Source organism: Camelus ferus, chromosome 19, assembly GCF_009834535.1.
Source record: "Camelus ferus isolate YT-003-E chromosome 19, BCGSAC_Cfer_1.0, whole genome shotgun sequence".
In the NCBI taxonomy this organism is placed as follows: Eukaryota; Metazoa; Chordata; class Mammalia; order Artiodactyla; family Camelidae; genus Camelus; species Camelus ferus.
The window spans coordinates 8189296-8333474 of NC_045714.1; the positions used below are offsets into that span (position 1 = coordinate 8189296).

At 43.5% G+C, this 144179-nt stretch overlaps 4 long non-coding RNA genes across 8 annotated transcripts; 2 read left to right on the top strand and 2 right to left on the bottom strand.

Moving 5' to 3' along the window:
- The first annotated feature begins 74595 nt into the window (after positions 1-74595).
- Positions 74596-86672, top strand: LOC116657849. The gene is made up of 3 exons (XR_004312998.1): positions 74596-76194; positions 83070-83073; positions 86659-86672. It is a non-coding gene; the product is annotated as an uncharacterized LOC116657849 (long non-coding RNA).
- On the bottom strand, positions 82509-86965 carry LOC116657847. The gene is made up of 3 exons (XR_004312996.1): positions 86863-86965; positions 86063-86120; positions 82509-82872 (listed from the first exon to the last, which is right to left on the bottom strand). It is a non-coding gene; the product is annotated as an uncharacterized LOC116657847 (long non-coding RNA).
- A 38-nt stretch (positions 86966-87003) lies between these two features.
- LOC116657848 lies at positions 87004-108900 on the top strand. Its single transcript, XR_004312997.1, has 3 exons — positions 87004-87324; positions 88720-88867; positions 108657-108900. It is a non-coding gene; the product is annotated as an uncharacterized LOC116657848 (long non-coding RNA).
- LOC116657846 lies at positions 105631-121514 on the bottom strand. Of its 5 annotated transcripts, none has more exons than XR_004312993.1 (10): positions 120546-121513; positions 118220-118299; positions 115770-116390; positions 114574-115595; positions 113899-114006; positions 113199-113525; positions 109164-109814; positions 108895-109031; positions 107386-107523; positions 105631-107174 (listed from the first exon to the last, which is right to left on the bottom strand). It is a non-coding gene; the product is annotated as an uncharacterized LOC116657846 (long non-coding RNA). The 5 variants fall into 5 exon arrangements; XR_004312992.1 differs by having other exon boundaries at positions 116004-116390; positions 120546-121512; XR_004312994.1 differs by having other exon boundaries at positions 114574-116390; positions 121138-121514.
- Positions 121515-144179: the final 22665 nt, after the last annotated feature.

Consider the following 144179-nt stretch of genomic DNA (forward strand, 5'->3'; position numbering starts at 1 on the left):
AACTGAAAGTTTTCTATTTTTGACTAAAAAAAAAAAAAAAAAATCTGTGGTACGTTTAAATGCTAAAAGAAACAGGTACCACATTTCTTAATTAGTCTTTTCTGATAAAATACTTTTTACGGTTTTCTGTGCCAGTGGTATTACTGTTCCCATAACTATTTGATTAAAAAAGGAAGCTTTGAAAATCATATTACTGTAACATTAGAACTGAAATTATACCTGTTATTCCATGCTATTGCTGACAGACCTTTCTCATTATACCAGTATGTGAGATTTGTTTTCTTTCTGTGGGAAACCCCTGTGGCCTGCCCATGTTTGTTTGTTTGTTTGTTTCCTCCCTTCCCCCCTTCCTCCCTTCTTCCCTTCCTTCCTTCCTCCCTCCCTTCCTTCCTTCTTCTTCTTTCTCTCTCTCTCTCTTTGTCTTTCTTTTCCTCCCTCCCTCTCTTCCTTCCTTCCTCTCTTCTAAAATAAATCAACTGGTTTCTCATGTTTTATGATATGTGCTGTTTACTACATAATTTGGGGTATGAGCTGGCTTCCTCTCATGAGTAATTCATTATATAATAGTAACACAATGCATTTGAAAAAATATATATCTAAATATTATAATCGAGCTTGATTGCATCAAACATGACTTGCAGACTGGAAGTTGACATAAACTCCCAAGTGTGTTTTTAAACACCCAGGTACAAGGCTCTGTGAACAGGCCACTGTGAACACTGAGTTGATGAAAACCCAGGTTGGAAAACTGTTACTTTATTTTTACCATTTACTGAGGTCCTGTGCTAAGAACTTTATTTATTTTGATTTTTTTTTTTAACACTTTTACTGTGGTCTGGTTCCTGAACAGTAAACTACACATATTTCAGATGTACAATTTGATGAATTACTAAGAACTTTAAATAGATTGTTTCATTTAATCCTCACAACCATCCAATGAAATAATATTATTGCACTTTGATTATCTGTGAGAAAAGCCTAGAGATGTTAAACAACTCCCCCAAGGACACACAGCCATCAAATGCTGGGCCGGATATAAAGCCAGATGTATCTCACTGCAAAGCAAGATCACTTATAACCTACATGCATTCTAGGAACCCTGTTTGGTTTAGTTGGAAAAAGCAACTAAGAGGGTTAAGACATTCACAGTGCCTAGTGTTTTACTTCACTAGTATCATTTCCCTCCTCTGCAAATAAAACTGAAAGTATAATGTCTTTTGATTTGATTCTGTTTCTTTTAGTCTCCAAAGAAAGAAGACTGGTTTCTAAGCACTTAGGCTCTGGGGTTAGGCTGTCTTTGTTTAGATTTCAGCTCCACCCCTAACAAGCAACGGGGATGTGTGTCGGACGCTTCACTTTTCCAAGGCTCAGGTTCCCCGCCATCCCCTGCCTTTTTTTTTTAATTGAAGTAGAGTTGATTTACAATGTTGCATTAGTTCTGGTGTACAGCATAGTGATTCAGTTATACACACACACACACACACACACACACACACACACACACACATATTCTTTTTCATTATAGGTTATTACAAGATACTGAATATAGTACCCTGTGCTGTACAGTAGGACCTTGTTGTTTATCTATTTTATATATAGCAGTTTGTATCTGCCAATCCCAAACTCCCAATTTATCCCTCCCTCCCTTTCCCCCTTTGGCAACCATAAGTTTGTTTCCTATGTCTTGTGAGTCTCTTTCTGCTCTTTAAATAAATTCATTTGTGTCATTTTTTTAGTGCCATCATATGATATTTGTCTTTCTCTGACTGACAGTTCTTTAATCCTGAAAGTGGAGATAATAGTAGTGATCTCCTTAATGACATTATGAGGATTAAATGAGGAGATCCGTGTAACATACAGTAGAAACCTGGTGGCTGCCTTATCAAGCCCATGTGTTCTGCTTGATGACTGAAATTATTTTTAAAAGCTGACAAATTTACCTATTAGGAAATAGATTTTATTCTTATTTTTTGAGCAGTTTTAGGCTCACGGCAAAACTGAGCAGATGGTACAGAGAGCTTCTAAATACCCCTGATCCCACACACGTGCACAGCCTCCCGCACCACGAACATTCTGCCCCAGATTAGTACATTTCTTACAACTGAGGAACCTGCACTGACACGTCATCATCACCCAAAGTCTGCAATTTACATGAGGGTTCACTCTCGGTGTTGCACAATGTATGGGTTAGGACCGATGTGTAATGGCAATAGATTCACCATCCAGTATCGTGCAGAGTATTCTCACACCCTTAAAACTCCTCTACCAATTTTTAGGGGATGAATGCTCCACCAATTTCTCTCTCTTTCTGCCCCATAACCCACACATACATACACATATACATTTATTTATCTTTTTCTCACATGTATTTTAATATAATTAGCATATATCACTGTATAAGGTTAAGGTTAAGGTGTATAGCATAATGACTTGACTTACATATATTGTGAAATGAAGACGACACTAAGTTTAGTCAACACCCATTGTCTCAAAAAAAAAAAATTTTTTTCTTGTGATGAAAAACTTTTAGGATCTACTTTCTTAGCAACCTTTAAGTATACCAGACATTATACATTGTACATTATATCCTAGTACTTATTTATCTTACAATTGGAAGTTTGTACTTTTTGACTGCCTTCATCCAGTTTCTCCACCCTCCACCCCGCCTCTGGCAACCATCAACGTGTTGTTTCTATGAGTTCATATTTTTTTTTTTTTAGATTCCGCTTATAAGTGAGATCATACAGTATTTATCTTTCTCTGTCTGACTTCATTCAGCATAACGTCGTCAGTGTCCACCCATGTTGTTGCGTATGTCAGAATTTCCTTCTTTTTTATGGCTGAATAATATTCCATTGTACATATACACTACATCTTCTCTGTCCACTCAACTGTCACTGGACACTTAGTTTGCTTCTGTGTCTTCACTATTGTAAATAGTGCTGCAGTGAACATGGCATGGCGATGTCTCTTCAAGGTAGTGATTTCATTTCCTTCAGAAATACCCAGGAGTGGCATTGCTGGAGGATATGGTAGTTCTATTTTTAACTTTTTGAGGACCCTTCCTACTGTTTTCCATAGTGGCTGCACCAATTTACATTCCTACCAACAGTGCACAAAGTTTCTCTTTTCTCCACATCCTTGCCAGCATTTCATATCTCTTGTCTTTTTGATGATAGCCATTCAACCAGGCATGAGATAATATCTCATTGTGGTTTTGATTTGCATTTTTCTAATGATGAGTGATGTTGAGCACCTTTTCATGGACCTGTTGGCCATCTGTATGTCTTCTTTGGAAACCTGTCCATTCAGGTTCTTTGTCCATTTTAAAATTGGATTATTATTGTTGTTGTTGTTGTTCTTTTGCTACTGTGATGTGTGAACTCTTTATATATTTTGGATATTAACCTGCTATCAGATATATGATCTGCCAATACTTTCCCCATTCAGTAGGTTGTCTTTACATCTTGATTATTTCTTTCACTATGCAGAAGCTTTTTGGTTTGATGTCGTTTCTATACACTAATGACAAATTATCCTGTATCCTCATATGGCAGAAAGAGCATCTATTTAAAAAAAAACAAACAAACAGATTACATAGAAAGTCCTAGATTTCTGGCTTCTAAAATTTGTATTTGTTGAAATTGAAAATAGAAATGGACTTTCAAAAAAATAACTGGAACATGAAATTCAGAGTGATTAGGTAAGTGGTGAGCCAGCATGAGAGAAAAGTGAATGAAGGGTGGGAAGGTTATAGCTCAAGCACTAGAGTGCATGCTTAGCATGCACGAGGTCCTGGGTTCAATCCCCAGTACCTCCTCTAAAAATAAATAAGTGAACCTAATCACCTCCCCCCAAAATAAAAAATAGTAAATGAGGAAAGTCACAAAGGTGGGTGTAGATACCTTTAGAGAGCGGTGAGTAGTTTCTGAAATAAAAGGTAGTTTATAAGCGGGTTATGGAGGAGCTTAAATACTACGTGTGGTATTTGGGAAGCAGGGGTTTACTGAAGGTTTTTGAACACAGATGTGTTGATTTAATTGGTATTTTAGGTAGAATCACTTCGGGATTTACTAGAGGCTATTTACATATTTACCAATTACCAGCCACATAGCAAAAAAGTTGGGGGAAATTACAGTGAGTCACAACAGACATGGCCTCTGTGGTAGACGACCGAGATGGCTCCAGTGAGTCCTACCTCCTGGTATACACGCCCTTGGGTGTGGGCTAAATCCAGTGACTCAGTTCTAATGAATAGAACATGATAACAGTGAGGGGCTGTCATTTGAAGGATTAGGTTACACAAAGATTGTGACTTTACTCTCTGTTGCTCTTTCCTGCAAGCTCACTTGTCCCTGAGAGAAGCTAGTTGTCATGCTGTAAGCTGCCTTATGAAGAGGAACTAAGTAAGGTCTCCAGCCAACAGCCAGAGAAGAACCATGTCCCTCAGTCCAACAGCCCATCAGGAGCTAAGTTCTGCCAACAGCCACTTGAGTGAGTTAGAAGTGGATCCTTCTCCAGTGACACCTTCAGATTAAGCCATAGCCCCAGCCTACACTTTAAATGCACCTTGAGCCAGAGGCATCCACTAAAGCCACATCCAGACTCCTGACCCACTGTGATACTAACTGCAAAAATAACTCTTGTTTTTAGCTGCTGTGTTTTGGGATAATTTGTTACTCAGCAATGGCTAATACTCTGTACTCACGAAGCTTACAACTGAATGAGAAGTGTTCTAGCAAGGGGGTGACACGCTCACATTTTCCATTTTAAAAGTTTACTCAGCAGTGGAGTTGGGAGAGGGGTTGTACAAGGACAAGAGTGGGCACAGGGGTCCAGTTTAGAGGTACCTGCAACTGTCTGATCTAGAAAGATGGACTGGATGAGTGTCAGTGGGGAGATGAAGATGTGTGGACAGTCTTGAGAGATTCCTACGCAGCAAAATTGCTAGGACTTGCTGATGCTTTGGACAAGGAGGATGAGGAGGAAGGAGGTGTCAAGACTGACTCACAATGCTTTTACCTGGGGAAGCAGGAAAGACTGGAGAAGAGAAGCTATTCAATCCCATAGGTGAGAGGTCATGAAGACACTAAGTCAATGACACTAGGACTGGCAGAAGGATCCCCAGGGCATTGTAGGAAAAAATCAATAGGCTTTAGCAGCTGATTGGCTGTTGGCTAAAGGCCTTCTGAGTAAAGGAAGAATCTAGAAGGACATCAGACCCCAAGTGTTTCTGCTGCCTCTATTTTGACAGGCAGAGTGTGATTAGGAATACATACAACATGACCTACCCTCCAATCTGTCCATGTATACAGAAGTGAGCTGGTCTGTGAATGGTTAGATGGAAGTAGCACAAAAAGAGAATAATAGAGCTTTTCAACATCCACAAAATATTATTATTAAAGCCAAAGGGGAAAAAATACTGTTTTAATGAACCCATTAGACACACTTGGGGACTTACTGCAGCCTTAGAACCTGACTTGAATGAGCTGAATGATAGAAAACCATGTTCCCACTTGAACACGGTTGTGCTGATTGTCAAGTTAGAATTGTTAGTTTAAGTGGGTTTGAATGGAACAAAATGATTTTGATTTGGGCAGACCCACGTGCAGCAGTTGCAAACTTGATACGTTTCTATAGTATATGGGCTCAAAGAGTTGATATACACACACATATATGTATATATATGCACACATATATATTTCATATATACCAATATCTAATATAACATAATTACTATATTAGATAATATTTTATATACATAGAGGATATGTAATATTACACATAAAGTATATTAATTTATAATTTTATTTATTAAAATTGAATTTATACATTAGTGTATGTATAAATGAATGAAGAACTACACGTGTGTATATATATATATATATACACATACACATATCATATATATATATGATCCTCCCTTAATTTAGCCTTCACATCTTTAGTAATCATTCAGCCCATATGACATCTGCGCACACATTAGAAACATACCCGACACGGGATGTCAGGTGTCATGCTATGGGACATTACAGCCTGGTGAATAATGCCATCCACCCACGAAGGCATTCAGTCTGGGTGAGGTTAAGAACCTATACACACGTGCAGGTTAATTTAAACTTACAGGCTCTCTGCATTTCAACTCACTCCTCTACATTTTTGTTCAAACAAATTAGGCTTGTAAATACTTAGACAATTTTAACAACAAACAAAAACCCTTTGTCCTGGTTTTGAGGCAAGACCGACAGCACAGAACAGGACAGACAACTGCAATAGTGTCCTGACTGGTCTCTTGGCTCCCACAATCCACGCTCTGCACCACAGTCAGAGCAATCTCTTTAAAAAGCAGATTAGATCATGTGGCTCTGTCTTCATACCCTTCCCATCTGACTTGAGACAAAATCCAAACTCCTTCCAACAGCCCTGGAGCCTCTGTGACTGGGCCACTGCCCGCCTCTCTGCATCCCTTTCTCTCCCCCATGTTCATGATCAGATGCACCAGCTTTGTTTCTCTACCTTCATTGTGCCGAGCCTGTCCCTGCCACAGGGCCTTTGCAATCGCTGTTCTCTTCACCAGGAACGCACTTTCTGTAGAGCTTCCCATGGCTGGCTTCTTCTCCTCATTCAAGTTTAGGCTCAAAGGGCATCTTATTTCAAGTCTCTCCCATTACACCATTTTATTACCATAGGAGCCCTTGTATCATTTCCTGAAATTATCTTCCCTAGCTGTGTGTGTGTATGTGTGTGAACTGGTTTCTGTCTCACGTGGGCACCACCTCCACAAGGGCTGTGTCCTTTCAGTCTCCGTATCTGTATCTCCAGATTCCAGGACACTGCTTGGCCCCTAGTAGGTGCTCAAAAAAGGTATGTTTGGAAGTATCTTTACTGAATGGATTGGCCAAAGCCACTCTGAATGCTGAAGACTAGCTTTGGAGGCATCAAAGTGACCGTTCTCCTGGGTAAAGATTTTAATGTATTCAAATTCATTGCTATAGGCAGACTCCACGCCTTGCAAACAGAGCCATGCGGTGACTGGCAACCCAGCCCGAGAGTCAATGGGATGCGCAGGGTGGCAGTTAGTTACACGTTCTAGCGAGGCGCAGTATGGGCCATCAGCTCCTGCCAAAGCATAAGTTAGCTATTTTTAAAGACGGTTTTATTGAGATATAATTTGCATGGCATACAGCTCACCTATTTAAAGCATACAGCTCAGTGATTTTTAGGATATTTACAGAGTTGCGCAACCATCATCATAAGCCAAACCCAGAACATCTCCATCAGCTTAGGAGGAAACCCCTTGCTCGTTAGCACTCATTCCCCATTTGCCCCCAGTCCTACCTCCCTCTAATCCTGTCTCTATGATTTCCCCACTCTGTACGTTTCATATAGGGAAAATTATAAAATGTGTGATCCTTTGTGACTGGCTTCGGTTTGTCTTCTTTGAGGGGGTACTGAAGTTTATTAATTTTTTTACTGGAGATACTGGGGCTCGAACCCAAGACCTTGTGCATGCTAAACATACACCCTACCACCAAGCTATAGCCTCCCCCTGTGACTGGCTTCTTTTACTTCCCTTAAGGTTTGCAAGACCCGCCCATGTTGTAATATGTATTCATACCTTATTCTTTATTATTACCAAATATTCCATTTTATTTATCCTTTATTATTACTAAATATTCCATTTTATTCATATCCATTCATCTGTTGATGGACATTAGGGTTACTTCCATTTTTTTTTTGGCTATTACGAGTATATGCTTTCAATCATCTTGGGTATATACTCAGGAGCGGGCTAACTCTATGATTATCCTTTTGAGGAACTGCCAGCCTGTTTTCCAAAGTGACTGCAACTGTCTCACCATGTGCATTAGCTCCTGGGGACCAGTCAGCTCAGCCGGCAACACAGCCTGTCCAAGAGCCAGACACCAGGCTGATGGAGAATGCTGGGGAGGGCGAGCGAGGGAAGCGGTGATTCCTGCCAAACAAAAACCTGATTGTTGTTATGTGAATGGCGATTTGATGATATAACAAAGTGTTTCCCTGTTTGTGGTCTGGGAGAGGATTTTAGTGGTACAGGGACAAGGCATTAATCACAAAGAATCCCAAAGTGAGAACATAATGCTCTCTTCATTGTCTGGTCCATCCTTATGACTGCTCAAAGAAGAAAGTCTCAGTGTGACGCTAATGTGTCTTTAACACCTCTCTAATACTCGCAAATCCCCCTTCAGAAAACTGAGAGAGAGCAGGTCACCGGTCATCAGAGCCTTCAGCGGGCAACACTGTGGCTAGAATTGAGCACTTTATTTTTGTATATATATTCTAAATAGTTACCTTCTATTTACAGAATATGGTATTGATTTTTTCATTTTATAGCAGTGATACAGTATTTTCTTTTAAGCATTTCACATAAAGTGGAATAGTATTTTTAAAATAAGCGATGGTAGTGATTTTATGGGGTCCATGAGGGAATTTGAAATAAAGGCTCTAAGCAGTATTAAGGGCTAGGTGTTTTTTGATCTCTTAACCATGTGACAGTCACAGCTTTAAGAATTTCAGACCGATCAAGTTTGTTCAGTCCTTACAACCCTCATCCTACAAAGGAGGAAACTGAGGCTTAGTAACTTGCTCAGGGTCACAGAGCTGGGAAGCAGCAGAGCTGTGACAGATGTCCAGGCTGTCGGCACTCACTACCCCTCTTGACATGAAGGTGACAAGTGAATGACTGAGGTTTGGAGAACCCAGGGTTGATGATGCACTTGGCATGCCACCAGCTCATAATGACTCCTTAACTGCCAGCCCCTTCCCCCTTCCTTGGAGGGAGTCCCCAGCCACCTGGCTTGAGCTAAAAGACCATGCTCTTCCAATGACTACTGAGCGAATCAGAGGTAAGATGTGATCCAGGCTGAGCAAATCCAGCTCTTCCCTGAGAATCTGGAGTTAGCATTGAAAGAGATGTGGTCTTCATGGTGGCACCATAATGTGTCAAATAGGGAGCCCCGGACACCTGTTTTCTGCAGACTAGAGCCAGTCTGCAAGAAAGAGCAGCATGAAGATGTGTGGAGAGAGGCAGAGCTGAGAGATGGTGTCTCCCTGGACTCTCAGTGATTTCTGCTTCCTAGTTCTAGTCCTTCCTGATGCCAAGGCAGGCCTTTAGTTCTCGAGTGTCTGTCTGTATCCTTTGATAAATGGCCCTTTTCAGCCTAAGCAGGCTAGAGGGGGTTTCTGCTCCTTTTAATAAAAACAAAATTTAATAAGAAATGCAAACTATATGTAGATGTCAAAGGAGGACGTAAGGAATTCAAGATTTACAGGGAGCGCTCTCAGGAAACGTCATGTGTGTCCTCAAGAGTAGACCGTTCGCTCGTTCACGCGTTCATCCCAGCTGGTATGTGTATCAAGCAGCGCCCGTACGCCAGGCGCTCTTCCTGACCCCGGGGACACAGTGGTGAATGTGATGGAGAGGCCTGCACTCCCATGCAGCTCATCATCTAGGGTGGGGATGGGGACTCTTGAAGATCATGTACATGCTTTGGCAATAGGGAGCCACCTAGGGTTTCTGGTTAGAAAATGATTTGCTTAGGCCTCCATTTTAGGAGAATGACTCTGTGAGAGATGTTCATAAGACACAGAGAAGAAGACTCTAAGGGTGGGAAGACTGGGAACATTCTGATCAAAGACAGAAGAGCCCTATGATACAGTCTTATCAGAGGCAGAAGGGTAGCCCTAACATTTATGAAGTGCTTACCTTGTGCCAGGCACGGTACTGAGGACTTTACTTTTATTACCTCAGTTGGGCCTCACAACACCCCTGTGAGGTAGGTGGGATTACCATCCACATTTCAGATAAATTCTCCAGTGAAAGAAAAAGTCAAAAAGGAAAGGACGGTCTAATTAGAATTGAACAATGAGAACAGAGTGCTCTCCATGAAAACCCGTGGGATGAGGACAAAGCAATATTCAGAGGGAAATGTATAGCTTTAAAATACATTTACTAGAAAATAAAGATTCATAATAAACTTTTTAACCCAAGAAGCTTGGGAAGAATAACAGAATAATTTCAAAAAGAATGAAAAAAAGGAATGAATGAAGTGAAATGTAAAAATTGGTAGAATAGAAACCAAAAAAAAAAAGGGGGGGGGAGATGTTGATTATTTTACAGATGAGAAAGCTGAAGCTCAAAGAGGTTAAATAACTTCTCCAAGTTAATTGTTATTTTATTTTTATTATGTATTATTTTTAATAATACACTTATTATTTATTATTACCAAGGGGCAGGGAAACTGAGACTTGAACTCGGATTTCTTCAGATTGTAGGGCCTGAGTTCTTAACTATGGTGGGCTTGGGGTATAAGAACTCTCAGATCTTAATCATTCTTCTTTCTTATAAGCCTGATAGAAAATCCACTTTTTATTTGGTTCTAGATGGCCCCTTCAGCCAGCCCCGGTATGTGAGAAATGCATGCTAAATTGGTGACTCCTAGACGGTAATTTCACTCTGCTCAGCCAGCCTAACCTGGGGAAGTGACCAGACTGTGACTTGAACTGTCAATACTTCTGCACACAAAGGAGCAATCCTGGGCTGTCAGTTGCCTCCTAAACTCATGGGGTGAGCAACTGGCTCTGACTAGTCTGGGATTTTCCTAGTTTTAGCACTGAAATTTCCACATCCTGGGAAAACCCTCAATCCTGAGTAAACTGGGGTGGTTGGTCACCTTAGCAGATTGTCCCCAATGCTTGGGAATTCCAGAAGATTCTGTCAGTAGAGTCCGGAGAGTCTGGGCCTGTGGTCCTCAAGGGCAGACCAAGAATGGACTACATCTGCATCCCCAGAGCACCTGTTACAAATGAGGATACCTGGTCCCCCTTCAGACCAACGAATGAAGGATTGACTGGGATGTGGCCCAAGAATTTGCATGCTCTCCGGGGGTTTTTATGCATACTTCAGTTTGGAGAACGAAGCTTCTCAAATTACAGAATTCCAGGCCCAAGATGGAAATCATGGTAATAGTCACTGTGGTCAGGAAGGTGGGTAAAAAGAAGGGACAAGAGGGAAGCTGGGCTTCAAAGCTGAGCAGGCACCTCACTTCCCATTTGTCTCTGGACAAGAAACCAGATCCCCACGCCTCAGTTTTCTCATGTTCCAAATGGGAATAATTAAAGGATGTAATGTATGCAAAACCTCTGGCACCCGTAAATGCCTAATAAATTTTAGTTCCCCTTCCTTAGACTCTGATTGAGAATCATAAGAAATGGGCATAAAAAGTAACTCTGCACATGTAGACACTGCTCTTCAGAATATTTCCTATTAGGACCTCAATTAAATAAATAAATTTAAAAACTCTAATGAAGTATCTCTTAGAATTTAGCTTCTGAAAAATAAAGTCTTTTCCCAGCCCCTCCCAAGACTCTGTCCTGTTTCTTTCCAAATTCCTCCTCTTTATGGCTTGGCTCTTAGGAAGCTCAAACACTGAAAATAAAATCATTTTAAAAACAACACTTACTTTAATTCTGCCATAAAAAAGACTAAAATAATGCCATTTGTAGCAACATGGATAGACCTAGAGATCGTCATTCTAAGTGAAGTAAGTCAGAAAGAGAAAGAAAAATACCATATGAGATCACTCATATGTGGAATCTAAAAAAAAGAGAAAAAGAGGACACTAATGAATTCACCTACAAAACAGAAACAGACTTGCAGACATAATAAACGATCTTATGGTTACCAAGGGAAAAGGGGTGGAAAGGGATAAATTTGGTAGTTCGAGATTTGCAAATGTTAGCCACTATATATAAAAATAGATTAAAAAAAAAGTTTCTTCTGTATAGCACAGGGAACTATAGTCAAAATATTTAATAACCTTTAATGAAAAAGAATATGAAAATGAATATATGTATGTATATGCATGACTGGGACGTTGTGCTGTACACCAGAGATTGACACATTGTAACTGACTGTACTTCAATTAAAAAACAAAAAACAACCCCCCCCAAAATGCCTGTTGAGTAGCATGTTTGTCTAGTCTTCCTTTTAATGAAATCTATCTATTGAATTGTTCTTATGGTGTACATGTTATTGGTTTTTCAAAACTTTTTATTTTGAAATAACTAGTTTCACAGAAGTTGCAAAGACAGCAGAGAGGCGGCCTGTGCCCCTTCCTCTGGCTTCTCCACTGGTTGCATCTTCCATAACTAAAGGATCATATGAAAACCAGTAACTGACAGTGGGACAACGTTGGTGTGCAAAGCTCTAGGCCACTCAGTCATGTGTGTCAACACCACCACTGTCAAGATACAGCACTGTTCCATCACCCCAAAGATCTCCCTGATGCTACGCCTTTTAGTTATACCCTCTCCTCTCCTACTCACCATCCTAACCCCTGGCAACCAATAACCTATCCACCATTTTTATAATTTTGTCATTCTGAGACTATTGTATAAATGGAAACATACAGTGTGACATTTTGAGACTGACTTTTTTCACTCAACGTAACATGACTCAGAACTTGGTTCTTGAGGTCCATCCACGTCTTTGCAGGTACCATCCTTTTTCATTGCTGAGTAGTATTCCACATATTATTACTGTGTATATAATATTATATATTATATTATTTAAATCACTCCCAAATCACTCTAAGCCAAAGGCAAACTATAAATAGGATATTTTACCAAAAAAGCTCCCTGTGACTGTGTGCCAGGCAGTGTTCACATACTGACTCATATGATCCTCAAAACAGCTCTGTGAGCTGGTGGCTATTATTATCTCCCTTTTCTAGATAAAGAAAGTGAGACCCAGAGAGGTTAAGACACTCATCTAAGGTCACAAAGCCAGGCAGTCTGGCCCAGAGCCCAGGCTCTCAACCATGACTGCTAATTATCTGCACTGCTATACATCTGCAGCCTCATCCCCACGTCTCCTGAGCACAGCCAGTGCAATCGGCTCTCCTGGGAGACCATCAGCACCACAGCTTTCCAAGCAGATGTGATTCAACATGTTCAAACAAAACAGCAGGAGTCAAATTCCTCAGGCTTAGTTTTCCTGACTACAGAGTACATCTATGGATAGAATTCCAGACACGAATAAAATTTTCGTTCCATTTTGAGATTCACAGAACCAAAGATGAATGGAAGCAAGATGAAATACATCAATCTTATGGGTACCATCTGTGTTTTTTACACAGAATTATGCCAGAATCAGGTTTTTTTATAGAGTCTTTAAAAAAAAAACATCATTAATTATGGTAAAATATATATATATTATAAAGTTAGCTATTTTAATCATTTTTAAGTGTACAATTCAGTTACATTAATTACATTGACAATGTTGTGCAACCATCACCACTATATATATCCAAAACTTTTCATCACTCCAAACAGAAACTCTAACCATTAAGCAATAACTCTCCATTCTGGTAGCCCCTGGTAACCTCTATTCTAGTTTCTGTTTCTATGAATTTGACTATTCTAGATTATTTCCTATAAGTGGACTCATACCATATTCATCCTTTTGTGTCTGATCTCTTCCACTTAGCTTAATGTTCTCAAGGTTCGTCCATGTTGTAGCATGCAACTTCATTCTTTTTTAAGGCTGAATAATATTCTTCTGTACACTTACATCACATTTCGTTTATTCACTCACCTGTAGATGGACTCTGAGGTTGTTTCCACCTTTTGGCTCTTGTGAACAGCACCGCAGTGAACACTGATGCTCAAGTTTCTGTCTGAGATCTTGTTTTTCAATTTTGGGGGTTGTATCTAGGATTAAAATTGCTGGGTCATATAGTAATTCTGTTGAACTTTTTGAGGGACTGCCTGATTCAATTTTTGAACAGAATGTTTCCCAAAAGGAGGAAAAGAAATAGACAAACAAAAAAAAACCACACCTGAACGTCAGAGCTTGGCTCAGAATAGGTGTTTTGCAGTGATTATGTGGAGTTTTTTTTTTTTTTCCCCTTCCTATCAAGCATTCCATCTGTAATTCTGCTAGTTAACATTCAGAAAGAGACTCAGAAAAATAGAGCCTGAGGTTTTCTTTTTTAAGTAAGTGTTTTCTTCGGAAGTCCTGATAAAGTAAAATTTCTCTAGAACTTGAAACTATTTTAAAACCATGCTTAATACTCAAGTCAAAATAAGTCTCTTTTTCCAAGTGTATCTTTGTTTAATGTTTGAAGATACACATGAATAATTACACACTAGACCAATGTTAGGCAAACTGCATTGATACAGCTCTTTCCTCAAAGATGTGTTTCCTTGAATTTTTTTTTCTTTTTTCTTTTTTTTTATTGAAGTAAAGTCAGTTACAATGTGCCAATTTCTGGAGCACAGCACAATGTCCCAGTCATGCATGTACATACATATATTAGTTTTCATATCCTTGAATTTTCAAATTTCCTGGACACACAATTAGTGAATTAGTTTTCCTTGCAAGATCTCATTTTATAAGTAGGCAAGGTACTCTCTGTCTTAAATATGCAGCATTTGATTTCACCACATGTGTGACTTCTCTAAGACTGAAATTCAGCCCCCAGGCATCATCATTGGAGGATAAAATTCAGTAAGAAACTCAAAAATATTTCAGGAATCTTAAATATTCTATTTACAGATAGGGTAAAATATGCTCTCAATCCATGGAACCAGAGTATGTGGTAAACAGAATTCCCTGAAGAAGCAAAAAAAAAAAAAAAAAAAAAAACCCCACCCGGCCTCTCCACTCTGCACTCTGGCGTATGCATGTTCTTGACTTGAAAGCTCCCTTCAGTTCTGAGAAGCAATTTGTTATTTCCCTCTAAACCCCTCAGTGATGGTTAAGACTTTCTTCCCAGTTGAATCAGTCTGCTTCAAGAATGCACTTGCAATGATGTTTAATCCCTTACTGGGAGCCTAGAAACGGTTTCTTGCCGGAAGTAGGAATGGTCTCGTCTAGAAATTCCCCTTCCTAAGCGGGACATGATAACCCACATTTGGGGCCAGTAACACCCCATCAGTGTACCTTTAAACAAGAGAAAAGGGCTCTACTTGTATCACAAACTACAGTAACACCGTTTCTAACCCCAGACGTGCAGTTCACAGGAGCAGAAGCAGTCTAGTCGATTTCAGATCTCTGGGGTAAGCAGACACTTTCCAACACTGCACAGCTGTCAGACCAGTGGCATGCTGACAGACCGGCTCTGGGGGAGCCTTGACTGTGTTTGCCAGTCTCAGTGGTGTAAATGTTCCCACTCTGGTGACGTCACTGAAGGCAGAGCTGGGAATATACGTGCAGATGACCCTCCAGAGCCAGTCCCAGGGCTCCAGGATACCACTCTCTCAAACTCCTGTGACTCAAGACCGAAGAACCTAAATCTCTTGAAACAGCAACATCCTACTCTTTCTTGGAGAAAGTGAAAAATGAGGTTTTGCTACACCCATTATCTCCATCACAAAATCCCAGGGGCACTGCTAATTCTTTCCGAGGAAGAGAATTTAGTTAAATTATTCCAAGGTGGATGTTAAACCTCAACCACTGTTCTGATCCAGAGGATAAGCATTTTGAGAAATCAAATTTTTTTTGGTATTGGAAAAAAAAAAAAAGCATCCCATTAGTGCCTCCCTGCTGTGAAATTAATCCCGTTTAAAAATAATTGTCACATGTGCTTTAGGACTTGGAGTTATTTTAACAAAATGTTCTTGTCATGTTGATGTCATTCTAATGACATGTTATTGGTATTTTTGTTCTCAAAATGTGGATGTTTCCCAGGAAACTGACCAGTGGGAAGGAAAGTGGGTGGGGAAGTGAAAGTGTGTCAGAAATTGCAAGTTAACGTTCTGGTTAATTCTTCTGGTTGAAGTTCTACGGTAACTACATGTTTCTAGGGAAGAAGAACTTTCTGATTTCTTAGGGAAAAAAAATCCTTCTTTGGGATCCTTTAACCTTCCTTAGCAAATGTCTGTGGAACACTTACGTAGCGTTTTCCACACAGAACTGGTGTTACTGATTTCTCTCCTTATTCTATTCGACCAGGCTCTTCATCAAATAGCCGGTTTCTTTATCTCTTTGACACGCCCCTGTGTGCAGAAAAGCACCTGGGTTTGTTTGTGGAATAAGCGACCTGAACTATTTCCAAAATTAAAAGATATCATCAAGATTCTAATGGATTCATCTTTTTCATGAATTCATCCTATGCAGCTGAGCCCCCTTTAAGCCCACTACCGTCATGGATTTATTTAGCAATCACCTCTATGGAAAGTTGTGTAAGAGGTGGCGGTTTTTGCAAATGACTTAAGCAAATGACTAGCTGCTGTCCTGTGGGTTAAGGTGGTAGGTTAATAGTGTGGGCAGAGAGCCAGGGCCATGGGGTTGAATCACGGCTTGGTCACTTGCCACTGAGACGGGCAGTTAATGGTTCTGAGTGCTGGTTTGTTCATCCATAAGCCGGGATCACACCTAACATTTCAGGATATTGTAAAGATTAAATGAAATTGTGTATGTAGAAGATCAAACAGGTTGCCAGGTTCAGAGTCAGCATCATTCAATGAATGTTCCTGTCCCTGTCCTCTGTCCTCCTCCCAACACCCACCTTTTTCTTCCAGCTATTTACAAAAAACTTCCAGTAAAATATACGTAACATCAGACTTGCCATGTGAGCCATTTTAGGTGTATAGTTCAGTGGCATTAGTGTACGTCAACACCACTGTGCTTCCATAATCTTCATCTGTCTCCACGACTGAAACTCTATACCCACTAAACAAGGACTCCTCCCCTGACCCCCATCGCCATTCCCAGCCCCTGACAACCACCATCCTACTTTCTGTCTCTATCAGTCTGACTACCTTAGGTCCCTCATAAAAACAGAATCATACATTATGCGTTCTTCTGTGTCTGGCTCACTTCCCTTAACATCATGTCTCCAGGGATCATCCACAATGTAGCGTGTCTGACTTTCATTCCTTTGTAAAGACTAATATTCCATTACGTGTATACACCGCGTTTTGTTTATCCGTTCATCCGCTGATGGATATTTGGGTTGTTTTTACCTTTTGGTTATAGCGAACAGTACCGCTGTGAACATAGGTGTACGAGTCTCTGTTCGAGTCACCTCCCCTTTCAAAAGCGTGTGTCACAATCCTGGGCTCCATTTTCACCCAAAACATTGACAGTATACATTCTAGAACAACTTCAAGACTCCTTCCTCCTGTCGGTGTTCCCCGTCCCCTCTGAGAGAGTCCCGGTTGTCACTCTCTCGCCCTCCACTCGGCTGTGTTTTCCTCCTGAGTTATCACTCATCTTATACCTTAGATATTGATCTGTTTGTTAACTGTCTCCAGGCTCTACTATATAAATGCCAGCAGAGTAGGGACGGCCTTGGCTGTATTCCAGCCCTTAGGACAGTGCCTGGCATACAGTAGGTGCTCAATAAAAACGTGTTGAAAGGCCAAGTGACACTTGGTTGTCTTACCTCTGTCTACCACCTACTCCTCCTGGATCACCACAGGGGGCACAACCTAGTTTAAGAAAGATGTCCATAAGGCAGGTAGGGAAAGCCGGCAGCCCTGCCCCAGAGTCCGCCTGGACAAATGCCTGCAGCCAGAGGCAGGAGCCAAGCTCTCGAGTCATTCCTTGAGCATCTCAAACAATCCAGATGTGGCACTGCTCCTCCAGAGCCTGGTCTGACACATGGCCTTGATCCTCAGGATCCGGAGCCAGCTCTGACTCACCTTTAAGGTGAGTAAGGCTTAGGAAAGGACAAAACAGGACACACGACAGTCTTGTTTCCAAACAAACTGACCTCACCTTGCTCCAGATTGTTTTATTGGGAAAATGTTGTCTGGTGGAGTCTGCTGGCTCAGCTGACTGCCTGCTTCATTCCTGATGTATTCATATGGAGAACTTTTTTTTCCCTCTCTGTCTCTGTCTCTTTTTCTTTTCTGTTCCTGAGGTTTCACAAAGATCCCCAGTTGCTTTTGTCCGGATGGGTGGCAGCCAGCAGAGGGACAATCCTGTCTTCTCCAGGCATTTAGCAAAGTAGAGAGCCCCCGGGAGCAGACTGGGACTGGGACACAGGCCCCAGAGCACTGGATTTTACCACTCAGTCTCTGAGGTCAAAGGGGACAAAATGAATGCCCTTTGCCAACTCAAAAATGTATTATTTGTCAGCATTCATACTAGCTTGCGCTGATTGGAATGACCTGCTCTGCGGCTAGCTGTCGTAAACTTGGACTAGTCACTGAACCCCTCTGGACCTTGGGGTCCTTATTTCTAGACTAAAGCAGCTGGATTAACAACAACAAACTTTTAAAAAAGGTGTGCCTTGTGTGTGCACGTAACACCAGTGTGCTCAAACTCCAAAAGACTTGCTCTGAAAGGGTCTTTGCAGGAAAAACGCAGGTGTCCCAGCTTTGCTCTGATAGTCTCAGCCTGGATGTTGTAATAAGTCCCAGATCCACCCAGAGATGCTGGAAACCAGCATCTCCAGGGTCTTAAGAGGTGAGGAAAGGAGAGGGGCAGCTGACCTTACTTTAAGGCCATGGTTCTCAGCAGGGGATTTTGCCCCCAGGGGCCCTTGGTGAAGTCTGAACACATTTTGGTTGTCCCATCACTGGGCAGGGGGGATGCTTCTGGCATCTAGTGGGCAGAGGCCAGGGATGCTGCTGAGCATCCTACAAAGCACAGGTCGGTCCCCACAATAAAGAATGGTCCAGCCTCCAGTGTCAGTAAGATGAGAAACTGCCTGATGGTGGGCTTAGATGAGCTGATGGCAAACACTACTCTTCTTTCGCAAGCCTGCTCCTTAAGGGCCCAGGGCCCAGGCCAGGTCTCCTGCACTGACTCTTCCCTAAACCAGGATGTCCTCCTTACCTTCTCCTCCCCACCCCAGGGGCCCTTGCTTGTTACCTCACTCCAATAATGTGAGGTTCAGCTGTGATGTGTTCAATTTCAGTTATTCACTCAACAACCAGTTACTGAGCACCCACTGTGTACCTGATCTTGCTGCGGGCACTAGGAAGGTAGTGACAAGCTCTGCCCTTGGGTCCCATCCCTTCCCCAAATGATAGTTTAAAGGAAAACAAAGAGGAGCCCCCCACGATGGTGCAGGGGTGTGGGTGAGCAAAGGCTCCCGTGCGGAACCACCATCCTCTTCTTCCTTCAAACCACATCCCTGCAGGCTGTGCGGGTGCTTCCCTGGGCTCCGCGTGTGAATGATGGGGAGTTTGGAAAGCCCAGGGTTAGCGATGCCTTTGGAATGCCGCCAGCTCACAATGACTCCAGAACCACTCCCCCGTCGCCGCCGCCTCCCCTTCCACGGACTGGGTCCCCAGCCACCCGGCTTGAACTGGAGATCCTGCTCTTCCAGCTACTCTTGACTGAGTCAGGGGCAGGTGAGAACTGTGGACACTTTATTATTTTGTTTGTTTGTTATTTTTCTCTTTATTCTTTTTTAAAAAATTTAATGTAATTTAATTTTTAACACCTTTATTGTGGTCCCGCTCCTGTATAGTAAACTATACGTATTTCAAATGCACAATTTGATGAATTTTGATAGATGTAGACACTAATGGAACCACTGCACAACCAAGATAGCTAACATTTAGGTGAGAGCTGTGGATTCTTTAGTCTCACTGCCTTCTTGCCTATATTTTGTATGTGTCACTGTCATACTACAAACGAGTGTGTCCTAAACACTTCAATAACTGTGTTTGAAAATACTTGCCTTCCTTTGTCATCGTTTGTATTTTACTTTCTGTATTTAAAAACATCATCCTGAGAAAAGGTCGACATCTGTCAAATGGCCCATGGCACTTAAACGTGCTGAGAACCTCTGTATCTAGCATGCATCTCAGATGGGTGGAGGGCCAGGTTTTGACAGGTGTTGAACTGCATCCCTGAGCTTCACTGAAGTTGGGACTTAAATGTGGGGATGGGCCAGGCTGTGCAGAGCGCCTGCGGAAGACGCCCGCCCCGGGGAGGAGCATCAGTGTCAAGGTCCCAGGTAGGAGCTCTGACAGAAGACGGGCTGCATCTGGTTGCAGTTGTGTCCAGGTATGAACCAATGTCCTAGCTGCTTTCAAAATCAAGGCAGTTCCTTTTCTCCCGACTCTTCCTATTGGCTGAGGATGGAGCCAATAATAAAACACTACCATTCGACTGTCACTGATTGGAGGAGACCAAGGAGACAAGAACCCAGTGGGATATTCTGAATAGGATCCTGGAACAGCATAACCTTCTGCAGGTAGGAAAGCTGGTGCAATCGGGATGAAGTCTGTAGTTTACTGAGGAGTACTGCATCGATGTCAATTTTTTTTCATTTAATAAATGAACTCTGATCTATAAGATGTTAATAATTGGAGACGTTGGGTAAAGTCTATGTGGGAACTCTTTGTAGTGTGTGCAGATCTTTTGTAAATCTCAAAATACTTCTATATAAAAATACCAAAGAAAAAAGAAAACAGTAAGTTTAGACTGTTTTCCATTCTCCATCAAAATACATCAATATCACGATAATTACACATTTTATTGGGGGGTATTATTTAACCTTTTAAATATCCTATTTATTTTAAAAAATCAATACTTGCTATGATACATAAGGTACAAAAGGGTGTCAAATCTCCTAAACCCTGTTCCAAGTGACCCAGTTCTTTTCTGGGAGAAAAACTTATGTTACAAGTTTCTCCTGTATCTTTCCAGACTTACTCTATGGCTGTGTAAGCAATCTGTGTGGTGTACATTTTTTGTTTATTTTATTTTGCAGTGTATTTTGGAGATTGCTTCGTATCATAGTGAAGTACTTCCTCATTCTTTTTGATTGCTACATAGTATTCCATTTAATTAATTCGTGTAACTTGTGTCCCATGGATGAGAATTTAAATCATTTCCTCTCCTATGCTGACAAATAGTGCTGCAATAAATAGCCCTGTGCACTATTTCACGTCAGTGGGAGTACATCTGAAGAAGACATTCCTAGGAGTTATGCATATATTTTAGAGAAAAGGAAAAACAAATCTCAGCTGAATGTTTTCATTTAAAACTTGAGAGGTGATAAAACATATTCTCAAGCACCAGCATTTTTTTTTTTTTTTTTTTTTTTGGTGGGGTCGTGGGGGGAGCAGGGGAGGATTCCGTGTTCAAGAAAAGGCTTCCCTCTCCAGGGCAGGAGGCAACAGAGCAGGCTTCAAATAGCTAATCTGGCAATAAAAACCAATAGAATTTACACACTTAAGAAATGACTTGAAAACAGTTGGGGTTGGTAGGCATCTGCCTGATTCTTTCAGGAGCCAACAGGTTGACTCCTTGCAGGCACCAGGAGAGCCCCGCCCTAGCGTTGGCAGTAACCCGCATGTTCCCTGGTCACTCTAAGGGCCCTTAAAGCTCTCACACTGGTCCCCAGGCTGACCTGGCCTTGAAAAAAGATGCTCCGCTCCCCTTTCCTCTGTCTGCCAGTGGAGGAAGAGAGCTTGTTTTGCTTGTTAGCTTTCTAAAATGTTCTTAAAACCTTTTCAATGGCTTGTGACATCCAACTTTTCATTTCATTTGGAAAGAAAGACTATTTTGTCAGCTCACAGGCTCTTTACCTCAGCCCCAGCAAGGGGTAACTGTCTAGGCTGCTCACACATCCACTCCACAAAGCCCAGAGTGGGCCCCCTGCCACCAGAAGGTATACTGATAGTTAGTCATGATAATACAATTATAATGTCTACCACGTCTCAAGAATTTATTATTTCACAAGCACTGTTGTTTAACTCTACAGCAATCCTATGAGACAAAACTGCTATTATATACATGTTCCAGGAAAAAAAAAAACCAAACCGAGGTCTCATTTAACAGGGGTTAAATTATGCTTAAGCTAGTAAATAGTAGAGAATCTGAATCTGGGTCCAAAACAAATGTTCTGGAACATAGTATAGCAGTTGATTCTCAACCAGGGGTGAGGTTGATTCCCAGGAGACGTTTGACAATGTCTGGGGACATCGTTGTTCGTCACAATGGGTGGACGGGAAGTTAGTACTGGCAACTAGTGAGCTGAGGCCAGGGACGCTGCTAAACAGTGCACAGGGCGGCCCCACAACAAGATTTTTCCAGCCTAAAATGTCAGAAGTGACACGTTTGAGAAATCCTAGGATACGTGGACAGGTAGTTCAAATCCAAAATAGTTCCGAATGGCATATGTATCCTCTATTCTTCTGGAAGCAATGCATTCAAATTAAACACCGTGTGATCAACATTATAAAATTTTGAACTGTATTAAGATCATGTGACATAAAATATTAAAACTGTCCAATCACAAAATTCGATATGTTGTGAATTTCCTCTCAAATTACAAATTTGTCAAGAAACACAGTTTTGAGGCTGTAAGGTTGAGTAAACGTAAGCTGTCTATGATACAGCCACAGGACAATGCCAGTAAGCTGAAAAACAGGAATGTTTTGATTTATGGGTTTTTCAGGTGCAAATCCGTTGCAAAAATACATCTGCCCTGTATTGAGAACTGAATTAAAGAACGGCGTGCAGATTTTTATGTGCCTGTAGGTACATACATATTTTTGATTTGTCTCAATCTATAGAGATCTGCTGTAAAATATTCTTTAACCAATACTCTAGGACTTGTGCATAATTCTTCACAGAAATTATTCCTCAGATAATTTGCTCTTATCAAACTTGTAATTATCCCAACAAATACGAAGTTGCCTTTGAATGAGACGATTTCCATAGCGTACAAAGCTGGATAATTTTAGATTGTTCCCGTGTCTGAGTCCCCGGGAACGTCTGTGGGCATCTGGAGGCAGAAAGTATGCTTATTCTCTAGCGAAAATGATTGCCATTGTCGTGAGAGATGCTGGGAGATGACAGTGAATTGCTCAGCCCTTGCAGCAGATGCCAGGGGAAATGCCTTTTCCATCTCAGATGTTCCTTGAATGGTCTTTGTTAATTGGAGCTTTGGCAGGAACGACGGAGACACTGAGATCAAGACTGGCTCACCTGTTCCATTTGGGCCCATTCGCATTTCAGCAAATGAGTCACGGTGAGGTACGATGTGCTTCTCCAAAGATAAAAAGGGAGATTGTAACATAGGGGTTAGCAAACTCCCTCTGTGAAGGGCCAGATATTAACTATTTTAGGTTTTGTGGGCCAGATGGCCTCTGTTGCAACTGCTAAACTCTGCCCTTGTGGTGTGAAAGCAGGCAGAGACAATAGATAAACCAAAGAGCATGGCTGTTTCCCAACAGAGCTTTATTTACAAAAGCAGGCAGTGGGTCTAGTTTGTCAACCCCTGGAGTAAAGCATAAATATTTAAAGATATAATATGAATAGATAGGTATAAACAGATACTTGAAGTGTGGCAGGTAATGTTAATTGCCTTTCCACCACCCACTGCCCCCTCTTTAAGAACAGAGGCTCCATACTGTTGGGGCCAGCAATGTCTCCTGTTCAGTATATCTATATCCTTGTCTCTCTTGCCAAAAGGAGTGACTCTTGAAGTGAAAGCAGAAAATATAGATGAGACAGATGTCTGGGAATGCTCTTAAAAGAAGCCTTATTTAGCTGCAGATGCTATTTTGCATTTCACCTTTCTCTTTTCATGGCTGGAACATGAGAATGATTGCTGGAGCTCAAGTGGCCATTTTGTGATCAAGAGGGCGAGTACAAGAACATGTCAGAAACCTCAGCCTTTATATCCTAAAGCCAATGAACCAAAGCCAGCAGTAGCCGACCTCTGAACTTTGTTATATGGAACACTTAGGCCACTGTTGAGATTGTGTCTCTACTTTCTACATGACCAGAATTCTGATATGTTGATAGCAGAAGTATAGTGCAGCTTACAAATACTAGATGTAATAGCAAGTTAAGGCTATTTTAACTATGAGGAGGCAGTATTTATGACTGAAGACTATGTCCATCACAACTGGTGGCCAGCCCTGACTCTAATCCTGACCTTAGATAAATAATCTCTATACTTCAGTTTCCTCCTCTGCGGAATCGGGATAATAATATTACATGACTTGCAGTATTGTTGAAAGACTAAAATATGATAATGTGTGTATAAAGTAACTGGCACATCATAAGTACTCAAAAATATTAACATTATTGTTACTGTTACTATTATTATTTTGTTGATCTGGTGAATGACTGTTCACTTCTTTGAAATAAGGATGTAGATGAGAACAGTTTGTGATAATGCTTTTTTTCCCATCCTCACTTTTCAGGTGCCCCCTTTATTACTAGAACAATACATGGAAATCCACCCACAGTCTCAGGGTTTTTCATAGTTATTATATGTCTGGCAGAGTGCTAGGTTCTGGGATTTTTGAGATGAGTAAGACAGTTCCTGTCTTCATCGGGCAGTGGCAACTTGGACAACATTACATATAATCGTTGGGTGGATGACAGAAATATGAATGGGGTACAGGGGGGAGAATCACAGGTGTTCAGTTCTACTGTGTTGAGTGGAAATGGTCTAAAAATATAAAGGAACTGGGATCTAAAATATGAGTAATGAAGAGAGTGGTATTTTATATTATGCTATTAATAAGTCATAATAATAAGAGGAAGGATTTAAAAATCAAAGATGACATGTTAAATATTTCTCATTTCCCCCTCGCCAGCCACCCTCAATCTGCCCTCCCTGCTCTGTGAGTGTCTTTCCTGGACTCTGTGAGCAGATTTCCCCGCTCTTTTGTTTCCACCTGAGTTTGGCCAATGGAAGGCCCCTGCAGAGGACTGGAGGAAGGAGGAGGATGAGGTCTGGGTGTTTCTTTCCCCAGTTTTCTACCTGCCCCGGCTTGGCTGCTTCTCTCCACTGAGGGCCGCAGGGCTTCTCAGGTGACCTTCCCCCACTGCCGCTTTCTTCAGGTTCTGGCAGCCGCTCCTACCTTTGCCTCTTCTCCTGGCCTTGGAGAGTCAGCTCAGTGCTCATGCTGCCAGCCCCACGTGTCCACGATCTCTTGTTCTTTCCTCTTAACTCTGCTCGCATCTTTAGAATCCTCCCTTTGTTCATCTCTCTTTGGATACCTACCCTGTTTCAGGATGGCTGGATCCTGACTGACAAACTCAACTGCCAACAAGGGTAAGATATGAGTGTAGTGGGCCAAGCCTGGTGCAATGGGGAGGGGTGGTGACTGCGGTAAACAGATGAATACCGAAGTGGCAGCTGCTACTTGGCTCTACTAGCTTGTGCCATTTGAAAACAGGAGCCTAGTGTTGCGAGAGCTTCTAATTTATCAGTAGAAGCTGGACATGCACATTTTAAAAGAAGAAATCTCCCCATTTCTAAAAACATTCTGTGGGTCAAAGAAAACATGTTTAAATTTGACCGATGGCTGCTACGGCTATGGGCCAACAGCCCTGGTCATCAGGGGACTGGGCTACACTATGGTAATATTCATGACGGCCACCTTGGGCAGACACAGCACACATTATTTCATTTAATCCTTTCAACAGTACCAACTTGAGGGAGGTCCTATTATCCTCCTCTTATAGGGGAGGACACTCATCTATAAATAAAGGGTTTCAAGCAGATTAAGGGATTACTAGGGACACACCTAGGTAAGAAAAGGCAGTAAGGTTCTGGAGCCCCAAGGGCTTCATCTCAGACTCTCTTCCCCATTCTTCTTGGCCAACTGGGTCACCTTGAGTGAGGCACTGAGCCTCAGCCTTCCTCATCTCTTTACATCTGGGACTGAATCAGCCTTTTTTTTTTTCCCCCTACAGGGCTCTTCTAATCTTAACCCAGGCTCCACAGACCCCCTAGATAACAAATGGGTGATTTCTGGAGAGATCTATGAAATCCTTGGCAATTTTTTACATGCATATGTACATTTTTCTGAGGAGCTGTACTGTAGCTTTCATGAGGCTCTCAAAGGGAGAACCACAAACAATTAGGACCATCTGTCAGGGTGTTGGAAAGCAAATTAAAAAAAATAAGCCAGACCCACTAGGATGGTTGTAATAAAAGAAGATGGAAAAAACAAGTGCTGGTGAGGATGTGGAGAAATTGGATTGGAACTCTCGTATGTTGCTCGTGGGAATGTAAAACAGTGCAACTATTTTGGAAAACAGTTTGGAAGCTCCTCAAAAATTAAATATAGAGTTACCACATGACCTACCAATTCCACTCGTAGGTATATACCCAAGAGAACTGAAAAAAATATATCCACACAAAACTCAAATGTTCACAGCAGCATTATTCATAAGAGGCAAAAATGAAAACAACCCAAATGTCCATCAACTGATGGATGGACAAATAAAATGTGGACTATGTACATAACAGAATATTATTTGGAAATAGAGAAGAACGAAGTACTGATAATGCTACAAAATGGAAGAACCTTGGAAACATTATGCTAAGTGTAGAAAGCCAGTCATAAAGGACCACCTATTATACATTCCTTTTACAAGAAATGTCTAGAAGAGGGAAATCTATAAAGATATGACATATTTATGAAGTGAATGTTAGAAAAATCTGTTTCGTTCATTCATTCACTCACCCATCCATCCATTGATCTATCCATGTACCAGTGTGGCGTTGCACACCCATAAGGCTCTATGTACTGTATTAAGATATAAGGATTAAAAGGTGAGGAAAAACTGCCCAGCTCCTGCCTTCCAAGAGCTTGTAGCGTTGTGGAGGAGACCATCAACAAACAGAAGGGGGGAAGTGGGTGGTGTAATGAAATTATGTGATAATCCGAGGAACCTGACTTGGTCCTGGGGTAGGGGCATTCAAGAAAGGCATCTCTGAGGGACAAAGGAGTTGAAATCTGGAGGTGAAATGGGAGTGGAGGTTGGAGAAGGGGAGAGAGCACTCTCCTTAGGGGGAAAGCAAAACACCTGAGCCATGGTTCTGTGGCGGGAGGCAACCTGGGTCACTGGAAAAAGGCCTGTGTGGATGCAACCAAAAGACAAATTGGTGGGAGAGAAGCTCAGAGAGGGAGGCAGGGGCCTGGCCAGGCAGGGTCTCTAAGGGTTGAAATGTGCCCGTCAAAAAGATATATTGAAGTCCTAGCCCCCAGCATCTCAGAATGTGACTTTACGTGCAAATAGGGCTGTTGCAGATATAATTAGTTAACATGAGGTCAAACTGGCGCAGGGTGGGCACCTAATCCAACATGCCGTGTCCTTCCTAGAAGACACAGACACACAATGGAAGGCCGAAAGATGGCAGAGGCAGAGATCGGGGTGATGCAGCTGTGAGCCAAAGAATGCCAAGGACTGAGGGCCAGCCAGGAAGTGGCAAGGAAGGCCTGTCCTCGACAGCTTTGCAAGGGAACATGCTCTGTTGACACCTCGGTTTTGGACATCTGGCCTCCGAGCTGTTAGGCAATACGTTTCTGTTGCTCTCAGCCGCCTAGCCTGTTGTACCTTGTTACAGCATCCACAGGAGACTAGTACAAAGGCCATCACAGGATTCTGGCTTTTGTCCCAAGAGCACTGGGGAGGCCTGGCAAGAACTGAAGCGAGGTGGGGAAGCGGTTGGTCTGGCTACACTGGGAAGATGGGTGGGAGGAGAGTGCATGCAGGAGAAACTGGTTAGGTGACTGAGGGGGACTGGTTAGGAGCCCACAGGGAGACTAGTTAAGAGTTTGATCACCCAGGAGAGAGATGACAATAGTTTGGAATAGGGGCTGAGGGTTAAAGATGAAGCCGAAAGAAGGGATTTGGATCCCTAATGGTGAATGAGAGATGGACATGTCAACAACGGCTGCAAGGCTCCTGGTGGGTCAGCTGGATGGAGGGTGGCGCCCACTGCGGAGCAGGCGAACCCCAGGGAAGACCAGACTCCACTCAGCACAGGGTCTGACAGCAGACTGAGATTCCATATAGCGAAATACACACACACACACACAATAAAGCTCTTTTAATTTATACACACAGGATTCTAATAAATACACCCTGCAGTGCCTTTTATTTTTACAGAATAACACTTCCGGGTGTCTAGTACAAATCAGCCCACGGAAATTGACCTCTTTCTTATGAATGACTGACTGCCTCATAATCCATTGTATGGATGCAGCTTAATTTACTGAACCAAACTCCTACTGATGCATTTAGGTCGTTTCCAGGTTTTAAATTACTTGATGGCAGGTTTTTCCCATTTTTAAAAAACTTGACCCACTAAAAGAAATACATTTTTATATTGAGATACCCAGTATGCAAACATATAACACACACACTTACATGTAGTGCGCGTGCGTGCGCGCACACACACACACATATATATTTTGAAAAGTTTTAAAGAACAGTACTTCCCCTTCCTGTGTATCCTATACTCTGCTCCATTGCATTCCATTCTACGAAAAAAGTGAGAGCTGAGACCCGCTGACTGCTCTCACCACCTGTTGGCAGGTCACAGCCTGCAGTTTGAAAAACACTTTCAGAGCATATTTATTAAATGAAAAGGGAAAATGCTTACTTACACGCTGCCATTCTGAACATTTTCCAAATACAATTTATTTAATCCTTACAGAGTCCCAAGGGGCTAGGAATCATTATTCTTTCCACTTTTCAGATGTCAAAACTGAGGCACAGAGAGGCTGGACAAGCAGCCCGAGGTCATGAGCTGCCATGTGGGAGAGCAGTGCTTCAAACCCAGGCAGTCTGACAGCAGTTTATTTTCTTAACCATCAACCCACGGTGCTTCCTCTAGCCTTAAGAACTGATGTGAGACTAAGCAAATATTAGAAATGTATGATTCTAAACAGCCTGATTCAGTGTCAATACACCTCATTCGGGGGATGTACGTTCCTTTACAAGACAGTTAAACAGGCCGTGGCAAGTGCTGCTACTCACACACCTTGATGACTACAGAGCTGAACAAAAACTCCCCAAATTTATCAATCTTCTCCAGAAACTTAGCATCAGCAATGCCCCACCACCACCACCACACTCCCAAACCCCCAAATCCTCAACCCTGCGAATGATCACTGATGATCACTGTCAGCGCTGGACTTACAATAAGATTACAGAAGCACTTCTTATTCAGAGGGAGTGTGGAGCTTCCCTATTATTTATTGATTTCCCCCCAAAGTTATCAAGTTCTAAAGCCTAATTATTAGTGTAATAGTTGGCCGAGATGTTTGGAGAATTGTAAGCCCCTTCAGCTAATGCATGGCATATGTCGGAGGGATTCAGCTAATTCACATATCTGTCTGCACTATTAATAGGGAAGGTTACATGCCAATTATCCAGGCTTCAATCAGCCTGTTTGGATACAATAGAGGCAGTATTCACACACTCGATGTGACACATTCCTTCCCGGCATCAGAAGCAGCTGGTCCAGATAAAGACCACTGGGGTTTTGGTATCTAGGAATCACGTCCGTGGAAGAGCTGGAGTCGAGACTTGATTGCTCCATCGACTGCAGGTATCTTTAACCTGGTTTCTTTTGAAAAAATGTCTAGTGGGTTTGTAGTTCACTGGTCTTTAAACATTTCCTGTTCAGACTGGTTGGGTGGGTGGGTGGAGGTGCAGAGGAAGAGGAGAGAGACAAAGGCACAAATAGCTTAAACGACAAAGGAGAGAATAATAGGAACGGGTGAATGGATTCCAATAAAACACCCCTCACACACACATTCTTGTGCCCAGTTTTAGAACCAAACAAGCTAAGACTTTCCCCCTTAAGATTTCAACCTTGTGTGTTGAAAAAAAATATATGTATATATGTATATGTGGGGGTTACATATATATAATTTCACCTCCATTTTTTTTTCTTTTCTCTTTTCATTTATTTTTTTCTCCTCTGCTTCAGAAACTGGACTAGAAGTGCTGTAATCTCAACAGAAAATGCTGCTTCCGGTGGTATCTTAAACCAGGAACAGAAGCAGAAGTATCTGGAGTCACTCGAGAAAGCCCCAGCACTCCTGAGAGCTGTTCTCGAATTTTTGTTGGCACAGAGCATGGATCAGTGATCAGGGAGTGAAAATGGCAGATGTTGGGGGTTTTGGGGGGAGGGGAGGCAGATACCTGAGACTCTCCAGCAATCTCTCCTACCCTTCCCCTTCCCTCCTTTTCTCAAGATCACAATATTAAAACAGCACTGCTTCCCACTTGCGTAAGGTCACACAGCCCAACACTGGCACAACAGCCACAAACAATCCAAAACGGCCAGTCCCAGGTCTTGCCTCCCAGGCGGTTGTGTTACCCTGCTGACATTACCCAAATACGCCGGCAGACCGCGATACCTTAAAAAAAAAAAATTACCAACAGCTAATAGACACCAGGCAGATGCAACACGCCAGCCGCTGTTTTGTGCGCTATTTCAGCTCAGGGTGTATTTTTTCCCACCCTCCCAGATGAAAATACAGTAATTAACTCCATGCAGAAGGGGGATGGGGGAGGAAGCTCTTTTTTTTTTTTTCCCTTCTCCCTAGACTTGAAAAGAAATTCTGGCAGATAATTTGGCTGAACATGAAAAGGGAGAGGCTGCTTACAGCCGTTCAAATAAAGTGCTAGGTCGGTGAAGCTCCACAGGCTGAGCTGGTTATTTCACGGCATGAAAAGCAGACATTTATCTGTTCCCATGGAGATGTGTTTTCTACTAGTCAATCAGGCACTGAGGAGGTCAGACAATAGCCGGTAGATCATTTTTTCATCTTGAGAGACAGTTGAGTCCCCTTTATTTTAACATTTCACCTCAATTTAAAGGCATCTAAACGATGGCTCAGAAATACCTACAAACACAGCCATTACAATTTCAACGGATCCAAATTAACAAGAAACTCCAGCTGCCAAGGAGGAAGAGGGGGCGTGACCGGCCTCCCTCCTCCAATTTCAAATCATCGGTTGTTCTGGTCACACCCCTTATTTATAAATTTGGCTTCTCAGTCTGACCCCTCCCTCCCGAATAAAATAATAAGGTCATGACTTAAATGTTGAAAATTTCCAAACGACTGTTGGGAAGCAAGGAGGGACAGTTCAAACAGAACACCGTGGAAGCAAGAAAAAGCTGCCCCAGAAAAGAGAAAAAAAAAAACCCCACAAAACCCAAAGTGCTGGAAGTTGGGTAAGTTGTAAACTTCATTCTCAGCATTTCCTTGCCCAAAAAGCGCACATGCAGAAATGATTAGGGCCGCTCTTTGACCTGTGTGTTTGTTATCAACCCCAGAAAGCAGATCACATCCATTTGCAAAATATGTTTATTTCAGTAGGTGGACAGAAGTGTAAGCGCCTGGAAACTGGGACTCACATAAAGACTAGTTAAACTATCTTCTTTCACGTGTGCCTTTTCCCATTCCATTCTGGCACATGCCTAAGGCAGAAGAAAATGTGAGAGGTCTTCCTAGAGCTAATTGACAAGGGAGAGGGTATTTCCACGGGATCACATCTGAGGCAGACTATCAAATGCAACTTAAACAGAAGCCCGTTCACAGGACGGCCACATAACAGAAAACGGCAGCCAGCCAGCGTCAGGATTTTATCATTAAGTAACTTCATTCTTGTTAATGGAGTCATTCAAGTGCAGCTCGGCGGCGCGAGGCAGGAAAGTAAATACAAGTATGACTCCTGCTCACAAGCCCGGCCTCCAGCTTGACTCTGCATTTCCATCTCCCTGAAGGCAGAGGCTTCTGCTGCTCCCCGCGGGCTCGCTGGAACAAAGACACCAACTGGGCCACCTCGGAAAGCCATTTGGAGCAGTTCCAGCAAACAGCATAGAGGGGAAGGGGGAAAACCCCCGGCCTCCCTAATCCTGGATATCGTCTCACTGTTCAGGAAGCAAAAAGCAGCAATTTACCTTGAGGGTTCTCGGGAGTTTGATTTCCCTGGAAAGACATGGCCCTCATTTCTCATGTATTGCGGGGGCAGGATTTGACCATTTCCCTCCCTCCCTCTCTTTTTTCTCACTTTAGTTTTTAAAATTTAAAAATAGAAGCAATCTGTCATCTCTCTAAAAGATTCAAACAGGATAAAAATTAAGGTGAAAGATTCCAAGTTCCTCATTCGCTTTATTCATGATCCCAATCGAGATAGCTGATAACTGCTTTTAATAGTATGACACATCTCCTTCCAAACGTGTTCCATAAATACACACGTGTGTGTAGACTCACACAGACACGGTCTCTGTTTTAAATATACCACTGGAATCATTTATGGACACTGCTACACAACTTCTTTTTTTTTTTAACTTAAAATAGCTATCAGGAATTGTCTATGTCTGCATGTTTTTTTTAAATGAGCTATAAGTTTTTGAGAAAAAATGATGTAATGTGTGCTTCTGGGGTGGAGTGGGAGAGGGAATTCAAATCAAGGGGTTTGTGGTGAAGGGGGAGCCTTCCCCTCCCCTCCAGATAATCACTTAGTTTTTAGTGTATGGGGACCAGTCTCCCCATTTATTAGCATATATGTCTATCAAACACTCACACTTTTCTTTGTCTTTACCAGTATCTTTCACCTTCCATTTTTCAATTAGCTTTCTTGGAGAGTGGTCCATCTTAGGAAAAACTGACGTTTTAAACGGTGGCATAGTATATCTTTGAAGGATGTTCCTTAACGTATTTCACTTGTCCTTTTTGATGGGCTTTGGGTGGACTTCAGTCATATTTCTAGTCTAGTGTACATCCTGTGATTCTTTGCTCAAACACACTCACCTCTTCCTGAAGGCAACTCCTTTACTCCACACCTGTCTTCAAATTGATCTTCATCTGAACAACTGATCTAATTAATTTTACAAAGAAGGTTTGAAAGTGTTATTAACCCCTTAAAAATCTATTAGCAGCACATGCCCTTTCTTGTAGTTTTTAATCTTTCCTCCAGCTTGAGAGTGAGAGGCTCATGAAAAAGAAAAACAAGTCATGTTTCCCCCCAACCCAGGAGTCAGTCAAGCCAGGCTCACTGCATAGCTTCCCTTGCCCGCTATTATTACAAGTGCGTGCTTCATACTGACTAATTCCTTCCCATCAACTCCTTTTATATTGGGCTCAGAGAGAGATCGCAGCTCACTCTTACAACTGAGGTGCAGCTTCCTGCTCTTTTTTTTTTTTTTTTTTTTTTGCATGCAAGAGTGACGGCATTGGGCCTTTAGAACACAGTGTGTCCTTGGAAAGAAGTGGGTGGGAGTTCGCGTTCAGTAGGTTGGCGAGGGAACACCCCCTCCCGGGGGAGGAGTCTGATTTCATTATCCAGTTGGAAACCTGGTGAAATCATGGATACGACTGAATCTCTTTGCTCAGCGAGTGAGGTCTTTTTGTTCTTTGTCTTTGCAGTGTGTACTGCAAATTTCTGTTACGCCTGGGAAGAAGGAAATTTGAGTTAAAGAGCAGGGCAGCCTTGTAACAACTCAGCTAATTGAAAAATTTAATTCAGGAAGAGATGCTACGAGGCCGAAACGAAAGAAGAACTGGGCCTGTCAACGTTCAGAGCAGGAAAGCCGAAGTTACCATCCCCAAGTTAAAAACTATGTGGGGCTGGAAACTACGTCGCCTGCTGTACTTGTCATTGTAATTCACAATCCTGTTTGCTGTTTACCTTGAGGCTTGGGGAGCTCGCCTGCTGGTTAGGAACAAAGAGGTGGGGTCTAGGAAGAAATGCTAGTAATGAGAAAGGGAGGATTCGAAACCTCAGAGAGAAAGGGAGGTGTAAATAATAAATGGGCATTTGACAATCAGCACAAAGAAATGAGAGACGAAGCTAACGCCCGATGCCAGGAATCCTAAAAACTCCAGTGGGAAACGCAGACGTAAGAAAAACGTCCCAAGGAAAAAAAAAAAAAGAAAGAAAACAAAATCCCAGGAGATCATTGTCCTCTGTGATGCTGGTTCATGGAGTAAATAAAGGTTGGTTTTGCCACCATGCTCACGAGCAGCGCTGTATTCAGAGGAACCAGCTTCATGATATGCCTTCAGGGATTCTCTCCGGGTCAGCGGGAGCCTTTGGACAAAATGGGTAAACTTGGGAGACAGAATTTGCCTCCTTTTTGGAGTCGAGATTGGGGCAGGAGGAGCACTTGGCGGGGGCAGAGTTATCCCTCTCCCTGAAAAGCCCAGTCCACTGGGTCATCTGTCCACCTCTGCGCCTGTCTTTTTTTTTTTTTTTTTTTTTCCTCCCAGTACCCAATCTTGAATGGAATTGCTTAGGAAAGATGGAAAAGGCAGTTTAGCCAAGAGCTAAGGCAGGACCAAGTTAAACTCGCTGGACAAGGGAAATCTCTTTCAGAGGCTGCCCTGTGGTAAGTGTGACACTTCCTAAATGCATGACTTGGGCAGATGACTATCTCTACGGTAAGAAAATAAGAGGAGGTAACGTTTCTAGAACACCTACATGGAGCAGTTTATACATGGACCCATTTTATTCTCTGACCCTAATGAAGTGGTAGGGTTATGTCCATTTTACAGACAGAGACTCCGCCAGATCACCAGCTGGAAAATAGGGGAGGCAAAATATGGTTCTAGATCAGGGGTTGGTAATTACAGCCTGATGGACAAATCTGGCTCAAGGCCTGTTTGTGTAAATAAAGTTTTATTGGAACACAGCCATGCTCAGTTATTACATAACCATTATATATTGCCTATGACTGCCTTTGAGCTACAATGGCAGAGACAGTATGGCTCACAAAGCCTGCAACGTTTACTGGTCATTCTTTTACAGAAAAAGTTTGTAAGGGGGGAGGGTATAGCTCAGTGGTAGAGCGCATGCTTAGCATGCACGAGGTCCTTGGTTCCATCCCCAGTACCTCCATCAATAAATAAGTAAGTAAACCTAATTACCTCCACTCTAAATGCCCCCCAAAATAAATAAAACTAAAAGTTTGCAGATCCTTACTGTAGATCACCCAAGCTTATGCTCTTAAACCCGTGTTTCCTTCTGCTCCAAAAAAGCCTCTTTTTTTAAAAAAGTGTTGTTTAACAGGAAAAATGAATCTAAAATGTCAGAAATTATAATAGGTATTGGAGAACTGAATCTGTCAGGAGCCCAAGAATCTTTAAAACAAATTAAAAACAAACTTTTCTTCCATTTCCCTTTTTGCTTGGCCTCAAAATTTGAAAACGCTTTTATCCTAAACTTAAACCGAAAAAACCTTCATTGCTTTATCAGCTTTATCAAAACGGCATACAAACACTCATCTAAAAACCCACATTTCTAGGGTAATTTCCAAAATCATGAAGAAACAAAATATGGTTTTCCAGGAGACTTAAAAAAAATGTTTTTATATATGTTATTTTCAAAACTGTAAGTACAAATACATTGTTAAAGTGAGAAGCTACCAGATTTTAATCTGATGTTTACCCAATGAGAGTAATACACAAACTCTCAGCATTTGGAGCTTTGTTTATAAATGTAAAAATTCTGTAACCAAAGGAGAATGAAAACTAAGGGCAGCTGGAGCTCCTTACCCAACAGTTATTTCCCCTTCTTTTCCTACTAAAAACTGGGGACCTTGGAAACTGATCATGTTGACACGTGAGCTAAGTTTCTCTGTGTTGTCGCAGTGGCTTAATTTTTCACAGGTTTCCAGGATTGATGAGTGTAGCCAGGGATCCAGGTTTAAAAACAACGTAAGTGAACAACATTAATAAGTCTGTACTGTTGCGTGGCCCTGCAGGCTGTGAGTTCTGAACCCAGGATGCCAAGCCCTCTTGGTGACTCTACAAGGAAGACCTTACTGTTTTCATTTACTAGACAAGAACAACAAGGTGCCTCAGCTAACACATGACGGAGTGACCCCCAAATCCATACTCTTTCCCTTCCAAGAGGAGGTCGGTCATTGATTGTTCATCCTTTTATTCGGCCAATTCTTACTTACTTGGTACCTACCATATATCAGGCACAGTCCTTGGTTCTGGGGATTCCACAGTGAGCAAAACAGGTAATAAGTCAACAAGTTAAAGAATAGGGTATTTTCAGATGGGGAGGAGGGCTGGGAAGGGAATTAAACAGGACAGATGGGATGGAGAGTGTCAAAGTTGGTGTAGATGGGGGGAGCCAAGGAAGAGACTTGCATGAGGAGCAGAGGTTGCAGGTGAAGACCTAGACTCCAGGAGAAAAGTTCCAGGCAGGGGAGAGAGCACAGGCATGTTCCTTGAGCTGAGGAAGTTCTTGGTATGTTGAGAAGTTCTGCTGATTCCTTCTGGATCTCACCAATGAATCATTAAGACCTGTCCAAGCTTGAAGGTCTTAATTACTGCTTTCCAGGTGCATGGTTAGCAGAGGGTTTATCCTCAGATCTAAGACATTTGGCTCTGATTTCCTAAGCCTGCTACCTCCTTCCCCTTGTCAGATAGGGGAGAAAGATGCTCCTCATTTATTGGGGACCGGAAGTAATAATAATAGTTACCAATTCCTGAGTACATGCCGTGCAGTGTAGTAATTGCTTAATTGTGTTATCTCATTTAATCTGCAAAACAACCCAATGTACCTCAGTAGAGCAGCAGTCTTAAAACAGGAGGATGTTATACTGATAGGTTTAAGGGAACTAAGTTCTAGAATCTACAAGTTTATACTTATGTGTACTTATTACTAAAACTGTCTAGGAATGTTCCCGCATGTCTACATTCGTAATGACCCTTTTTCTACATTACAGAGAGGTCTATGGAGCATTGAGGGGGTAGCTGGTGCAATAATCTTCCAGGTAACAAATAAACGGATTAACCCAAATGTTGGTTTTAGGAAACCCACCTTTGATGATTAATCAAGGCACCTAAAGGTAGGCACTCCAAATTACTTTATCTTACGTGCATTTCTTTCTAGAGAATATTCCAAACAATGACAGAAGTTTAACAATATTGTTTATTTTTACAAATGTACCTGGAATGTTTTCTAGAACCATCAAATATTTCAGGATACACTGGATATGTCTCAGGATAAAAAATTTATATATATATTTTCAGATTTAGTGCATGCTATTCAATACATTTGTTAAAACTTATTTTATCAAATCATATAGTGAATTATGGATCCCAATTACAGTCACCCACTATGTTATTTTTTCATACAAAATGCTTACTATTTTCTATTTCTTGTTAAGAAAAAATGGGCTTATTCAAATTGTGGTAAAAAAATTTAGGATGTCAACTTAAAAATACGCAAGGGACTACATTTTTTTTTTCTTTCAAAATTATGTTTAGCAGATCCTGATTTTTGGTTAGTTACCTAATAGTAATCACTGATTATTTTCTTTGTTGATAAAACACAATTTACATATATCTATATCTGTATCTATATATTTTTGGATTGCTATGTGCTTCAGGGAAAGCTGGAACCTCAACTATCCCAGGGGATGGAGTTTTGTTTGGTAAACATCAATGGTTCTCAACCCTGGCCACAGGTCAGATCATCTTCAGAGCTTTAAAAAATTGTCAATGCCTGGACCCCACCCCAGCTACTGTGGTTAAATTAGGCTAAGCAGTTAAGATAATTTTATTTCCGTTGCTAATAACTGATTAAGGAACTGCCATACGATGTAATTCTAACCAATGAGCAGTGAAGTAAGGGGGCCGGGGTGTGTTTCTGGGAAAGTTAATCTTGCTCTTGAAAAGATAAACAAGGGAAGGCATGTCCTCTCTTTCAATTTTTAGACTTTTTTTAGGTGGATAAATGCCACCAGGCACTGTGGCAGCCATTTTGTGGCTATGAGAGGCAAACCAGAAGTTCAGAGCCAATACACCAAGGTGGGCAGAACAGGATCAAAAGAACCTGGGACTACACTAATTGAGTTAATCAACCCTGGAGCTGCCCTAAAGGGAAGATATTTATGCCATATTTTAGATGGCTTCTCTCTTTCCCAAAGGTCTAAGCATTTTCAGTTTTACAAAATAAGGAAACTGAAACACAGAGAGGTTATGCTATCTGTCTGCAGTCACACAGCTGGTAAGTGACAAAACCAGGGTTTGAATCCATCAGAATCTAGCTCCTGTGCTCTGAATTCTGTGGTATAGAACAGTGATCAGCCAACTATGGCTTGTGGGCCAACCCCCACTCACCACCTGTTTTTGTAAATAAGGTGTTACTGGAGCACAGCCAGATCCAGTTATTTTATGCATTGTCTGTGGCTGTTTTTTCCCACTACTACAGCAGAATAGTTGTGAGAGACATCTTAGGGCATGTAAAACCTAAAACATTTACTGTCTGGCTCTTAATGGAGAAAGTTTGCCGACCCCTGCTGGTGTAAACCAATCACGGTAATCTTATCAGTGACTGTCCAGAGGTAACTAAATAAACCAGTTTTGGCCAATAAGACTTAGGCAGAATTCTGCTGGGGAGACACTTCAGAGAAAGACATTTCCCCATCGAAAGAGGTGTTTAGGAAGGTGACCACCTCCCTGCTTCCTGCCTCTGGATGAGGACAAGATGACGGAGTTGCAGCAGCCATCTTACATCCACAAAGGGAAGGAGTGTAAGTACATTGAAGACGGCAGAGAAGACACATGGAAGGAGGCTAAATCTTTGATGACATCTTTAATCCTCCTGTCCAGTGCTGTAACTCCCTACCCCCGGATTTCATGTCGTGTTAGATAGTAAATAGTTTAATTCACTTTTTACAGGCTGTTCCACTAGTTGCAGCTGAATTTATCCCATATGATAGAAACCCTATGTCTGGAATTACTTTCTGTATTTTACACTTAAGAAACTCAGAGTTCAGAGAGATAAAAGGACTTGCCTAAGGCTGTATGCATCAAGCTAAATCTGTCTAGATCCAAAGACAACCCCTGTTCCATTACCCCTGATAGTCACATGTAAACTCTCAGCATCTGGGGCTCTGTTTATATACATTAAATTTGGTAATCAGAGGAGAATGAACACTAAGGGCAAATGGAGTTTCTTCTTCTTCCCTGCTAACAGAACCTGCATTTAGTTTGGCCAGCAATGCACCCAGCTCCAAGGGAATGGAGGATATTTGGTATAAGCCAGTCATGAAATTCTTTTTCCCCTTTGTGGGAAGTTTTACCCTCTAAATATTCTGATGCCGGGGTGGGCCCGGGGTGAGGCAGGAGAGCCTGCGTATCTAACAAGCTCCCAGCTGATGCTTCTGAACACACTTGGACTAGGACTATTCCAGGCCAGAGGTCGACAGTCCTTCCTCTATAAAGGGCCAGACAGTAAATATTTTAGGTTTTGTAGGCCAGTCTTTGTTGCAACTACTAAATTCTGCTATTGCAGTAGCTCAAAAGCAGCCACAGACAACACATAAATGAGTGGGTGTGGCTGTGTTCCAATAAAACTTTATTTACAAAAACAGGTAGAGGGCCGGGTTTCACCTGTGGACCATAGTTTGCTGATCCCTGGCTTGGACTAATCATGGTTCATGTCCTGGTCCCAGGCTTGTCTTCTCCGACCACACCGCTGACTAAAAGCAGGACCAGTTGCAATTCTCTTAGGAAGGAAGACATGGGTGATGGCTGTTGGATGCCAGGTAAATTCTTGTGATCTAAGCCAATTTGCATGAAACAGTTCTTAGGTTATTTCTGGCAGAGGTGAAGTTAGTTGTTTTCCCACCGCCTAGCTACCAGTGGTCATAAAATCAAGTCTCTGTCCAAATTCTGCTACTGTTACAGCCAAACGTTCCTTAGCAAAGCAGGTGCACAGCAATTCATACAGCCTGTCCCGGAAGCTCGACTAAAGTCCCAGCGCTCGATTCTTTCAGGTGCTCTGGTCACACCCTAAATACAAGGCAGGCATAACAACATTCCAAAAGCAGGATTCTGTGCGCCCTGGTCAGAATGACATCATCAGAAGTCTTCCTAAACCAGTGGCTGGACACAGAATTAATTCGGGAAGAAGCGGGGAAGGGCGTAGGTGAAGGATGGATTGTTATATCCCGTACCGCATTCTAGTCAACTCATGAGGCTCCCATTCCTTTGGTTTCACCGATGCAAATCCATCTCTAGTTATCATCATGCGAATTAACTAGTCCTTAGTTTTACCAATGAAAAGCCTATTTCTGAATTACAAGAAGCATTAGTTATAGCGGCTGCCGAAAGGTGGTCCTTTCTGCCACGGTGTTTCTAACTGCCTCTAAATAAATCCTTCCCTGTCGTCAGTTAGTTGACCACAGTCCTACAGCTGAATTTGGACTAACTGCATGGACAGCTTATCACACTGGTTATACTGAAGTATGTTAACGTAGACTCTATAACTGAGAGATAACCACCTGAGTCTACTATGTGCTGCAGAATTAGAGATGGTATGTTTCAAATTCTGGCTGAGTGGACACTCAAAAAAAAAAAAAAAAAAAAACAGTGTGCCATAGTTACCATTCAGAGAACTCATAAGAAATCAAGTAATACCAGCTCTTGTTTTGTGAGCTAACTCTCAGCCCAATGGCTTCCTGTGCCTTATGTAATTTTTCACCTCTACCAGGTAGAGATACAGATAAAGAGAACAAAGCACAGATGGGGTGAAAAAGCTTGTCCTTGGCTCTGCTATCAGGAAGCTGGGTTCAAATCTAACCTGCCGCTTACTAGCTGACGAGGTAAGTTGCTAACGCTCTTTACAGGCTGCCGTGCAGCGCAACAAGGTGTCCCCTTGGGTGGAATACGGTGCTATCGGTTTTGCTTTCTGGGGTTGTCAAGAAGTGGCCTCGTGTAAAATGGAGACAGTATTGATTGGGAAGCTTAAGGAAGCCAGGCACGGGCAACAGCCTAGCATCTGCACGTGGTGAGCTCTCAGGAGAGTCTGCCTGCTGTTTCCCTTAGCCCGATTTCCAGATAAGTTCCAGTCTCCGAGAGCTTAAGTTATTTTCCCAAAGACAGAGGCAGAGTCTGTGAAAGTAACAGCTGAACAATAGTACCACCCACTCTGAAATCATATATTCCAGGGGGTTGGGTGAATCTTTTATCTTAGGCTTTTTAGAAAGTTAAGGACACCTAGCAAAGGTCAAGTTTCGCATTTAAGTAAGAAAGTTGGAAAAATATTTAAACATGGTCTTTGGCCAGTGTAGACTGAGTTAGATCCAGGAGCTGCTTATCAGAGTTCTTGCTCTCATGTGTCCAGCAGAGAAAGTTCTGAGAGAAGGTGTCCTCATCAACTTTAGTGGGTGTTGATCCTTTTGTTCCGTCACCCACCATGTGAACCCACTGCCCAAACTGGGGGAGTTACTCCCCTATGACTCTTGGTAGGAACAGAGCCCCACTTCTCACCATAGAAACCGAAAATGTTGAAAATTCATTTCCAGCCTCGCTGGTAGCCAGGGTGTCACATGTAATCTAGGACTTGACCTAGGACTTGCCAGTCAGAGACAAGTGCCCCAGACTTTTAATTGGGACCTAGTGATGCGAAGAAGGATGGGCTGTGTGTGTGGAGTGTGTTTTAGTGATTTGTGACAATAACATTCAATTATTGGTGGCCTTGACTTTTGTTCCAGTAGCAGAACCCAACATCCACAACCAGTATGGGTGGTGGGCCCAGTGCAGATTGCAAGCTGTAGACAAGGGGCCAGCAAACATTTTTTAATAAAGGGCCAGGTAGATATTCCAGGCTTTGGGAGGCAAGAGGCAATAGCGAGGCTGTTATGGAGATACTTCACAGCCATGGAGAAATGTACAAACCACTCTAGCTCCTGGGCCCTTGGACTGGCAGGTGGCAGTAGGGTTTGCTTGCTGATCCCTGATCTGGAGCCCGGAGGTGCCATTAGCGCTGTCTTCACTACATCGCTTCAGAGTGATTCTGGACATCATTCCAGCTGCCCAGGAAATGGGGTCTTTGCAGATGTAACCAAGCTGAGATGAAATCACACTGGATTGCGGTGGGCCCCCAGCCCCCCTACTGGTGTCCTTATAAGAAGAGGAAAATTTGAACACAAAGAAACAAGGGGAGAAACACCATGTGAAGAGATGGAGGCAGAGATTGGAGTGATAACGGCCACAAGCCAAGGAACTCCAAGGACGGCTGGAAGCCACGGGAAGCTGGGGGAGAGGCCTGGGACAATTCTCCCTCAGGGCCTATGGACAAAACATCCCTGCCCTCAATTGATTTCGAACTTCTAGCCTCCAGAAGTGGGAGGGAACACATTTCTGCTGTGTTAAGCCACACAGTTTGTGGTAATTTGTCAGCGTGGTTCTAGGACACTGATACAATTACCAGTATTTTTAAAAAAGAGGTTCCAATCAGAGATACATGGGTATCCTGGTATCCCTTAGGCGCTGAACTTGAGGGTTTCTTATATAAAAATCCAGGCTCCCCGTGGCCCTGAAAGGACATCTCTATTCTGTTCCAGGATTCCCAGATGGGTTTGACCAGTCTTAGTGCATGACCCAGGGCAGTAGTGAGGACCTCTGGGGTCCCTGAATTCTTTTCAGTGTATTCATGATGTCCCACTATTTCACAATGACCCCGGCACGCTATCTGCTTCTCTTACGTTCATCATTTCACAAGTTAGAGTGAGTTTTCCAGAGACTGAGTGATGTGTAATATTACAACCATCTGAACAAAAAGCAAATCTGTGAACGAGCGGCCTTCTGCGAAGCTCAGTGTTAAAGGCATTTGCAAAAAATGTGAACACAAAGCCATGCTACTCACTAAATTTGAGGGGGAGAGGATGAGAGTTATTTTTCATAAAAACATATCAATGTTAACATGTGGGAGGGTTACTGATATTTTTTAATCAATTAATAAACATTTCAAAAATTCCTCAGATTTAATTCTGAATTATAGGTAACTGTAGATAGATCTAATTCTCATAAATAAAACTTCTTTGGGGTTGTCAATAATTTTGAAGCATGTGCAGGGATCCTGAGACTAAACCATCAGGGAACTGCTGACTCAGGGAAATGTCATGCCTCCTTCCCTGGAGATTTTATAGGAGGGAGACTATTTCCTGTCATTTCCTGCAAAGCAAGAAAGAATTGTGGTTAAGAGTGCAGGGTTGGGATTCTGAAGGCTTGAGTCTAAAACTTTACTCTAGAGCTTACAAGGTGGGTGACATAAGACCAGGGACTTAAATCTTTGGAGCTTCAGTTTCTTCATCTGTGAAATGGACACAATAAGACCCACGTTTCAGCAGGGTAATAACGATGAAAGTGGTGCTCCCTCCCTGATAGCAATGTAAAGCCTCACTCTGTGGAAGAAACGTGTGGACCGGAGCGACGGGGCTCAGACAGTAAGATGCACACGCATCGCCTGGACTTGTTGAATGCATGTTCCGACTCAGCAGGGCTGGAGTGGGCCTGAGACTCTGCATTTCTAACAAGCTCCCAGGGGATGCTGATGCTGCTGGTCCCCTGACCACAAGGGAGGAACCCTGATCTCAAGAGTATCCCTCGAACACTCTTCGGTTCTTCTTATCCATATTCAGCGTCTATGTATTTTAAAATTCCAGCTTCTTTCTTTTCCTTTTTTATTTCTTTTGTTGCATTTTGAGTGATGACTTTTCCTAACCTGGGTTCCTCTAATTCTGACCGGTTTCCCCCACTTTACTCTTCATTTAAGGAAGACAAACTGAGCATCTCCTTGAGCCCTGGCCCTCAAGGTTCAGGGATGCCTTGAGCCTTCTTTAACGTGTAATCTGCTCAAAGTCTTCCATAGCTTCCCATCACTGTTAGGATCAAGTCCAGACTCCACGCATGGCTAAAAAGCCCTGCTGGACGTGGCCAGATGGAGGCTGGCTGGAAGGAACTGTCTTTCCCCTGCTGCATGGTTTTGATGCTCAGATGAGCTAACACCTATAATGGCTATAGCTCAGCACTCGACATTGAATAGGTGATGCACACAAGGGAGCTCTGTGTTGCTAAGATCCGGGGTTTGTTCTCACCTGGGGAGAGAACTTCGCCCCACCCAGGCACGTTGGCAATAGCTGGAGACGTTTTTGGTTGTCGTAATGGGGGGCAAAGTGCTCCAGCATCTAGTGGGTAGAGGCCAGGAATGCTGCTTAATATTCTACAAGGTATGGGACAGCTTCTTCCATCCCTACTCCCTGTCCTGCAATGACAGGGAATCATATGACTCCAAACGTCAGTAGTGCTGACGTTAAGAAACTGGATGAGGCCACCAGGAAGAACTTTCCAAAACCTCGAACTCCACTCTTTTACACCTAAGATCAAATCCATCACCATTTCACACTTCTCTCCATCCTACTGTCTTTTCCCTGAGCCCACCAAAGCAACCTTTGTCCTTTTGCTGGGAGCATTATTCCTACAGATCTTCTTCGATGGCTGGTTCCTGTTCATCCTTTGGGGCTCATTCAAATGTCCCCTCCCCAAGGAGCCTTCTCTGATTCCCTCTGCAAGGTTATGCTGGTTATGCTCAATTAGGCAGCCTATTTATTGCTTTGTAATATCTATCACAATCAGATTAGACATGTATTTTCTTAGTTGATAAGTTGATTGTCTCCTGCACTCAAAAGTGGGCACCATGATGAGCTAGAGTCACGTCTTTCTTGATCAGGGGTTTGTAAACTACGGCTCATGGGTGACATTTGGCCTTTATCTCTTTTTGTAAATAAAGTTTTATTGAAACAGCCATGTCCATTCTTTCATGTATTGTCCACGGCTGCTTTTGCTCTACCACAGCAAAGCTGAGTAGTTGTAATAGAGAATGTGTAACCCACAAAGTGAAGCTATTTACCTTTTTCAGAAAGCATGTGCCAACTCTGGTTGTGGTTATTGGTCACCTGCTCCAGCACAGTGCCTGGCACTTACTGGGCACTCAGCAAATACTTACTGAATATATTAAGTGCCCTTTACAGGCATTAGCTCATTTATTCCTCCTTACCACTCAGAAGAGCTGGATACTATCCAAGCTCAAGCTTAAGGGTCCACAGAGCTGAATCTCCAAAGGCATACCTAAACAAACAAACAAACAAACAAACAAACAAATTTGGCAGCAAAATCTGATCAGATCTGACCTGACTCACTTGGCTGCAAAATATGATTTGAAAGTGCTCAATATCACTAATTATTAGAGAAATGCAAATCAAAACTACAATGAGGTATCACCTCACACTGGTCAGAATGGCCATCATTAAAAAGTCTGCAAGTAACAAATGCTGCAGAGGGTGTGGAGTAAAAGAAACCCTCCAACACTGTTGGTGGGAATGTAAACTGGTGCAACCACCATGGAAAACGATGGAGTTCCCTTAAAAAATTAAAACTAGAGTTGCCACACAATCCAGAAATTCCACTCCTAGGCATTTATCCAGAAAAGATGAAGACTCTAATTTGAAAAGATACATGCACCCCAATGTTCACAGCAGCACTATTTTACAATAACCAAGAAGCTGAAGCAACCTAATGTCCATTGACAGATAAATGGATAAAGAAGATGGAACACTAACTATGGAATACTACTCAGCCATAAAAAGAATGAAACAACACCATTTGCAGCAACATGGACAGACCTAGAGATGATCATACTAAGTGAAGTAAGTCAGACAGAGAAATACAAATACCATATGATATCACTTATATGTGGAATCTAAAATATGCTACAAATAAACTTATTTACAAAACAGAAGCAGACTTACATAGAAAACAAACCTATGGTTACCAATGGGGAAAGGGGGTAGGGGAGGGGTAAATTAGAAGTTTGGGATTAACAGCTACAAACTACTACATATAAAATAGATAAACAATAAGGTCCTACTGTAGAGCATAGGGAATGATATTCAATAACTTGTAATAACCTGTCATGTGAACGATTCTGAAAAAGAATATATATATATATATATAAATCACTTTGCTGTACTCCAGAAATTAACACAACACTGTAAATCAACTATACTTTTAAAAAATTTTTAATGACTTGAACAGGTGGGAAGCTATTTATTGCCTATATTTATCTCACTAATTCGACCTTTGTTTCTCTGCAAACACATCAGCAAGGTGGATTAACGGTGCTGCCCCAGGCCCTGCTGGAGATGCTGTGTATCAGATGGCATAGCACCGGTCCACACTTCTAAAATCTGAAAATTCAGAATTTCAAAGCATATTTGGCTATAAGGGTTTGGATAAGAGATAAGAGGTGCAGATGTGTATTCTTCCTTATTTTAAAGCTGAGGAATAGAGAGACTAAACTGAAAAACAGTGCTTTTTTAGTGGGTGACAGAGCCTCAATTTGAACCCAGGAATCTGATTCCTGAGTTGTGTCTGGAACCACTAGGCTCTCTTAGGAGAGGGGGCTGGTGCTCGTTGGCTGGCTGAATTAAGGGGTACATGAAGCTGCCTGGGCCTTGTTCCCACCCTGGGCTGGTTTGCCTGCTGCCGGGGAGTGCCTTTTCTGTGTCAGGCCAAGTGCTGCAATTGTAAATGCGTGTGTAAAACATGCAGTGCACACACACACACACACAACTCAGAAAGGGCTACACACGATGATGTTTCCTGGAGCTCTGTGGCTGCCTGTTGTTCTCCGCAGTCTCATCTATATGAATCAGGTGACAAAGCCCACTAGTAACCAGGCAGGGGAAAGAAAACAGATGCTTTTCCAGCCAGGCAGCATTGAGCCGAGCAGTTTGTCATTGTGGTTAAACTCTGCCTCCATCAAGGCACAGCCCTTTGTGAAAAAATTACTACTGTTTTCTCTCACTCTGGCTTTGGGAGCTGCTTCGGTCCTGAAGACTCAAAGCCACAGCTAACAGGAAAAGTGTAATTTGAGAATAGGGTGATGGGGTCCAGTAACGCTGCTTCCGAAAGCTTGAAGGCATTATTTCCTCCAGTCAAGAGGGGAAGTGAGCCTCCTCTCGCATGCTTCAAAGCTTCCTTAAGAAGTTGCCTCTAGAAGGCAACGGAAAATCCACATGGTTTTAAATGTGCCGGAGTGTCTTCAAAAAAGGAGTGAGATGGGCTGGAGCTCGGCCAGGGGCTGACGGTGTTGATTAAAAGACAGTTATAGATGCGTGAATACTATATTATTTCCTCTTTGTTTAAAAAAAAAGGGCACGTTCTGTGTGTGTGTGTGTGTGTGTGTGTGTGTGTGTATGCTTGTGTGTAAAAATACAGAAAAAGGATAAGAACACTCGCTCGGCATTAACACAGGAAGTAAATGAGAAATAGGCGGGGGTGGAGGAAGGCGTGCGTGTCAGAGACAGAGGGCGATTTTCTATTTCCAATCATAGGCACTGCAGTATTCTTCCTCTTCTTGTGTAATCAAAAAATATATAAAAACGAATGAAAGTAACTTGCAAAAACAAACGAACAACCAACCAAAACCCCCCTCAAGGCATCACTTCAACACAAACAGAAATCCCTTTAACTTTTAAGAATTAGGAGGCTCTGGACACAAAAGGACGTCCTGGTTTGGGGCACCCCTAGTTCTCTCATGTTTGGAAGCTGACTTCAAATGCTACCCCATCTCCAAGCAAGGTGGACTCCCCAACACCGTTGTTGAAACCTGCCTGTTGAACAAAGGGAAAACGTTTAATTCCCGCTCTCTTGCTCATACTCTGCTTAAAGTTATTAATACTTTTTTTTTTTTCAGAAATAGGAATCATCCAAAGTGACTGATGGTCTTTGTAATTTATCCTTTAAAACACACATCATGCTAGACTAAGGCATCAAATCCTGCCTCTCTGACTACTGAAGAGAAAAATCACATTTTACAACCAGCCTTTTTCAGAGACTAAAAGAAGAATGCACCAGATCCTGGAGGATCCTTTAGATTACACACAAAAACACTTTGGTCTGGCTGAACCATAAAACAATCTACTTGCCCTTTTACTTTCAGGTTACCTTTCAGTTGAAGTTTCGCTAGATTGCCTGTTGCTTTTTTCACTTTATTTTTTATAAATCAGGTTAAACAGAGAGGCGGGTGGTGATGGTGAAACTGAGGACCAGCCTCCCCCTTCGTGAATCTGTCTCTTTCTGCACAGACAATAGAACTTCAGCCACAGCAAGCCACGGACTGAGAAGCTTTTCCAGCTATGAGTTTGAACCTGGCTTCTCTCTTAGGAGAACAGTGTGCTTAATTACTGGAGCTTTAATTGTATGTGCTGAAAGAATAAACGACCAGCCTGGGCGGATCTGAAAGATGTGTGAAGCTGGCAAATGATTCTTTCAAGACTGGGGCATTTTTTTAACTTGACAGGATACAACTCTGGTTGGCAAGTTTGTCAGTCTCCCTGAGGTTTTCAGACTTAGGGAACTGTGTCAGAAAAAGTCTATTTGCACCCACCTTTTAGAATATGTTTTTATTAAACGAGGATGGTACAAGAAATTTGTTTTCAGTGATCAGACAAGATAGAGGTCCTTTGAAAGCTTGATCTAAATGTTCGGTTTTGTTCCTGTCCTTTTTAAAGCACCATTATCACATAATTTCTTATTTGATCCTTAGAGCAACATGGAGGCTGTCAAAGTAAGCAACCTCCGCCTTACAGATGAGGAAAGAGAGGCATAAAAGGTTAATTCATGCATGTAAACAATTAGCCAGGGAGCCTTTAGGGTTCCCAGTCTCTTGTGCTCAACCTTTTCAGCGAAAGCAGGTATCCTTTCTATCAGGCTTTATTCAGGTGGAGTTCAGTCAACTCCAGGGCTCATCTGGTGCTAAAGGTTCTGGAAAATTTTCCAAGAGTACAATCAAGTTCAAAGAAGAGGTTTACTTAAGCATGATTCATCCCCAAATACCTACCTCAGGCTGTGGGGAAGGGACTAATTTTACCTTTGTCATCAGGTACACACCATGAGCATTTGCAAGCCCTGCCAGGAACTTGTCTATTTTTACTTTGTTTATCATCCGAGGTGACTGTACAGCTGTTGATCTTAGAGGACCACACTAGATCGCCCTGAATGGCCTGCAACACGATTCTGCAGACGGAGAAAATAATCCAAGACAATCTCAGGCTCCCTTTTACTCTGGGGGTGTGCCCCTTCATTTACAGAAAGGAAGACTGAGTCACAGAATGGAAAACAACTATGACACGGCAGGGCAGGAAACAAAAGAGTGGGACTGACTTTTATTTCCCTGAGTAACTTTTCGGCTACATTGTCTTGAAGGCAGACTTTGATCCAAAACATCAAGAGTCCTTTTTCATTACAACAGGAACTCAGAAGGCAGGATCTAGATGTCTGCGTGGATGATCAGCTGGTTTTGCTTAAGGGAAAACAAGTAAAAGTAACCTGGTCCAAACGCAAAACACGTAAGCCAGGAATTTAGTGGTGGGGGTGGGGGGACAAGTAATAGGTTTGAAGCATGTACAAAAGTGATACAGAATTAACACAACAGTAAAAGTAATAATGAATAGTAATCATAGCTCACTTACAGTGATGTGTCAGGCACGACTTCAGGTACTTTGCAAGTACTAGTTCACTGAATGCTCACATCAACTCTATAAGGTAGGTGTTAACGCTACCGCACCGTCAACGGTGAGGCTAAGAAACTTGTCCGAGGCTAGTAACAAAGAAACACCTCAGTCCCCATCCTTGCCCTGGTGACTACGGATATGAGTCTGGGCTCCTACTAACTCAGTTTTAGTTGGCTTCACCAATGCTAGTCCACTTGGCATCTTCCGATTTAGGAAGAGATACTCCCTCAGGGCAAGTGCTGCCTCTTTTGAGTTGATGGCTTGACAGGCACGCTTCAGGTGCAGATAAACGGAGGAGGAACTGGATTTCAGCTGACCCTCATTCCCCTGCGCTAGGTCCCCCTGTGTAGGGCCAACCTTCATGTTTGTGGTGCCGCAGACTTAAGGCAGCCTGCTCAATGTCTTCCAGTCTCTGTGTCTCCATCGAACAACCAGGACGAGACTGACTTTAGACAGAGGCTTGTGGGGAGGATCAGGCACTGAATTTACTTGGCATGTGGGAAGCACTAAGGAGGCAAAATCAAACGTGAGATAGAGTTCATCCCTTGTTGGGTGATAAACTCCTCAGAGACAGAGTAGACATTTGGAGATTCATTTTGAAATGCCATGGACTCTATATCACAGGAAAAGCACTGGTGTTTTTTAAGCAATAGATCATATCTTCAGTTCTTATCACTGAAAGATGTTGGTGCCTGAATAACTCGTATGATTAAGCTATGCTCTGAAAGATTCCTTAGACTGCTGTCCTGAGAGCGCTGTATTAAAATAGAGTCAATACCACTAAGTTTGAGAATTGCCTTCAGAATGCCTTTCACTGAGTTTGAATGGGTACACGGCTATCATGTGTGATGTGAAACATGCTGGTGTGGGGGACCAGATGGCCCACATGTGCATCCCAGGGCTGTCCCTTTAAAGCTGTGTGACTCTGGACACGTTTCTTTGCCATGTTCTGCATTAGTTTCCTCATCTGTAAAATGGGGACAATAACAGCTCTTCTCTCAGAGACTTGCAAGGTAGACACCAGAAGAAGCCTCATAAAATGTGTCACACCATCCGTGGCAAATAAGCAAGAGCTCAAAAACTGCTGGTCTCATCAACTGATGATGGTGATTAAATAGAATGTAGACCGAAGGGCAGCATTAGCACCTTCTGATTTTCTTAAATTCTCTAAGTTTAACCTCACAGGAAATGACACTCAATACATCCACGTTACATAACTGATCTGTGTTCTCTCCTGCCTTCTTAGGGGATGTGATTTTTAAATTTTTCTTCAACCATTAGATGAGTGTGCAGTTTAGTTCCAGACTGGCATGTGAGTTTCTGTTGCCAGGAAGAGGTTCAAGAGCAGAGGATCAGCTGGCATCTTTCATTGCTTAACCTCCTGGACTAGGGTTCTTGGAAGCTCAGAAGTCAAGGGTGACTGTTTCCTGTTTCTCTCAGCATTTTGGCCATACTTTTCCTTCTCTGGGTGCATCAAAGGCTGTGGTCTAGCCTGAACTTGGAAGGCTGATGAAAGCCAGTGAAGGTATTTCTTTTCCCCTTTGCTCATTTGCTAAGTTAAGTGCATGAATGTTGCAACTCCACTATCTACTTCTGTATGTTGAGATCTCCCCCTGAGCTCTGCTGAGGGACCTGGATTAGAAAAGATCACTTCAAGCCTTCCTCATATGGAACATCCAGGCTCCTCGATGTGGCAGACACTACTTACTGGCTAACAACAAGTTGCCTTGGCTGCATGCTGTGAGAACTACCAAACGGTGGTCAACCAATAGGGTATTTTTGTCTTCACATAAGATGTCTTAGATTCCAGGGCTGGTGGAACACTCCAAAGAAGTCACCAAGGATGCAAACTCCTGCCTTCCTGGTCAACCATCCTTTGCACACGGCCCCTAACTTCATGATTCCAAGATAGTGGCTCCATTGCAAGAATGGGGACATACTCCACAGGGGAAGCAGAAGAGAATGTGCATACTGGCAGAATCCATGCCTTTTTATCAAGGAAAAAAAATTACTAAAAAGAGAATAACAAAAATTTGGGGAGAGGATATAGCTCAGTGGCAGAGCACATGCTTAGCATGCATGAGGTCCTGGGTTCAATCTCAAGTACCTCCATTAAAAAAAAGAAAGAATAAGAAAAAAAAAAGTATTACAAGGGAATTTGGGAAATCATTTTTTAAGCTTTTTTTTAAGCTTCAGGGGCTTAATGGCACCCTGAATAATTTTAAGATTCTGTTAATAAAAAAGAAGAGAAAGTATATTTGCTGAGCAACTAGCAGTGTCTACCAATTACCACCTGACTATTCCCTTCTGCCTAAAAGATACCTATGTTCCTCGGGGCAGTCATGCTTCAGAGAATAGCTGTACCAGCCCCCGGAGATGGGCTCTGATTAGCTATTAAGCTATTCAGGGCAACCCTCTTCCTCTTATCGATGATGAATTGATGTACTGACAGGTGACATCTTTTTGGGCAATGAGATTTGAGGGAAAGGGTGCCAAGGGGTCTTAGGGAAAGGGTTCTTTCTTCCTAAAGACAGACTCCAGGAACTGAAGAGTTACTTTCCGCCTCTGGATGTTGCTGTGTGCCGATGTTGATGGCTGGAGTGACACTGCACACGTGACGACGGGGAGCTTGGTACAACAAGGCCAATACACCGGGGCCGGCACTGAGGAAGACGGGAAATTCCCGTCTTATTTGAGAGGCTACTGAGCTGCTGAATTAGCCGGAGCTACTTTGCCTCCAGACTTCTTTTCTATGTGAGATGATAACCTTCCTCATTATTTAGCTTTTTTGAGCTGGATTTTCTGCTCCTTGCACCCAAGGGGATTCTAACTGAGACTTTTGTATGATGAGACCAATGCAATAGGTCAATATTTGTGTGTGTGCACATGCCTCGACATAATAGAAATGACTCTCTGACTTGGTTCTCTCCCACTTCCTCCTAATTCGCCGCTGTTCTTCTACCAGGACAAGGGCGCGCCTGCCTCAGGGCTGTCCTCCTAGTGCTGTTCCCTCTGCCTGGAATGCTTTTCTCCCAAATAGGCACTTAGCTTCATCCATCACTTTATTCTGTCTCGACACCTCATCAGAAAGGCTGACTGCCATACCTGAAATACGGCGAAGACCCCTTCCCCGCCCCGCCATCTCCTCACTCGGCTTTATTCCTCTTCGCCTCCATCATCAGTGCCCAGAACACAGGCTGCCTGGCTCTTTGCTTCTTGACTGTCTCCTTACCCAGTGGGTAAGCTTCCTGAGAGAAAGGGCTTTTTGACTGTTAACTAGATCCAGGTCCTCATAGTGCCCGGTACACAGGGGTTGCTCAACATATATTTGATGAATAAACAGAAGTCTGTTCAAAGATTCATTTCTAGGACTTCCATTTTGACAGAGGCCGTAGACTCTGGTGGTGATTAAGAGTGCAGGATTTGGAATCAGACACACTTGACTTTGAACTCTGACTCTGCCACTTGTGTGTGAAGCCTCCATTTCTTCATCGATAAAATTTTTTTTTTTTTAAGAGATCTCATCCACTTGCCCTTAGAGACGAGTAAGCTCACGAATACGACACACCAGGGATGTCACGTGAGGTGAGCACGTCAGTGGTGGGGGCATCACTGTGCAATCAGGAAAGGCAGTCGCTCTGTACCCGGGGGTCAGTGTCTTTACTTTTCCCAGGTGAGAGCTTTGAAATGAGACTGGAAATATTTCATCAGGCAGAATGTGGGAGGATGGTGAGAAACATCAAACTCAACAAATATCTCGAAACTGCTGTCCGCCCAGGTCAGTGGTAAGAAAACGGGAACATTCTGCAGAAACAGCTGTTATTAAAGATGAAGTTTGCCAAAGCCGAGGATCGCGAGCCACCTGCCACCGCAAATCCTGCTTCCCTTTGAAGAAAAGCTTATTTCCTCCTCCTTCCCTCCTAAGGTTGACCAGTATAAATACTGCTAATAGCAATATAGTGAAGGAATAATCCCACTCAGCTATTTTCAGTTTCCCCTTGAAGTCTTACATTTCGTATTTTAAGTTTGTTTTCAAAATTCTCTTCCAACCCAAATAAACCCAGGCTCAGGAATGAAAGGACTTAGGTTATTACTTTCTGATTCTCCGGGGAGTAGGCAAGGAGGCTAGCTTCCCTTGGAACCCTCGGCCAGCGTGTCTGTCTTGAAGAGGGTCCTGCCGGCCACACCCGCCACTGCGCCGTGCGGGGCCTCTGTCCCCAGCTGCTCCCGGAGAGGGGAGCCCCCTTCCTCTGACCTTTCACAATAACCCACTACAATATAATCTTTCGGGATTTTCTATTCTGATTCTGTAAAACCTTCTGTTTGGATTTCCCCATCCCCTGCTGATAAAAGGAAGCCCTGCACTTGATACAAAAAAACACAGCATTTCATAAATTCACTCATTCTTTCATTCATTCATGCCACAAATAATTATGAGGTGCCTACTGCATGCCCAGTACTGTGCTCAAAAGTCCCTGCTCTCAGGCCACTTCTTTTCTACTAGGGGAGCTAGGAAAATGCTAATAAGTTAAAAAAAAAAAAAAAGGAATGAATTTCTAAGTCAGTATGGAATTGAACAGATTGCCCTGTTATATTTATTATAACTACAGTGAATGGAACTACTGTATTTATCAGCACGTGACAATCTTGACGCAGCACTTACTACGTGCTGGGTGGTACCCTAAGCTCTTTATACGGTAACTCGTTTCAGGTTTCCCTATTTTACAAATGGGGAAACTCAGACCCAAAAGGTTAAGTACCTTCTAAAAGTCCCACAGCCAGTTGAGTGGCCATAGGGATTTGAAGGTCATGTGGATTTAGGGTCCATCTGGTGACCATACAGTCCTCAGTCTGATCTTTAAGATGCCCGTGAACAAAGGGACAGGACGATGGCAGAAAGTGACAAGTGTCACAAAGGAGGGTGAGCTGGGGGAGGAGGAGTGTGATGGTGGGTGGGCCAGGCAGAGCCCTGCGGGACAAAAGGGACACACAGTGTCAGAGAGAAGGCCTGCGTGACCAGGGCGTGTAACTGGGACAAGCTAACTTATGGGGAGTCCGGTGAGGGAGCGAGTAGGCAGTGGGGCAGATCCTGGTGGGTTTTCAATTCAAATACTGTTCAAACAAGGAAGTTCCTTCCTGGAACATCTCACCCAGGGTTTTGTGGGGGCTTCTGGGGGCTGGCATTTGTCACCAAGCTCAAGGACGTGCAGAAAACCTAATTCACATCATTCTTCGGGGCTGAAAACCTTAAGCATTTTCGAATCTTTCCTCCCTCAGCAAGTCTCTGAACAAAAGTGAGTCACTTGAGTGACTGGTGGTCTGACCTGGGTTACAATTCAGGACCCAGTGACCCAGATTTAGCTCCAGTGAACTTGTAACCATTTGACTGGCACTTACACTCACCTTAAGACTTCCCCGAAGCAGTGTTTCCTTGGTTGTGGTACAAAAATAAATTCTGAAGATTAGGTTATTTTCATATGATTTACATAATATCTAAAAATGGGGCAAGGGACCCAAAAATAAGAAAAAAAGGAGGTGGACTTTATGCAATCTGTTTCCAGTGAATCAGGATTTTTTCCTGTCATTTGTGTGTGCCTTCACAGCAGGGACTCTCTACCGACCTATGGCTTGGGCAGAGAAATAGAAGACTTGAGTTAAAGGAAAATAAATCGCCAGTGACCAAATACTTGGTAACAAAAATGTATGCACTGGCACCGCCTGGAATGGATGCCATTAGTTAATAGTCTGAACGGAACAACTGGTACACACCGCAGTCCTGTTAGTTGAAGTGCCTTGGCCAAATCCTTCACTCTGCGGGGCAAGAGAAGTCCATTTTGGTTCCTCTTCAGAGGGAAATGCTGGGGGATTTTCACAGAACATTCATCATCAGGAAACGAAGGGTTCAGGCCAAATTCCTGACTCCCTAATACGTGACATTGGGAAAGTGACTTCACCTCCCTGGGCCTCAATTTCCTCATCTGTAAAATGGGCACCTACTAGATGCCGGTGTCTCCAACCCCCCGGCAGTTGTGGCACCGCAGATGTCTCTGGACATTGTCAAAGTCTCCTGGCGGTGGAGGGAACCTCATGGGACATTTAAAATTTATTGTTTTTTAAAAAATCATTAAGTTATATACCCTTTTTGCCTTGGAAAGAGAGGAAGAGAGGGAGAGAGGGATGGAGGAAGGATGCACAGGAAGGAAGAGAGGGAGGGAGGAACTGTGCACAGACAGAGCAAAAATGGAAAAAAACACTCCTATATATCACCACAAACGTTTTATAAAACGTTCTTGAAAACTAGTTTTCCTATGTGTGAATTTATAGATCAGATTATCTCTGGACCCAGCTACCACACTGATGTTGACAGCACAGGCTCCTAGATCCGAAACTGATGGGCTTGAATCTCGGCTCCACCCCCACGAGCCCTGGGACTGTGGCCAAGCTGCTTCACATCCCCAAGCCTCAGTTTCTTCATCTGTAAACAGGAACCATCATAGCACCTAATTCAGCAAAGTGTCCAAAACATTCCATTCTCGTGGGCTCTTTATATTTGCAAAATATGTACAGCACATGCCAAGTGCCAAACACAGCCCTGAGTGCTCTTACAAATCGACCCATATGCTGATCAAATAACCGTATGAAATAGGCATTATTTTGTTCCCAGTTTATAAGTAAGGAACCTGACAGAGTAACTTGCTGCGGTCACACAGCCAGAAGAGGGGAAAGCAGAGCATAGCAGTCAGCTCTCTCACCTGTTCCGCTAGCCTGCTATTGTCCAGAATTCTAAACCTTCTCTAACCACAGCAGAAGATAGTTCAGTTTCTCTTCATCTCCAGGATCTCTTGCCTTGGAAAAATCCAGGAATCTTAGGGCACTTTCTCCGTTGATAGGGTCAATTATCTTCTGTTGTTACCGGCTGAAGGGACAGGCCACTTGGGAAATTCAAGGACATATCCCTCATTCAAAAAGGTGGCAGAATCTTTGGAGATGCCTGTGCCCTGGGATTTGCCGCAGTGGCTTTGATAACCTAATCCCGGAAGGGACATCCTATCACTTTTGCATATTCTGTTGGTCACATGGACCAATCCTGATATGATGGGAAGGGGGTTACACAAGGATGGGGATACCAGGAAGCAGGGGTCCATCTCAGAGGCTGGCTACAGCACCAATTATACACTGGTACGTAGAAAACCTTTAAAAGAAGACAGAGTTTGGAAAATGGGCTTTTGTGAAAGATTTAGCTTCACATTGTAGATGACCAATTCACTTGGAAAGCTACTGCTAGGAAATACTGCAAACTCCCTGCATGTGAAAGATAAAAAACACAATATATTAGATTAGCCTCTGTTTGAGTTTAGATCTGGAAAAGCAAATTAGCTAGAAACCTTGACGCTGATGAGCAGATATTGAGGCTAAAATATGTGGTTCTAGAATTTAATATCTGTTTAAGAATAGAGGAAATTTCTAACTATTGGTAAACCTAAATCCTTTAAAAGTGTATGTTTGGTCGACCTTTGAGATTCTTTTAGAATGTCCAGGGTTAAAGTTTGGATGTGCACCTCTACTGAGAGGAAGAAATAATTTTTTTGAGTTATCACCCTTAATTTTTCATAAAGTATTATTAACCTGCATGATCTGGTGTCTGCTTGGTGGTGAGACATAATCTCACCACTACAGTCTAGTTACAGTGGGCAACTTTCTGATCCTCAAACACAAGCTATTTCCTACCTCAGGGCCTTTACATTTACTGTCCCTGTGCTGGGAATGCCGGTTCTGAAGACTGCCCATCACTGGCCTGGCCTTCTTGGATTTCTGTACATACATGACTTCTCCAGAGAGGCCTTCCTCCAGCCCCCTCAGTTATTCTCTTTTCCATTATCTGGTTTCATTCCTCATAGCACTCACCACAACTTGATTTATCTTTATTTTTTAAATTGTTTATTGCCTATCTGCCCCTAAAAATACAAGCTTCTCACCAAACATGCTTGATTGTCTATCCCCAGTACCCTCGCACAATATCTTGCATACAGTAGGTGCTAAATAAATTCTCTCTGAATTTGTTTTTGACTCTGGATTTATAAATTGGTGATCAATATTTGATTGCAATCAAAATTTTGATTATTTCCAGCTGCCAAACGTTGCCCTGTTTGGGGATGACAATTCCCAAACATTTGCTGTCACGGATGTGAAGCTGAAATGTCAGGTGACAGCAGAGGAAGAATCAGTCATGGCAGCTCTTTAAACACACAAACATATTAAACATTCAGGGCATCAGTACCTGGCTCCTGGAGAATTCCACCCCTTCCTTAGCACAGGACAAGTTGGGGTTTACAGTCAAAGTCCATTTAGCAAATGTTTATTCTACGAGTGCTTTCCTTTTGTTTCCTGTAAGTACAGCTTCACGCCCTGCCAGGATCTGAGGTCAAAGAAACACGAGGAGGTTATTAACATATCAATGGAGGGATCTCTTTGGCATCCAGAATTTGGAATAATATTTGCATCTCAAGCTCAGAAGCTGCCCAGGCAAGCCTGCTTATTGATTGCCTTTAATTTCCCCTTAAAACAGTGTCTGTTTCTGAATAAAAGATTAATAGAGGAGAGCTCCGTTTGTCGAGTGATTTATACTCAAGTTCGGCCTCCTCTCCATTCAGAAGCACGTTGCACACACGTCCCCACCCCCGAGACGTTTGGATTCAGTTCTCCAAGAAGAATAGCTGCTGGTCACCAAAGCCTGCAGCTTAAGTGAATTTGTCTTTGTCCACTTAATCTTCCTGCATACAGAGAGTGAGGTGGGTGGGATTTGTGCAGGAAACACACACCTGAGAAATGTAGATGATCACTGGGAGGACGGGCTGAGAAGAGAGACGAAAATGCACTGTAACAAATGAAAACCAAGGATGCCAGTGGGAACGCCTCTGCTCGCTTCCCTTTGCTTTAGTACTAACGGATACACCAGTATCGCCCCAGTATAAACATGGTGACCTAAAAAGTAAACTATTGCACCAACTTGGAGCAGTTCTATCATTTTTGTCTTGGCTGCAAATTTTTGTTTCCTTTTGGGGAAGAAAACACAAGAGAGCAAAGTGAAGATTTCTGTTTTGTGTAACGTTTGGAGACCTCTTTCTATAAATGAATGGTTGTTAGTAACATTAATAATAGCAATCATTTATCAAGCACTTTCCCCCTCTAACCATTGTACTAAATGCTTTATACTCTTCATCTCATTTAATCTTGGCTCCCACACTCTAAGGAGGTCCTATTAATAATTCCATACAGACAAGGCTTGGAGAAGGACAGGAAGCCCAGTTTGTAAAGTGGCAGAGCCCGATAGTGAAGCAGGATGCAGCTGAATTGAAAAACCCCAGACTGTAATCCTACCAAGAGAAGTGCATTCCTACGGGCTTGCCTCCACCTACATTTATTTCCTCAACATAGCAGACGTCGCGGCAGTGGGGGCGATGAGCTTTCTAGGTGGGCAGCCAGTTAGGACTCAAAGGCTTGAGCTTTGAACCCCCAATCTGTTTCTTGCTACCTGTTCTTAACCGCTAGGCAGTATTATCTCCCAAGGCCAAGCAGGACTCCTGGAGCCAGCTTTCCTCCAGGCTTTTTCTACCACAGAGTCACTTTCTGTGCAAGTGACTTATGATGCTGCAGAGATGCAGGGAGCAGAGGGGACACCTGGGTCAGTAAGAATCAGCATAGGACAGCGACCCACAGCAGAATGCGTCTCACCCCAGAAACAAGAATTACATCCCGGGCTCTGATGAAGGGAATGCCGCTCCCAGGATGTCACTTACCAAGAGGTTAAGGATGTTACTCTAGATAGACCTAATGACATTCCACGCTGGAGTTGCGAGTGTGGCTGGCTGTTTCTTAGTTTCCCTCTTTGATTGGATGCATGCAGAACAACTTTTGATCTAGGAATCAACATGAAGCTCGAACAAAGTTTCTGGAAGAATGCGGTCGGATTTTGGAAGGCAGGAAGTGAATGTGCCTGCTTTCTAGTTTGGGATGATGACTCCCTAACTTTGTGACTCTCCGCACTTCCCTTTCCAATGATTGCTTCCTTGACTCCAACCAAAAAAACCAAAAAGCAAAACAAAAGACATGAGTGGAGCACTGACAATGCACTGGCTCTGTCATAGGCACTGGGCCGGCCCAAGACAGTAAGCGAGACAAGATTCTTACAGATAATTAAGTGGAGACATACACTGAATAATTCCTCAAAGAATAATTTAATTGCCATTTCCCTACTTGCTAGGATAAGAAGCCAGCATAGGACGCAGTGAGGTTCTATCTGAGCTGCATCTAAACTTGCATCCCATCTCCTGCCTCCCTCTGCTCCCTTTTCCATTTGCTCACTGCAGGGGACTGGCTAAGTATGTAAACTCTGCAGCCCCACCCTAGGGTTTCAAATCCCGTATTATTGCTAAGTGGCAGTGTGGTCCTTAGAAAAGTTACTGAACCTATCTGAGCCTTAGGTCCCTTAGCTGTAGAATGAAAATACTAGAAGTGCCTACTCTTGGAGTTATCAGAATCAAATGAGATGATCTAAGTGAAGCGCCGAGCCTTAGAAGTGGGCAAACAGAGGGGGTCCAATTAAGGCTAGTGATCATTAGCCTCTGAAAATGAGATCTCTGCTCTTTTCTCTCCTGTGTCCAGAGGTACTGGATTGTTTGCTCAAGATGTGACAAGGGGCATGATTTGGAGAATGACTTGCCAGGGTCAGAAGCCTGGACACCCTTCAACAGCTGTGTGTCTTTGGGCAAGTCAGGCGGCCTCTCTGGACCCATTTCCTTCATCTACAAAGGGAAGCTCTCAAATCCATTCGAGAATTAGAGCACATAGAACACTTAGCTCGGTAAACAACAGCTGCTATTACTATTACCTGATTATTATTTTTAGACTTTGTATAAAACATAATAATGCCTATCTATGGCTTTTAATCCCACAGTGTTAGTGGTGTTTAGACATCAGTTTCACAGTGGGATTCTGAACGTCTTTCCCCCTAGAGTGAATGGTCTTCATCCCCATAACGTTTCCCCTGAAAGCTCTCATTTGGTGAGTAAAATTTACAAGAAGGAAGGGAGATAAGGGATTCATGTGGAGTTTGTCCTTAAAACACTTCTTTAATGTCCACAGTTGCCATGGAATTTGTGTCATTTTTTGCTTGGGTGATTAGATTACGATTCATAAACAATATCCCCTATGTTTAAAAATCTTTAAACAGCCAGTTGGAAGTGGCTTGCCGTGGACCGCAGTTAATGCCTTGTCTGACGTGTATCTTTCACTGTCGACAGGCTGACAACCTACTGTTTATGCCAGCATCGGACTCCAAGTGGAGACCTGTGTTTTTCTGAATATTCTTTTCTTATTTGAAGTATTTCCTTAGTTTTCTGTTATCCTCTTGTTGGGAGAATTTGCGCATATCGACTGTCTCTTGTAACCTTCCCAAACAGGAGTTATTGCTGCCTTTTTAGACTTCTTAACTTCCCCAGTGCTCATCTTCGCTGTCTTCATTCCAAGTTTCAGACAAAAACCGCCAGCTCCCCCTGTTCCATCCTCTGCCTGGGGCAACTGGGGAAAGCTGGGTATTTTAAACAGCATTTTTTAAAGACTCTTTTTTTGGGGGGTTGTTTTTTGTTTTGAGGGGAGGGGTAATTATGTTTGTTTATGTACGTATGTATGCTTACAGGTGTTACCAGGGACTGAACCCAGGACCCCATGCATGCTAAGCACGAGCTCTACCACTTAAACTACGCCTGCCCTCACCTCTTAAACGGCATTCTGAAGTTTGGTTTTAACTAAATTATAACTTGCAGATTGAAGGACTAAAACCCCTTTTGCCTGTCGGTGCTTTTGTCTACAGGCTGCTCCTACAGGTGACTCAGCTGATCTGTGCTCTCCAACTAACTCTCTTCTCAACCGAGTCCCAGTGCGTTTTACCTTCCAAAATCTCTCTCAGATTATCTCACTGGTGTCCCCCACCCCTCATTTGGAGGGTGCGTCTACCTGCGTTTCTTTCTGTTAATTTTTTGGGGGGAGGAGGTGATCAGGCTTATTTATTTGTTTTAATGGAGGTACTGGGGGTTGAAGCCAGGACCACATGCGTGATAAACACATGCTGTACTGCTGAGCTAGACCCTCTCCCTCTACCTGCTTTTCTTGCTTCATTCTTGCCCTCCTTCAATGCATCATTCACAGAAATGCCAAAATGTCTTTTGAAAACGCACAGCTGATCATGCTAGCTCCCTGTTTAAAACCTTCCCGTGGATTCCCCACTGTACTTTGAACAAAATGCAAAATTCTTAGCAGGTGGTCTGGCCCCCGCTCCTCCCTGCATCCCCTCCAGCCCCCTCTGCTCACTCTATTTCAGGAAGTCTCCTTCCTTCTGTTTCTTGAACCAGCCAAGCTCAGGGAGTTGCCCTCCCTTTCCTCTGGGCCTCCAGTGTTCCCAGACACCAGCTTGCCTGGCTCCTTCCTGTCAGTGTTCAGCCAAAATGTCCTGTCCTCAGGGAGGCTTCCCTGATCCCCTCTGCTCCCCCGCCCCAGCTACAATAGATTTCCAGGTCACTCCAGCCCATTCCTGGGTGTACTGACTTCGTAGGACACAGCAATATCACAAATCATCTTTTATTTGTTTATTCTAACTTTGTTTTCTCTTTCCCTTCTAGAACAGGGTAGGGCAGGAGCTCTCAGACTCGGCTCTGTTGACATTTGGGGCCGGATAACTTTTTGTGGTGGGCTGTCCTGTGCATCTCAGGGTCTTTGGCTGCATCCCTGGTCTCCGCCCACCAGATGCCAGCTGCATCTTCCTCTGCTCCCCACCCCTGAGTTGTGACAACTGAAACATCTCCAGACGTTGCAGTGTTTCCTAAAAGGCAAAACTGCTCTCTGTTGAGAAGCCCTGGTCTAGAATTTAAATTTAAGAAGTTAAGGTCTTGTCTCACCCCAAACCAGAGCCTGGCACATTATTAGTAGTTAAAGGCTCACATGGAGAAGGAATGAATAAACAGCCCCCATTCATAGTACGTAATGATCCCTACGACACGCAGCTTCCGAGGACCTGGAATTGACTTGACCTGCTCCAGGTAACACCGCCAGCTAGCGTTGGAGCAGGATGCCACTCAGGCTGCTATGAAATCCAAGTTCAGTCTCTTTACTGGAGGCCACATTAATACACAGAGAACACGGTGATAATGCTACCCAGGCGCCTTCCTTGTTGATCACTTCTAGGCGCTGCCGCGAAAGGCCTCAATTCATACTCCTTTCTGTGCCGGAGATACCATCCCAAGCACGTTATTTAGCTGATTTCATCTAATTTTTACACAGTGCAGAGAAATAAAGGTATTTTCACATCGAGCAGTAACATTCCCTTAGAAAATTATCATTGTTCTAAACACCTTGATAGCTTTTTTAAAAAATTCAAGCTTTTGAACAGTTAATGCATTCACATGGTTTGAAAAGTAAGCAATATAAAAAAGGACATCGTGAGAAGTCATGTTCCTGTTTCCATCCAACCCATTACTACCTCCGTGGGTCCCTTTTTATTAGTTTCTTGAGCGTCCTTTCAGAGTTTTCTTTTGTACGTGAAGCACACATAATATTTTCTTGTTCAATCTTTCACTTTAAGGCAAACTCTGGTGTAACATACACCCTCCTAGACACCTTGCTTTCCCCACTCATCCTGGTGTCTTTCCACATTAGAGCAAAGAGAGCTGCTTCCTTCTTTTTTGCAGCTGCAAAACATCCCACTTTGTGATCACACACAAGTTTATTTAACCAGTTCTCTGTTGCTGGATATTTGGGTGGTTTCTTTCTCGTCTGTTATAAACAGTGCTGACATGAATTGCTTCAATGTACAGTATTTTCCTGAACCTATCAGAGAGATAAATATTCGTATGCTATAGAGTTGCTAGGTCAAAAGGACAATGCTCTTGATAGACACTGAGATGATTTCTTCGAGTAGAAGAGTCCAACTATGTAGGTATGGTATCAGTGGGGTCAAGGGAGATGGAGAATTGATGAGGATCAGTTCGAACAACAGAATGGGAAGGAGGTGGGATTTCCAGGTGGGTGGAAGTCTCATGAACTTAGGGGAGACAGAGAAAGGAGAAAAGGTCAGAGATGGGAGGGAGTGGTGGTGGTGGTGGGGTGGTGATGGGAGGCAGGGTAATGAGCACCACAGATTAAGGAAAAATCTCCAGCAGCAGAGATGGGTGAGGGGCTTCTGGAAACACCTCCATTTCCTCCAGATGCTTGGAGAATTTCCACTACACTGGGGGTAAAATCTAGCATCTCCGCAAGATTGGAGAAATTGAGAACACCTGGTGGTATGTACAACACGTGACCCAGGTTCTATTCATATCCCCATTTTACAGATGAGGAAGGTGAGGTTCAAAGAAGCTGGGCTCACTCCACAGCTGAAATCCACCAAGTGGCAGAGTTGAGATTTGCACTGCCCGTCTGATGTCGGCTCCTGCTTTCTTAAGCACTCGGCCATAACACATCTATTAAAGGCTATTAGACAACAAATAAACAAGTCTTTTTTTAGCATCAAAAAATTAATAAACCTGATAAAAGACGTCCAGGGCTTTTGTTATTGTTACCTATGTCTTCTTGTGTCATTAAAACCAGTCAATTATTACTGTTTATATTTTTTATGTGTCTGAAGGTTAAAGCAACCTACCAGTTTGCCTGAAAACTGTTAACACTTGAGAGATTTCAGGTTAAGCTGGCCGGTGATGTACAGGACAGCCTCGCCTACAAAATGCCCAGTGAATATCTCCAGTGCCTGCATTTCCTGTTTGCAGGAGGCTCCGTCTCTGGAAATGCTCACCTTCTCTGGGTCAGCATTAAATGCCTGTTTTGTTCTTTTCAACTTGCTCAAGTTCGTATTGCTCTGGTCCTGATTTCTTTCGCCTGTTCTTCAAAATTGTGGGTGAGTTCTTCCCTGGTCACAACCCCTTTATCCTGCCACGGGACATCCATTATACCTGAATCAATCTTCACTCTTCTGGTGCCCAGGCCATTTCCTTGTTTTCACTCTAACTTCCAGTAGAACTCTCTGTTTTTTGGTTTTGTTTTGTTTTGTTTTGTTTTTTTAAATGCGCGTGAGAGAACAAATAGGACTCATTATCAGTACAGCACTCAGGTCTGCATCGTAGAATGCTAAAATGCCCTGGCCAGAGAGGAAGAGTGTGGCCACCAGGAAGCTGAGATAATATGCTTGGACTCAGAGCAAGGGGAGGGGTGTGAGTGCGTGCGTGTGTGTGTGTGTGTGTGTATGTATTGGATTGTTATAAATTTATCTTGGGGATTTGTAGAAAAAGGTATCAAAACAAATGGCCTTACAAGGTATTACTGCCATTCAGGGCAGCACGAAATAGGAAATGAATGGATCTTTATGTATTTGGAAAGTTGTCAGTCTTGTTGGCTCTGGCTCTGATCTCCATTTAGCCAGTAACTCAAAGTTCTTCAGTGAGATAAACTGACCTACCAAATCAGAAGGCATGATGGCCGAGGATGGGTTAGCAGGCTATGATCCATGAAATCTGGTTTAAAATCCACAAAATCTGGTTTATGTCTAGTTTTGTAACTTAAAGGTCACATTTGAGCTGCAGATTTGAGTAGGATTTTGCCATGCAGATTTGGAAGGAAGAACATTCTAGGATGGGTTGGTAAACTATAGTCCATGAGCCAAATGGGGCATTCTGTAATAAAGTTTCATTTGAACACAGCCTGCTTTGGTAAATAAAGTTTTATTTGAACGCAGTCACACCCACTTGTTTATGTATTGTCTACAGTTGCTTTCATTCTACAAAGGCACAGATTGTACAGTCCCTAAAGCCCAACATGTTTACTGTCTGACCGTTAACAGAAAAAAAATTTGCCCACCCCTCGTGCTGGGATTAAGAACTTAGGCTGTGAATCAACAGCCTACATTCAGATCTCAGTTCTGCTACTTACTTCTGTGCAGCCGTGGCTACTCACCTGTACACTGGCAACATGAGCACCTCTGGGCTGATGCGAGAGGGAAGTTCCGTAATCCCAATAGGTGCTGACTCAAGGAGCGTTATTGTAATTCTTGTAAATTAAAGACGTCCAGAGGCTTTCCCAGAGCCTCGATGCCCTGGATTATAATCATACTGGATGTTTTCTGTCCTTATAAAAATTAAACATCAAAAATATCAGAGGAATTTGCACAGCCACCCTTCCTGTTCCAGGAATATAAGACCATAAAATACTTGCAGCATATTTTCAGTGTATTTGATGTTGACTAACAGAGCCATGGTAACTGAGGAAGGGTTCGCTGGTGTGCCATGGGGCAATGATTTAGGTCTATTCTGAATATCATTTTGGTTCAGGACTGAAAAAAGAAGATATACAGATGAAGTTTCTAGGAGACAAAAAATTGATATAATGTGATCACGATTCACAATGGTCTCGGTAGCACCAAATGGGGAATTGGAAGAAAGAAGAGAATATTTACCAGGGACTGATGTGGATTCTGGCATCAATTATTAAAGTCTGGGAATGGGGAGACTTGGCCAGACAGCAGTTCCTGGGAAGTAGATCCGGGGCTTCTAGTTGGCCACAAGCTCAATTTGAGCCAGATGTATACAGCTGCCAAGGAAATGATCTTAGGCTGCATTAACAGAATCAGTACATGCCTTGTGGGTCTAAGGAAGGTAAAGGAAGAAAACAATTTAAATGAGCTAGACAGCCCACATTTGGAGAAGGGAGGTTAGTTATGGAGACAAATTACAAATTTGAACGAGGATGTTGCAAAGTTGTGCAGGCTGGGGGGGGGGGGCGCGAGTAGTCAGGTTAATGAGTCATCTGGGAACTGTCTTGGTGAGGAATGACTGACGGGTTTAGGGATGCTTCCCAGGAAAAGAAATGACCACAAGGGAAGAGAGCTTTTTGAAAGCCCAAAAGTTATTCCATGTGGAGGAAGCTGCTTTACTATCTCTATTGCTTTTTCGGCAAACCTTGGGGAGATAAATGCAGTATCTCTTGGACTATCAGCTCAGCCCACAACGGCTCCTCCGTCGCTCCCCTGTGCACCGAGTCCACTGTCTCCGGCAAGATGAGTCTCTGGAAGCCATATTTGTTCTTTGCAGCCCTGCCTGCCTGTTGATAGCCGATCATACAAGGGATGGCTGCCTGCTAGAAGCCAGAACAATCCAATCCTTTCTCGGGGGAATGTAGAATTCTCCTTGAGGACTGCCAGGCTGCCTCTCTATGTGACTGGGTCTGCAATGAGTAAATGTGGGACAGCCAGTTGCCACCAAGACAGTGGCGTAGCTGACAAAATCAGTCTACAGAGAGAAATGCAGAGGGGCAGAGGTGGGAGATAGAGGGTCTTGCTTGGCTGGATTATTTTCAGCTTCCCGTTTCTTGGTATTAGTTCTTCCAGAATCTTAACTGCCTTCTTGGACACAGGCCTCATGAGATAGCTTTGTGTCCTTGTAATAGACCCCCCGCTCCCCTTCTGCTTCCACTAGTTCAGCTGAGCTGCTTCACTTGTAATTAAGTGTCTCACCTCCATCGTGCAGCAGGAAGTAGCTCAGTGCATGGAAGGCATCATGGTGGATCCTATTCTGCCTCTGAACGAGCAGCCTCGGAAAGTAAGGATGTTTCTGTTTCTGGGATTATTCAAGCAGAAGCTGAGTGACCCTAGACAACTGGGGGGTACAAGGAGAGCTTGGACTCGAGTTTCAGAAAGACCCGGAACTGACTCTGGGCCCTGCCACTCTCTTGCTGTGAGTCTCTGGGCCATGCTCCTAATCATCACTGAGCCTGCTTCTTCTGCAGGGTGGGGAGAAGAGGCACACCTCACAGAACTGCTGTGAGGATGAAATAACCTGTCAGTTTCCTATTGCCCTGTAAGAAACTGCAACAAACTCAGTGGCTTAAAACAGATCAAATTCATTATCTTGTGGTTCTGGAGGTCAGGAATCCAAAATGTGCCTCCCTGGGCTAAGATCAAGCTGTCAGCTGGGCTGTGTCCCACTGGAGGTTCTAGAGGAGAACCCACTTCCTTGGCTCTTCCAGCTTCTAGAGGCGACGTGCCTTCCGTGACTCACGGCCCCTTCCTCCATCTTCACAGAGCATCACGTCAGTCTCTGGCTTCCATCATCACATCTCCTTGGATACGGACAACCCCCACCCCCCTGCTCCGCCTCCCTCTTTGAATTACAAGGACCCCGTGATTATACTGGACCCACCTGGATAATCAGAGATCCTCTCTCCTTTAAAAATCCTTTACTTCACACCTGCAACATCTCTTCTGCCACGTAAGGGACCCTACTCACAGCTTCCAGGGGTTAGGATGTAGACATCTTTTGGGGGCTGTTACTCTGCCTCCCACGTCTAATGACAGAAAGAGCTGATTTTTATCGAACGCTTTCTATGTGTTAGGCACTATGTGCTAAGTGCTTTTCTGCAGATTATTTTATTTAAGCTTCACCACGGTTCCAGGAGAGACTCAAAAAGGTGAAACAATTTGTCTCAGGCCACCCAGCTAGGAAGCCGCAGCGCCAAGAACCAAGACTTGTCATTTCACTCCAGAGTCCTCTCTCTTAACCACCAGTGAGAAATGGTAAACCCACAGGCCTTCCTTCAGGCAAGCAGAGAGCCTGTGGTGAACCAGAAAGGACTCATGCTGTCTTGTGAGGTCAGTGGCCCCACAGCCCCAGCCCATAGGCGCCAGTTTTCTGGGAGACGCCATGCGTTTAGATGATGCATGTGAAACGTCCCAGTTTTGAAATGTCAGAAACCAACTCAAATGTTTAAAATAACATTGTGCAGCCAAATAATACAGGTTGATCAGTAAACCTCACCCCTACACTATCAACTTAAGATAGCTTCAATAATATACTATATATATATGTACAATATACAATATTGTATATATACTATATGTGAGAGTGTGTGTGTGTATAGTGTATATATATAGTATTTGAAAATACTGGCTCAGCATAGTGACTAACAGTTGGCAGTTACTATATGCCTGGCATGATGCTACATGCTTTACTGTCTTATTTCATTCCTAGTGTGTGGAGGTTTTCTTTGCTTTGAGTTCTTTATTACTGAGGTATAATTGACATACAACATTATGTTTGTTTCAGGTATACAATGTAAGGATTCAATATTGTATACGTTGCAAAATGATCACTGCAATAAGTCTAGTTAACACCTGTCTCCTTTCTAGTGTGTGTTCTTAATTAAGAATTTAATCCCCGAGTTGGGAAATTATTTCTACTTTTAATAGTACTCTTATTGGCAAGCGTAAGACTTTCATGAAGGGTCTTAGCGAGCAAAGGTTCAGTTGATCTTGGTTTGCAAACCTGGCCTCCTCGATTTAACTAACCGTGTGATGGTGGGCAAGTTAATGCACCTCTCTGAAGCCATTTCCTCATCAGAAAAGTTTGTTCATAGTTTTCTGGTAGGGTTTCTATGACACTAGGATTGTAGGCGGAAGCACTTGCCAAAGCACCATACAGATACCACGTATGATTCATAGATAATTCACTAAAAGAACTTAATTAGGAGGTAAACCGCACAGAGATGGTGGCCCCCGTTATAAACAGACAGTTTTCATTAGATGTGAAGTTTTCAGCTAGAACTAGTCACATATCAGGTCCCAGGGCTGAAGGGAGACCCCGTGCACACCTTCAACTGTTCTGGAGCAAAGATGGACATTTGCTGGCTGGGAAACAGCTCCAGTTCCGCCTTGAGATGACTATTACCTTCTTGAGTTTCTAACTCATTGAGAAGGTCTGTTTTCTACAGCAGAGACTTCCGTGCCGGAGGTGGCAGCAAAGACAGGGAATCTGGGTGCTAGTTGTAGACTGATCACTAATCACGTGGCCTTAGGACTTTTTCATTTTCTCAACTCAGTTTTCCCACCTGGCAAATGTGGCAAACTGGAAAAAAAAAATCACGTAATCTATGCTCTATCCTGTTACTTTAAAAAATAGACTAAAAGGAGACAAGAGGATTCTTTGTCAATGGATCTTTTTTTTTTTTTGTATTTTCTGAAGTTGTCTCTGTTTTGGAGAGTAGAATGGTGGTTACCAGGAGCTGAGGTGGGGAGGGGTGATGGACCAGGAGAGATGTGCAAGGGTGCCAATTTGCAACTAGGAGACAAGTACGTCCCAGTCACCTGATGCACAGCGTCATGATTACAGGCAACAATGCCGTGTTATAAATAACAAACTTGCTAGGAGATTAGATCCTAGTTATTTCTGCCACACAAAAAAAGAAATGATAATTATGTGACTTGATAGAGGTGTTAGCTAACACTACAATGGCAATCATATTGCAATTCTAAATTAATCAACATGTCGTATATCTTCAACATATATAATGTTACATGTCAAACATATTTCAGTTTAAAAAAGTGGTTTCTGTTTTGAAGGCATCTGGACACCAGAAAAAAAATGTAAATGAAACTGTTTTATAACATTTATGTGTTAAAAGTTCAAACAGGTGAAAATAAAGTTTCCCTTCCTCTTTTGGTCATGGTCCTCTAGTTTTCATCTTCAGAGAAAGCCGCAGTTACAGCTTTCTGGTATATTCTTCCAGAGATGTTCTGTGCTAGTGGTTCTCAACTGGGGGGTGATTTTCACCCTACAGGACAGATGGCAATGTCTGGAGACATTTTTGGTGTGACAACAGAGGGATGGGTAACTACTGACCTCTCGGGGGTCTTAACAATGCACAGGACAGCCCCCCATAGCAAAGAATTCTCTGGCCCCAAATGTCAACAGGGCTGAGGTTGAGAAACCTTGCTGTATGAATACATGAGCAAATACAAGTGTGCGTGTGCACATGCACACACACACACTTTGTATATACAAATGGTAGATACATCCCACACTTTCATCTTCTCCTTTTCACTTAACCACAGAGATTGTTCTGTCTGCACAAGCAGATCCTTTCAAGCTGCAGAATCTCTCTCTGTATAAATGATCATTAATTTACTCAGTCTCCTATCGAGAGATATTTAGATTATTTCCAGCATTGCTGTTCGTAACTGCCCACAGGCTAGCGTATCCATCTGATAATTCCTCTAAGTGGGAAAACCGGATCAAGGATTATGCGGCTTTGAAACGCTGGTAGGTGTTACTGAAGCTTCTGCAAGGGCAACTCATTTACATTCTCACCAACGATGGAGAGAGAGAATCCTGCTGGCACCTAACCAACAGAATACAGCCCCTCAGTCTTCCAATTGACTTAGCCTCAACTAATTACACACTTTGAAACAATTGTAATTTCTAACCATTCATTTTTCAACAAATATTTATTCTTTGTGTCAGGCACTGGGGCGGGGTGGGCGGGGAAGAATAAATCTTAGTGTCCACTCTCAAAGAAGCTCCCAGGAGACTAGAGGGATGGTGTGGACAGGAGTGTGATACATTCTATGGGCTTTTGGGGTGCTCAGGGTGGGTCCGATCTTCTAATTTTTCAAGAAATGCTTAGAAACTTAAGAGTTTTATGTGACAGCTCCTCATTTTGAAGTACAGGCAAAAAAAAAAAAAAAAGATTTAAAAACATTTTGGGAGACAGAGAAATCAGGTCTGAAGGGCGGATCTAACTTGTGGACTGTTAGCTGTCAACCTCCAATGTTCGACTCTTATGCTTCTCAAGGAGACTAACAGATGCAAACCTTCCCTCCACAGGGACCAAGGCTGTGGTATATATGTTTGCATGCATCCTGATTTCTTCAGGATAAGTGCTCAGAAGTGGAATTGCTCAATGACATAAAAGGTTCCAAGGCATTTGATATACACTGCCAAAGCGGCTCCCAGAAAACACTGCTAACTCACATTTCTACCATCAGTATTTGAGTGCTTTTCCCTGTTCCCTTGCCAACACTGGGTATTAATAATGAAAACATTCTCCTGCCAGTTTCACAGTTAAAAATATTCTCATTGTTATTTTATTATTTATGATATTCTTGGCTAAAATTCAAATACTGACTTTACCAAACGTGGGTGACAATGCAGAGCTGGAATGCTCTGCCACCACTGGTAGGAAAGCAAAAAAGCAGTGCAACCACTTTGGAAAACAGTTTTCCAGTTTCTTAAAATGTTAAACACACCCAATATCTATGACTCAGCCATTCCATATTTAGGTGGTTATCCAAGAGGAAAGGAAATAGGTCCACAGGAAGACTTGTACAAAAATGTTTACAGTGGCTTTGATTGCAATAGCCCCAGACTGAAAATAACCCCACATAAATATCCATCAACAGAGGCATGGATAAACTAATTATGGCTTATCCATTCAGTGGCATACTACTTGGCAATAAAAAGGAATGAACTATTGAGACATGTGATAATATGGATGAATCACAAAGTCATTATGCTCAAAGGTGCTAGTCAAAAAAGAGTTCTATACTCTCTGATTCCATTTAACTCCAAAAACGGAAGTATACACTCACCTATAGTGACAAAAAGCAGATGTGGTTGCCTGGTGATGGCAGGGGGGAGCAGAAAAGTGGGGTTACAAAGGAAATTTGGGAATAAAGGAAATGCTCACTGAACTGTTGGGTGGTGATGGTTTCACAGGATATATACATAGGGCTGAACACAGCAAACTGTACTCTTTGAAAATGTGCAGTTTTGGGGGGAGGGTAACAGCTCAGTGGTAGAGCACATGCTTAGCACGCATGAGGTCCTGAGTTTAATCTTCAGTGCCTCCACTAAAAAATAAAGTGAAAGAAAAAGAGAAAAAAAATTTTTTAATTGCAACTCCCTTTCTCCTCCCAACCCCTCAAAATTTTTTTTAAAGGAAAAAGAAAAAAAATTGTGCAGTATATTGTGTCTCAAGTACATGCCAGTAAGGCTGTTTTTCAAAAAAAAACTCCCCAAATATTACAATACTTATGGTTGTTTTGTTACTATTATTGTTGTTGTTCCCTAAGCAGGGACACCGAGTATGATCAAGCTGGCTATGAACTGCACAACTCTGAGGGTGCAGTTCAAATAGGTTAGGGTGTGAGCATCGCCCCCTAGAGGTGTGCAATGAAGGCAGCAGCCTCACTAGTGAGCTGAATGAACACCATGGCGTTCATTAACAGCCTCTTCTACTTCTTATGAGTGTCGCCTTTTGAAGCCATCTATGGGCTCTCATTGCAGACTCAGGTTCTTGAAAGAGCGTCCGCCGTACAGGAGGCAAAGCTGTTCTCCACCTCTGCGTCTGGAGCTCTGTTTTGCTGCTGCTGAACCAGAGACATTTACTCCTGATCTGATAACTCTGCCCTGTGAACTCCTTTCTTGGCACCTAGGAGCATGGCGTCAGCGCCTGTTATTTTAGCAAACAGGTCTGTCCAGCAACTGGTATTTGTAACCTTCCTTGTGATTGGTTTGATCAAATCTACTGTCGCTGAAGTCAGGGTGCCACTGGCTTATAGGTCAAGTGCACTGAGCTTCGATGGGCATTCTGAAGTGGTTACCAAAAAACCGGCTCTTGCTAGAATAACTGTCAAGAGTGCTGCTTCTTTTCTCTTCTTTCATTTTAATTTCAATTACAGTGATCGGCCTCGTTGATCTTGGTACCATTAGCCTTGTTTTTCTCATAGGACACTAACTTTAGAAGTGAAGAATCTTATTCAGGATCACATGCAGAGGAGGTGAGGAAGCTGAGCTTTGTAATCATACTGGTTAGACTCCAAATCTCAAACTGTCTCCCATTTATACCCTGGGTTTCAATCAGTTGCTTAGGAGTCTGTCTTCCTTTATCTTAAAAGACAAAAATAGAAACATGCTTCATCTTTGAACCCTGATAACAAACCTAAGGTCTTGTGCACAATAGGTCTTGAGATGGAGTGGGCCTGAAGAGGGAAAGTAACAGTTTGTGTGGGGTGCGGTGAGGGGGGTTTCCTAAAAATGTTTTCATTTCGGTCCCACACACCAACATCTCATGGATAAAACGTAGTGAGACAACAAGCACCTTTGACCCCACAGGCCTCCAGTGGTCAGATCTTGCGTGATAACAGCAGGAGTGGAGCTTCTCAGCCTCAGCCCTGCTGAGCTTCAGGGCAGATGCTTCTCTGCGGTGGGAGCTGTCCTGTGCATGGTAGGATGCTTACAGCACCCCTGGCCGCTCCCCGCTAGATGCTCTGTCGTGAGTACCAAAATTGTCTCCAGACTTTGCCAAACGTCCTCTGGGTGGTGGGGGAGGAGACTGTCCCCAGTAAAGAACCATTGGTCTGTGATTAATAAAGGCTTCAATGATTTTTCAGAGCTCCAACGAAGTCTCTTTAGATTACAGGGCCGGTAAAAACTCGGGGCATTTCCCTCTCTTTCTCTCTCTCCTCCCTCACCAGCAGAACTTCCTAGTGGAAGCTGAATGTTTGATTAGCATACTCAGAAGCCCGAGAAATGTTTACTTAAGCATATGGTTGACTCAGAGAAATCATCTGTATCATCCTTTTCTCATTACAGATGACACTTACTGAACTCCGACTATCTGCCAATCTCAATGCTAAGTCCCTTAATGCGTGTTATCTCATTTAATACTCACAGCTTTTAAAAATAGGCATAAACATGATCCCCATCTTACCGATGAGGAAAGAGAGATTGAGGGAGATGAAATAACTTCTTCAAAGTCACTCAGAAGAATGGGTGCAGCTGGACTCTGCACCCAAACCTGTTTTATGCTGGGGTTCGCTCACCGTACTGATTTCCAAAATTATACTCATTCACTGTAGGGCATTAAAAAACCCCAAAATGAAAGGAAAATAAAATCACTGCTAATCTCATCATCTAGCAAACTGCTGTGCCGACATTTTGTTGTGAATCTGTCCAGCCTTTTTTCTCCGTATTTAAGAGCATATGTACTTTAGAAAAGGTGGAACCTGTTTAATATTTTGCTTTTCCAACATGATGTTCAGTATTCTCCACCAGCCTCCTTTAAAAGGCCTGCAGTATATTCCAGTGGGGAAAGTGTAAACAATCTCCAGTGTTAAAGACATTCGGTCGTATTTTTTTCTCCTTCCTTTTCCCCTTCTGTCCTTCCTTCCTTTCTCTTCTTCCTTCCTTCCATAAATTCTGGGCAGTTGAATCCTGGAGTAGTGGTTGTCGTGTTATTAAGGTTCTTGATGCATGCTGTCAAACTGCACTCTCCCCTCGGGCTGTGCTGGTTTACAGTTTACCTGCACTATGTGGTGGATTTATTTGTTTCTTCCAAGAAACTCGGGACTTTCAACTTAAAACATACACACACACACACACACACACACACACTTGCAGATATCAAAGAGGAAATTGCATTTGGTTTTTATTTGCATTTCTTTGACTACTAGTAAGTTTGAAATTTTTTTATGAACATATGAGAAATGTCTGCACTTAAAAAAGACACAGTGGGGCAGCAGTGGTGAAAGGCAGATTCTGTGAAATATGAGTAATATTCAGACCACTTTCAAAGAAAAAAAGTCTTACAGACTCAAAGTGTTAACATATACATTTAATTACACAACATAAGTGCACAGCAACGTAAGAGAAGGCTTACTATGCTCCTTACGCTGACACCAGTTCTTAAGATCAAAGCAAGTTGACAGATTAATACAAACAAAACTATGAAAACTGTTAAACCAAAATCAGCCACAAGAACTTAATATGGTGGTTGAAACAACTGCACAGAAATGAAATCTGGAAATCTCGGCAGACAGCGTGGACTCCTAGTCGCAGGCACTTTCTGACCCGCGGTGACTCAGCCCGCCCACCACTTTTCTCCTTTGGAACCAGAGAGAGAAACAAAGCCATCCAGGGGAACAAATGCACCCTTTACACATTCAGCCTGATTCTCTTTTCTTCCCATTCACTCCACAAATAAAGTAATATAACTCCAGGGTGAGTGATTATCAACCCAAGTGCAGGAGCAAGCGGGATGCTCAGCTGAACATGGAAAGATTGTTCTTAGATGATTTGCAAAAGGAAACATGAAATGTAACTATTTTCATACAGGCAACTCCAAAACCTCACTTTGCTAAACTTTGTAAGCATAGAGCAAGCATCAGAGAGAGCAAGTCAGAGCCACAACTTTCTCATCTGTAAAATGGAACAATAGGATTCGAGTCGGTTGAGTGAGAATAATGCAGGCAGGCTGCTCAAAACATGCCAACATGTTCTCAGTTCCTCAGTTGGTTTCTGAGGGATTTAAAAATGACTCAGACTATGTTGTCTTTATAGGAGAGAGGCTGCATTCCAAATTGGGACCATGAGTTATTAAAAAAAAAAAAAAAGTCCCCAAAGCAAAAATACACATCACAAGGTCCCCACTTTGCCCCAACGTAGCCTGGGAGTAGCTTGCAGGTCCTGCACCAGGATTTGTGTCCATTTTTATGGTACAGCCCAATTCAAGCACAGAATGCTCCTTCGTCTCCCTGATCAAACAGTTGGATGCATTCTGAGTGATGTTCTGAGTGAGAGAATCATTGGCTTCTACGCAGCACAAACACCAGGAAGCTGATTCACAACTTTCTGTGTGGGGTCTGACTCCTACAGAAGGCTCCCCGCAGATCTCTGCTCTCCCTCCTGCCATAGGACTCCAGGAAAGCGGCGAGTCAGCCTCCTCCTGCCAGCAACCTCCTGGGAAAATAAAACCAGCCTCCCTGGAGGCTAGCTAGCTGGAGTTAATTTTTACATGCACATTTTGTTGACGTTTCCTGCGTGTCTCTAGAAAATATAAAAGAAATCATCTCCCTTTCTGTAGTCGCAGGAGCAGGTGAGGACACATTTAATGCTTGCAGGTTTCCCTGCGGGCCCCCAGGCCCCCTGCTCAGGTTTCCCTAATGCTGTGACGCATGGAGTCTCACGCTCACAGTGAAACCCTGCTGGTTCCTCCAAACCTTTCTAACAAAGACTTTGATAGCTTGACTGTATTATTATTGTTGTTGCTGTTGTTGTTACTTGGGGTCCAATTTTCATATAATAAATTGAAAAGATTTTTAGTACAGTTTTATGAAGTTTGACAAATGTCTACCACCTTGTAACCACTGCCCAAAATGAAACAGAACTTTCCAGGGCCCCAGTACACTCTCTCATGCTTCTTCCCAGTAACAACCCGCCCACCTCTGTGGTTTTGATTTTCTGTCCTCACAGCTCAGGTTTGCTCAGTAGAGCTTCTTGTAAACAGAGCCAGACAAAACGTACGCTTTTGTGTCCGGCTTCTTTCAGTATTACAGCGCTTCTGCGACTCACTCATGCGGCTGTGTGCCTCCTTAGTTTGTTTTTAAATTGCTCCTGGGTCATAGTGCATTGTGTGAATGTACAGTTCTCTGTGTACCCACTTATCTGCTGATGGACATTTATTACTTCTTTTCCAGTTTTTGGCTGCTATGAATAAAGCTGCCATGGATGCATCCGTCTAACTCTTTTTGGAGACATGCACGTTTATTTCTCTTGGATAAATACCCAGGAATGGAATTGGGTTTTAGAGTAGATGTATGCTTAATGTATACATAAGAAACTGCCAACTGTTCTCCCAAGTGGGGAACTTACTTGGTTTTGAGATTCCTGGTTAAACTGTGTGCCCCATTACCTGCCCCTCAGTAACACAAGAGCTTGTATTTTCCTTTGTCTGGGTAGAATGATTGCAAAACAAAAAATGGCTGTATCTCTTTACCCCTCCTTACATTCATACCCTTTGCAATATCATCTCTGCAATGCCATCCATCCAGAGGTGGAGTCCACACAGACACAGAAAACAAACTTACGGTTACCAAGGGGAAAGGGAAGAGGAATAAATTAGGAGTTTGGGATTGGCAGACACAAACTACTATATATAAAATAGGTAAACAACAAGGTCCTACTATATGGCACAGGGAACTATATTCAGTATCTTACAATAAACTATAATGGAAAAGAATCTGAAAAAGAATATATATGCAATATGTGTGTGTATGTAGGTATAACTGAATCACTACACCAGAAACAAACACAACATTTTTAAAGCAACTATATTTCAATTAAAAAAAAAAAAAGAGGTGAAGTCTATTTGCCACTTCTTGAATATCAGATTTGTTGCTCTGACCAACAAAATGCAGTGGAAGTAACAGTATGCCATTTCCCAGTCTATACCTCAAGAGGTCTCATCTCTTCTGTGCATACTTGGAACCTTGCTACTGCCATATGCACAGACCTGGCGTGGCCTGCTGGAGGATGGCAGATCACACGCATCAGGGCTCAGGTGTCTCCATGGAAGCCATCATGGACCAGCCTACAGCCAGCCTGCCTCCTAACATGAGAGAGAACCCACTTTGCATTGGGAGGGACCACCTACTGAACCCACAGCTGACTATAGAAGCCTGAGTGAGTTCAACTTTGAAAAGAAGAACCACTTGACAGAAGCCATAGACTCATTAACAACAAAAAATGCTTATTACTTTAAGTTATTGCATTTTGGGGTGATATGTTACACAGCCATGCCTGACCAACACATTTCTATTAGGACAGACCTTCACCTCTTCCTCTACCACTTACTACTTGCATAAACGTGGTCAACTTAGTTAACACCTCTGAACCTTAAGATACTTCATCTGTAAAATGAGTATTGTAATGAATTGTTTTGAAGATTAGATGAGTAACTGAAATGAAAGAACTTAACAGTGCCCAGCAGACAGTAAGTACTCAATGAATTCTTGCTACAGTAATAACGATAATTCTTTTAAAAAATCACCACATGCTCTTTTTGCCACAACACATTTTCTTGTAGCTGAATATTCTGTGATTTTAGAAATGGAAGGGTCTGGACATTCTGAAGATTTGTCCTTCCAGGTTGGAATATGAGCTCTTTTTTTTTTTTTTTTTAACCAGACATTTCACAGTTACACGATATAGCTGAGCTATTTGTTTTCATTGATTTGAGAAAAACATAATGGAAAATGCAGAATTGTAAATTCTCAAGCACTTTTACAAGTGGATTTGTATTTTGGGAAATTACAATAGCATTGCCAATACATTGAAAAGCTAGTGGTACATGAGAAACGAGATGATGTATTTAGTTGACAGACACTATTTTGTATATATACCAAATCATGGGATCTTTATACTAATTTCTATCTTGTGAGTCCATCAACTTTGGCCACCACTGGGGACTGTGGCCAGGTTTTCCTAGATTGGAAACTACTGATCAAGGGCAATAGTGGCCTGTAATACAAGGCCCTGGGTGGCCCAAGCTTTCTTCAGGTTGCTTACTTTTGATCCTTCTTAGGTCTCTGTATTCATTTCTATATTCATTCATGTCTCCCACTTACCATCTTGTTCCATCCACGCTAGCCTTCTGGCTGTTTCTCAACCACCCAAAATTAGTTCTTTGCTTTGCTGTCCCCTTGCCTGGGAAGCTTGTTTTCCAAGTCTTTAGAAAGACAGCTCATCCTTTTATACAGACTGATGCTCAAATATCATCTCCCTAAAGAGGCCTTACTTCCAAGCTAAGTACAGAGACCTCCTTCCACTCGTTCTTCTGTTTCCTCTGGTTTTGCCTCCTTCGTGCACTTCTCCAGTATTATTTCAGTGGCGTATCTTCTCTGTCTTTTTCTTGATGATTTCACCCTGCTACACAATGAGCCTCAGGAGAAAAGTCAAGCACCGTTTAATACCTGACATGTAGTGGTGCTTAGTAGATTTTAATTTAACAGCTTAATCTTGTTTTACAGATGAGGACCCTGAGGTCCAGAGAGGAAGAAGACAGTTATATCACCTGAAAGTGATTAAAATTGAGGCCTCTAAATCTCTCGGTAATGCCTGCTCATACTGTCACCCAGCCTCATTCAACCTGAATTAGTAAGGATTCAGGGTAGATGCAAGACAAGCGATAGTTTTAATGATTTAAATGTAGTAGAAAAATACTGTTCTTTCATAAAGAATTTTGAAGGTAAGCAGTTGTTCTGGGTTCTGGGTAACCCTGAGATACCCAGATACCCGTATCACAAAATGTCTATATTTTGTGGCTTAAAAGAATTTTTTTTTTCATTATTCTGAGGTTGTCCAGGCTTAGCTGGACAGTGTTCCTGCTCCATCATGTCAGCTGGGGCTTCAGCCACTGAATACAGAGTTGGAAGGAGATGTGCAATAATATCACGTATTATTTCCACCATGCAAGTAACCTCGAGAGCAAGGGTAAAACGTAGGAAAAGCATTAGAAAGTGATCTTTGAGTGTTTGTTTTCTTTTTTTAAGTTATATATATACACGTGTGTGTATTATATAAAACACATATATTGTTGTAAAATACACATTAAAAGCGTACCACTTTGGCCATTTTTAAGTCTATAAATCAGTGGCATTAAGTACATTTATAATTGCATAACCATCGCCACTGTTTCCAGAACTTTTTCATCATCTCAGACAGAAACTCTGTCCCCATCAACTAGTAACTCCCACCCCCTGCCCCCAGTCCCTGGGAATCTCTGTTCTTTCTCTCTCTGTGAATGTACCTATTCTAGGTACCTCCTAAAGGTGGAATCATATAATACTTGTCCTTTTGTGTCTAGTTTATTTCATGTAGCTCATCCTTTCTGTTTGATATCATTTATTAAATTGTAAGTTTGTAGAACTTAATTTTTTCAAAGGCTATATTTAACAACCAGCTTATGAGTTTCCTGAGAATGTCAACCATCCGCTCTCATGCTCCAGTAGAGACTGGCTGCCCCACAGCCCTGGGCCAGCCCGTGGTCCAGCTGCCATGGACCCAGAACTCCAGCGCAGGACGCTCAACCCTACCACCCTGCTCTTCGTCACTGGCCCCAGAGGACGTCCTGACCCCATTCTGTTCCATCTTCAGTGACCTCATCACAAACCATGGATGGCAGAATCCACGTATCCCAACCCTCCTTTAGAATGTGGCTGAAGAACACGTGGGAACACTGAGGGTGCTGCATGTAGCAAGGCCAACCCTCACCGACTCACGTTAGGCCAAATACATACTAACTCCCCAAAGCCATTATGCATTTTTAAGGCAAGAATATTGAGAAATTGAGAAAATGACTCGTTCTTGAAATTGCAATGTCATATAAGATTTTCCATCACTTAGAAATTGAAGTTTCTCACCAGGAAACTCTTTGCTCATCAGTCATTCACCTAAACCTAACTAGTCTGGGGGAGAAGTCTTTTAATACACACAGACTGTGCATCCACCCTAGTGTTATAAATCTTTGAACAGAAGATGAGGACACAACTCACATATTACACTTTAATTTTTTTCCCCCATTTTCTTTGCAAAGGTTCAGCCACTTTCCTCATAGGAACACAACTTCATAGTGAAATGAGTCAGTCAGTGACTGTGACAATGAGATCAGGAGGGACGGACAACCTGTAAGACAGCAAAGGACGGAGGACACCCTGCACAGGGGCTGGAGCTCAGACTGGGCACCCACTCAGCACAGATCTTAAGATCAGTGGGGGATTCTTATCCGTGGACTCCAGGCAGGTTTCCCAGCCCCTCTGAGCCTCCCTCGGTCATCGTCCCAAGGTCATCTGGGGTAAGTGGCGGCCACGCCAGCCTCTCACCGGTTTTCCCTCTGCCCCAAGCCACACATGCTCCTTGCTGGTCCTTAACACAACCACACGCTCCTGCCACGGGGCCTTTGCCCTCGAGGTGCCCTCGGCGGACACTCTTGCCCCAGATACAGGCGAAGCTCATTCTCTCACTTCATTCAGTCTTGGTTGAGATGCCACCTCTTCACCCAGGAATTTCTTGACCACTTCGTCTGAGAGAGCACCTCTCTCCACCAAAATCACTCTCTCCCCCTTTCCTGCTCTATTTTCTCCATAGTAATTTTCTCTGTGATGGGCCAGGATGTAGTCGTTTTGTTTTTAACAGACTTATTGAGATATAACTCACATACCATATAATTCATCCGTTTAAAGTGTACAATTTAATGGTTTTTAGTATATTCATAGCCTTGGGCAACCATCACCACAGTCAATTTTAGAACATTCTCATCGTCTCAAAAAGAAACCCAGTACCCTTTAGGTATCATTCCTTATTACCCCCTTTCTCAGCCCTAAGCAACCACTCGTCTACTTTTTGTCTTAGACTTGCCTATTATGGACGTTTCCTATACATAGAATCATGTAATATGTGGTCTTTTGTGACTGGCTTCTTTCACTTAGAATGGTGTTTTCAAGGTCCACCCATGGCGTAGCGTGTGCTGGTACTTCACTCCTTTGTACGGCCTAATAATACTCGATTGCACACTCCCACTTAATTCTCACAACTGCAAACAAATCTATGAACTCACATCAAGGCCGCAGAGACAAGGAGGTCAGCCCACGATAAGCAAGGCCACTTTCGAGCGCTCCACCCCCTCATCATCCGATGCTGGGACAGAGCGGCCTTAAAGCGGGGAGACGTGAACGCCTACAAGCACGCTGGCACGGACGGGCTCCTCGCGCTCATTTCCTAGTCCGGCTCCGAGGATCTTCAACCTTGCACACGTATAAAAAGGAGCCCAGAGCTGCATGTGCCAGGCCCTACGCACACCACGGGAGACCTAGGCAAGGGATTTTCAAGCGTAACTTGGTTAATGTGATTTTAGGTTAATCTTGACTCCTCAAAAGTATCTTCCACCCCACATCCTGCCTCCGAAATGATGCCTCTTCACTGTCCTTCCAGAAATGCGCTGGTGCTGGAGATTGAACCCAGGACCTAATTGCACGCTAAGTACGAACTATATCCCTCCTACCAAGTCTTTCATTTGTAAACGATATGGCACCTGCCGGTCACACTGATAAGTGAACTGGCAAGTCTCACGTGACGCACACACAGGTACCAGCAGACCTTCCCAGCACTTTCCCAAAGAATTACAGAGGAACGGCCACAAGGACGGATACCACTCCCTGAACTCAAAAGGCCCTTTTGCTGTGTAGGATGTGTTCATTTCTTTCAAAAAGTCCTGCTAGCTCGTGCCCTGTGCTGGGCACTGTTCAAGGCATAGGGGAAGTGCAGTCAGTGATTCAAAGCAGGTACATGCTTCAGGGAGTTTACAGACTGATGGAGAAACCAGGCAAGAGACGACTAAATGTGATTTATAATATAGTATCCAGTGGTGACCAACACTGTGAGGGGCAGAACACAGGGTGTAAAGGAACAGGGGGTGACAGGAGGAATACGCTATTTCAGCTGGTGGGACCAGGGAAGATCTCGCTGCAGAGATGTCATCAGCGCCGAGGCTGTGATGAGGATGTCTACAGCAAGTGCAAAGGCCCGGAGGAGGAACAAGAGTGGTGTGCAAGGACCAGCGTGCAGGCCAGTGCTTGCAGCAAAGGGGTCAAAGGGAGGCGGGAGACACAAAGGATCAAGTTGGAGAGGACCCAAGGGCCAGACTGTGTAAGACATCGTAAGCCACAATAAGGACTTCGGGTTTTATTTTAGGTTTTATTTGGATGGAAGTCACTGGAGGGGTGATTATATGGTACTTCCCTTAATCCTTACAGAAAATATTATCTTACTTAATCCTTATAATAATACAGTGGGGGTAAACATTGTTATCCTCACTGGATGTCAGAAAAGTGAGGCTCAGAGAGAGAAAAATAACGCGTTCAGGGTCACACACATGGTAAACAGTAGAGTAAGGATTTGATTCCAGATAGCATGACCAACCAGCCCAGTTTTGCACTGAAAACCCTGCATCTTGGTCAACCTCGCAGTCCAAGGCAGAGCGCAATGGCTGGTCACTCTAATTTCAGGTTTCTTTGCCTCCAAATCCCATTTGCAGTAATAATTTCAGAACCCTGGAAGAAAAGGACCCGAATTTCAGGGGCTGTAAGCTTCCTTTCTGAATTCTGCCAAGGAGGGGAAAATATGTTATATTAACTGTCTCCTCAAAAGAGTCTCATCAGGAGCTTGGCCGCTCAGAGAGAAGGGGGCTCCGTCTCTATAGTGACCATCTGATGTATCACACCAACTGGGATGCTCTTAAGAGTGAAAGGGATGTTATTAACAGGCACATGGAAACTGCAAGCATTAGCCAGGGCAGTCCAACCAGGTCAGGCCGGAAAATCACCCAATCTTTATCTGACTGCAGAATCTGTAGGGTGGATCTCCTCGGCAAGGCTCCAGCCCTTGTGTGTGTTTCTCTTCGGCCTTTAAGCTCCAGAAACTCTGATCAAAGTGTTTTTCTGATAAAAAGCTCGAAGGCCTTTTAGAAGAATCGGTTGAGACACACGGGCCTCGGCTCTGTCCCACGTTACAGTTTTCAAGCTTCAATGGTCACAAGGATAAGATCTCTTCCTTAAGTCACCATGGATGCAGTTTGATTCTTTTGAAAGCCCTGGAGTTTCCCAGGTCAAAAAGAACAGGCAGAAGTAAAACAGAAATAGTAGCTACTATTTCCTGAGCGTCAGTTACATGTCAGGCACTGTTCTACATCATTTAAGCATCGGAACATTTCTTGGAGGTGGCTGCCAGTAGCCCCATTTTACAGATGAAGGCTCTTAGGCTCAGAGTAATTAAGGAACACACCCAAGGTCACACAGCCTGTAAGAGGTAGGCAGAAGAATCTGAATTTGGAAACATCTGACAGCAAATCCTGGCTTTTCATCCGCAGGCCTCTTTCTTGTGTGGAAATCTTTGCTCTATATCCCCTGCAACCCTTGGGCTAATTGGTGTCTCCACAGGAATCCTTAACCCAGTGTCTGTGGGTCTTCCCAAGTGATACTTGGATAAAATTCAGGATAAACAAACAAACACATAAACACTAACCCGAGTGTTGTTACTATTTTTTCTCCTTTTGAAAATGAGTAAAAATGAGCAGTCCTTGAAACTTTGTCAGCAATGGAAACCAGACATTTTCATATCACATCAGATAATCTGAAATATCTTTTATGGTTATTGCCACTTCAAAATTACAGTTGTTAGCAGACTTCCCATTGGATTTTGTCATTTATTGAGTTAATAAAAAAAGTACATCTATTATAGTATTATACATCTGTTTAAATTTTTTTCAGTAACTGTATTTTAATATAATTGGTTTTCTTTGCAAGCCTATGCATTTTTTGTACATTTAAAAACAATTCTGAGAAAGGCATCACAGGCTTCCCCAGACCCCAACAGGGTCCATGACATAAAAGCCATAAAAGCAAAGAGCTGGGAAGTGGGTCATTTGTTTAATAAATGATTCACTCTTTGGGCACAAAATTTTACATAATTTCTTTACAGTGTTACCAACACTTGCACATTTAAGAGGTAGGGAGACTCTTAATGGAAGTATCTCATTCATTTATGCATTCCTTAAAGAAACAACGGGCACCTACTGTGTACCAAGCCCTGCGAGCGCATGGGAGACGGGACAGACCAGAACTCTGCTTTCACAGAGAGCTGACCTTGTAAAGGGTCAAGACAACAATAAAACAATCATCACACGTATAATTAGGTAACACAAGGGTGACAGGGCCTGGGGTGGGGTGTACTGAGAATTCCCTGAACAAACACTGCTTGGCTGAGATCTGAGGGGTGGGCAGGCATGAAATGGGCAAAGAGGAGGGTGAAAAGCGAGCTGGAGTTGACTTACACAAGCTCACTAGAGCCGACAGATCCGCTTTCAGGGATTTTGTGATCTGGCTGTTAAACACAGCCATTATCCAAACTTAAGCTATAAAACTTAACAATTAAATGAATTATAGTTAAAACAAAGAAAAGAAATACCTCTAGCACTGCTCTAGAAGTTATACCCCGCGCGGCCCACTGTATTCCTACGTCACTCAGCGATGGCAGCGGTTAACGCTACTCATTTCAAATGTCCCCTTTCCACCGAGAACCCCCTGAAACCCACCCCACTCCCATCACTTCCTGTTTCACTCTCCGGCTTACCTTACTTTCCCCCATAATTTTCATCACCTTCTAACGTGCTGTATAACTGGATTATTCATTTCCTGTCTCTACCACTCTAAGGTTAAAATCCATGAGGGTGAGGATTTTTTTTTTTCCCTGTTACCTTCCTTGCCTGGTCTCTAGTTCTAAAATGGTCCTGGTCTAGAGGAATCTAACACAAATATTTATTGGACAAATGGATGATGGGATCTGAATGCTTGTTACGAGTTGACTGACAATTTCAGAGTCTTGTTTCCTTAACCCCTGTCCCTTCCTGGCTGACTTGAACTTGAATCCCAACTCTTCATCACCAAAAAACTAAAGATACAGATCCAAAATGCTTTACAGAATTTTGAAGGGGAAAAAAAGAAAAGTCAGAAATGTGACCAAATGGCTCCTAATGTCAACTGCTCTTTGACATCAGTTGTGCAGGTCCTTAGCTGGAAGGACAGTAAGGACAGGAGTCCTAGGACAGCCTGCCGGGGTTCAAATCCCCGCCATGCTGTTGGCTTTGCAACCTGGGGGAGTGAATTAACCTCCTCCAGCCTCAGTCTGCTCATTTGCCAAATGGGGAAAATGATATTATAGTCAACCACTCCAAGAAGCCACCGAAATGCAACCTTATGAGCCAGGAAGAAAGAAAAAAAAAATTGTTCTGAATTATGAAACAACCCACTGACTCTAAGACTTACACGAATTTTAGAAATGTTTTAAGTAGCGTTGCCACATAAAATACAGGAAGTCCAGTTAAATTTGAATTTCACATAAAAAACTGAAGGATGTTTTAGGATCAGTTTATCTCATTTGGGGGTATCCGACTTGGGACATCTCTAGACTAAAAAATTATTCACTGTGTATCTAGATTTTAAATTTAATTGGGATGCTGCATTTTATTTGCTTACTCTGATAACTCTATTTATAAAGACCAAAAATGTGTCTATGTCCTAGGCTCAGTGGAACATGGTAGTGTATGTCTCATTAGAAGGTGTGGGTTGAATGGGTTAATGTAGGAAAAATGTTAGATCAGCACCTGGCACATAGTAGGCCCTCCGTAAATGTTAGGCGTCATTATAAGATACCTCCTACCAGTTCAACAGACTCGTTTCCACTCACCTGTAGGTCCTGGAGGCTCCCTGTTCCATCCCCAGGCCTTGGCGCAGATCTTCTTACCCTTAAAGAATCCAATGTATTTATTCAGTGAAAGGAGACTTTTTTTCCCTCAATGAATGGGGGAAAAAAACAACTTAAAAAAATTTAATGAATGGAGAGCTTTCTCTTTGTTTTTCACCTTTTTGTACTGATTCACCCATGGTCTCAATCCTTTGAATGCCTTGAGGGTGGGGCGGGGAGTGCAGTCTTGTTTCAAATCTTCTCTGAAGGCCGGGAAGAGAATACTTTTCGATGTGCCCCTGCACTGAGCCCCTCTCCTCAAGGGTACCTCCTCTTCTCCAGGACCTTCCAGCAGCTCCCTCTGAGAGCTCAGGTGTCTGCTGCCAGGTACACCCCCATCCTACTGGTGAAACTGCTTAATTAGCCTAACTGAAGGCAGCCTGGGAAGGGGTATTAACCCTGTATTTCCCATGCCCACCGCAGGCTCCCAGAGTCCTCTGTGGCCCCTTTTTGCCAAGTTCTCTTGCTGTGGCCAGAACATACTACAGTTTGTCCAGAGTCTCTTTCAAAACAACAATAACGGGGAGGGTATAGCTCAGCGGTAGAGCACACGCTTAGCATGCACAAGGTCCTGGGTTCAATCCCCAGGACCTCCATTAAATAACAAGTAAGTAATTAAACCTAACTACCTCCACCCCCAAGGGAAAAAACTAAAAATTAAAAACTAATTTAAAAATAAATAAATAAAACTTAAAAAAAAATTCCTGGGAAATAAAAACAGAATCTAGGTAATAAAGTCTAACCTTCTTTTTCCTTTTCCTTGGCGCTTGGTCTCGTCTCACTCGCTCGCCGGCGGCCGCTGCAGACAACCTGCACCTGGCACTTCAGACCTGCGTTCCTAGCGCCAAACGGCCGTGCACGACACTTCCGCCGGGAGGGCCGTGTGCAGAAGCGCCGTTTACGACACTTGGACCCCCAGCGCTGTGAGCAGGACAACTGCGCCTGCTCCCCAGCGAGCTCCGCCCCAGCGAGCTCCGCCCCAGCGAGCTCCGCCCCAGCGAGCTCCACCCCAGCGAGCTCCGCCCCAGCCCCGCTAACCCTATAAATTCGACCCCGGGGACCACATGTGTTCTAGATCGAGAATTTGGGCCTGTTCTTTCATCAGAGAATGAAGCTTTCCTTTGCTTCTGGACCAAACTCGGTCTTGCTCAATTGGCTCGAAGGATACCAGGCGGGAGGGCTCTTGCTGGGGCCTGACTCAAAAGGTGGGTGACGGATGGTTTTCCATTTGTCACTATTTATTACAGTGCAGTTTAGCATTTAAAAATACCTGTTTACCAAATGGAATGGTGCCTGGGGGAAGGCCTCGTGAATATTCACGTGTTTTTGGGTGGTTTTTTTTTTTTTTTTTTTTTCTATTTTCATTATCATTATTGGCTCATTCGATCTGTTGCTCTCTTGGCTCTGACCCCATGGGAAGTGTTTTGAGGGCAAATCTAGTCCCTAATTCCTCCCTTGAGATCCCCCAACCGCAGTAAGACACTGAGCATAAGGTGGGCGCTCCGTGGAGGAGGACAGGTGCGATACCCCCATGGCTAGTAGCTGATTGCTATAGCTTCTTTTTTTTTTTTAATTAAAATTTTTTTTAAAATTGAAGTACAGTCAGTTTACAATGTGTCAGTTTCTGGGATACAGCGTAATGTTTCAGTCATACACTTACATATATTCCTTATATTTTTCATTATAGGTTACTACAAGGTATTGAATATAGTTCACTGTGCTATAGAGAAGATACTTGTTCTAGCATCTTAAAAACATCGCACAGTGTGTAGTTTTTTTTTTATTAAGAAGTAGATCATTGAGATAACTATTTTTATATTATTTAAACATTTTATTATGCATTCATACATATCATAAATGTATAGCTCGATGGGTTTTCACACCTGAATAAGCCCGAGTAAAGAACAACCAGATGCAGACATAGAATATTCTAGCATCCTAGAAACCTCTCTTGTACTCCCTGACACTCTGTACATTGGTTTCTATTTGGCTTTGTTTTATTCTGATTCGCTTTGTGGTCCTTGTAGTTGCTTTTCTTTTCTTTTTTTTTCCTTTTCTTTTTCAGACTCAACCTTAGCAAATATAATCTTACCTATAGCCTTGGGAGAGCAAGCCCTCCTCATTGTCACTTGCTGGTTCAGGGCACTCTGGGCCCATCAGGGGGGCTGCTGATGCAAGAAGACAAAATTTTAACAATAACAAAAAATTAAGTCATTTACAAGAGCTGATGAGATGCAGTTGGAGGCTAAGAACATTTACAGGAATGCAGTCCTTCTAACCTCTTAGTGCAGACCTCCGTGGGAGAAAATTTATATTTGGCCTTATATGGTTCTGAATTTAGTAGTCAATCATACATTCATTTCATCTGCATTCATTTCATCCAACACATATTTTGACTGATTGCTTACTACAGGTATTAGAGCATTTTGCATGCTGGAGAGCGAGCAGGAGTCAAAATCAATAAAGCCCCTGCCCCCAGGCACAGACCAGCAAATGGATAAGAAACGCATATTGCATGTCAAAAGGATGCGGTGCTACCTAGAACAATGAGGTGGGGTGAGGGGAGAGGGAACGCCAGCAAGTGGCCCTGTTTTCTGCAGGCAGTCAGAGGAGGCTCTCATACAAGGAAGACCTTTAGAAGACAGTGTGGGGCCACACTGGGGAAGAGCATTCCAGGAAGAGAACCCAGCAAGGCACAGGCTCTGAGGCTAGAGCTCTTGGACATAGTGGTTGGAGCCTGGGCTTGAGGTTAGTTTTGTTTTTTTGTTTTGTGTGCATGTGTGTGTGTTTTTTATTGGGTCTAATTAATGGCTGGGATTTCTCCTTCTCCGGAGAGGGGGAGGGTGAAATATGACATCGGGATGTTCTAGACGTGCCTTCAGTGGGAAAGCACAAAGGGAAAAAACTTTGCTTCATTTTGGGGGCCCAAGTATATTTCACCGGGTGGGTGGAGAGGCGTGTGGTGGCGGTGGGGAGGGTGGGGTTCTTAGAGTTGTTGTGGAGATTTTGTTCACTCTGAGGGAAATAGGGAGCCATGGGAGGCTTGGGAGCATCACATTTACACGACCTGGACTAGATTACAAAGATCAGTCTGACTGCTATTGAGATATTTATAGGGGGTAAGAATGGAATCAGGAAAACCATTTTGGAGGCCAGTACAACAATCCAGAGGAGAGAAGATATATGTCTTTTTGGGTTTTTTTCCCCAGTTATTTATTATTGTTTAACAAGCCACCCCAAAATTTGTGGCTTAAAACATCAGTAGTTTATTATTTCTCATGGTTCTGGGGGCTGCCTGGCAGTTCTGTTGCTTCACAATTATCAGCTGGGTCCTGTTTTCCTCCATCTTTGCCTGCCTGGCAATTTTTCTTTTTGCTGTTTGCCAATATGCATTTGACCTTGTTGAGTGTGGGTGTTTTTATGTTGTTTCCATGAATATTCTCAAGCTTTGTTCTGGGATACAGTTAAACGACCCGGAAATAGTTTGATCCTTTCAGGTCTTGCTTTTAAGATCTGTTAGGCAGGATCAGAGCAGCAGTTAGCATCCGGGGCTAATTATTCCCTACTACTGAAGCAAGACCCTTCTGAGTGTTCTGCCCATTGCTGGGGAATTAGGAGGTCGTCCATTCTGGCTCTGTGAGCCCCAGTATGGTCCCCTCTAATCTAGTGGTGGTTCTCTCCGAAGCCTCGTGATGTTTCTCCTGGTGGGTGTGCTGACCAGCAGTCAGCTGAGGACCTCAGGTGGGTCCTTGGCAGATCTCTGGAGTTCTCTCTCCCTGGCCCCCTCTTCTCTCTGGTACCCAGCCTGCTGAACCCTAATTGTCTCAGTCTCCAAACCTCTCAGCTCCATCTCTTCAACTCAAGAGCCCATCCTGCTCCTCCTGGGTTCTCTCTCCCCAAACATGTTGACTTTGAGATGCCTCTTAACCATCCCAGTGGAGATTCCTTGAAATGTTGTCTAGAAGAGGTCCCTTACAATGCCCCATACTTCTCTTGTTTGAGATGAGTCAGAGAGACTCAGGTGGGTCTCCTCTGGAATGGAACGTTTCCTGTCAAGTGATGGCCTTCATACTTCGGATCTGACTTTGGGCTCACACTGGCAACTGTGACTCCTTAAATTATTTCAAATACTAGGTTGATGAGCTTCAAACCTTAGCTTTGTGTCTTCCCTGTTCGGTAAAGGAAAACAATACATTGGTGATTCTGGTTACCCCTTATTTTAAATTCACGTGGAAGAGACTTTACTTCTGACTAACGGACTGCAGTGCTATCTGTTAGCAGTAGTAGCCGAAGTACTGCCATTGGTGAGTGATATGCTCTTAAAAATATTGGTTAGAAATGATTTATGATAGTCTTAAAATAATATTACTCTCATTTGCCGCCTTCTACATTAGCCAAGACTCTTACTTGGAAATCATAGAAGTCCACCTCAAACTAGCTTAAGCAAAACTCCTAAGAGAAATCCCTTTATAAAGAATTTATAGGCTTACATAGTTCAAAAGCTTAAGAGGTAGGGAGGCAGGACCTGATTCAATAGTCTTTAGATCTCTGTCTCTGTCTCTGTCTCTCTCTTTTCTTTCTCTCTCCCTCTCTTTTCTTTCTCTCTCCCTCTTGGTTCTGCCTGCCTTGTCCTCTCTTCATTCTCAGTCTAGTGGGACTAAGATTTTGTTGGCCTTAAGCTTTTGATCTGAGAGAAGTAGAGAACACTTTCCTCGTTGTCGCTGGGAAAAGTCCTGTGGGCAAGGGGGTCCCAGCTGGCCAGGACTGGGTCCTGTGCCTGTCTTTGGTGTGGGATCAGAGGACAGGCCCCCAGGATGATGGGACCGGAGCAGGAGTCCTGTGCAGCAAGGTTCCTCACCGCCGGCCGCATTGATATTCTGGGCTCTGTCATTCCTTGCTGTGGGGCCGCCTGTGCGTTATTACGTTTAACAGTACCCTCGGCCTCGATCCACTAGATGCCAGTACTAACCCCTACCCACCCGCCCATTGTGACAACCAGAAATACCCCCAGCTGTTGCTAGATGTCCCCCTGGCAGGCAAAATCACCCCCACTTCTATGCAGTGAGAGTAGTTTTCTACAGGAAGAGATGCTGGCTGGGAAAATAGGCCTGAGACCCATTCCAGGGTGTTTTCTGAACAGAACAGAAGGAGGTGGACTGGTTGTTGGCATCTGATACTGTGCTGTGAACCACTGTAGTGCTTACAAGTGAGTGCAGTGCTCTGATTCTTACAAAATAATTTTGTGTCCGGGTTCCTAAAAATTGCGGGATACCTATGAAAATGTGAGCAATGCAGGAATGTTATAGCATAAACAGAAAAAAACCCCTCTGGTGTCATGATAAGGAATGTAAACTAAGACTGAAATACCAAGGTCCATTCTGGCTCAGCCTTGTGTTAGGTGCGTGATCTTCCTTAAATGATTCGGCCTCCTTTAATCCTTGGCTTTCTTCAATATAAAAGATGATTAATGATACCAGACAAAACAATTAACAATAGATGTGAAAGTCCCGGATAAACTCTAAATGGCATGAAAACCAGAGGTATTATTTAAACATACTCTTGTATTAATTGAACATGGTAGCTACTTGAGTGACTTCTGAGTTTTTAGACTAGTCTACCCAGATGTTGTCTCTGGGTTGTGTATTCTGTAGCTGTGAATCATTGTATATATTTTTTTAATTGATGTATTTAGTGGGAGGAGGTAATTAGATTTATTTGTTGTTTTTTTTTTAATGGAGATACTGGGGATCGAACTCAGGACCTTGTGCATGCTAAGTATGCACTCTACCACTTGAGTTACACCTTCCCCCACATTGTATTGGTTTTCTTCTTGTCCTCTCTCTTCCTCCCTCCTTCCCTCCATCCTTTCCTTCCTCCTCTCTTCGTTTTGGTTGATTGATGTAGAGATGTCAGTGTTGAGATGTCGAAGTTATAAGAAAGAGGATGATTACTTTTACTTTCTAGTATGTTCCAAGAGGCAGAAGAGTTAATTAACCAGTTAATTAACCTGGTTAATTACCAATCTCTTCTATTCCTGCTGTTTAAAAAGAAAAAAAACAAAAAAACAATAGGAAAGAAAAACATTCTCAGCTCACTGAGCTAACTGGTGGGTGAGAGTTCTAGGAACGATACTACCTTTATGAAGGCAGACAGTATGTCCCAACAGAACATGCTGTGTTACGTTTTCAGCTTTCTGGCTCTGTTCCACTTTGGTAATAACCCAACCGGTTAATTCAGTGGGATTGAAGCTTCCGGTCTTTGTCTGAACAAATCAGAAATTGCCAGAAAATGTTTGAACAAATTGTGGAAACGAGTCGTAGTCAAGGGTAGACTATATCCCAGAAACAAACGAATGACCTAATCCCGTGTCAGATGCAGGGGCGAAGTGATTCATCTCTTAAAAGGGACTTATAGCCAGTGTTTACTTCCCAAGTGAAAAGAGAGAAAATTTGCTTCTTGATCTAAACCAGTTGTAGGAAAATTTCAGAGTGTCACCTTTTGGAGCAAACATGGTTTGACGTTTGGATTAGATTCGCCATTTATTATGCAGGACTGTCTTTAGAGTTTTGGGTTAAGAATGCTGTGTTTGTTCCTCTTCTGTTTGTAGAGACAGGCTTTCCTGGGTTATTTCTCTTGTGATCACTATCAGTGGATGGTGTTTTCATATTCTTGCTTCAAATCTAGCAATTGCTGAAATGAACACACAGATTTCTTGGCCAGTCAAATAACTCCTAAAAGATGCTTTCTTCTCAGCAGGAAGCTTTGGAAACTTCCAGAGAAAATGCAGCATCAAGTCAGAGACCACACTAATAATCATCACGATTTACACGTGAATAGTATGAACTACAGGAAATCAGAGCGAGAGACCACATGCGCCACACGTGCGCGCGCGCACGCGCGCACACACACACAGAAGAAATTTTTATTATGCGCTTGGCTAGGAGTCTCTGAATGTTTATAGTCTGGGAATGGATACTGCGAAAGTCTTTCTGTTGTTAGGGAGGGCCCACGTTCCCACCCGACACCCTCATCTACGGCCTTGGCTTTGGAGTCAGACTAGCACTCTTTCTCTACTTAATAGGACTAGGGGAGATGTGGTTTTTTTCCTCTTGGCATATTTCTACAACTGGAAATCAAGGAAGCAAAGAGGCTGATTAATCACTTTCTAGCTAAGCATGTTAATCTTTCTGGGCCCTTTGGGGTTTCCTTTTTGAGCGGAGGAGGTAATTAGATTTCTTTATGTATTTTTAAATTAATTTTTTATTTTATTTTTTAGTGGAGGTACTGGGGATTGAACCCAGGACCTTGTGCTTACTAAGCACACACTCTACCAATGAGCTATACACTTGCCCACCTTGGGGTTTCTTTTATCCTTGTTCTTTTTGATTGGAGAGCTAATCATATATACCTGTGGGTTCTGCAGACGCAGGAATCGTGGGCGAGTTAGAAATGAGATATACCAGTGTGTGGTGTGGGGAAAAGGAGGAGTCACATCTGTGTTTCCAAATCAGCCCTCAAACACACGTGGCTGTCCATTCATGGTGCATAGACTTCCTTATTCCAACTGCTTTCAAGTTTTGAAGGGCCAACGTACAGAAATACATAAATCATTCTTCTTATTCAAGGGTAACTGGGAGCTCTGGCCACAACCTAATTTTTAAAAGTGTAATATATTATTGATTAGAACAAAATTAATGAGTCCCTAAATAATGTCTCAAATGCATGAGTCAGTCTCAGGAACTGACCATTAAGCCACTGGCCATACATCAATTTTTAAGAATCACTAGGAAAGGGAAACAGTTTGAGAAAACAAAGGAAATACTCTCTGTGTTTTCTTTTTTTCTTTTTTGTCCTTGTGGGGAATGAAAAGAGACAGAGTCTTTGATTCATGTACGGCCAAGATCTAGGAATAAAACAAATACAGTAGAACTCTTTCCTAAGTGGTAGGCACAGTCCTAAGTCCCACGTTTAGGGATCTGGTCTACAGCAGGATTTTAGTGTGTGGGGCTTGTTGTCAACAACACAGTGTGATCTGGGTATGTATACTTAAGGTTCACTCAATATGAAACCAAAAACTTTGAAATAATTTATTTTACTGGATTTGAATCCACTGAACACAGCACTTGAGTCGGTCATGTACACAGTCTCATTGTTCCATTATCAAACACAGTGTCCATTGTCAAGTTTAATTAAAATGCAATGAACCTGTGGCAACCGTAGATGACGGAATCCGTCAACCAGTAAACAGCTCTCTGATCGCGCACCACACCTGACATTTTAAGGGCTTCCTGATGATCAAAGTTCAACCACGTTTTATAGCTTCACAGTTGCACTGCTTCGATTTGTTTATTTTCATTTCCCCTGGGCAGAACTCTCTAATCTGGGCTTACCTTTTTATACTGTACTTTTGAGAGGGGCTCAAATTACCCTACTCTAGTAATAGCAGTACTCTTCCACAGGAGATTTTAGACATGCCTCTGCCCACTTGAAACAGACTGCTGTGCATTTACTCTGTAGATACAGGAAACAGTTCTTGTTTGGAATTGAACTAGGCCCTTAAGGGACGTGAAGCTCTGGTGGTGGTCCCCCCCACCCCATCATCAGACGTGAGTTTTGTTTTATCAGAATTAAATAAAAATGGATGATGTGGTTGCAAATAGAGACAGGGAAGGGAAAATCTATTTGTAAGATCTTTACTACTTGTGCCCAAATAAGATTGTTCTCTGATTGTTTGCTGACTGTTTATAAGAGAAAATCATTATTCCTGGCTCCTAAGTTTAGAAGTCATTCATACCAGGAGGAACAAAATATTTCAACTGTTTTTATTCCCTCAGTTTTCCTATGAGTATTCTTTCAATATTTTGGCTAATAATACAGTGAAAGAACAGGCTTATCTAAGCAGTCTTTTCCTAGAAAAATCCAGATTTAACTACTACTTTGGATAATCAAATATTGCTTCCTCAGAAGGGGGCGTTCCATGAACAGCCTTTATGAAGTACTGCCGGAGTCCCCCTCCCATCTCTCTGCATTTTCTTGCCCTGCTTCACTTCTCTCCAAAGCAGTCGTCAATACAAGCTATTATATTGCCACTTGCATGCATCCACTAGCTTAGAAGCCCCTCGGTCAGCGCCACCCAAGGGAAATCCGATGCGAGCCACACAGGACATTTAAGATTTTCTAGGGAATACATTCTAAAGGTAAAAAGAAACAGGCGAAATTAATTATGATAGTGTTACCAACCCAGGCCCTTGGACTCTTTAACCCATAGAAATTGATAAGGGGCCAGATGAGAATTCCTGCAACACTTTACTGGGGCTTGTGCTACAGCACGAGGGAGCAAGACCAAACAGGTGCCCTCACTCACTCCCTGGGAGGAGCCCCGTGGGTCCGTAACTGGGGTAACAACAGGGGCAGGTGCTGGATCGGGCAGGAGGGGTGGCTTAGGTGGTCTGCGCACCCCCTTGGTGGTGCCGTGTGCAGGGATCATGCGCAGTGCCCTGCTTTAGCTCCTGGCACCTCAGAGATGGCAGTTGGTTTGTGGCCTATATGTATCCTGTTGTTCATAATAGGTTGCGTGCAGTTACTTTTAGTCCCTTAGAGTTTCTTTATGTCCTGTTGCTCAAGGAGACGTTAGTCCAAGTGCAAACACTGTGGTAGAGGGTCCCGCGTCCCAGCCTATCTCAACAGTATGTTTTATTAAATGCAATACATCCATAATATTATCATTTCAACATCAAATCGATATAAAACGATTGCTAATGAGATAGTTTAGATTCATTTTTTGGACTAAGTCTTCAAAATCTGCTGTCTGTTTTACACTCCCAGCACATCTCAGTCCCAACTGGCCACCTCTCCAGTGCTCAGTGGCCTTGTGCGGCTGCTGTGTTGGGCTGTGTGGCTCTAGAATATACTCTCCAGGTTGTTAGTGACTTTGTTCGCTTTTTTATTTATTTGCTTAGAAAGTAAATACTAAGCACATATTAAGTGCATAGTAAATAGTCAAATAAAAAATGAATATTAAAATTATACAGACCACAATTATTTAGCCAGACGTCTGTGGATCAGATGTCATCCAGCATGTTCCAATGCCTCAGGTTTTCTCTTTCTCCTAACATTTCCCTCCTGCCTACTACTCTAAGAGTATCAAAATGCAAGAAATGTCTCTGTGACCATTTATTCCACCAGTGACCTACTTTTGCTGGGGAGAGTCAAATGCTATATCCTGTGGTGACACTCTCTGCCCACACACCCCGCAGAATGGGCCCATTAAAGCCCCATTCCTGCTTGCTTTCTCCCTTCTTAGTTCTGTGCTCCCTCTGTTTAAATCAGTTCTCGAGCTGCCTAATCAGCACTGGTTCAAGACATTTTAAAAAAGATCGCACACCCCTTGGTATTGGGGCGGCACCTCCTTACCGCCTCTTCCTCTGTCAAGTCCGGTAAATAAAAAATGCGTTTGGCACCTTCTTTGTGCCAGATCCCATTGAAGGAGGCACCGCACGTACACCTCAGGCAAGCGTAGACACTGGCCCTGCCTTTGAAGAACTTTCAGTCCCGGGGAGGCGGGGAGACAACAGTCATTACAATGAGGACACAGGAGAGTGTGGTGGGAAAGGCATGGGCTCTGGAAAAATATAGGATTCGAATCTTGGGGCTGCCACTCACTAGGCACGTGGGCTTGGGCTGATCACAACACATTTCTTTGCCTTAGCTTTGTCATCTGTAAAATGGAACTAATGGAAGTATGTACCACCTAGTGTTGTTGTGAGGATTAAACTGTTTTACTGTTATTTTGCACTTTGTTCTTTGTAGATATTACATTTTTTGTTGTTTTTGGTTTTTTCCCAAATGGAAGGTTTAAGGCAACCCTGCATCAAGCCTATCTACTGGTGCCTTTTTTCCAACAGCTTTTGCTCACTTCGTGTCTCTGTGTCACAATTTTGGTAATTCGGTAATTGTTGCAATATTTCAGACTCTTTCCTGTTTATATTCATTATGGTGATCTGTGACCAGCGACCTTTGCTGTTACTACTATGACTTGCTGAAGGCTCAGATGATGGTTAGCATTTTTTAGGAATTAAGTGTTTTTTAATTAAGGTATATTACATTGCTTTTTTAGACAGAATGTGATTGCACACTTACTGGACTACAGTGTGGTGCAAATATAACTTTTATATGCGCTGGGAAACACACTAATTCATGTGACTTGCTTTATTGCCATATTTGCTTTATTCTGGTGACCTGGAACGGAACAGGCAGTATTTCCGAGGTGCCTGGAGATATCTTCATTGCACCATTATACTCTAGTAAAGAGGTGGCCTGGGATCGTTGCCAGCTATGATTAAGAGACATGCATAGCTAATATATTAGACTTACTAGAAGAGTGTCTGGCATCAGTGTGTAGTAAATTCTATAAGTAAATAAATGTTAGCTGTCATTATCTATATTGGAGGAAGATGGCCCTTTTGAGAGAATTCAGGGGACACAGCAGCCCTGACAGTGAAGTCAGGTGACATTTCCTGGAGGAAACTTCATCACCAGTGAAGTCTGGGGAGTAGTTTAAGGGGGAGGGAACAACATTTGTAAAGGCCTGGAAGCAAGTTCTCTGATGGCAGTTTGACGAACAGAAATAAGTTAAAACTGCCTAAAACACAAGCCCAAAGGCCTCGGAGGGCCAGATAGAAAACATATTAGGGTGAACCATATGAAACTTGACATTCAACCATTTTCAAACTATAAAAATGGCAGTTGTATGTGGTTTAGACTAATAGCTCAGCTAAACAGAGCTAGCTATGCGTTAAAAAACCAAACCATAAACCAATACAAGAGCAAGCTCCTTGATAACACAGCATGTCATGGGGATACACACCAGGTCTCACTGGGACACCTGCTGCCCCTGGCCTGGGAGGGCTTGTGGGGAAGAGGACAGTGTGCAAAGGTGACCTGGGTGCATGGCCGGCTACAGGTGCCCCGTGGGATTACATGTGCTGGGTGGTGCCCATTTTAAAAGAAAAGTCCAAAAAGTGAACTTTCACAGGTTGTCTTTTGATTTTAAGAGGTTAACTCAAATTTTGGGAGGTGGGCATAGTAGGAACCAAAGTATTTGTCAACTGAACGTGGCTCCTTAACTACTAGCTGCTAATCTTTGGCCTGAGTTTAGATGGGAGGTGGCAGGAACGAGGCTGGACTTCTGAGTCAAGATTATCATTTAGGAGGGCCTTACTGAACATCTTCCCCACTTTCCCTTACCCTGCCTGCTGCTATCCTCATTCAAAGTCATTTTCTTCTGAAGCCTTCCAGTTGCTTCCCACCCCACTTAGAATCACATTTAGATTTTCCACCTGGTTTATCAGACTCCACCTGACCTGCCACCTCTCAACTTCCCCTGCACAGTGCTCCAACTACACTTAATTTTTTTTTTTTTAATTTCTAAAACCCACCAAGCTCATTTTGGCCTCAGGGCCTTTGCACAAGCTGTTCTGTCTGCTTGAGATACTTCTGTCTTAGATCGTCCCAGGGTTGGCTCTTTTCTCATTTAGGGGTTAGCTCAAATGTCATGTCCTCAAAGAGGCTATGCTGGGATTTGAGGACTCACCAGGAGGACTCCCAGTACCCAGCACGGCCATGATTTACTACAGTGAAAAGATACAAAGAAAAGTCAGCCAAGAGAAAAGCCGTGTGGGGTGAAGTCTAGGGGATCCCAGAAGCAAGCTTCCGGGGGTCCTCTCCCAGCAGTGGCAGGCAGAGCCGGCTTAATTCCACCCTCAGTGAGGAGTGACATCCTGTGTGGAGCACTGTCCAACCACAGAAACTTATTAGAGACCCAGTGCCCAGGGTTTCCAGTAGGGGCTGGTTAAGGCAGCACCCTGTACCTAACAGGTACCCAGGTTCCAGACCCCCAGGAGGAAAACAAGTGTGTGTCACAAGCCACCTTTAAGCACAGCGAGCCATTCTCACTGGGACTCAGTGGGGGATTCTCCTGAAACTAAGGTCCCAGAGGCAGCCCAGGGCCAGGGTGCACACAGGCCTCTGTCAGGACAGCAGTCTCCGCCCCGCCAAGTGAACCCTTCTGCTCCGAGGGCTTTTCTAAGCTCGCCACCTGAAGTTACTGTCCTGAGTCACTCCACGTATAATCTTGTCTCATTTTCTCCTGGGTCCTTGCTAGGACCCAGTGTTATCCCATTTATTTCTTGGCTTACCTGTGGACTGTCTCCCATGTCAGGATGTGAACTTCCTGAGAGAGAGAGCCATGCCCGTGTCCACAGCAGTGCCTGACTTGGGCAGCCAGCGAGTAGTCACTGGATGGACGGATGGACATACGGATGATTTATTTTGCCTGTCCCGTTGCTCAAGGGCCACGGCTTGCTTCTCCGTCTTTACTGTCCTAAGACTTGTCTTTCAGGCTCGTCCCTTTGGCCTGTAGGGGTTCTGTCCCAATGCCCGTGCCGAGCTGAGAGGCAGCTTTTTTGAGTGAGAATAGTTAGGTTTTATCCCGTCCCTGACCAGGTTTCAACTTTCCAGGCTGAAGGCTTTCAGTGTATTTCTCAGCAGCATCCTAGCATCCCTCTGCCCTCAACCCTCGCCTCCTCCCTCATCCCTTTGATCAATGGCATTATCCTTCTCTGGCTGAGCTGCTGACACACACTTTACAAGCACTGAAGCAGTAAAAAGGCAGAACTTTGACCCTTACTCTGTCTAAAACTTCATGGCAAACTTTTCCTAAGAGATTCAGCTGAAGCAGTTTCTAGGAAACTCATTCCTTCCTCCTTTCCTCTCCCCGCCCCTCCCCCCTCTTTCCTTCCCTCCTCCCTCCCATCGTTCCCTCCTTCCATCCTCCACCTTCTTTCCCGCTCTTTCTTGAAACCCCCTGAGCCAGGCACCGTGCTGGGCCTGGGAGACAGATGTGAACAAGACACGCACCTGCGGTTTTCATCTTTTAAAATCTGGCTTTCAGGTTCTGAGGGCACGGACACTAACAGGTAAGGAAACAGCAAGCCGACATCATTTTGCAGACGGTCCCAGAGGGGACGGAGCTGCTGGGGTTATAACTGCTGGGCCCTGCCCTGCACTGAAGGTAGGGCCACGCGTGTCTGGACTGGCCACGCGAGGGAGTAAAAATAACACCTCTTTCCGGCTGAGAAGCTTAAGCGAGCACGGCTGCCTGCGGCCTGCTTGGTCAGTCTGGGTCCAGAGCCCAGTTTCCCCACCGGAGAGGGGTGGTAGCTTTCCCAGGCCGCGCGTGCAGTAGGCTGTGTGGCTGTGTTTCTTGCTTCTTTCAGTGGCGGCCCTAGAATTTGCAATATACACTTATGCACATACACATTTACACACACAGATATATACATTTATAATTGATCCAAGTCCAACTTTCAAATAACACTACACCACTTCACAGGCAGTACAAGCATCTCGTAACATGCGTCATCCTGATTGCTCCCCATCCCTTGCGTCATTGCGGTCATTCACTTCACTTATACATGAGCATGTATATACATACAGACACATCTATACGTGAATACATTGTTGCTGTTATTATTTTGAACAAACTGTTATCTGTTAAAGCAATTAAGAATAAGAAAAATAAACATCCTTATTTTACCTTCACTTACTCCTTTTCTGATGCTCTTCTTTCTTCATGTAGCTCGGAGTGTCTGACCTATTTTCCTTCTCTCTAAAGAACTTCTTTTTACATGTCTTACCACGCTGCTCTGCTGGCAACAAGTCTTTTCAATCTTAGGTTGTCTAAGAAAGTCTTTATTTCTCCTTCACTTTTGAAGGATAATTTTGCCCGGGACAGAATTCTCAGGTGTTTTGTTTTTGTTTTCTCCCCTCTCAAACCCAGTATTTCCCTCTTACTATTTTTGCTTGCTTAGTTTCTGAGAATGCAGATATCTTTCTAATCTTTGTCCCTTAGTCAGGTGATTTTCCCTCTGACTTCCTTCAGGGATTTTTTTTTCTTGGTTTTGGTTTTCTGAAGTTTACATATGATATGCCTAGAGGTGGTTCTACATAGAAATACGATGTAGCCTGGATGTAGGCACTGATCCTGTTTGATGTCTCTGGGCTTCCTGGATCTGTGGTTCAGTGTCTGACATTAATTTGGGGGAAATTCCCTTCATTAGGGCTTCAGATATTTCTTCTGTTGCTTTTTCTCTTTCTTCTCCTTCCCCTCCCACACATGTTCCCCCTTTTGCAGTTCTCCCACAGTCCTCAGACATTCCATTCTGGTTTGTTTCGGTCTTCATTCTCTATGGTTTTTGGTCTATGAGGCTCCTATTGATACATTCTCAAGCTCAGAGATCTTCCGTCAGCCATATCCTGTCTACTAGTGAACCAATTAAAGACATTCTTCATTTCTGTTAGTGGTTTTTTTTATCTCTAGCATTTCTTTTTAATTATTTCTCAGAATTTCTGTCTGCGTACAAGACCCATCTGTTCTTACACGCTGTCTACCCACTGAAGTCCTTAGCATCTCTTAATCATAGTTGCCTTCAATTCCCAGTCTGAGAAGTCCACCATCCTGGCCACATCTGAGTCTGCTTCTGATGCATACTCTCTCTCCAAACTGTATTTTTTGCTTTTTAGTATGCCTTGTAATTTTTTTTTTTTTTAACTAATAGCCTGACTTGATGTGCCAGGTAAAAGGAACTGCTGTAGGTGTTCAGTGATGTGGTGAGGCGGGAGGGGAGGGGAAGTATTGTGTGGTCCTCTGGTTAAGCCTCAGTCTTTTTTGTGAGCCTGTGACTCCTGCAAGTGCCTTTCGGTTCATCTTCCTCACACCCTTAGGTGGGGCGGGTGGCTAGAGTGGGCTCGAGCTGGCTGTTTCTCTTTCTCCCCGTGGAAAGCTACAGGGACCTGAAGTTAGGTACTTTCCTTTCCATATGTCATTTAGGCTCTGATAAAATCCCAGCAGGTTAAGTCCTGCTTAAATAGTTTCTCCTGAGGGCAGGACTGGTTAAGAAGAACAGACTGCCCTGGCCTGGTTCAGCACGGCTCCTTTTCCCTCCCCTGCTGGGAGCCCGAGGGAGCTTTTCACAGATATTCACTGTGAGAAGCTGGTCAAATAAGACTCATAAGATGTGCCCCCCCCCCCACCCCGTGGCTGGGTACCCCTGGAGTTTTTGAGTCTCAGATTTGTCCACATGAAGCTGCCCACAGTTCGTCAATTTCAATTCTGGTTTCCCTACCCTGGCACTGGCTCCCGAGAAGATCGGTGGTCTAGTAAGTTGTGATTTTCTGTGTTCACCTGTCTGTCCCTCCAGTTTGGGGGCAGTGGTTTGCCCTGTGATCTCACTGTCTTGCTGATCTAAGAAGAGCATTAATTTTTCAGTTTGTTCAGGTTTGACCTGTTGCTATGAAAAAGTGGTGACTTCTAAGCGTCTTACATGCTGGACCAGAAACTGGAAGTCTGCTGCCAGTTTCAAGAACCAAAGAATTAAAAAAAAAATGTCAAGAATTTTTTTTAGGAGGCGGGGCATTTGTTGGGTTAGAAATAGAAACTTTAGACTTCTGCTGGAAGTTTCAAGGATGCCAGAAAAAAAGGTTTTTTGACTAATATTCTGGCCACATGTGGAAAATGCTGTTACTGCAAATCATGTGAGTCCTGGGAATAGTAAAACGGGAGCTTGAAATCTGCTTCTGTCAATACTCCGTTGTGTGTTCCCAGGCCAGTCACTTCCCTTTTCTGAGATTCCTTTTCTTATCTGAAACTGGGTGTCAGGACATTTACTGGAAGCTGTCAAAGGGATTAGAGATAATTTGTATCAAGTGCATAGCTGAAGGCATATTCCTGGTTATTTCATACATAATAGAAGAGAAATATTATAGATCATTACAGACATAAAGTTTTTTCTTCCCTTTACTATGGAAAAAAACCCTAAAAGAATGTTCACTTAATTCTCCAAGAACACAGGAAGCGATTCAAGGTTACCATAATACAAGCCACGCTAAAGAAGAGCATGTGGAAAAGCAAATCTGAGCAACGTAGAAAACACAGTTCATGATTTAAATCTGGTGGGAGATCCTGGGCACCTCTGGCAAAGTGTGAGAGGGTGAGCTTTTCCCCTTGGAGTCTCGTCTTCGCTGGGAAGTTTCCCCCTTGAGGGAATCACTTTATAATATAGTAATAGACTAGGAAGAGAGAAATCGCTTGCTAAAGCAGTAAAGTAAATGGCCGGGCAGCAAATCTTAATCAGGTATCAGAAGCACCACTAAAAGAAAATTCTGTGTGCTACTAAGCTCCAGGCTACTCTTTTGTGGCTGGGAGAATAAACTTAGATAAAACACAGAGGTACCCCCTCCCCCTTTGAAAAATCTCCAACTTCTGTTTCCTCCCACTTTGAGGGAAGTGATAGACTAAAATTAAGCGGTGGCTTCTCATTGCGGTTAGCAGCATACACCCGGAGCCAGTCTGTCCTGGATTTGCAGCCAGGCTGGCCACCACATGTCCTCATGTGACCGAGGGTGAATTAACCGACTTCTCCGAGCCTCCAGTTCTCACCTGTAAAATGGCAGTTGTTGAAAAAATGAAATATTGACAATCCTTGAAAAGAACCGAGCTCAGTGGTTGTGAAGGTTAGCCATCTCGATTTTCTAGCTGGTTTAGGACGTTTTCAAAGTGTGAATCCTTCTCTGGGAACAGTGACTCAGAAGGACCTTTGAAATTAAAGGAACAATTCAGAACACACTTTAAAAGCTGGGAAAAGTACGGAATTATGGATGAGGAGGAGGAAGGAATCTTGCCACCTGGAAGAGAAGCGGACATTGTCCTGTGGTTTTACTTTCCTAGACTCACTTCTGCTTCTAGTCTGTAAGTGGACAACAGTGGAGAGAGATTGGGGAAGAGCAAAATGAAAGTAAAATTTTCCATTTTCAAGAAGGGGCCAGTAGAATAATGCAGCTTCCCAGTTCTGGGTATGCCCGGAAATCAGCGTGTGAGCAGAGGGCCGGGCGAGGTGCTGCCGGCAAAGCTCCTACAGCAGCGCCGGGCCCCAGCTCAGCCCCGTTTCATACTCTGCTGCTGCTGCTGCCACCACCCCGACACCCACGTTCCCAGGGGACACACAACTGCCCTCAAGGGGGCCACACTGTTTCTTGATTTCTCAAAAATTATAGTCTTTTTACAGATCACACAAATATGCACAGTACATGAACAGATACACAGTGTATCTGTGGTATTAATGTATCGAGGGGGAGGTAATTAGAAAAAATGTCTAAAACTCTTCCTTGGTGGGGGGGGGGTGCAAATGAACAACATGTTGAGTAACACTGGCTAACATAGCAGGGTGGGGGGTGTAGATGTGGGGGAGAGGCAGGTGCCTAATAGAAGACTAAAAATGGAGGAGCTCAGCCGGCCGGAAAGTGGTGGTGGGGATGGGAGGAAGGATTTTATGTGTGCAGGAAGCTTGTTAAATAAAGTGAGAAATTTCCCCTGAGGGAGCAACATCACTCTCTCTGCTGCTGTGTCTTCCCGGTTTGGAAGGCTGTATTGTGTAAAGAGGAGACAACAAGCATCTTGGAAATTCTGGCTCTGCTATTTATTTGCTGTGTGGCCTTGGGCGAACTACTGACTTCTCTGAGCCACATCTATAACCTGGGACTAGCAATGTGAGAGTCCGAGTGAAGTACCTGAGAAACAGCAGATGTTTGGTAAATGTGACGTTGTTTTCATACCATCCTACTGGTCCTGTAAAACGGCAGATGACCTGGTAGTAGTTGAAATTTTTAGGAAGAGAAATTAATTCCTTTGAGGTGAACTCCTCTACAGTGACATTTGATTCCGATTTTAGTCCCTCTCTCTCCTTTCTAGCCTTCTCTTCTAAAGCTCCGGTTCTTAATTTTCTTTTGAAATTTTCAATAATGTGTATTAGGGATGTGTTATTTGCCCCGTATCAAACACATTATTTTATTTAATAAGACATCAGCTCTATTAAAACTAGCACTTGATATATTTTTTTTTAATTTTAACCATTCTCATAGGTTTGTAGTCTCTCTACATAGTGACTCAAGATGTTGAACATTTTCTCATTTGCTTGTCATCGGTAAGTATTCTTATTCACGTCTGGTCAAATTTTTTTCCCACTTAAAAATATTAGGTGGTTTGTTTTCTTCTTATCTTAGTTAGAAAGTTTCTAAACAGACATTCTGGATACAGATCCTTGGTCATATATGTGATTTGCAAATATTTTCTTTTAGTCTGTGGTTCATCTTTTTATTGTCTCAACAGTGTCCTTCACAGAGCACATGTTTTAAATATTGATGCTGTCCAATGTATCAAAATTTTTGTCTGTGAGCAGAGGTTTTGGTGCTGCAGCTAATTTTTTTAGATTGAAGTACAGTCAGTTTACAATGTGTCAATTTCTGGTGTACAGCATAATATTTCAGTCATACATATACAGACATACATTCCTTTTCATATTCTTTTTCATTATAGGTTACTATAAGATACTGAATATAGTTCCCTGTGCTATACAGTATAAACTTGTTGTTTATCTATTTTATATATAGTAGTTAGTATCTGCAAATCTGGAACTCCCATTTTATCCCTTCCCACACCCTTTTCCCGCTGGTTAACCATGAGTTTGCTTTCTATGTCTGTGAGTCTGTTTCTGTTCTGTAAGTTCATTTGTGTCTTTTATTAAACACCACAAGCCAATCAAAATGCACTTGCAGGCCATGTTCATCCTGTTGGCCCCACATTTGGGTGGGATTTTTAGACTAAAAGGAACCCCAGGGGACGTGGAAGCCATGGACATGTGTCTCTCGGGGCTCCCAGGGCAGGGGCTGTAATTGCCGGGGGCCCGGATGCCTGCTCTGAAATCCACATTTGTGCTGAGCCCACGGCTCCTTCAGGTTACTCCTTTCCAGCGGCTGCTTGCGACCTGGGAACTAAAGCAGGCTCCCTTCTGGGAGGCATGGGCTTTGCCAGAACTCTCTTAGAACTGCGCCACAGTCTCAGACTTCCCCTACCCACCGGTTCTCTCTTCTCTCCTCTGCAGGGGTCAGACCAGAGCTGAGGTCTCATTCTTCTCCTCTGGCTCCCTCCCCATGTTCCTGTCCTATGAGTTTCCCCCAGGAAATGTCTTGTGTGTTTTCCCCCAACTTGGCATCTGCCGGTCTGCTCCTCAGAAGAACCAGCCTACTGCAAGGGGTCATTGTTTCAGGACCACGGCCTCACCTGCCATGCCTGATCCGGGTGAGGCCTGGGGTGAGCGGAAACCCCATCCCTGTTCATGAGGACAGTGTCTGTCTAATACTGATTGTTGCTGAGTAGAATGTGAGCCCAGGGTGAAACATCACAAGACTTTTAAGGAGAAAAACTACAGAAAATTACAATCCCCAATTCAACCCTTGTCTTTGATAGAAGAAGAAATTGAGGCAAGAAAGGGAAATGCCTTTTCTAAGACCACCGATGTAGTTGGATGGTAAAATGTGGCCAGAGCCCAGAGATGCTAGCTCCTGATCCGGCTCTTTCCTTTCTTCCTCTTTATTATGGGTTGACTGGGTTGGTCTGTATTCGTTATCTTTTGCTGTGTAACAAAATATCCTCCCTGCCCATAGCAGCTTATAACAAGGCACAGTTATTTTCTCACGGTTTCTGCGGATGGGAATCTGGACCCTGCTTCACTGGGTCTCCCACAAGTCTGCATTCAAGGTGTCAGTGTAGTCTGAGGTCTCATCCAGCTGGAGAAGAGTCTGCCTCCAAGCTCATGTGGCTGTTGGTACATGGGCTTCCTCGAGGGCTGTTGGATTGAGGACCTCAGGTCTTTTCTTGCTGCTGATCAGAGGCCTCCCTCAGCTCTTTGCCACAGGAGGTTCCCAGCACGGCCACTTGCTTCATCAAAGCGTACAAGCTGAGCAGGCGATGGAAGCTGTGAGCAAGGTGGACGTCCCGGTCCTCGGTCCCCTGATTACGAAGTGATGCTCCACCATGTCTGTCTGTTAGAAAGTCACCAGGCCAGCCCTCATCCCAGGGGACATGAAGACCGGGGGGCCACGTTCGAAGACCACAGGTCTTCCTTGGAAATTAGGGAACCGCCGGCTGTGTTCGGTCTTTCTCCTATAAACCAAGACACTACTTTTGAGGAGTGAGATCAGGCATCTATTTTAAAACAAAGTGCTGGTGTAGCTGCAGAACAGGCTTGAGAAGGGAGAACCAGGCCAGTGAGGACAAGAGGGGAAGTGGTCGCAGGGGACAGGGTGGGGTAGCAGAAATAACCTCCCAGCCAGGCCAGCAAAACCCTCTGCTCTCCACCCCCAGGCATCCTCACCGTGTTCTCTTTGCATTTTGTTCTCTGCCGTGGGTACAGAAAACAGATTGTTTTTTAGCAGAATTCAGGACATTTTGCTTTTGCAGAGATCATTTGCTGTCGGGTTATGACATATTCCTTCTAGTACTGAGAGCGCACCTAATTGTCGAGAAGAAATACCCAGATCAAAACAAAACTGTCTCCGTTGCATAGAGGGAGGAAATATGGTGCAATGATTACAATAATGGTAACCGTTAATACTCGTCAAGGGCTGGCTGGGCAGCCTGCCGGGAGCCCAGCAGCTTTGCCCCATGGAGTTCCTGGAGCAGTTCTAGGAGGTTGTATTAATATTCTCTCCATTGCATAGAGGAAGAAACTGAGGCTTAGAGAGATTGTGAGATTTCCCTAACGTCACAGCTAGATGGGGCTGGAGCAGGAACTGACCCATGTTTATTTCACGTCCACACTGACCACCAGAGCATTTCCCCAGACTTTATGCATTCATGTATAAACTGTCAGAGTTGCTGCCATGTCCAGGACGATTTAGTCTATTATCACATATGGGACCCATTTTACTGTTCCCTCCCCGTCCCCTGCAGTGGTGCAGGCTCTAGGCGATGGCAGGGCTGAGTTTAACCCTGACCCTGCACCCTGCAGCCTTAGCTCTAAAATGGAAGATAGGAGTAAATGAGGAGGCACATTGTTGATGCCCCATATTTTCCTGAAGGGACCCTCAAGGAATGGGATCTTTATTAATTTCCTCTGAAAGATAAATCCACGGTTAGCATATTTTCAACATCATCATGAATATTAAAGAATTCCTCAGCACTTTCTATGGCCGCCCAGAAATTTGCAATTAAGTACTTGTTAAAACTGAAATGTGGATTGAATGTCCTAGAGTTTGAGGCAACATCAGATAGTCTAGTTACTCTATCTGGAGCGAATACATTTGCTCGAGTGTTTTTGCTTACTAGTGGAAAACCACAGTGACAACGTAACATCATGATGAACAGTCTAGATTTCGAGGTCAGTTAAATCTGGTTTTTCTTTTGGCTCACTCCATTCATTGGCTTTGTGACCTTGGCTAACGAATCGTTCTCTGCTTCGATTTTATTAGATCAGTTGGGAATGCCTTCAGATGTAAGTGGCAACCACCACCACAAAACCCCATGAGAGACTTAAGTTATTTACCCCCTCACTTAAAAGGAAGTCCAGAAGCAGGAAGTTATTGTTATGTTTCAGTGGCTTGAGAATGTCAGAGCTTTGCTATTCTTTCTTCTGTATGCTTCCAGGAAGACTCACCGCTTTCCTCTCAAGGCAAGGAAGACGGACAGGTCGAACCAGGGACATCTTTTCCTTTGTGAGACAACGGACCTGCCCAGAAGTCTCACAGAGATCTCCTGCTCACGTCTCGCTGGCCTGAAGTGTGTCACGTGGCCAGGTTGCAGGGGAGTCTGGGAAGGGCTCCAGCATGGAGGTGGGTGAGGGAGAAGGGGCTGTGGTGGGGATTAACTCAGATAATGCACATACCTGGGAAACGGAGGCGTGGTTCCAGCGTCCTGCAGTGAGTGAGCATCAGCGACAGAGCAGAAACCTGGTTTTCTACCAGACTGGAAGCCCCATGAGGGGAGGGTTTTTCTTTCTCATTTATTGTTCTAGCTTGATGCCTAGAACACAGATCAACATAAGGTGCAGCTCAATAAATATTTGGTAAACAAATGGATGATGATAATTTGATACATTTATTTAATTTACTGTCATTCATCAATTTCTCAAAAAAACGTTTATTCAGTGCCCACCAAACAAACATCAGAATGTGAATCATGAAGCCAGGACTCTTGTTGGTGCATTTATCTCTTGCTATGTAACAAACAACCCCAAAACTTAGCAGCTGAAAAGAACAGACACTTCTTATCTCCCACACTTTGAGGTCAGGAGTCACTGAGAACAGTCTGGATGGATGGTTCTGGCTCAAGGTCTCTTGTAAGCAGTCACGATACAGTTAAGATGTTGGTCGAGGCTGCCAACATCTGCAGGCTTGACTGGCGTTGGAGGACCTGCGTCTAAGATGCATGCTCACATGGCTGTCGGCTGGAGGCCTCAGTTCCTCCCCATGTGGACTTTTCCATGATGCTGATGCTTTCCAGAGGGAAAGAGCAAGGAAGAAACTGCAGCGTATCTTAGGGCTAGTCTTGGATGTTGCCCAGTGTCATCTGCACGGGTTTCTGCTCCTTAGAAACAAGTCCCGAGGTCCAGCCTGAACTCAAAGGGAGAGGACTCTGCCTTTCAAAGGCGTGTCAGCATGCGGACATGTGTTAAGGTCACCAAGTGTCTGTTCCATTCAGGGCTGTATTTCTAGCATCCAGATACGTCTGGCTCATCTGATAGGTGCTTAATCAGAGCTCGTTCCAGGTCAGTAGGCCTTGAAGATTTTACAATTTGAGGGCTCTCTAAGAAAAAGGATATAGTTATGAAAAAAGTTGTAAAAGTTAACATTTATTTAGAATAAGGAATACATTACAGATTACAAATTTTTTTTATTATAGTGTAGTCAGTTTAGAATGTGTCAGTTTCTAGTGTACAGCATAATGTTTCAGTCGTACATACACATACATATATTCGTTTTCATATTCTTTTTCATTATAGGTTACTACAAGATATTGAATATAGTTCCCTGTGCTATACAGAAGAAAATTGTTTATTTTATGTATAGTAGAATCTGCAAATCTCGAACTCCCAGTTTATCCCTTCCCACCCCCTTTCCCCCCGGGTAAGTGTAAGTTTGTTTACTATGTCTGGTGAGTCTGTTTCTATTTTGTAAATAAGTTCATTTGGTTTTGGTTTTTTAGATTGCACATATGAGTGATATCATATGGTATTTTTCTTTCTCTGCCTGACTTACTTCACTTAGAATGATAATCTCCAGGTCCATCCATGTTGCTGCAAATGACATTATTTCATTCTTTTTATGGCCGAGTAGTGCTCCATTGTATAAATATACCACAGCTTCCTTATCCAGTCCTCTGTTGATAGACATTTAGGTTGTTTCAATGTCTTGGCTATTGTACATAGTGCTGCTATGAACATTGGGGTGCATGTGTCTTTTCAAATTAGAGTTCCCTCCAGATACATGCCCAGGAGTGGGATTGCGGGATCATATGGTAAGCCTATCTTTAGGGCAGTGATGAATCGCAAATACTCTTTGAATGATGACACCCATTGGCTGGCTGCCACCCTCTTTGTAAAGACGGAGCATTCCTTTTATCTTTGCCAGTATTTCTCTTTCCTGGGTGATCATATCATTTGCTCCTCTTTAGCAGATTGTAATGGTCAGTTTTATGTGTCAACTTGACCAGATCATGGGTTGCCTGTAAACTGGTTAAATGTAATCTCTGGGAATGTCTGTGAAGGTGTTTCCAGATGAAATTAGCGTTGGAATCAGTGGACCCCGTCAAACAGTGTGCCCTTCCCTGTATGGTGGCATCACCCCACCCAGGAGGGCCTGAAAGGAACAAAAAGGGCAAGGAGGGAAGGGGTCAGCCCTTCCTCACTCATTGTTTGAGCTGGAACATTGATTTTCCTGCCCTTGGTGCTCCTGTTTCTCAGGCCTGTGGACTTGGACTGGAACAACAGCACGGGCTCTTGGGGCACCAGCCTGCAGACAGCCAACTGCAACTTTTCAGCCCCCTCGTTGCATGAGCCCATTCCCTAATAATGTCTCCCTACACCTGTACATCCTATTGACTCTGTTTTCCTGGAGAATCCTGATTAGTAGGATGATTAAATAACCCAATAGCCTAGTCATTACTTTTATTCAAAATTACCTCTTGCTTTTACTGGTGTGACTTATATTTTGACAGAACCTACCCGAGTTCCAAGGTCACGATGCGTCAAATATCATAAGAGGTTACCTGCTCTGTTGGAAATGTACCTAGTGCGACTGTCCCATGTGTCTTCACAGACATACGTGCCATTTGTGGAACTGTGAAAGTTAAACTTCAGTGTCTGTACATACAGTTTTCTTGGAACACAGACACGTCATCCATTTTTTGTGTACGGCTGCTTTCACGCTACGGTATCAGAGCTGAGTCATTGTGAGGCAGCCCACGTGGCCCCCGAAGCTTAAAATATTTGCTGTTTGGTGCTTTACCAAGAAGTCTGTTGACCAATGTCCCCCCACCCCCATGGCAATGAGACGCACTCACCCTGCTGGCCTCTGGAACTCAGCAATGGCCATTTTCCCGTCTCTAAAACACAGCAAGCCGTGCACTGCCTCAAGACCACCCCTCTGCTGAGCTGTCTTCTCTCCCAGCCATCTTGCCATTTTGTGTCTGATCATATTCATCCTTCAGACAATTTCTCAACCTACATTGAGAAGCCTTCTCTAGCTGCCTGTCTGAAAGTGTTTCCATTATTCTTAACCACTGTTTCCCTGTTCTTTTCAAACCTGGTCTTGCCCATGGTTTGCAATGATTGACTGCCTCCTTAGTTAAGGTTGCTGCCCCTTTTTACCCTGTGGACTCCCTGTCTGTATCTTACCAGGGTGGGTAAGCATGTGAGCTCTGAACCCAGACAGCCTAGGCTTGAGTCCTAGCTTTGTCAGTTACAAGTCGTGGAAGCTTGGGTGAGTCACTGATCCCCTTGGCTCAATTTTCTCACCTGCAAAATGGGGATAATCATAGTACCTAATATTGAACCTAGTACCACATTAAGTTTTGAGGATTCAGATAGTTGATGTAGATGAAGCACTAAGAACCGTGCCTGGCCTCTGGTAAGTGCTTGATAAGGCTTAGCTATTAATATTCAGTGCTGTGTCTTCAAGGTCAAGCACAAGAGTACAACTAGCATCTCCTTGAACACATTTTTGGAATGAAGCGTTTGTGGAGTGAGCGCTTAATCTGGTGCTAAGTAAATAAATGAGTGCCTCAAGCCACTTAATCTTCAATCGTATGTTGCTGCGTTTAATCACGAGCCCCTAGCAGCACTGTTTACAACAGCCAAGACATGGAAGCAACCTACATGCCCTACACGCCCACCTACAGACGACTGGATACAGAAGCCGTGGCATACAGACACGACGCACTACTACTCAGCCGTAGAGAAGAATGCAGCCGTGCCGGGTGCAGCAACGCGGATGGACCTGGAGGTCGTCATACTAAGTGAAGTCAGTCAGACAGAGAGAGACAGATACCATATGATACCAGTTATATGTGGAACCTAAGAACATGATACAGATGAACTTTCTTAACACGGAAAGACTCACAGACAGAAAACAAACTTACGGTTCCCAAAGGGAAAAAGGGAAGAGGGATAAATTAGAAGTTTAAGATTAGCAGATATAAACTACTATATATAAAATAAATAAGGCCCTAATGTAGAACACAGGAAGCTATATTCAGTATCTTGTAGTAACCTATAAATGAAAAGGAACCTGAAAAAGAATGTATATATATAACTGAGTCACTATGCTGTACACCAGAAACTAACAACATTGTAAATCAACTATACTTTGATTTTAAAAAAATATAAATCAACTAGACTTCAATAAAAAAAAACTTAAAAAATATTATAGGCCTCAAGTTTGATTTAGTCCATGAAAGGCTATAATTAATCTTGATGTACATAACAGAGTCAAATCAGTAAGGCAGGCGTTCAAAGCACCTTTTAAAAATTGTTTTGTTTTGGTAATTTAGTATCTTGTCTTGGTATGCCCACAGACAGATTAAGACCCGTAAATGTTCTGGGGCCTACACCAGTCAGCTATTGCCATAATAATGTCACGTAACAAATCACCCAAAGCTCAGGAGCTTAAAATAGTAATTATTTAATCTCACAAAAGCATCTGCAACTTGGCTGGTTTTCAGATGATCTAGGCTGGGCTGGGCTTCAAGGTGTGGGTTGCAGCCAGGTCTGCTCTAGGTGTCTCTCATCCTCCTCAGATGAACAGGCATAAGCTTCCCAGGGCAACGTGGGACCCGCAAAAAGGGGAGACCCACGGTGCGAACGCCTTTCAAGGCTTTGCTTGCGCCCTGCAGGCTGACAGCCTATTAGCCAACAAAGTCACATGACCGAGCCCGGACTCAGTGGGGCAGGGAAGTATGTCCCATCCAAAGCAGGAGTGGGAGGGGAGTATTTCCTGCATCACACACACCATCCAGGACCTGTACCCAAATAAAAATAAAAAACTAAAATGAAAAATAAAATTGTTTTTCAGAGGCAAAAGCATATACATGTTGAAATCTAAAATAGCTTTTCTGGTCCTTCAAGTGTGTGTCTAGCTTTCATTTGGGGTTGGCCAGCACTGATGACTACTGTCTGTATCCTGGTGCCTTGCACACAGTAAGTAAGTGATAAAGTCTGTTGAAGGCAGTTGTTGAATTCTGTAAGTGTACGGAGATGGCATCAGGGCACAATAGCTCTATTTGCTTTACGGAAATCCAGAGGCACTGAAGGTACCGCACGTTTCTACATCAGAGCTTCAAAAGGAGTCCTGGGGTGTGGAGGTGCACACAGCTTCTAACACTCCGTGCATACCTGGGAGGCCTCCACGCAAGTCGCCGCCTCTGGGTTTTCTGTTTTGACTCCCCTGCAGTGGAAACGAACTCACTTTCTCATCTGATGTTGCTCAAGGGAAATGCATGCCTGGAAAATAATCAACGGGGAGGAGAGGGTAGACAAGCAAATAAACAGTCCGATGAATATAAGATAAAACGCAAACTAAAGCCAGCCTTCAGAACCTCGCGTTTTCCTTTCATCCACTGTTTATTTGATAATTGCACAGTCAATTACAACGTGCATAACTGATTTTACAGACCCATTAGTCTATAAATATCTACAGCATATATGTATTTGTAGATAAGGAGGGTGGAGACAATCATGACTGAACAAACATGTTCTGACACAGAAATAACTTTGCAAACACTATCCACTTCAGATTCTACCAATGCTAGTTTCTCCTGGCCCAGAACTCAGTGTTATGAATTTTGGTAATCGTAACTGCCTTTAAGTGAGAGCACAGCATATGCCTCGCATCAGGGTGAGAAATATCTATGTATGTATGATTTTTAAACCAGATTACAGTCCTGCCATATTAAAACATCCCCATTGTACAGAAGGGAACACAGAGACTCAGTAAGTAGCCTGAGCCTGTATTTGAACTCTAACACACTTCACTAGAAAATAGGGCTGTTTTGAAAGCTGGCCACTTACCTGTGTACAGACAGGGCCACCCGAGGACCAAGGAGGCACACAGATATCCGGATGACTGTCACATCTTATATCTTGCAACAGGATTAACGTAACAGAACAGCCGGTGTGGGAAGCCACCCTGCAAATCTCTCTCTGTTTCTCTCCACCATTCTGTTTTCCTTCAGTTGTGGAGTGCAGAGCTGCTTTTATTAGCTGACTAGACTAGGCGTGGTAAACATGTCACCTGGATTATCAGGTGCCTCTGGTTTGGAAATGTTCACTCTCAGAGCCATCAGTGAAACCCAGAGATGACATCTGACAAGCTGGTGATAAAGCTTCAAGGAGCTCCCACTGGAAGAAGGGCTTAATTACGTGTGATTTTTCAAGCAGTATCTGTAGATTACACAGATAAGATGTCTCCTTTCTGTCTAGTGTGTACTTTGGACGGGTAAGCTTATTGAATCATGACTGTTAGGTCTCCTTGGCTGTGAATTCGGGCACCAGATACCTCCAAATCAGGTTTAGCCATTGTCCACGCAAAGCTCCTTACTGCTCTTTTGGTTGAAATTTGTAGGAAAGAACACTTAGGTAACTGCAATGTTAAGGGAGCAATTTGGTTTGAAAAAAATCTCAAAAAGAGCCTTAAGAAAAAGTCCAAAACAACCTTCTAGGGCACTTCCTGCTTTTTTGAAAAAGTTTAGGAGTACAAATAAAATAAGTTGTTTTTTTAAAAAAAATATGAAAACAAATATATGCGTGTATATGCATAACTGGGACATTGTGCTGTACACCAGAAATTGACACATTGTAACCGACTGAACTTCAATCAAAAAAAAAAAAAAAAAAAAGAACCATGAGTTTCTGCCTTTCCAGTTAGAAGCAATCTTTAAAAGGCATCCAAAAAAAAAAAAAAAATTGGCTCTGTTTTCTGAATTGCTAGTTGGGAGAACAAAAGAAGCAAGGGAAAGTTTGACTTGACTTCCTCTGCAATTTGTTTATATCATCGGAGCAGAAAAGAATCTCAGGGCTCAGCTCGCCACTTCCTGAATGAAGAGAGAGAGAGAGAAATAAATGCCCAGTGTTGGATTCGTTGAAGAGTGCAAAGCGAATAGCAGAAATCCCAACCAACCCACTGGAGGGGCCCAGAGGGCAAAGGAAGGACATGTGTCCATTCAGCTACAATCTGACGAGATAACTGCAGAGCCCCAGTCACTCACGGCAAACGTCCTCACATACTCCCCCAGCCCCGCCCAGTGGCCACACAGAGGCCAGCTGGGTGGAAGGTGCAGTCTTTCCTGGCTTGTTCCTATAGAGTCGGTTTCATCCAAGACGGTGTTGTCAGTCAGGCCAAAGACAGCAGAGGGGGTAATGGAATAGCATTGAAATGACCCGTGTTTACTTGAAAATCATGTCCAAGTCAGATGTAACTGCCATGATAAGGTTCTATTTACCTCTCCAGTTAGTAGCCAGGAAACAGCCAAACCAGTTAGGTAGGAAATTTTCTTTTTTGGGGCAGGTATGGACTGAATCACTGGCAGCAAACTTCAGGGATTTCTAGGAGAGTGCATTTCTTTTCTCTCTCGCTTCTCCTGGGCAGAGCGCCTGTAATTCCTCCCCTCCACACACACACTTTTTAAAAAGAACCAATTTGAGGCTGGCTGAGCTCATTCGATTATCGCTGTTAGCTTCCTGCCACTTGTCTTTGTGGGGCTGGAGCGAGGCCTAAGGATTCAGATGAAAAACATCAGGCTGCTCTTCTCTTCGCGAAATCGCCCCAGTGCGGGTTTTCCAGCTTGCCTTTTCCTCGCTCTGTTCGGGTGAGGTCTGCCACGGCTGGCCTATTAAACAGAAATTTGAAATCAGTGGGTGAAAGGGCTCAGAAAGAGGAAAAATACAGTTGAGCAGTGAATGTACTTGGCTGAGTACCCTATGGGGGACCGATTTCATTGGCCTTTGGAAACGGGAGGGGATTGCAACATGCAGATAGGAGAGGGAGATAGAACGCAGATGGAAGGCAGAGGCAGGATGGGGCGACGCAGAGGTTTTCCTTTCCTCTGAAAGGGTGGGTCCTTGTTACCAAAGTACATTTCTTGGGGCAGCTCAGAAGCCCAGAGAAAATGCCATGTAATAAGGCTGGAGGCTGTTTGAATAATGAATAATGTAACCTGCAGTGATTTCAAACCACAGTTTATTGGAAGTTTTTCTCCCAGTTCAGAGGACAGGTTTCCATCAGTTCTCTCGTCTAATTCCTGCTTCCTGCCAAGCTGCTGCTGTGGGTGTTTTCAAGAAAAAAAAACCGGCGGCATCATTTGAGAGCTTCAAAAACCTCAGCGTTCAAATTAGCCTTCTTTTGAATCCCTCTGGACAGTTGGTTAAATTTGGGTCCAAAGTGCTGTCCTTAAGTGGAGCTGATCTTCGGGTGAGGCAACTTAATTGTCTGAGGGTTAAGAAACTGAAAAATAATGTTTTAACAGCACCATTGCTAGAAAATTGGAAACTGCATTCTTCTAGGCTGTCCTGTTCAAGTCTGTTTTATTGACATCTGAACATTTCCGAGTACAAAGGGCTATTATGTAAAAAGGACACTTGGATATCCTTCTTAAAGGTTCCCTTGTATTTCATAGAATGTTTACAAGGTTACTAAGCTTGCTTTCTCATCTTGGTGTATTTTAAATGGCTCAGCTATCACTCCCACGTTTATTTGAGAATCATTGAAACCGCTTGAATGGACCGGGAGATATCCTTTGTTCCCCATTGATTTGAAAACAAAAGACTCAGGGGAAAAAAAAGTTTCCTTTGCTGTTGAATGCCATATGCAGATGAACGTATTGTTGATTAAATTAAACCAAGGCTCTGAAGACTTTTTCAAGTCTTAGAACAGAAAGAATGCTCTTGTAGTTATGGTACGAGTGAGATTTGCCCTCCAGTTCTGGTTTATCCTTTGGGCTTAGGTCTAACATGGGGTTATTTAAGTCACACACCCAAGTCTGCAGGAATAATGTAATCAATAGAGGAGAATCAGCGTTGAAAAAGACAAAGTTGTTACGTTGTTTCTTGGGCGGGAAATGCCAGGTGGATCGAAGTCGGCAGCGTCCTCCACTCATTTTCCAATTTCTCTAGACCCCAGGCTCTCATTCCGGCACTGCTGACATTTGGACTGGATCACTCCCTGTTGTGGGGGCCTGTCCTGCACATTGCAGAGTGTTTCCCAGCTCCCCTGGCCCAGACCCACGAGGCCAGCAGCTCCCCCTCCACAGCCGTGACGGGCAGACTCGTCACCCACAACTGCCAACTGTCCCTTACAAGCGAGGGGGCGAGCGTGGGTGGGTTTGGATCACCTCTGGTTGAGAACCACTGTTCTAGACCCACCCACCCAATCCTGTTTAAAGAAGGAAGAGAAGATTAACCTGGTGCCCAGCCAGCGACTGTGAAGGATCACTGGTTACAAAGCAGTGATTTTAATCAAAATTCATACAGTTAGAACTGAGTATGAGAGAAAGGGAAAGAGAATGCATCAAAGGACTTAGAATCCTTAGGATCCAGCCCTTCATTTACAGCTGAGGACCGGAGCAGGAAGTGCATGCTGAGGGACGCAATTGGCCAGTGAGCTAGTAAGCTTGGGACTATTTTTCTCTCGTTATTGTAAGAAGCTCATGGGTTCACTTACCTGTCAGCATGCCCCTCCCGCTGGTAAGCATTTCAGAGCCGACCGGAAACAACGCGTCTCAGGATCCTTTTCCTTAAGACCTTGAAGTAATAGTTACTCATTTAATTTTCAGTAGATAAAAATGGGCACATACTGTAATAATAAAACACATATTTTATGAGATTAGAATAATAAATAAAAACGTAATGACTGTGAATGAATACGGATAAAGAAGTTTAAAACATGTTTTTTATATATAAAGATGTATCTATTCTTCTAGGATGTATAGTTCACATTGACAATTTTTAACTGTTGAAAAAAAAAAGCAATGCTCAGAACCACGTAACCTGAGTCCTACATATACGAAAATAATAAAGCTATCAGTGCTCATTTTTACTGTTTTTTAAAAGTTTTAAATTGTTTTTAAATGTATTGAACAGTGTGATAAGTGAACAGAATAAACAGCACAATGGTGGTACTCCTGGCTAAGATGGACAGGTTTCCAGCTCTCCCGCTTCAGGGCCTTTCCTGGTCCTTTTGGCAGAAAATCATCTTCCTTCATGTATCTGCTTGATTCATTCCTTCCTTCCCTCCACCCAGGTCGCTGCCAAACGACACCTCCTCACTTGGGTCTCCCAACCTGCCTTTAGTGATGCAACTACAGAATGTATTCTGTATAAAGAACAAAAAGTACCATCCAGCTCCCCTGCTTACTTGGCACCCAGCTTGACTTTAATTTTTTTTTATAGCACTTATATACTTGCATAGAACATACATTATATACTTGGTTTACTTATGTATTGCCTGCTTCTGCCAAGTCGAATCTAGTCTGATTCCCCGAGGGCTTTGTTTTATCTACTAGGGCTCAGAACAGTGCCCGGTACACAGCAGGTGCTCAGTAAATACCGATTGAATGACAGTGTTATTGTCCAGGCAAACGTTGTAGGCACGAGCAGGCTGGTAACAGTTTGGTGTGAGTTGATGAATTCTTGCACCCTCGTAAATGACCTTTGTCTTTTCAAGTGTAATATTATATTTAATATTTAATTGGTTTGGCATGACAGGTTAAATATTTCAAGCAGTTAATCATTTATTTTAAATAACAGGTTTTGTTTTTCAATAGAGAAAAGTCTAATGAAGAAAATAAAAATGGACCCTCACCCCATCAATCAGGGAAGCCCTACTGACATTTAAACAAGAACACAGATAATAAAAATACATGCTTATAGTTAGAAACTTCGAATTATATAGAAAAGTTACAGAATAAAAAGTAGAAGGCATTCCCTTATCTGTTTTTCTGGTTCCTATCACAAAAAGAAACCCTTGAAACCAATTTCTTTTCTTTCTTTTTTTTTTTTTTTTTTTTGCAGGAGGAGTTTAATTAGGTTTACTTATTTATTTACTTTTTTCATGGAGGTACTGGGGCTTGAACCCACAACCTCATGCATGCTAGGCATGCACTCTACCACCTGAGCTATACCCTCTCCTTGAAACCAATTTCTTGTGAATTGTTCCAGAAAATTTTTCTATGCCAGAAAATTTTTCTATGCCTATAGACATAAATTTACTAGCAAAATATACATTCTCTTAAATTGCTTTAAACACACACACATACCAGAATAGTTTCTTCCCTACCACTTGCTATTTGTACTTAGATATTTATTTGCTCAACTATATGTTGAACGTCTGTCTCTCTTCCACCCGACCCTGCCTGCCTATCCACCATCCAGTCCCCAGGGCCTCACACACACAGCAAGCCTCATGCCCTATTATTACTGGTTGAGCAATTGGTTAAACTGGTACACACTCTCCAACAGCAGGCACTATGCTTTTATTCATGTACTTTAGCCAAGACAGTCTTCTTACACCACTAGTGAAGTTCTCTAAGATTCATATTTAATGAACATTTATAGATTTTTAAAAATTGTTAGCAGTCTAGGTGTTTTCACATGAAATATCTCCTGTGATCCTCGGGCAAATCTCCTGAAGTGATTATTTTCATTCCTGTTTTTCAAAGGAGAAAACAGACTCAGAGATGTCAAAACTGAATTACAGATGAAGATTATAATATTAGGAAAAAGTTCTAGGCTCCGTGCCCCATTTATATTTCTAAGTATCTTCTTTTTTACCAATCTCAACAGTCAGAATGTTATCAACTTTTGAGCTGAACTCTAAATAACACGTATTTCTGTATAGTTTGTCATGTCACAAAGATGTATTTCGTCTCTCTAATTAGCTCAGCAGATGCAACAAAGATCTGAGGGCTAAATACTAACAAAACAAACAAACAAACAGAAAATTCCTCTAACACGAGAGAAACTTCTTGACAGTGTAAAAACTAACCCACCTGGCTTCTAAGAAGCAGGCCTGAGCAGCTCAATCAAAACACAGGAAGTAAGTTGTAAATGGCAGAATGAATAAAACAACTATTTTGGGGAGTGAAACAGAATCTGCTCTCTGCTCCTTAGATGTCACCTTTCAAAGTGAGGAGGGAGCACATGGGGTCAAACCGTTCACCCAGTGGCTCCATTTTCAAAAAGAAACAGCCTATATACAACTGGGTAAATAAACTAAAAACCATTGAATGACACGCTTGAAATGGGTGAATTTTATGGCATGTAAATTATATCTCAATTAAGGTGTGAAAACAGAAAGAAGGAGCCAAATTAACAGCGAAGAGTTGTTTTATTTTGCTAGCAGTCAGCCAGTACAGATTTAGGTTTTGTGTGTGTGTGTGGTTGTGTGGTTGTGTGTGTGTGTGTGTGTGTGTGTGTGTGTGTGTGTGTGTGTGTAAAATGTGGTCTGTGAGGCAGGAGCATACCAGGATGTGGGAGGCTCAAAGGTCTGTGTGCAGAGCCAAAGGGGCCAGAACAGTTCTCTAATAAAAAGACCCTGGGACTGGGGTCTCCTGAGAAGTGAAAATAAACGAAAAGATGAACCTTTTGTTCTGGCCCTGTCACCACGTCTTCCGACGAGGGCGAAACCGCAGAGCGTAAAGCTCGCCTCCCACTTGCCGCTTGCCTGTTGATTCCGTTCCCTCCTAATAGCAGCCTTGTTCCATCTGCTGGGATTCAGAGATTTATGGAGACAGAGTGAGAGGGGAATTATTTCCAAAAGAAATAATCAGAGGAATAGGGAGAGGGGAGGAGGGGGAGAGAGAGAGACGGAGGGAGGGAAGAGAGAGAAACAAACAGAGAGAGGAGAAATTAACTTCCAAGACAGAATAAAATTGGCTATAATGTCATTAAAATATTAAAATGAACACTGCAAGAACTATAAACTGACAACGATGCCTTAAGAAGAACCATCTGTTGGGTCTGGACCAGGAAAATGAAACTCGAGGGGAAGGGGGTGGGCGGGGCGGGAGGAGGACCTGCTTACTGCAAGGAGCAGGCTTTGCACTTAAACCTCGTGGTGTGATCTGATGCCCCTCTGACTTACGGAGGGAGGAGGAAGGCTCCCCGCCCCCTCGCCAGCCTGGGGTCAGGCGAGCCCTCACTCACACTGCTCATTAGCGCCTCCTGTGGGGAGAAGGAGGCAAGGACACACAAACCTCAAAATTACTAATGAAAAAAAACCCAACAAAACCTTATTTAGTCTTAAAAAAAAAAAAAAAACCAATGAGGTAATTTTCTGAGAATTACCTAAGCAAGTGCCTCACGCGTACCTCTGATTATCATCTCTTAATCGTAGGTTTTAAAATGTCGATAAAACGGATCACGCCAGGCTAGGACAGTGGTTACCTGGGCGAAAGAAGAATGACTGGGAGGGGGCACATAGGGACTTTCGGGGTGCCGATTACCCAGATTTGTCACTTTAGGAAAATTCATCAAGCTGGATATTTCCCATCTGTCTGCTATTCTGTATGTATATTTTATTAACATTTAAAAAATGACAATATGAGTTCCCTGTTGCTAGTTCCTCATTCATTTCAAACTGAATGTGACCAAAGAGGACCTGGATTCTTCTCTTGCTGTGTCTCCCCTCACTTAGCCCACAGTAGCCTTCAACAAGGGACTCCCTCCAAGACTTCAGCAGCATCCTGGACTCTCTCTTCTCTCACCCTCTCAACCGACGTCTATCCTGTGGTCTCTGCCTCCAAGACAGGCCCCGAATCTCTCCAGTTTACTGCATCTCCCCCAACCTTCTGAGTTAATGTCCACTGGGTCTGGACAGTGGTTACCAGACTGACAATCACTCCCCTGCTTGTCTCCCTCTGATGCTAATCCATTCTCCAAAGTTACCTTTTTAAAAAATGGAAATCAGGTGACCGCATCCTCCCTCCTTACAGCTCCCTGATGACTTCCCGTCACATTGAAAGTAAGACTCAGCTGTCGGTAAGTCTTCTGGAGTCACCTTCGTTCTGTTCCTCAAACTCACTAAGCTCAGTCCTTCCTCAGGGACTTGGCTGTGCTGTCCCCTGGTTTGGGTCTCAGCGCACCTTCTCACCAACCCCCCCCATCACACCTACGACACGGTCACCACTCCCCATCACATTACCTCCGTGGTGCCTGGCCCTGTTTGACATCTTATGTTATCTCTTTGTTTTGCTGCTGACTGGATTTCTCCCTCGCTAACATATAGGTTCCCTGGGAGGCAAGGACTGTGTCTGTCTTGTAAATATCTCCACTTGGATGTTTAAAAATAGTTTCAAATGTCACATGCCTGAAACCCAGTTCCTTGAATTCCCACTCCCCGCCATCACCACCTCCCTGCCACGTGCTTTCCTCTTCAGTCTTCCTCTGCTCACAGCAACTCTGTTCATTCAGTAACTCAGGCCCGAAATATTGGAGTCATCCCTGATGCCCCACTCCCATCCCACACCCAACCCATCAGCACCTTCTGCTGGCCTTACATTCAATGAGCCTGACAAGTCATAACCACGTCCTGCCCCTGCCCTGGTCCAGGCAGAAGAAGGATTCCCAGCACTTCTCGAGTGTCCCCTACATCTCCCTGGGCCTCCTTCCATTTCAGTCTCCTGTGTGGGATTATTTGAAAATAATTTAAAATCCCACACTGCTTTCCAGATGTGTCTTTCTGATGACTCCGCATCTTGGAGCAAAATCTAAAGTCCTTCAGTGAGCTTCACGCATCTGCTTCTCCCTGACCCCCTCCCCCACCCACCCTCTTTCCCTTGCTTTCTCCACTCTAACTGCAGTAGCCAAGGACACACCCCCTCAGGCCCTTTGCACCTGCTGCTCTTTCTGGAATGATCCCCTAGATGTCCCACGCTGCCTCGACTCGCCTTCGGGGTCTCTGCTCAAGGAGGTTTTCTCCAGCATCTCTCCTCAAAATTGCTCCCCTCCATCCTGACCCTATTTCTCTCTTCTACTTAATTTTACCCAAAGCACTTGGGACTCCTCGGACATATGTCACAACGTAAGTTCGAGGAGGGTGGAGATTCTTACCTCCTTTTGTCATGGCTGTTTCCTCATTGCCCACATCAGTGCCTGGCAGATAGTAAGCACTTACAGGTGATTACTTAACTGAACGAACTTATGATGAGATTCATCACGAAAAGTACATGCTAAAGATTTAAGTCCTCACTGAGTGAGTGAATGAACAATAACAAAACTACCAAAGTCATTATTAACTCAACAAAGACATACAGAGTTTTTACTGTGGGTCTGAAACCAAGCTAACCTGATCTACAGTTGTATATACAACAGAGAAGATCTCTGGTCACCTGGAATTTGCAGTCTATTTGGGAAAAGCAACAGATGCAACAATTACAAAAGACACACCTCATTACAAACTCGGTATTGCTGGGGAGAAAAAGAATGCTCTGAGAGTGTAGCTCTATTAGAGAGATCTGGGAAGGCTTCTTGGCGGAGGTGACATTTGAGCTGAGATGAGAAAGTTCAGGTGTACAGGGGAGGGAGGGGCCAGGGAGCTGGGAGAACATTTGTGGAAGAAACTTCCAATGCAAGGGCCTCCCAAAACTTCCAAGCCAATGGGTATGGATTAATCATTTATATCTTACTTTTTCCAGGATCCTAGTGAGGTTTGATATTTTGTTTCAGATATTTACCATTAGGCTGATTTTTTTAGCTGCCGATAGAATATAGTGATGGTTGTGATTTTTTTTCTCTAATGGAGGTGGGAACCACCTCCAAACTCAGGAATCTGATTAAATTCAGAGACATCAGAGTTTATGCAGTGTGTGGGGTTGGATTTTTACTTCGTCCTTGTTTGTTTTCTTCTTTTTTCCAGTCCTTCAACACTGGCTGGTCATTAAAATTTAGAGCTCACCCTGGGTTAAGTGGATGATTTCCTGGAAAACAGCTGGTTGAGCTTCCCCCTGTATGCCTCTGAAATAAACATCCCCTTTGGAGAAAGGCTTTCTTTAGTGCCTTCCTGCTCAGAATCTTTTTTGCAATTTACATTCCTGTTTTGCATGACTTCTCAGAAGAAATCTAGAAGAATAATCACTGAAATAACAACCAAAGGTTATTGTGCACTTCTCTGCATTACCAGCCCTGGGAGCTGGGCACTATTATTATCCTCTATTCAGAGACGAGGACCTGAAACTTGGGAAGTGAGTAATAGGTCTTGTATCCATCAATAACTAAACGTGGCAGAGGTGGGTTTTGTGTCCAGACCAGTGGACTCAAGAGCTTGTGCTCCTAACCATCAAGCCTCAAGGCCTCCTTGACCCCTAATTTGAAAGTCTCCTCTGAAGTTTAATTTCTCCCGCTGTCAGATGAAGGCGTGGAGGCCAAGGTTCTAATTCTTACAGTCCATGCGCAGACAGATGGGTTGGTATTTTCTCTTGCTAAGGCAACCAACTCTGCCTTGTGCTGAGAAGAGTTTAATGGATTGATAGTGAGTAACTTGCAGGTGGGGATTTGAGAACTAAGAAGGGAAGAGAAGTAGGGAGGGAAGGAGAGACAGAGAGAGACCTAGAGCAGTCCCATGCATCTAGGGAGCAAGCAGACATCTCAAAAATGTTCTTCTGAAGTTGGGGAGCTGTACCGTGCTTCCCACCCTGCCTCACTCTGGGGAAGACTGACCATCCCAGCACCTAGAGTGTGATGATTTACCTTGGCCGTGGATTCATCCCTCGGATAGGAAAGGGCAGGGTGCCCTGACAGTCCCACCGGGGTGACTCACAACGGGGTGGGTAATTTCTCAGCAGAAAATCAGTGCACTACAACCGCAGGAGCGGGAAATGGATGCTGGGCTTCTCCAGAACTGCTGACCCCACTCTAGCTTCCTCTTGCTCACCTCCTATAGAAAGGCTGGGGGTGAAAACTCCAGTCTTGCCCCCACTTTGAATGGCTCATCCTTATCTAAAGGATGCCTAGTGCAGCACCAGGCCCGGGGTAGGTACTTAGCAAGTAGATGTGGAATAAATAAGTGAACTGAGAAGAAAAAAGCACATCCCCAGGGCTGAATCACTGCTCCTGCTCAGAGACCAGACCTCACACCTCACTAAAGCTCGCGTCCCCTGCGATGGGCTTTTGGGGGGAAGTCCCTTCCCTGCTGGTGTTCTTAACCAACTGAGAAACAAGACAAAAGAATAAGCAGGTTGTCTCAGTCCTTTCGAGCTGCTATAACAAAAATACCACAGACGGGGCAGCTACCAACAATAAAAATGTCTTCCTCACTGTTCTGGAGGCTGGAAGTCGGAGATCAGGGTGCGGCATGGCCAGGGGAGGGTCTCTTCCAAGGGACTGACCTCTCACCGCATCCTCATGGGACAGAAGGCCAGGGCACGCTTGGGGTCTCTTTTATAAGGGTGCTGATCCCACACATGAGGGCTCCACCTTCGTGACCTACTTCCTTCCCAGAGGCCCCCACCTCCTAATCCCGTTACATTGGGGGTTAGGTTTCAAGACACGGATTTTGGGAGGGGAGGGACACACAAAGAGCCAGCCTATAGCAGGGATGGGCGCCAAAATGTCACCTTTATTGCTGATAAATCTAGGTATCTGTGGGCTCCTGGGCTTCCAACACTGACCCCAGAATGAAGTGAGTCTTCCAACCCTAACACGGGAGGAGAGAACAGCTCCCTGCCCCACAAGGAGACAAGAGCAGAGGACAGCTCAGTTGCTCCCCAGTTCATGCCTCCCCGCCTGCAGGGGAGTGGGCGAAGGGCAGAGAGGGCCGTGGGGCAGCCTGGGGAGGCTGCACAGCGGGTGCTGATCTGGGCTGATAACATCTACTCCGCAGTCCACTCCTAATTCCTTGCTTCTCTGCTGATTGCGTTTTTACAGCGCTGGCTAGAGGTTTTCCCCACACTCGGGAGACACCCAAACACCTGGTATTGAAAAGCGGAAAAGTTTGTCCAAGCGCAGTGAAAGTTCTCTTAAAATAGAAATGTTAAAAGCCCCAGAAAGGAAGATATAGTAATTATGATCATCATCAACTCGGTGACATTCGAAGGCCTGTCTGCGCAACGCTGAGGTGATGGGCCCAGAGAACAGCGGACACTGAGCTTCCAGAAGTCTGAACTTCGGCTCGCTCCTTACTCACCGTGTGAGCTGAGGCTGGCTGGTGCTTCTGGACCTCGTTTCTGCAACTATAAAATGAGAATAATAGCTTCCATTCCGAAGTTTTTTTTGGTGACGATCCACAGAGATAACGCACTTCAAATACACAGACCAGGGCCTGGCACAGCATGAGCTCTTAACGCATCACAGTTAATGCTATTATGACAATTTTTTGGTCGTTGGTGATGACAGTTAGGGTCCTTGTGTTCCCAAGAAACATTCTTTTTATTCTTTTGCACCATCCTCTCGTTGTCTGTTTGCTAATGTGCAACAGAAACAATGCTGGGAGAGGAACCTGGGGGAGTCTAAGTTCAAATCCAACCTCTGACACTTTCTAGCCGCGTGGTAATTGACAAAAATCACAAACCGTCCCTGTACCTCAGTTTCCTCATCAGTTGTGGGTGACAAAGAATAACAGGAGAGCTTAATCTGAACTTGGAACACGAACTTTTCCTTCCTTGAAACGTTCTTTCCTCACCTATTCAGAAGTGTTCAGCCGGGGTCTCAGTTCACCTAGCCCCACTGCGGGCGGCCCTCCCCCGACCCGTTGTATGTACCCATTCACGCCATGAAGTTTAACCCCGTGCGCCACTGTCCTAGAGCCAGAGCGATGGGTAAGCAAACATGATTTTGGGCTTTCAGAATCAGGAGGAAAAAGTCAGGAGACTCTTCTCTGTATTGTATCCCCCAGAGTAACCACCTCTCCTGGGTCAGGCTTGCTCTAAGTTGTGGACACAATCAAGATGACCCAGATCTAGAAAAACACACACACACACACACACACACACACACACACACACACACTCTCTCTCTCTCTCTCTCTCTCACCTGCTCCCTGGACCAGGGCCTTGTAAATCTACTTATTGGATACCAGCTGACAACATATTGAATTTCCCCAACAATAAGTTCTCGAAGCCTCAGGCCTCCCCTTCACCCCACAGGGGGTTATTCAGGCTCATTGACTAACTTCTCTCTCAGAGCATATCTGGGCAGTCATGACATTATAGGGGCACCAAGTTCCTGACTCACCTGAGAGGTCTTGCCATAGGCAGACACAATCAGAAAAGCAACCAGAAGTGGGTAGGACCTGTCCTTTCTCACTGTGCCTGCTGACAGGCCCTGGGCCAGCTTCCCCGGGCAGGCAAGCTGGTGAGCTGAGCTTGGACAGCACGCGCTTGGGCTCCCCCTCTCTTGGTGCCAGCGTGACCTTGGGCAAGCAACTGACTTTTTAGTCCTCAGTTGCCTCATCTGTAAAATGGGGATGATGGTATTTACTTCCTCTGATCATCATGAATGTTAATGGAGGTAAAGTATGAGAAGTGTCATGCTTGGGGCACAACTGCTCAATAAATATTAGCTCCTATTCCTATGCGGACACATGGCATTATTCTCACACAGGGAACAGACCAACATGGTTTGCTAAAAATGCATGATGCAAAGTGCATGGCCTGCAGCGGAGCCTTCTCCTCCTCCCCTCATGGCTGAATCCTGTTCACTTTTGAGGTCACAGCTATAATGTTACCTCCGTTATTCTCAACCTTGGCTACACAGTGGAAGCACCTGGGAGTTCTTACAATTAATGACGCCTGGTCCAACCTCCCGAGGTCCTGATTGAACCAGCCTGGACATGGGGATTTTCAAATGCTCCTCCAGGAAATTTGCCTATTTTATGTTACTTCAAGTAAGTAGAATCATACATGATTCGTCCTTTTGGGTCTGGCTTATTTCACTCAGCATAATGTTTTCAAGTTTCATCTCTGTTGTAGCATGTGTTAGGATTTCATCCTCTTTATGGCTAATTGCACTGTATATATATACATATATATATATACACACATATATATATACACCTGTTTATTCACTTATCTGTCAATGGACATTTGGGTTGTTTCCACCTTTCGGCTGCTGTGCGTCGTGCTGCCGTGAGCACTGATGTACACATATCTGAGTCCCTGCTCCCAGTCCTTTGGGTGTACGTCTGGATGCTGAATCACATGGAAATTCTATGTTTAACTCTTTACTTTTTTCCTTAGGGGCTGCAGCATTTTACATCCCCACCAGCAAGGCACAAAGGGTCTAATTTCTCCACATCTTCCTCAACCTTTTTTTTTTTTTTAATAATAGCCATCCTAATGGGTGTGAGGTGGTATCTCCTCGTGGTTTCGTTATAATTCCTTTTGATCTCATCCAAAGGAGATTATCCATCCCCTATTATTCTCTCCCCCACAGAACACAGCCCTTTACTTTCACGCTGTTCTCACAGCGTGTCCTTCTGTTTGTTGAACGTCTGTCTTGCTGTGTAGCCCAGGACTTGGCAAACTCTGGCTCGAGGCTGCGGGTCATGTCCGGCTACTGTTTTTGCATAGCCCACGAGCTAAAAATGATTTTCACAGTTTTCACTGGTTAAAAAAAAAATAAGTAGTTTGTGAAATGTAAAAACCATAGGACATTCAAATCTCCTTGTCCGTGATTAGTTTCCTTGGAACGCAGCTACGGCCGTGTGTTTACACATTGTCTCCGGGTTAGTGCACTATGCATTTGCACTATGAAGGCAAAGTTGAAAAGTTGCAACAGGGACCATCCGGCCTGTAAAGCCAAAGACAGTCCCTACCTGGCCCTCTTTCTATGTAAAGAAAAGATCTGCTGAATCCTGCACTCGACCCTGAACTTAGGAACAGCCATCCTGATGTCTGCACAGTGCTGGCCGTGGAATTTGTTGATCCGGATCTCCCCCACTAACTCCAGACACACAACTTTGAGATGGGTCGGAGGACCAAATGTAAAAGCTAGAACCAGTACTCTTCTGGTAGAGAAGAAGACAGAAAAATAGCTTTGCAAACTTGGGTCAGGCAACGACTTCTCAGGACACAAAATGCACTAATCATAGTATAACTTGGACAACATCAGAAGTTTTAAGTTTTTGCTTGTTCAGAGATACTATTAAGAAAACAGACCAAGCTACAGATTGGGATAAAACTTTTATGCCCGCATGTGATCAAGAACTTGCCTCTAGAATAAACAAAAATTTCCGACACCTAATAAAAGACAAAGATAACCTATTTTAAAAATGGGCAAAAGACTCAGGCATTTCACAAAAGAAGATGGAGGCACGGCCAATCAGCACATGAAAAGGTGCTTAGCGTCATTAGTCATCAGGGAAATGCAATCTAAACCCGCAATGAGATACAATCAATTTCACACACGTTAGAAAAGCGGAAAGAAAAAAAAAAAACACAAAACAGTGAGTGTTGATGATGGGAGAAGCAACTAACACCTTCACTATGGCTCTGTTATTTAACTGCTGCAGGAAGCACGGCAGCTTTGGGGAACTCTGGCAGTTCCTTACAATTCTACTCCTAGGTAATACCCAAGAGAAATGAAAACAAATGTCCACACAAAAGACCTATACATGAATGTTTATGGCATTTCTATTCACAATAGCCACAAGCTGGAAACAACCCAAATGACATTAACAAAACAGATTTTTAAAAAATAAGGTGCATTCATTGGACGGACCTACTCAGGAATAGAATGGAAAGAACTGATAAATGAAAGGACATGGATGAATCTCAAAATTATGCACAGCAGGAAAAAAAAAAAACCAGACACACAGGAGCCCAGGCTGTATGAAGTCATTTATATGAAGCTCTAGAAAAGACTAATTTTCAGCAACAAAAGCGGATCAGTAGTTGCCTCTGGAAGGTGGGTGGTGGTCAGTATTGCTTAGAAAGGGGGTTTCTAAGGTAATGAGCACTTTCTATCATTAGTTTGGGGTGGATGTTAATTACAGGGGTGTACATAAATCGTCAAAACTCAGACCAGTTAAGATCTGGGCTTAGTATGTAAATTTTACTGCTATTTAAATAATGAGTGGATGGCTGAACTTGAAAGGGAAAAATACCCCTTTATAGTGACCAGTCCCTAAGGGTCAGCCTCTCCTGCCCCCGATGAACCCAGTCAAATCTGCAAAGGAAAAAGAGAACGCCGGTGCCCCGATGTCTGTCAGCCCTCCAGTGTCCCAACAGCGCGTTTCCTGTTTTAATCTGAGCTCTCGTGTGAAGGAAGTAACAGCCACCGCTCCTCCTCTAAGCCTGGAACTGGGAGACTAGAAAGCCATTTCCTAGTCTTGCAAAAAGACAGCTCCCTATGCAGGGCTGGAAACACCATCCACCTGTTCCCGCATGGAAACTGCCGGTGGCTGGGGCCCCACCGGAGGGCAGCCTGGCCGCTCTGGCTACAGAGACCCCCACCCGCCCCCCAGCGAGCACGCGGGTCCCCACGCGCAGGGCGGTGGGAGAGGCAGAAGTAGTGGCTGTCTCTGTTTTTTTTAGAAGACAAGTGAAACCCCAGCTGCCTCCGGGAGACCAATGGTCCAGACCCTAATAAACCTGGGGCCGGAGTCTGAATCCTTCCTTCTGAGTAAGTTTCCTAGGCTGCTGGAACACATGACCATAAACAGAGTTGCTTCAAACAATATCAACGTATTAACTTACATTTCTGGAGGTCAAATTTCCCGTGCAGGCCTCCTCGGGTTAAAACTAAGGTGTTGGTGGGGCTGCGTTCCTCCCGGAGGTTCTAGGGGAGAATCTGATTCCTCGCCTCTGCCAGCTTCAGAGGCCGCCACATTCCTAGGCTCACCACCCCGTCCTGCATCTTCAAAGCCAGCAACATCGACCCCACCATGACTCGCTTCTATCGTTCCCCCTGCCTCCCTCTTTTAAGGACCCTGTGATTACATTGGACCCACCTGGATAATCCAGGCTCCGCGCCCTAACTTCCATCTACTCCGTACTTTCAGCTGATGAGCAAGCTTAGTTCCATCTGAAACCTTTATTCCCATTGCCATGCAAGGCGCCGTATTCACAGGTCCTGGGGATTAGCATGTGGACCGTTCTGGGAGCCATTAGTCCACCAGCTCCACCTCCTGATGATCAATTCCAACGTTAGCTCCCAGCCTCTTCACTCCCTTATAGTGGTCCTGGATGGATAGTTCAATTCTGAGATTTACAAGTTGTGTGGATGACGACAGCCACAACAGCAACAGTTACAGCGACCCTATATTGAGAACGTGCGGTAAAGCAGGCACAGGGGACACCAGGTCTCATCTGATCCTTCCAGGACCCCTGTGGAGCAGATAGCACCATCCCATTAGAGATGGGGAAACTCAGGCCCAGGCAGTATAAATAGCCAGCCCAAGCTTTTAAGTGGCAGATCCAAGATTGGTGCCCTCGTTTATCTGACTTTAGTGTCTTTGGTCTTAACAGCAACTGTCTTAAGAGCAAACCTCTACTACATCTCCAAGTCACCTTTTTTCTGGGCAAAGATTTTATATGATGATTAAAGGTAATGTCTGCTCAATGCTTAGCACGTGGTAGACCCATGACATGGAACTTTTACAGGTCACTCAAAGATAGCCCTGTTGCCTCTTTATGCCTCTCCTATTCCTTCCTTCCATCTACCCAACCACTCATCCATCCATTCATCCATCCAAGGCACCTTTTAAAGTGAATTCAATGTTGTGTAATAGGATCTAGTCCAGCAATCCCACTCCTGGGCATCTATCTGAAGAAAACACTAATTCTCTAATTCAAAAAGACAAATTCACCCCAATGTTCATAGCAGCACTATTTACATTAGCCAAGACATGGAAACAACTTAAATGTCCATCGAAGATGTGGTATACATATACAATGGAGTACTACTTAGCCATAAAAAATAATAAAACAATGCCATTTGCAGCAACGTGGATGGACCTGGAGATGGTCATTCTAAGTGAAGTAAATCAGACAGAGAAGGACAAATATCATATGATATCACTTATATGTGGAACCTAAAAAATGATACAAATGAACTTATCTACAAAACAGAAAGATTCACAGACATAGAAAACAAACTTATGGTTACCAAAGGGGAAAGATGGGGGGGAGGGATAAATTAGGGAGTTTGGGATTAGCAGATACAAACTACTATATATAAAACAGATAAACAACAAGATCCTACTATATAGCACAGGGAACTATATTCAATATTTTGTAATAGCCTAAAATGAAAAAGAATGTGAAAATATATATGTAACTGACTCTGTTGTACACCTGAAATTAACACAATATTGTAAATCAACTATACTTTAATTTTTAAAAATGTTTAATTAAAAAAATTTTTTTAAAAACTGGGATCTGGGCTCAAAGTTTAGGCTGCTGTCTAGCTTCAACTGCTAGTTTTAGCTGCTTCCACCTGGGCCCACATCACCTCTGCAAGCCTCAGATTCTTCCCCGTTTATGAAAATTGGCATGTAATTATATCTACCTTATCAAGTTATTGGGGGAATTAGGAACAATCATGCATTCATGTAACACACAGTAAACCGTCATGATTACGTCACTCCCACGTGTCCACTGCTGACGCAGGGAGTGTGCATACGGAAAGACAGTATGATCTTTGTTCACAGGGATCTCTCCCTCTCTCTTTCACACACACACGTGCCAGCTAATGACATAAAGCGGGAAGTTAGGAAGGACTTAAAATAGGAGCCCAAGACAGTTGATAACATGGTTCTAATTTGTGGTTAGGAAATCCATTAAGGGCAAGGTTGATGTGTACCCAGAGAAAGGAAGGATTCCGTGAGAAAGAACGTAGGGTGAATCACACAGGCTGTCACTGCCTGCAGCCCTTGAAGAGGCCCCTTGACCGTCTTGCCGGGCTATTTTAATCACCAGATGTGATCCAGCACAGAAACTCACACCCAGCCCTTCACATCTGAACGTCATGATTTTTTGCCAGATCTGTCCCTGCCTTGTCTACTATTTAACATTTTTCTTTAGATAATCCACTACTTAATTAACATTTATATCAAAAGGAAACTTAATCAATGGGAGACTGACTCTCTTGCCACAGGTAGAAAGAAACTGTGAAAATAAAACCAGTGTTAAAATTAATTTAAAAATTTTGTCCATACATCCCCCAGTGTCATTCTGTATCCCACCAGTGGCCATCATAACATCCTTTGGGATGCACCATTCTTACGGAAACACACAGAGAGGGGAAGTGGCTTGGCCCCATCACACAGCTTATGACCAGAAGAGCAGGAATGTGAAGCCAAGTCCATCTGCGTATTAACTCTGGACTGCCGTGCCTCTCTGTGCTACCACATCCTGGGGGCAAGGAGCAGTCAAATTAGCTCATGCTTAAGAGAATGTCCTGGGAGAAAGAGGGGAGGATATTTATGGGTGATTAGCATGGCCAGACCTCTTCTACACACTTTCAGTATTCACTCATCCCATCCCCAGAGCAGACCGTGATGGAGGTCTTACTGTGGTTCCATTTTACAAACAAGGATGCCAAGGCACAGAACCTGTAATTAACCTGCTACTAGTCCATGGTGACCCTGGATTGGAACCCAGAGCCTAGGACTCCACAATTCTATCAAGGCAAACATCATGCAGATGGCACGACTGTTTATGTCACTGCCTGTGACAGTTCCCACTTTGCAACTGAACATTTATCAGTTGGCCCCAGGTCTTACCTAGCCCCTTGCCAAGCCCCACCTTGCTTTATTTCCTGTTTAAGGTAGAATTTAGATGACGTTGGCCTTCTAAGAAATTAACCTCATGCCAAGAAAGGGCTCGTTCATTCATTCAACCCTGTGGAGGCTGACTCTCTGCCTGGTGCTGGGCTCGGTGTCTCAGAAACAAGGAAGCAGCTGGGGGTGGGGTGGGGTGGGGCTCAGATGGGAGCCTTGCAATCACAGAGACCCAGGATCCACACCCAGCACCAGCAGTTTGCCAGCTGTGGGGCTTTGGGTTCAAAACCCTCTGAACATCTGTTTCCTCACCTGTAAAATAAGATTACTAGAACTGCCCATAACTTTTTTTTTCCCGCATAATTTACTTTTTGGAGAGAATTTTTGGAGTGAGTGTTTACTTAATGATACCCCCTTCCTCCATTCTGTTCTGTGGAGTAGAGGAGTTTCATGATACTTTCCATGTTTTTGTTTGTTTTGCTGATTATAAACGTCACATGGACCCACGGTCTTACGTCCTAGATGGATTGTGTAAGCCGGATTTTTTTTTTTCCGATTTGAGGTATGTTCTTCCTACACTGAGTATCAAATAACACATTAATACTTCTTTAAAAAATATATGCATTTTCACATCACCTGAGACCATCAGGAGCCCTCAGATAAACTCAGGAAAGTTCAGATTTGCTGTCCAACAAGGTCTGTGGATTTTTGAATTGTGGGTGAGGGATAATGTATAAGACCTGCACAGGGCTATGGTGGAAAATTTGGGAAAACACAATGATGTATTAAAAGCCAAATAATCATATTAACAAGAGATAATGACTAAAATTTCCACCTGTCTTTCCTAATTCACTGAACTATTCAACAATATTATTGAACACCTATTATATGGCCAGGCCAGTGGTTTTCCACCAGGGGTGGATTTGCCCCCCAAAGGACATTTGGCACTAACTGGAGGTATTTTATTTGTCACAACTGGGTGGACAGAGGGTACCACTGACATCCACTGAGTGGAAGTCAGGGATGCTCTCCACATCCTATATTGCACAAGGCACCCCACAACAGAAAATCACCCAGCCCCAAACATTAATAGCACCACGACTGAGAAATCCTGGTCTAGTCAGGACCTTGATTTGAAAAGTCACATTTTATCTGAAACTAAGTGACAACAGCAATAATATCATGTAGAGTAGGGGTTGACAAATTCTCCATAAAGAGACAGACTGCAAATATTTTTGTGCAGAACTCCAGGCTCTTCGTCAGCTGCTGAACTCTGCCTTGGTAGGCTGAAAGCAGTCACAGACAGGATGTCAATAACATGCATGGCTGTGTCTCAATAAATCTTTATTTATAAAAACAGGCAGGGCCCAGGGAGCCTGGTTTGCTGACCCCTGATCTGGAGATGTGGGAGAGAGGCCGTGTATAAGAGTGAGGATATTCCAAGAGATCCAGGCTCAAATCCCATCTCTACTACTTAATGGCTGTGTGACCCCAGGCAAGTTGATTAACTTCTCTGAACATCATTTTTCTTGACTCTAAAAGGGGACTCCCTGGAGTATCCACCTTATGAGTTTGTTCTCCGAATCAAATAGAACAATGCTTGAGTAACGTCTGGCATAGGCCTGGGCACATAAAAGTACTTAAATAAAAGATAGGTTAAAAAAAGAAAAAAGAATACAGGGGTTGTTAAAGTTCTTATCTCATTGTGTTTGGGTTTGTGTAACTATTTTCTCCACGAACGTGAACGCCTGAAGTTCAAGGACCACATCTCATTTGAGTGGTCATTGCCTAGTGCCTTGGCACATCGTGGTCTCTAGAAGCGGAAGTAGGGATGTGGACTTGGGGCACATGGTTTAGCCCGGGAAAGCGCAGAAGGGGAGGGAGGGAGCAGGACATGGCAGGGGACAGAGTTAAGCAGGACTTGGAGTCTCACTGCAGTCTGGTCCCATGGGGATGTCCAAAGTATATACTGCACCACAGTGTCGCCTGGAGGCAAAGGGGCTGGCCCTGTCCCATGGATTGTGAGGGACAATCTCCCGAGTGATTTGTTGCCTGTGGCGCTGATGGGCACCTCTGAGGATGAGCAGCTAAAGCTGCCATCAGCACCACAGCAGCCCGGGGAGGTGTTCTGCCCAGAAGGGAGATCCAAGGGGACACAGACCACCTTCCAGACAGCGCCCAGTTATTGCTGGTTTCGTAAACACCGATGTGTTCTGAGGTTGTGCTCTCAGCCACCTGTGAGACACAGCTGCTCAGAGGAAAAGGGAGAAGGGCAGAGCGGGGGTGACTAGGTCATCATCTGTCACGCCAAAGACAAATTGTTTAGCTTAGAGGCTGAACCCAGTGATGATGAGGACCTCGAAGGGGATGTTCTCATTCTGCAGGGACAGGAAGTGGCTTCTTTCCCAGTCGCCTGTGGCATTTCCTTTACCCTGAGTAATTAATGAGTGGCATCACCTTGATGATCCAACAGGGTGCTTGGCACAAACAGCAACGACATCACCGTTAACGCCTGCCCAGGGTGCTGATGTCTGGCGGGAGTAGGGTTGAATCCTGGCTATGCCACTGTTGCCGTGGCACCTTGAGCCAATGACTTAGCATTCCTGAGCCTCAGTTTTCTCATCTGTAAAATGGGGATAGCAGTATTTCCTAATTCACAGTGTTTTTGTGAAGATTAGAGTTAAAACTTAGAAGATACTTTATAAGCGGCAGGTGCCAGGCATCTAATTAAGCTTTAATATGTGGTATTTTTTTTCTTAAGGTGGATTCATTGTTTTTGTTTTGTTTTGAGAAATGGTACTGTCCAGCTCACTGTCATTTGCAAATTACTTTGGATTTTTGCCATATCTGTTACCACCTGCACTATTTTTTATTTCATGTACATGAACAGACTCTTAAAAAAAAAAATCTTAAACACTATAAACTTGCAAATAAGACCAGGGCAATAATGGTTTAGATGAACCAGGGCCTGGCACTCGACAAGTTTGCTATAAATGAGAGCTACTGTCACTATCCACGTCGAAACTGAATGCCTGTCAGTTTGGCTCATTTCATTCCTTCCTTTTAGAATCAAGTCTCTTGCATTCCCCCCTCTGAATGAGGTCACATCTTCGCTCCTGCATGAGCTCGTCGATGTGTTCTTAAAGAGGCTGGCCTGGCTAGGAATTTTATGCATAATATTATCAGGGGAATTTTTTTATTCCTGTTAAATAACTTGGGCTCCGACAGATTACAAGGAAGTGGTTACTCAGAGCCGAGAGCTCACAACTGATTGGGGGAGGAGTGGAAATCCCCCTTCTTTGCCTAAAATAGCTAGAACTGGAACACGACAATATGAGCTTTGTCCAGGCTTGAAACAGTATCCTTTCCAAGCAAATTTTGTACGGAAATACTCACCAATATTTAGTGGTAGTTCTCACTGACAGAAAAAGGTTAGTCATTCTGTGTGCGTAGCTAAAAGGGCCATTGTTAGGGACCATGAGTCCCAGGGGAGTGGAATTGAAGGACGTGGACGTGGTAATATTGGATTCACCTGACTTCTCTCTGCCCCTCAGCCCCTTTGATTTCTTTCCTATCACACACACACAAAAAAATCTAATTCTGGAAATAGACATGCTCTCCACTTATTTAATTATTTTTATTGCGAGTCTGTTCGTGACAACGTCCTCCCGGATACTCTCAGGCAGATTCGGAGGAAATGAGAGAAGGAAATGCCCAGGTTCTTAGAGTGGAGCAGAGTTCAGAGTGGCTGAGTCAGGACACACGTCTGTGAGTTCAGATTCCATTGCACTTCTAATCCCATGCCTGGAGCTGCCTGGGTCAGAAGGTCCGTCATTAGAACGAGGGCAGGTGCTCTGCCTGGGTCCGACCCAGGAGGAAAAGAGCGGGGACTTGGTTTGGACAAGTATCCTAACGCTGAACTGTGATTCTGACTGTTGCAAACTTTAAAAAAAAAAAAAAAAAGGACTGGGCAGGATCTCAAGGAGTACTTCACTGTCTGTGTTTAAAAACGTTATTATCATTTACAAAAATGTAGTAAAGGTTAAGAGGAGAAGGGGGGCAGGAATGAGAGGGGGGCTCATAAATCAGTTTTTTTAGGCTTGAAGAAACTCTGTTATTTCTAGTTGTGTTAGCCAGTGTTAAGATTTTCTCTAGGCCTGAAGTCTACTGTGTATGATTTATTACGATGAAGCATCCATGTCAAGGAAGTTTTCCTGCTAAAGGAAGGAGGCAGAATGTAAAGGTCCTTTGACTTGGTTTTCCTGGCTGAGGCTCTGTCTGTCCACACTCTGGACACAACAGCTCCAGCAGGGTCCCCCTTCCCGCTGGTGCAGGATGGAAGCAGTCAGGACAGGGATTGGCTCCATCCACAAAACGAGGCTCATTGATCTGGGCATTTAGCAGTGACAGCCGGGACTTCAGAGCTCACTCATGCCTTCAGCCAGTGAGATTCCTCCCTGGGACTTTTGTTCCAGGAATTGGGAAGAAGGTGCTTGTGTGTTTCCTTTGGACTCACCAGCCATGAGGATCGTCTAGGCCTGAAACTACAGATGATTACACCACAGTCACATGGAGAAAGTCTACCTGAAAATAATGCCAACATAGGGGAAAAGAGAGCCAAGAAATGGAGACTGGCATGCTCCTGCTAACAGTATTTGACACCTGGATCCAGCTATACCTGAAGTCAGCCGTAAATCTGGATGTGTCAGTTACATACAATGATAAATTCCTTTTTATTCTTAAACCAGATTGAGTTATGCTGCTGTCACTTGCCACTGAAGTAGTCTTGGCTATTACCTCATCCTTCTGATCTGAACTCCAAATGGATAGGTAAATACTTATCTTGGTTAATGACCAAACTTTGTAAGAGAGAAAAATCCACTGAATCCAAGAATCGTGTTCTTAGGCTTATCTACGCGCAAGGTTGGACTTTCATTTTAAGAAATTGGGCTGCTTCAATTGTAGACAATTTGTCCAAGGGAAACAGAAAGATATACTAATTGAAATGTCTACTGAATAGACATGGCATAATTTGGGATCAGTCAATGTTTGTATCAAATGCTGACATCTGTGATAAGTGCAAAGATCTCTTTAACAACCTGTTTTCATCACAGACATATAAACTCACCCTCTGAGTCACTGCTTGGCTAATAGTTCTTTCTGCCACTGTGGGATGGCTTTTCACCCAGATTCTGAGTTTATGGTAAACACACGCACTCCCAAATATCTACCCCCAGTGAGCCTCGTAACGCTCTGGCACGTGGGATGTTGCCTCGTAATCCCGCGGCTTGAGTCTAACCAGGTACCCATTTTTCGTGGCTGCCCACTGACGGAGCGCTGATTTCACCATCCGGGGCACAAGCCTCCGACTTGTTTTTCTCGTAGAGATAGTGCTTCGTGCTAAGTCATCCACAGAACAGCATGTCACTGGGGACAAGGCTGAGCTGTCTAGAGATGCAAAAGGAAAATTGTGTAAGCCGGTTGCATAACCATTACCTCCTGTTAGGGCTTGTGCCTGAGAAGTCTGTCTCTCTTACTCAGCCTCCCAGAGAGCTGTGTGGCCCCCGGCAACGAGGATGACGGGGTTCTATCTGGAAGAATATGGATATTAAACGGGTATAGGACTCAGGACCACAGAGAGTCTGGGAGAGGCCAGGCTATGCCTACTTGCTGAAACTTCTGCCACCTCAAGAAATGAAAATGAAAAATTGCCAAAGCAAGGGCTACCAAAAATTACAGAATATTTTCAGGTTTACACTGGACAAAATAAAAGTTTGAATACACACACAAATTACTGCGCCCTGCACTGACATTGTGCTATATATGGAATTATAGGATTTATGAGACATAATATCTTAGAATGAACTATAGGCAGCATGATCTGCGGATGGAACACAAGTGCAAAGTTGTCCTATTACCATGTCCCTGTGAAGGCCTGCAGTATCTTTGGAGATGACATCAGAAGATCAATACGAGGCCCAGGTCGAATGTCCCCTAGACCTCATTGCCAGCCGCACTCCATGACATTGAAATTAATTTTTAAAACTTAAGATTAAAAATGATTCAGGTGTGTCTTGTTACTCTTGACTTCTTAGACCTGGAAATGAGGGCAGCTTAAAGTAGAACCGTCACTTGATGGGGATCCAAAGGAATTCAATGCTGCCTTTGTGGCTTTGCTCCAGCCAGCTGTGTGACCTTGGGGAAGTCACTTAACCTCTCTGGGTCTCCCCATCTATAAAAATGTAAGCCTTGGATGAGGGCCTTACAAGTTCCTTCTACAACTTTATGATCCTACCAGTTCCATGTGAGCCGTCTAAGTACTAGGGAAAGAGTGGCGGGGGGGAAAACCCCACTCCACCCAGATTCAGTCCCTGCCCACAGGGAGCTTCCATTCTACGTGGGGGTTGGAGGATGAGGACAGGGAGGGGTGTGTGTGTGTGTGTGTGTTGACAATCAGCAAAAATGATACTATACCATGGAAGAGGGGGTGAACGCCACGAGGAGCAACACAGGAATGAAAGGAGAGAGAGCGGTCAGGGAAGTCCTCTCTGAAGAGAAGACTATCAAAGCTTCCCATCTGATGTGATACTCCTTCAGCAAGACACCAGTAAAGGATGCGCCGTCCTGGTAGGTGGAGGCCTCAGTGGGCAGAGAGGCCACTGAAGGATCTACTGAGACAGGAAATGACTCCTGGTGAGTCAAGAACAGAAGCGAAAGAGGAGAAAGGAGAGCAGTGATGATCAGAGCAGGATTCCTGCAGCTCTTCTGAGCGCACGTGCCGTCAGGCAGGTCTGGATTTGAATCCCAACTCTCACCACTTTCCAGCCGTGTGACCTTCTGTCCGTCCACTGGTCTGATCCTTAGCCTCACCTGTAATAGCGGAGTAAGTAGGTGAGGGTGAGATGGAATCACGTCTCCAAAGGGCTGAGCACAGGACTGGGCATGTGACTAAATGTCCAACCTATAGTCAGTATAGTGCTTGCCAATATGTACTGAGCACCAACCAAGTCATACTCAATATGGATTACCCCCCTCCCCCAAACAAGCCTCAAGGCAGACATTACGATGATCCCATTTTACGGATGAGGAGGCCAAGGTCCCTGACTGGGTCAAGGCGTGAGCATTAGTCATTGCTATTATCTGCCCTCTGACAACAGCAGAGGAGGTTAGGGTGACCCAGCAGCTTAACAAAAACGTCAGCAGAGACAGGCACCGGCTGCTGAGGGTGGCGCTTCTCCAAAAGTGGAAAAGGGAAGAAATATCACAGTTGCCAGAAATATGTTTTTTTTTCAATCCAGCATGCTTGTATCTTATTGTAGTCTGATTTACATGCAACACAACGCACCCATGTTAAGTCTTGTTCGGAATTCGGACAAAGACATATCGCCCTGTAACCATCGCTACAACCTTGGCAGTCACTGATTTGTTTGGCCTCTTCTAGAATGTCATATCATACGTGTCTTGCCCTGAGCGTCTTTTTGAGATTCACGCATGTTCCTGAGCGTGTTAGTAATGCCTTCTCTTACGCTGCTGTGTCCTAGCCCATCGTAGGGATGTACAGCAATCTGTGTATTTCTTCATCAGTGGATGGACCTTCAGGTTATTTCTAGTTTGGGGCTTTTATAAAAAGAGCTGCTATGAATGACGTAGCACAAGTTTTTGCGTAGACGGATGCTTTCATTTGTCTCGGTGACGCCTTGGGAGTGGGATTGCTGGGTCTTGTGCTGAGTGTATGTTCCACTTTATCAGAGACACCGAACTGCTGGAGCAAGTGGCCGCACCATTTTGCATTCCCATCAGCCCTGGATGGAAGTTCCAATTGCTCCACACCCTTGCCGACAGCTGGTATTATCAATCTTTAAAATTTTAGCCATTCTAGTGGGAGAGTGGTGATATCTCAGTTGTGGTTTTAATGTCTGTCTCCCTAACGACCGATGATACCGATCATCTGTACATGTGCTTATTTGATATTCTTATTTCTTCTTTGGTGCAGTGTTTGCTTAAACATTTTTTCCACTGAAAAAAATTTTGTCTTATTATTTATATATCTAGAAAATATAAGGCATTCTTTATATATTCTAGATTCGAGCCTTTTATCAAACATATGCTTTGCAAATATTTTCTACACTTGTGACTTGCTTTTTCATTTTCTTAATAGTGTCCTTTGAAGATCAAACGTTTTTCATTTTTATGAGGACTAGTTTATCCATTTTTTCTTTTATACAGGTGATCTTGTGTCGTAAGAAATATCTGCCTAACCTAAGGTCATAAAGATTTTTCTCCCACAGTCTTCTAAAAGTTTTGTAAGTTTATGTCTCACATTTAGGTCTATGAGCTCATTGGTCCATTTCAAATTAATATTCGATGTATCCTGTGAGGAAAGGGTCAAGGTTCATTATTTTTTCATACAGATACTCAATTGTTCCAGCATCATTTGTTAAAATGACTACCATTTTCCCATTAAATTGCTACCTTTTTATAACATCAATTGATCATATTTGTGTGGGTATATTTCTGGATGTTCCACTGATCTACAAATCTTTCCTTTTATCAATAAAAACCCTGTCTTGGTTATTGTAGCTTTATAGTTAAGTCTTGAACTCAAGTACTCGAAGTCTTCCAATTTTGTTCTTCTTTCCAGGGCTCATTTATGGAGTGCCAACTGTGTATCCAGTCCTGTTCATTTGTTCACTGATTCATTCAAGAAATACTCTAGAGTGTCTGTTATGCCAGGCTTGGCTCTAGGAGCTGGGACACAGTGATGATAAAAATATACAATTCCCTGCCTTTGTGGAGTTTGTAATCTACAGGGGGTTGGGGAGATGGAATGAGAAACAGAAATCTGTGTAGATTATATTTGTCTGACACATACTCCGTGTGTGTGCAGTCAGACAGTAATAAGTGCTGGAAAGAAAAATAAAACAAAGGAAGGAGGAGGCTGTTGAGAGAAGGGCTCCCTGAGAGGGTGAGAGTGAGGGGGAGGGGTTGAGAGGAGCAACAGTATCCTCTTCAGGGCAGAAAGAAAAAGAAGAGCCCAGAGCCTGAGCAGAGTGGGAAATGTTCAGATAAAGTTTCTGCACCCTATTTGTATGGAGCTTTTTTAAAAAAAAAAAAAAACTGCACATAGGGGTTATTTCTGTGATAAATGGAGCTGGACAACAGGTGGCATTGAGACTGAAATCATCTTAGAAGATGAAGGCAGTTATGTGAAGCACTGGATAAGAGCTTCCCAGGATCAGGAACAGCACGTGCAAAGTCCCTGAGGTAAGAAAGGGCTCGGCGTGTTTGAGAACCAAAAAGCAGGCTAATGTGGAAGAGTCTTTGAGACAAAAACCCAACACAGAAAAAAGACCTATGGGGTTTCGTGAGCCAGAGGTTGAAAGTTTGGATTGTATTCTAAGGGTCAATAGGCACCACTGGGAAGCTTTAAGGAGGAGGAGTGAGAAGATTGATCTCTGTTTTTAAAAGGCTGTGTGTCCTTCAGTGTCACTTAGTGGCCTGTATTTCAGAAACTTCTAGAGTCCTGAGAAACCGCTGGGGTGTGGCTATGCCATCTGGCAGCTTCCTGTAAAGCCCCTGATTGGGGAGAATTTATGAAAATGTTAAGGAACAAACTTTATATTTTGACTGTCTTGGTGCAAACAGGAATGCTTCCTTTTATTGAGGTGAGAAGCCCCATGAAAAAGACCAGCAGGACCCCTAGGCAGGGCCACTACTCTCCTGCCAGCACCATCCAGTTCCCTGGCGCAGGGTCTTTATCTCACATTTTGCCTCTAAAATGGCTTACAATGAGGAAGTGGAACTTACCCCTAAGATTCTATTGGTTCCCTGAGCTAACTCCTGATTGGTCCATTTGTAGCACCTCATTTGCATGTAGCTCACTCCTGGTTGGTTCATTTCTGTCACTCTTGATTGGTCTATTTCTACAAAGCTGGTTCCTAAGTAATCAACTTTGTTACACCTTATT